Source organism: Hemicordylus capensis, chromosome 1 (assembly GCF_027244095.1).
Source record: "Hemicordylus capensis ecotype Gifberg chromosome 1, rHemCap1.1.pri, whole genome shotgun sequence".
Taxonomy (NCBI): domain Eukaryota; kingdom Metazoa; phylum Chordata; class Lepidosauria; order Squamata; family Cordylidae; genus Hemicordylus; species Hemicordylus capensis.
Window position 1 is genome coordinate 274601944 of NC_069657.1, and position 144179 is coordinate 274746122.

At 43.6% G+C, this 144179-nt stretch overlaps 1 protein-coding gene and 1 non-coding gene across 5 annotated transcripts; one reads left to right on the top strand and one right to left on the bottom strand.

Moving 5' to 3' along the window:
* The first annotated feature begins 44268 nt into the window (after window positions 1–44268).
* Window positions 44269–103720, top strand: WDR35 (WD repeat domain 35). Of its 4 annotated transcripts, XM_053285307.1 has the most exons (29): window positions 44270–44443; window positions 45128–45245; window positions 45569–45640; window positions 47207–47299; window positions 49566–49694; window positions 51226–51359; window positions 53569–53734; window positions 53865–54010; window positions 57362–57487; window positions 67286–67471; window positions 69407–69439; window positions 72083–72143; window positions 76254–76398; window positions 80340–80409; window positions 80875–80928; window positions 82695–82804; window positions 83276–83486; window positions 87809–87889; window positions 88006–88142; window positions 90388–90591; window positions 91200–91346; window positions 91740–91872; window positions 93408–93518; window positions 95150–95314; window positions 95962–96102; window positions 96674–96830; window positions 101064–101304; window positions 102313–102490; window positions 103248–103720. In XM_053285307.1, exons 1-28 carry the CDS (start codon window positions 44420–44422, stop codon window positions 102461–102463), a joined length of 3546 nt encoding a protein of 1181 aa, XP_053141282.1. In that variant the 5' UTR covers window positions 44270–44419; the 3' UTR covers window positions 102464–102490; window positions 103248–103720. The 4 variants fall into 4 exon arrangements, with proteins under 4 accessions (XP_053141284.1, XP_053141282.1, XP_053141281.1 ...); XM_053285306.1 differs by having other exon boundaries at window positions 102313–103720; XM_053285308.1 differs by lacking the exon at window positions 69407–69439 and having other exon boundaries at window positions 102313–103720.
* Window positions 103721–121895: 18175 nt separating this feature from the next.
* TRNAT-UGU (transfer RNA threonine (anticodon UGU)) lies at window positions 121896–121967 on the bottom strand. The gene has a single exon. It is a non-coding gene; the product is annotated as a tRNA-Thr (tRNA).
* Between the last annotated feature and the right edge of the window lie 22212 nt (window positions 121968–144179).

The following is a 144179-nucleotide window of genomic DNA, read 5'->3' on the forward strand; positions in this document are numbered from 1 at the left end:
AACAAACAGTGAAACTAGAATTAAAACCAAATATTAAAAACAGTTAAAAATTTTAAACCACCAATTAAAACAACAGTAGCAACAATTAAAAACCAGCTTACTGCTGATCAAAGGCTTGATTAAACAAATGTGTCTTGAATACTCTTTTAAAACCTGCTAGAGATGGGGAAGCTCTCACAACAGATAGTTCATTCTAGAGCTTTCTGGCTGCAAGGCAGCAGAATGGCACTGGTGCCACCATCTAGATGGCCTCCTCTTTGAGTTGGAGCAGCCACTGTGTGTCCTCCTCAGGTCAAGTGTCCTTTGAGGAGGTGGCTGTGTACTTCACAGAGAAGTGAGCTTTGCTGTATTATGGCCCCAAGAGATCTGTACAGGGAAGTCATGCTGGAGAATTATGGGATTGTGACCTCTCAGGAATTTCCCAAACCAGACCTCATCTGCTAGCTGCAAGAAGAGGAGGATTTGTTCATATGAAGTTCTGAGGAAGAGGAGAGATTAGCCTCAAGTGGCGGGAGGAATACTGTGGAGCCAGGAGAGGTGTCATCCATGAAGTGGAGAAAGAGACCTTCAGGAATCAAGACGGACCAAAGAGGCAAGACAGAAACCAAACCAATATTCAAGAAATTCCAACACAACAGGAATGTCACCAAGGAAGAGGAAGAAAGAAATGTGGAATATCACCAAGGAAGGGGAAGAAAGAAATGTACCGTGTGTGAGAAACCATCTGGCTGTAAACAAAGCCTTGATACACATTGCAGAAGGCACATGGAGGAGAAAGTGAATATGTTCTCAGAACGTAGAAAGAGCTACAGTCAGAGTTTGCAGCTCATCTTGCAAAATAGAATCTAGACAAGGGAGAATGCTGTAAATGGAGATGCATCAAATATGCAGGAGAGAAATCAAATGGAAACTTCGGGGGATGAATCTGATGTTTGCCAGAATGGGGATTTCCTCCTCATCCCAGTCATACAAGAAGAAAGGAACAGAAAAGCAAGGGGGGAAATGCCTTGCATGTGCAAAGATCTTCAATAGCAGTTCGGATCGTAAGACACACCAGAAAATTTACACAGGGTGAATTTTTCCAAATTCATGGAGTGTGGGAAAAGATTGACACACAGCAAGAGTGTTGCTTTGCACTAGAGAATCCAGAGAGGGGAGAAACCGTTAAAGAGCCTGGAATGTGGTAAAAGATTCAGGCAGAGTTCAAATCTGAATTGCCATGAAATGATTCACACAGGAGGGAAGCCATTTAAGTGTCCCGAGTGTGGAAAGAGCTTCCATTCTGCCTGCCTCAGCAACCATGCTGAGCTTGGCCCGTGGCCTGCTCTTGACAGGGCCGGTGCAGAGCTGCTGCAGGTGAGCACTGGGCAGGCCTCCTTGGGGGACTGGGGAGCAGTGCTGGAGCAAGCCAGGCCTCTCTCCGCAGGTGCAGGTAGCGCCTCAAGAGCCAGCTGGGCACCAGGACCATGGCGGGGAGGAAGAGGTAGCGGTGGCAAGCAGCAGGACCCCCAATATCACCGGCTTGTCAATGGTTTCCAGGTCTGCTTTCTGCTCACCTACTATCTGGGAGCTCTCTCTGTTCCTGAGAGCAGACATCATGGAAACAGCGTCATGGAAAATGCTCAGACTGCATCCAAACATGGTTGATCATCTCTTCAATCTGCAGTCAATGCCTCACATCTGGCTGCAGCATGTGATAGATCAGGTCTTTGCATTCCCAAGTAATTTTTTTAGACCTGGGAAAATGCACGTGGTATTGTTTCTGGAGTCACAACATTTTCCAAATGTTAAATTTTAAATTAAACCTTAAATTTTAAGGTTTTATATGTGATGTCTATGGAATTTTATTGTCTTTTAACTTCTGTAAACCGCCTTGGGATGCTCTCTGAAAGGTGGTATAACAATTGAGCAATCAATTAAGAATGTGCACCTGGTTTACCATAAAAGGGTTCACAAAAGAGAAGGGACATATACATGCTTGGAGTGTGGAAGGAATTTCCAACACTGTGCCAATCTTTATGCACATTTTTAAAAACACACATGGAGGTGGGAACCGTATAAATGCTTTTAGTTTAGGAAGCACTTTAGTCAGAGTGTTTGTTCTTTAGCATAGCTGCCTGCCATTATGTTCTATCTTGTTAATGAGGACTCACCCAGCTCCTCAGATTGTGTTAATCTGATGTCTAACAGGGGCAACTAACACTACTATCTTCCCTATTTGGCTTCTTTCTCTCTTCAGAGTAGGATTTCCTCGGCACTTTCCCCCCAATATATACTGCAACACAGACTCAAGTTTATTTATTACAGATTAGAAGAAATACCTGTAGCCACTGTGCAATCTCCAGTTTTCTTTGCTGCCCTGGAGCATGGCTTTACACAGTCAGTTGGAAAGTGGAAACAGTTCAGATTCTGAAGAGAACAAGTTTGGCTATAACTTGAGAGGTAGGAGAATTGTGTATGTTGCTTCTGTTATTTGATATATTTCAAGTGAAGGCAGAGAGGGGAGAGAACTAAACTCACTCTTGTTTCAGATGGTGAACCAAGATACATGTTTAGAAGAGTGGATTCTGACAGAAACCCCACAGTTTGTATGAAAATTCATGCGATAAACTTTGATCATTTCAAGCCATACAATAATACAGAGGAAACGGTGTAAGGTAATTTGGTAGTGTGCATTATTTAGAACTCTGTGAAATGCATTCCTACCACAGCTAATTGGTTTTATAGCTGGGTTGCTACAGGCTCAGGCAAACGTGAAAGCATATTTGACAGAGCCTTAAAACATACAATGCCTACAAGAAAAATGAAAGGTATTTACATATTCCCTCAAGATATTTACATTTTATAATAGCAATTATACAGGTTCCATTTTAATGCCAAAGTACACCTCATCCTAATCATACGATTACTTTTACTCTATAAACTGTTTTGATAACTTCTGTTGAACAGCAGTGTATATGTGTGTGTGTATGACTCCTACCATTATTATTGCCACCTTCTGGTAACTCCTATAAATAAATCATCTTCTTCATCTACATCTGGAGTACACTGCACATTTTAAAATAAAGTGGTCATGATTAAATATTAGTTGTAGGGAGAGGGTTGGTGCCCCAGGCTCTCCCTCTTTCTGCCCAATCTCTGGTCATTATACCCTTGTGCTACATTGCCCAGAGTTGACAGCACTGGGCACTGGTTGAGGGCCTAGACCAGTGGTGGCGAACCTATGGCACACGTGCCACCGGACCTGTAATGATGCGAGGTGAATTTAAGCCTTGCGTGGCTCCGCACTTGGTATACGTGAGCGGCATCTTAACTCCGCCTCTGCCTCTTTGCATCCGCCCCCTCCGTCCGCCCTCCTCCATCGGAGTTCTCGGCTGGATCATGTGCCCGGGCAGTAAGTGGCTCCTCAAGCCAAATGTAAAATAAAAATATAATTTAAAAAAAATCATATCCAGAAAGGCATCTTTACTGATTTACAGGAAAAGCAGACTTATTTACACCTGCTTTCCTTGCAATTCAGTGATGATGCCTTTCTGCCTTCTTCACTGAAATGCAGGAACAGCAGATGTAAATAAGACATTCATATCTGCTTTTCCTGCAATTCAGTGACGATGCCTTTTTGGATGTGATTAAAAAAATTTTGTGCTGGTCAGGGTTGGCACGGTAAAGCGGTATACCATGGTATGATTGTGCATGGTAATCATTCTCCCCACACATGTGCACGGGCGTTAAGACACGCATACGGTATAACACCATTATTATCATAGTTTTTGAGTGTTAATAAATGCTCAAAAAATGCTTAAAAACTCAAAATCTCAGCAAGTACAAAAATGTTTAAAGAATGTCCGTTCAACTGTATTTTTGTTTTTTCTTGACTAGATCGCCACATGTGTTTAGAGATTGTCCCTGCCGGGAGAGTTGGGTTATTTGCAGTTGCCCACAGCTACACTACCACACAGTAAGCAAAATTACTTAACACCAACTTTGGGAGTTATTTCTGAGACCTGGGGGTTACTGCTGGCATTTAGTGGGGGCTGCTGCTGTCACTGACATTTAGTAGGGGTTATTGCAGAGCGAAGCCATGAGCCTCGAATTAGATTAGGTAGGAAATTCACTCAGATGCCTTTTTCAGAGCAGGCCAAAAGCTGGTGGTCAGTAAATTCAAAGGGAACCCCAGTTGAGAATCACTGCTGTAGATTGATTCAGGGAATATCCATTTCCTTAGTGTTAACAAATAGTGTTAGCTATTTTTGGTATAGGGATAAATTTGTACTGGGTGATTAATTTTTTTTTTTAATGTTGTGTTGTTGTAGCCTTTGTGTTTTGAACACCCAAAAATGAGTACAGCAAAAAAAGCAAAGGCAGATAGTGGAAGATCATTTCAAGAGGCCTGGAAAGAGTCATTTGGAGTGATTGAACACAATGGGAAAGCATTATGCATTCTGTGTAATGAAAGTGTTGTGTGTTGCACATCAAGTGTCAGACGGCACTTTGACACCAACCACAAAAATGTTGGTAAACTTAGTGAAACTGAAAGAAAAGAGTTTCTTAAAGGGAAACTGAGGAAATACCATTCCCAGTATCAAGGTTTTTGCAGCTATCTTTCTAAAACAAATCACCTGACAGCTGCCAGTTTTCAAATTTCACTGTGCATAGCAAAACATGGTAAGCCCCTCTCTGATGGGCATATTATTAAAACGGCCATGTTGTCTGGGAGTAATTCCCTTTTTCATGATTTCCCAAACAAGGATAAAATTATTCAACGCATCTCTTAGATGCCACTTAGCAGAAATACTGTTAAAGATCGAGTCCAGCGCAGGGCAAGTGATGTTAGTCAGCAGCTCACCAATGACTTACAAAAGGCAGCCTGTTACTCCATGTGCTTGGATGAAAGCACAGATATAAATAATCATGCAAGGCTAGCAGTAATTTTGCGTTATGCTGCTGGTGACATCATGAGAGAAGAGCTGGTGAAATTGGTATCTTTGCCTGTAAGAACACAAGGAATAGATATCTACAATGCTGTGATGGAGGCTTTATTGTCACAAGACATAAGACCAGAAAAAGTGGTTTCAATTACTAGTGATGGGGCACCTTCTATGGTGGGGACAACATCTGGTTTAATACAGTTATTTGTTAAAGAAACAAAACAAGAAGTCATTCAGTTCCATTGTATTATACATCAAGAAGCTCTTTGTGCCAGGGAAAGCAGCAAAAAATTTGACGATGTCCTCAAAGATGTCACAAAAACTGTGAATTACATCATGGCTCGTGCTCTGAATTATCGACAGTTTCAAGCACTTCTTGAGGAGGTTCAGACACAGTATAATTGTTTACTTATGTACAATAATGTCCGGTGGCTGAGCAGAGGACGAGTCCTGGAGAGATTTGTAGCCTGCTTGGATGAAATTAGGCTGTTTTTAAATGAAAAAGGGCAGGAATATCTACAGCTCACTGCTATGGCTTGGCTTACCAACCTCATGTTTTTTTTAACAGATTTTACACTACACTTCAATGTACTTAACAAACAACTACAAGGTGTAGGGAAAACAGCAGAAAGGATGTTTTGTGATATTAAAACATTTGAGAAAAAACTGCAGGTTTTTGAAAGAGACCTTGAAAGTGGGCAGCTAAAATATTTTCCAAATCTAAAAATGCATTTAGGAAATTCTACAACATTTGCTGACAATCCTGCAAGCCATCAGGAAATTCACAAGGAATGTTCTAGCATTGTAGCAGCTGCAAAGGTAAATTTTAGTAACAGATTTGTACAGTTCCGTAAGATGGAGACAACCCTGTGTTTTCTTACTTCTCCAGATAAAGCCAAATTTGAAGAAAAACAGGTTGCTCACCTGTAACTTTTGATCTGGTAGGGATCCGTTGATATCCATTAGAATGGGTTCTGCGCCTGCGCTGAAGCCTCTCGGTGTCGAGTTCTTAGAGCTCCTTCCAGGCGCCTGCGCCCCGCCCCATGTGACCACGTGGCTATTTAAGGCGGGAGGAGTGCAGGCAGCTCAGTTCCTTTGCGACCGCCGTAGAGATCACTCGGTTTCTGCGGCTCCTTCGTGTTTTCCTTGGCATTAATTTGATCATTCTACTGGACTTTGACTACAGACTGTTTTCTGGCTACGCTTTATTCTTAACCCACTAACGTGACGAAAGATCGGACTGCTTCTAGAATTAACTACGGACTGTTTCCTGACTACGCGTTTATTCTTAATCCTCGGACTGTGAGTAATGGATACCCCTAAAGGCAGTAAAAACTTTAAATGCTGCACTAAGTGCAACGCAAAGCTGCCGTCTCAGGACCGCCATAATCTCTGCTTACTCTGCTTAGGAGAGGCTCATATGACCAGTGCCTGTTCCATTTGCAAGTCATTCTCAAAGCAGACGAGGAGAAATAGGGAGCTCCGCCTCCGGGCTTCGTTATACGAAGACGTACTTTCGGCTCCCTCCTCAGCGTCAAAATCACCTTAGGCGCATGGTTCGAAGGACCTGAGAGCATCTCAGTCTAAAACTTCGACGCCCGACGATAAGGCCCCTAAGCCCTCAAAGAGGCCGGGCGACAAAATGGCGGCCCCCACTCTTCCCGCCAAAAAGAAGAAGAAGCGGGGAAAATCGAAGTCGACTCCTTCACCGAGATTGGCTCAGGAGATCGAAGTACCGTCGACATCGAGAACGCTCGATGCCAGTGTAAGCCCCTCGATGCCGAGCTCACCGCCTCGCCAAGTATCGACAGAGCAATCAGCTTTGGGGGAATCCCGTCCGCTGCCTTCGGACTCGATATCTGCAAAGGTTCATGGCTTCCGGCCCAAGCAGGCCTCATTGAGGGAGGTCCTGCTCTATTTGACGAACCTGAAGACATCTAAGTTGTCCAATGTTTCAATAAGAGTACACCTAGTGGCTCTATCTGCGTGACATCCGGGGTGGGATGGAAAAACACTATTCTCCCACCCCTCGTGCAAGAGTTTTTTGAAGGGCCTTTCGAACCTTTATCCTCCGGTGCGCAAGCCCGTGGAACCTTGGAGCATCTCCCTGGTCCTCTCTGCTTTAATGGGTCCACCGTTCGAACCGATCGCCTCTGCAACCCTTAAACATGTCTCTTTAAAGGCGGCCTTTCTGATAGCTATCACAACAGCTCGTAGGGTAAGTGAGCTCACTGCGCTCCGTATGGATGTGCCCTACGCGCGATTCTACCCGGACAAGGTCCTCCTCTGTCCAGACATCACCTTTGTTCCCAAAGTGGTTTCAGACTTTCATGTCAATCAGGACATAGTGTTACCTACCTTCTTTAAATCACCCTCCACGCCTTTGGAGAAGGCCCTCCATTCCTTGGATGTGCGCAGGGCATTGCTGTATTATCCTTCAAGAACAAAAGACTTTAGAAAGACGAGGACGCTCCTTATTTCATATGAAGGCTCGACCAGAGGCCAGGGTCTGTCAAGGCAACGCCTGTCCTCTTGGCTCGTAGAGACTATTCGCCTTACGTATACGTGACAAGGCAAAGCGCCTCCAAAATCCCTCAAAGGACATTCCACAAGAGCGTTTGGTGCTTCGGCGGCCTTCCTATTGGGCGTCTCCTTCCCAGACATTTGTAAGGCGGCCACCCGGTCTTCAGGGGAACCTTTTGTAAAGCACTACGCTATAGACCTGCGCTCTGCGGCAGAGGCGAACTTTGGGAGAAGTGTTCTTAAAAGGGTGTTGCAATAAACCACTGCTCCCTTCTCCTGTTGGAGCTAACTAAACACCCATTCTAATGGATTCAACGGACCCCGTACCAGATAAACAGGTTGCTCACCTGTAACTTTTGATCTGGTAGGGATCCGTTGATATCCATTAGACCCTCCCTACCTCCCCTCTGCAGTGAATCACGGGTCTATCCAGTAGAATATACCATCTACTCGACTGCTTCGGCAGTCTCCAAGGAACTGAGCTGCCTGCACTCCTCCCGCCTTAAATAGCCACGTGGTCACGTGGGGCGGGGCGCAGGCACCTGGAAGGAGCTCTAAGAACTCGACAACCGAGAGGCTTCAGCGTTCATAACTACACTAGTTAGATTTAGGAAATCTGGAAATGGAGCTATTGGAATTTCAAGAAAGCTCTATCTGGAAAAATAAATTCTATGACCTGCATGAAACACTGGAGAAGATAGAAGTGATGACAAACGACAGCACAGTTAGTCCTGAAAATGAAATTCTTAAAGTGTGGAATTCTCTGCCAAATAATTTTAAGTCAATGAAAGCACTTGGGATTGCTTTCCTTACTTTGTTTGGCTCATCTTATGCTTGTGAGCAGCTGTTTTCAGCTTTGAATTATATCAAATCTGACACCAGAAACAGACTATCAGACGACCTGAGTGCTGCATGTTTTGCTCTCAAACTTACAAAGTATGAGCCAAGGATAGACAAATTATCAACATGCATACAACAGCAAAAATCACATTAATTGTTCAAAGGCATTCTAAATGCAAACTTTTGCCTTTCAATAAAAAGTTGTTTGTTGTCTATGTCATTTTGCTGTTTGATGAGTCTGTGGTAGCTTGGAAAAGTGATATTGTAACCACTGATAATGCAATCATATATTTATTTATTTATTTGATACGCTGTGAATAACTCAATGGTTCTGGAAATGTGCCTTGCGGTCCCAGACGGGTACTTAAAGATTACTGTTCTACAATATTCTACAGTTATTGTTTTTGCTGTAATTTGTTCAAAAATTGAAATTTTCTGTGTTTTATATAAATAAGGAATGTTATAAAAAAAAAGTTGTTTGTATCATTGAAAGCTCCGTTATTGCATTTTTCTTTTAAGACAAAAGATGTTAATGTATAAGTTGTTTTTTCTAAACTAAAACCTCAGTATTGGCTCTTTGCGATAAATAAGTGGATTCTGGGTTGCAGTTTGGGCACTCGGTCTCTAAAAGGTTCGCCATCACTGGCCTAGACTGATCAGAGAGCTCACAGCTGGGTGAGCTCAATCTCTTTCAGTACTGGTGGCACAAGTCAACCACAAGACTTGAGTTCCTGCTACACCCAGCACCCTTGAGTCACTGTGGGGCCTCAAGGGGAAGCTCCCATGGCCCAATGAGGAGGGCAGAAGGGAAGAGCTCTTGGCAAATAAGGTGGGGGAAGGAGGAACTGCTACCACCATAGGACTTGACAATGGTAGCAACTCCTTCTCCTGTCCTGCATCCCCATCAGTGAATAGGGGTGGGACATGAGGGCTTTCCTCCTACTGCTCTTTGAGCATGGGAAAGGGAAGAAATGCCATAACCACCAGATTCTCCCCATTTGCTGATGGGGGTGGGTGGGGGGTGGGAGAGGCCACCGTCAACCACCAAAGGTAAGCTTCGGGGTCCAACATGCCATCAGGGGGCCCAGTGCATGGCTTTTCCACATGGTTCCCAGCAACCCAGGTGCCAGTCCTGGCAGTTTTACTGACCTATATAGATTAAACCAATGATTCTCAATGTTGGGTCCCCAGATGTTATTGGACTTCAACTCCGAGAATCCCCAACCAAAGGCCACTGAGGCTGGGGATTATGAGAGTTGAAGTCCAATAATATCTGGGGACCCAATGTTGAGAACCCCTGGATTGGACTAGATTAGATTACCCTGGATTAGACTACCTAAAGATTAGGGCCTTGCCATTGTTATCCCTATTTTTAGAAAGGAAAATAGGTCTGAACCATCTAATGAGATGCCAATTAGCCTTCTGAGTGTACTAAGCAAGCTATATACTAGGCACTTGTATCTGAAACTTTCGAGTTGGATGGATTTGAAAAATATTATTGTGGATAAACAGGGAGGATTTAGAGCTGGCCAAACTACAAAGGACCAAGGACTAGTCCTTCAACGTTTGGTAAATAAGTATTCTATTAAATCAAAAGGAGTTTTATATACTACATTTATTGGTTTTAGAGCTGCCTTTGATCATATATCAAGAGCACAACTATGGATGAAATTGGCAGCCACTTCTATAGACCACCATTTATTTCTCTTGATTCGGACACTGTATGAGAGTACCTATCTTAGGGTATGCCATGACCAGCAGGGCCGTTTGACTAGATCTGTAATAGTCTCAAAGGGAGTCCAATACGTTGCATATTGGCCCCATTGCTATTTAATGTTTATATTAATAACGTATTAAGTTTCATTCTCCCAAAATATGTAATAGACATCTAGGGGTCCTACTTTATGCAGATGCTGCAGTATTTTTGTCATTAACATTAATTGGTATGAGAAGGATGTTACATACCTTTGCAGAGTACTGCAGAGAGGAACTTCTCTGCATAAATTATCATAAATTATCAGAAGACTAATGTTGCAGTTTTTGTAAGAAGACCCCTTTTACATAACTGGCAGATTAACAGAGTGAATATGGAACAGAAGACTTTTTACAAATATTTGGGTGTTATTTTTCAAGCCAAAGGGAGTTGGAGTGCTCATGCTAAGTATATGTGGGAGAATGCCCAGAAGTCAGCAAATGCTATTTTTAGATTCTGTGTTCCCAAAGGAGGCCATCATGCCCCTTCAGCTATTAAGGTCTGTAGCAAATTATAGCCTTTCTATCATAGCAAGCTCACGTGAGGGGAAAAAATGCTGAATCATCCCTGCTGAGCTTTCTGACAAAGGCTACTCCTAAAACCTTCCTGTATTTCTGGTAGGTTCAGGACGTGCTTGGACCAGAGAAAGACCCCCTTCCAGGCCCTCCCCTTCTCCTGAGTTAAAAATCCACTCAGAGAGGCTTGTAAAAAGAACAAAAAGAAAAAACTGTTTTATTCAAATTCTACAGACTGCTTCTGTCTCAGGCTCTCTCAGCTTTAGTTACAGTTAATAATAGTAAGTTACAATAATACTTCAAAAAGCACCATGAATGATGTTGGGGTGACATGCTTTAAAAATTGTGGTTACCCAGTTGCAAGCAACAAGTATGTAGGAAAATACAAAAGCACCTTTAAAAGCTTACAGAGTCTTTTGCAACACTCTGGCTGGATGAGCAAAGGCTAGTGTTTCTTAGTTTAGTTATGTTACAGGTAAACAATCATAGAACAGTTTCAGGGATATACAGAGTGCACACCCAAAGAAACAGAAATTCTAACACAAAATATGACTAAACAAACTTTCCTTAAACTAAACTTCCCAAAGCTAAAGCCCAGGCTTCTCTTTTCCTTGAACTCACCCAAACTCTGGTTGAGAATTCAAGCCCCTGCAATTCTATCTTCCAAGAGCTGCAGTCATCTTCCTGCAGCCATCCTCCATGGCTGCATGTGTTCCTCTCTGCACCCTCAGCCAGCTTCTTCTAAGAAAGAACCTCTCCTTCCTCCCAATGGCTCTCTAGCTCCCACCCACCTGGTGTGCTGATTGGCTGAACCCTAGAGTGCACCAGCCTGTCAGTCAAGAAATGGTTCACTTCCAGTTAACTCTTTAGGGGAAGAGTGGCTGATCACTACAGGGTGTTTCAGGCTAGAGTGCTCCCTCAGTTATTATATGGCTTACAGATATGTGTTTACCAGGATTTTTGTTCTTTGGATGTAGTACAATCTCAATTCCTTAGATCAATTTTGGCAGTTCAGAGATGCACACCCAATACTGTTGTATGGCTAGAAGTAGAATAACTGAGTGTTAAAACTTTTGCCTGGTTCTATATTTTCAATTTTTGGCTAAAACTAATTTTCATTTCATCTGGCTTGTCCCCATTAGTACTGAACAATTCATAGAATTCAGATTGGTTAAATATTATAATTGGAAAACTAATGACATATGGACTCTGCGGAATTCCTGATTTCAATGGGCCATGACAATGTATGAGCTTTATTGGGGCAGCACATTCTGGATATGGAATGGCAGAGGAATTGTAGGTCTCTTTCTAAATATTCTAATTAGGTGAGGATAGACTTATTTATAAACCAGCTAATTATTTATCTTGTCTTATAACTCTAAACTTGAGGCAAGTTTTTACGAAGGCTCACTGTGATGTCTTACCCTTGGCTGTTTTAGATGGCAGATTTCATAACATCCTGTATAGGAATAGACTATGTGTGTGTGGTAATCTGGCAGTTCAGTCAGTGGGCCATGTTCTTTTGCATTGTCAGTTTTATTGTGATATTCGTCAAGAATTTATTGTTCCTATTCTCCATAAGTATCCAGGTAGATCTAATGATTGTCATGTTGCTCTTTCGGATTAAAAAAAATTAAATTTCTCTTAATGTTGCTAGATTCTGTGTAGTTGTCTGCAGAATTCGGAAGAGCTGGCCAATCAAGCTATTAATATATGTTGAGACGCACGTTTGGGGCAGTATAGAAATATGTTAAATAAATTAATTAAAATGTGTTAAATTATCTGCTTCTGTCAATAATTTGTTAATAATACCAATGAACAGGTTTGTTTGGCAATAAAAGAACTACTACTATGAACAGGTTGCTGATATATTGTCTTTTCTTGGTTAACTATCTAGGAGTAGAATCTTTTTAGGTGATGGTTTTACTAAATGTATAATGGATAGAGAGATATTGAGGTGATATTATCTCATGTTGCTTTATTGTATGTTTATAAGTACTTTTGGTCTGGTCGCTGACTGTAATAAAATTACTAACTGACTGGCAGCAATCTGGTGCAGCCCCTGGTTTCAGGTCTTAACCCAGAAATACAACCTATAGCTCTCAAAGCTTTGGGGCAATGAGGGAGGATGCAGCTGCTGCATTGTCAAGCCATCCTTCTATTGGTCAGTTCACTCCCCTTCCTCCATCAGTTGCCATGTGGCTAGCAAGAGAGGAAAGTGAGCAAAGGGAGCAGTGGACAAAGGCATAGTGGTTGAATCCTCTCTCTCAATTCAGACACTATGGAGTACAGCAACGCTCAAGGTTACAGCCTGGAAAGTGGGGAGGAAGTCCCACTGTGGAGCTGTCACTCAGCCCCTCCAGCCAGCTACTCAGGTTTACAGTTCTGTTTGACTGAAGGGATACATGCCGTTAACTGTGATGGCTGGCACTCCCGTGAGCAGCAACCTCAGGTGACGAAGACCGAGCAACCTTACCTCTCTGTTGTCACTGTTACTTTCTCCACATGGCTGCCATTTTAATAAGCCCTGAACATTATTGTGAAGCATTTTAAAGCTCTCAGAGACAGCATGTTAACAAGCATGGTGGTGCCCTTCAGCAGAAAGGGTCTGATTTCAATGCAATGTAACTACTGCTACAGTACAGCCTCCATTCATTTTGATGGAACTTGATGCAAGAGATCTACTGAGAAGGACAGAGGATTTACAGCAGCAGCAGCAGCAGCAGCACTTGATGGATTGCTATCTTTTGTGTATTCAGTGAAATGGAGTTTAAATCCAGCCTGGAACTAATGAGAATCCTTTATGCTTAGCCGATATATTTAAGATCCAATAACACTTCTGGTAATAGAGGCTTGGCACTCTGGCTCAGGCCAATTTTTCAAGTCAAAATACACTCTCCTGCAGTATAATCTTTTGCAATTTACTGTTCTCCAAGCTATCTAATCTATTAAAAAGACCGCTTCTCATTTCACACAAACGATTTATCTCAACTGAATCGAGCAGGAGCATTATGATCATTATATCACCATGTTTGCTCAAGGACACATGTACCTTACACATGTTGTGAACATAGTTTGCATATCCTGAGTGTGTGTCTTCCTCTCCAAAAATACTGACCGATGCTAGGGGAAACTTTCCCTTTTGCAGCCACAGGGTTTTGGCCAGCTAGAAGAACAGGCTGTGGTCTATCCAGTAAAGCCCAGGTGCCGGTACCTTTAGCCAAATTAACAGACACCAATGTACATACCTTTGGAACCATTGGTCTGTATAGTGAAATGTTGCTGAAACGTGTCCAGGAAGAATGAACATGGTCAAAGCATCAGGACTTCACCAAACAAGGAAGTCTTATAAAAGAAAAGGGGGACACTAACAGGTTGTAAACATTAATCACTAGACAAATTATGGTATAGGAGGTGAATGCTTTTGCAATGAATGAAAAGTAAGGGGAGGACAAGAGAAAGAGAAAAGAGAAAGACTCTGACCTGAGACCCTCTTTGCTCTCATATCTAGCTTTAGAAAAGAGAAAAGATTGACAGAAAGCATAAATTATTTATCCTTAGTCTACAGAGACAGAAATCCTTGAAGAATTTAAGAAGGGGTAATGGTGGGGGGAATGTGAGGGAGATGGCCTTGCCCCATGGATTTCCTGGCAACTGGCCTGAAAGAAAAGAAAAGAAAACAAAACAGATACAGGATTTCTTCCCCCCCCCCCCCCGCTCTATTGACAATCCTGTTCACAATGTGCTTTGGGATTTTTCCAAATAAAACAGGTACTAAGCATAAATTGCAACTACAACATACTCTCAAAATGACTTTTGCATCTGTACTCTCAATCTTTACACAGCCTCGAAGTAACTGTAAATATCAACACCATAAATACAGGAAACTTTTAATATTGCCTCACTATTTTTATATGTCCCATAGAACTATGTCCTATATGTTTTTATAATGGGTTGTAACATCGTGAGTTAAAGTGGATATTGTGTCCATCTTAATGCTCTTGCAGAAAGAATGGATCAGGATGGTGTGCATTTCTTGTATCTGTGAAGGACAAAAGATCATCTATTTTATGAGGAACTAATTCACAGTTGACTTACTAGTCCAATAAAATCTAAGCCATTTTGCTTGATGTTCTTAGGATAGCTTTATATACTCACACTAGCTACAATGAGTCATAAAATGTGAAATTCATCTAAACAGCTTCGTAAAGTTACCTTTATAAAGAGACTAGGCCATGAGAAAGAATGTGGTTAACCAAATGAATCCGTTAACAGGCTCTTTTCATATGTGCTCTCTTTTAGAAGACATATTTCTTCTGTCCAGGGGCGTAACTACCATTAGGCAAGGGGAGGCAGTTGCCTGGGGGCCCCCACGCCTTGAGGGGCCCCCCAGAGGCAAGTCACATGTGAAGTGAGTGTGTGTGTATCAGCGAGGGGCCCATTTTAAAATTTTGTCTCTGGGCCCACTCCAGTCTCGTTACGCCCCTGCTTCTGTCCTTTCCAAAGTGAAACTATTTTAGGGGAAGCTCTCCTCTCTCAGAGAACTCCATGGACAACAGCCGCTGACATTCTGACTAAAGCTGCATGCATACAGACAAATGATACACACCTACAGCAGTAGTGTTACTGTTTCTGAAGGGTGCTTGCTTGCTGAATGGGTGCTTGCTTGCAGGGGGTATTTTTGCCATTATTCTCTTCTCATCGAAACACTCTGAGCAACATGCAGGTATGTCCCCGAGGGCCATGTAGCCCTCAGACACGATACTCTGAGCACTTCCAGGGGAACAGAAGATCAGCAAAGATTCTTCTCTCCACTATGCTCAAGCAGAGCATGAATCCCCATTTCACATCAGAAACGGGGATGTTACTGCTGCAGAAGTGCATTCTTTGGCTGCTCACATGCAGCTTTACTCAGGACGTCAGTCAGTGAGATTCCCTAGTACATTGTTCCTTAAAAAAAGAACATTAGTCATGATTAAGTACTGTGAGATAATACCCAATGAAAAAAGCCAGTCATGACTAACTTGTCCAATTCATTTCAATGGGACTTAGAACTTTTTTTTTTAATGCAACCCAGTATAAAAAAGCTATCTTATTTATTTGCAGAGGAATAACAGAATTCCTGAAACAGCTAGGGTGAACATCTTAAGGATAGATTCCTAAACATAATTGCTCAAGAGTAAGACCCACTGCAAGGAGTGTGACTTATACATGTATGCACAGGTGTTTTGATCATGTGGGTTCATTCATCGTTCCTATGAGTCCCCAGGAGTAAGCAGTCATGTTTGAAATAGAGAGCTGTGGTAACAGGGGCTGCCATCTGTGAATGTGCCACTCTGGACAGCACACTCTATGGTCGTTTGCTTGTAATGCCTTCAGTAGGGCTTGGTCTACCTCTGGCCCCTTTATGACCAATCAGAGGATGTCTGATGAAATTATGAAGTTTTTCAGTCTCCAGGCAGTGGAGTGCATGCTGAGAAACCTCTCTCGATCCTCAGAAGACCTAATATGCTTCCAGCTCATGGTTTGCTGTCTCCAAGCTACAACTTCCAACACTTCGGAGTGGGAACATACAACAGTATTATAGTACATGGATCATCCTTTACTCCAACATCAACAGATTTTGGTAGTATGCAAATTTAAAAAGCTCTTCAAGCTATATCAAGCTCTTCACACACAAAACCCATTAAACACTTAAAAGTGTGTCAGAAAGCTCCAACACATACTTAACAGTGATTTGGCTAAAGTGCCCATGATTTGGCTAAAGGCTGCAAGTCTATGAGCCGGGTCTCACGATCAGTGAGATCCGGTTTGGGAAGCACAGCGGGGAGAGCAGGCTAAGCCCGCTCTCCCTGCAGACGATCTGGGCAGGAGCCCTGGGCAGCCGGATCAGCCGCCCACACGATTGCCGGCTCTAGACGGAGCCGGCGGGAGCTGGGGAGCTCAGGGGCCACATGGCCCCCAGAAGCTCCAGTATGCCCTGCGCGAGCACACAGGGCATACTAGGAAGACCCCAGAGCTGGCTTATCGCCTCCCCTCCGGTGGCCTACTCATGAGTAACTGCGGCACGGAGCCACACTGTGGCTACTCACGATCTTCAAAACTAGGTTTGTGGAGCACTTGCTGGTTTTAGGGCATGGGTAGTTAGGCGGGTTACCCGCTTAGGAACCACCGGGATGGCAGCAGAGCCCGGTGGTTCACACGATGGGGCAAAATCAAGCTAGCCATGTGAACAGCCTCTATGCCTACTTTCCTGGGTGGACATCCCACAGATCACAGTGGGACAAATTTCCAAGTAAACATGTATAGGGTTTGGCTGTGAAAGAACAGCAGAAAATGGCACATATTCACTTTAAAAAAAAAGGCATACACACACAAATACAACATACAAATTCAAAAAGACTATGTCACACTCAAAACACATTGTCATCATCAACAAACTCCACGTCATCCTAACTTTATATGTTGAAAGTGCTTCAAAGGGGACACTAGTTGTAACATAATATATTCTGAACTATGTAGGAAGGGCAGGATCCAAATATAAAATCCATATAAAATATAAAAATTAATGTGCAGCTTAACTGTCTGCCAATTGTAAACTTTCAAGCAAACCCAAGAAACTATCTGTGACTACTATACCCCTGTACTCCTTTGGTTTGTAGCATTTATTATTTTCAAGATTGAACATCAAAAACATTTTTATCCTGCCTTTCTCTGAAAAAGATTTCAAGGGCTCTAACAATAATAAAAAGCAGTACAACACTGCATAAAAACAAATGCAACCCCCCCCCATAATAAAAACAGGGAAAACCAAAGACAAGGCCACAACAGCAAAGACAAGGCCACAACAGGAAAGCAGCAGAGGTGTTAACAAATCAGCCACTCCATTTTTTCCTGCGAAGGTAATCAACTTTTCACTGCCTGCTGGAAGGCAAACAGTGATGGAACCAGGAGGTAATGCTACAGCTGTCTGCCAGCACCAGAAGGTTTTATGCTGCTCCACACTGCACCTCAGATGGTGGAGGGTCACACAGCAGGTTCTCAGATACTGACCTGAATGACCTGGACATCCTCACGGGAGCGGGGGAGGGAGAGAGAGAGATAGTTGTGCTGTTTACTGTGTGTTCTTAGATAATCCACCCCCCACCCACCCCGTTTTAGGCTGCATGATTGCTAGTGCTTTGTTTTTCACATACCCTGATTCCATTTAAACAAGGTGAAATGAAGTCTTTGACTTGTACTTGAGAATCTGATTAATGCATCACTTCACACTCCTCCATCTTTATTATTTCTCACTTTGTTCTATATGAAAGAAGGCAAATGCTCATCAGTTGAATAATTCTCTACACTTTGGTCTAATCATTTTCAGAGTACAGTACAAAACTTCTTTGATTCAAACCTTCCAACACCCACTAAACTGTTAAGGAACCACTTTCTGAAATGAGCTCTCTTCAAGCAAAGTTGAACAAGATAGCATAGAAAACGCTAAACATAAAATAAGAAGGCATTCGATTAAAATAATGACTATTAATTCCATAGCACGGACAGAAAGTTACAGTCTGGAGAATCTTCAGCTATTTTTATAATTGGATTTTGAAAATGATGCACAAACAATTATGGAATCATAGAATCCACGTGGGAAAGAATGAAAATCCCTGTGAAGAAACTATGAAGAACACTGAAGTCCCTGTCCCTAAACATAAGAAAACTTCACTGATATTTCATCAGCCCATGCCCACATATATTCAACTGTATTTCAGCAACCATCTGGGGCAGAACAGCGGTTCCCCACCAGTGGTCTGTGGACCACTGGCGGTTCATGAGGGTACTTCTGGTGGTCTGTGGAGGGGGGATATTATGTCATAATAATATAATCCTGTGTACTTTTTATGTCTCATATTCAATGTTACATTATTATCCACAATGTAATTTGCTTCACAGACATCTGTGCGCAATATAATGTCTGACTTTAAAGGGCATAGTAAATTACTAGAAATAGCTGCATTTTTAATACCCCTTGATATATGTTTGACTCCTCTCAGCAATAGGCTATGTTAAAAATATTTAAAAGGTCTTGCTTATGTAGTGCTTTACAAAAGCTTTCAATGACAACGTAGTAATCTGCATAAAGGAAAATGTTGGGATGGGAACCGCAAGGCTAGAAGTGTGCTTTTTTTAAAAAAAGCTAAGGTAGCTAAATGTTATCTCTGGTGTCACAGTATGTGGGCTTTCTTGACACTTGTGAAGAATCCCAGAAAATGAACACATTCCTCCCTTTTTGCTTTGTCACTAAGAATGGCTAAGCCAATAAACACAAGAATTGTATTCCTGACACACTGTGAGTCCCTCCGGGGAGAATTCAAACACAGAGCCCAGAAAGATCTATATTGACTTGTTTTTCAAACCGAAGGCAGCAAACATTAGCAAGGCCAAACCTCATCATAAATTATAGCCCTTGTTCAAAATGGTTAGCAATGCAGTATGATGATACGAGGGGGAGGGGACCTAATTATGACAAAGTAGTAACAGCTGGAATCATATAAATAATCACATAAACTAGTCACAATTTTAAAGTATGCTGTAATGTTACCCTCTCATCTAGCTTAATTAGAAAACACTGTAGTGCCAATTTACAGTGTGACCTAGGGGAGAACATTTGATCATGGCATAATCTAGGTACATTTTACCCTCGGGTAGCTGCTTAAAAACTAGCTTTGTGGTGGTGTCAACCACATAAAAAATGAGCCACTGTGGTGTAGTGGCTAGAGTACTGGACTAGGACCGGGGAGACCAGAGTTCAAATCCCCATTCAGCCATGATACTAGCTGGTTGACTCCGGGCCAGTCATTTCTCTCTCAGCCTAACCTACTTCACAGGGTTGTTGTGAAAGAGAAACTCAAGTATGTAGTACACCGCTCTGGGCTCCTTGGAGGAAGAGCGGGATATAAATGTAATAATGATGATGATGATGATGATACGGACTTGACAACCTCTCTTCCAAGACACTTGATACAATTCATAAATTTATTGAAGAAAGAAATTTCCAAAAAAGCCACTATAAAGGAAGTTGCTGAACTGCGGATGATTGATAATTGTGGCCTTTGCTGCTGTTACCCTGATGTCTGCACTGCATATATGCTTTTCCTGGCCCTACCTGTAACAGTGGCATCTTCTGAGAGATCATTCTCAAAACTGAAGCTTATCAAAAACTATCTGAGGAGTTCTATGTCTCAGGAAAGACTCAGTGCTCTTGCTTTGCTATCCACTGAAAGCAAATGAGCAAAGAAAGTGGATATACAAAAGATCATAGACAACTGAAAGCACAAAAGAGGCAATTGCATTAAGTTCTGGATGGTGGTGTGAGATATCATAGTATATGGGTGGTGGTGAGATGTCATAGTTGGGATATGTGCAATTATTAAAGTTCTTCATCGATACAGTTGTAATAGTTGGTTGTTATTTACACCTTGTAACTGTTGTTGGGATATATGCAATGATTAATGTTCCTCACTGATACTGTTATTAGTTGAGTCTGCTGTTCTGTTGTTATTTACACCTTGTAACTGTTGTTGGGATATATGCAATGATTAAAGTTCTTCATTGATTCTATTGTATTAGTTAGTTCTGCTGTTATTTACACCTTGTAACTAGTTGGGATAGTTAGCAGAGATATCGGGCCAAGAGAAGGAGAGGAATGCAGTGAGGGGCCCATTTTAAAATCTTGTCTCCCAGCCCACTCCAACCTTGCTACGCCCTTGAATGGAAGCAAGTATAACATGATGCATGTTGGGGCAACCCACCCACCCCAAATTTCACATATACACTGATAGGATCTGTGCTGTCAGTGACTGACCAGGAGAGGGATCTTGGGGTCATAGTGGACAGCTCATTGAAAGTGGTGACAACTGCAGATGAGGTGGTGGCAACTGCAGATGTACCTCTCCAGATGCTCTCAATGGGCAGTGGGGCTCATAGTGAAGTTCATTTAAATATCCAGGGTCTAAACTGTTTAGGACTTTATAGTTATAACCAGCATCATGTATTTCACATGGAAACTTATTGGTAGTCAGTACAGCTCTTTTAGTATAGGAGTAATATGGTCTCTCTAAGACAAACCAGAGACCAACCTGGCTCCCGCATTCTGTACCAACTGCAGTTCCCGAACTACATACAAAGGCAGCCCCACATAGAACACATTGCAGTAGTCAAGTCTGGAGGTTACCAGCATAGGTAATCACTGAGGTCGTTTATCTCATGAAACGGATGCAGCTGGTGTTATCTGTAGAAGCTGATAAAAAGCACCTCTGACCACCACCTCAACCTGGGACACCAGGGAAATGGTTAGGGTCCAGAAGCACCCCCAGACTGCATAGCTGTTTCTTCTGGGGTAAGTGTGACCCCATTCAGAACTGGCAGATCAAAATCATCTCCCAAGTTCCGACCCCGCACAATAAGTACCTCCGTCCAGATAAGAAGGATAAGAATTCTTCTTATCTGGATTCACTCTCAGTTTGTTAACCCTCATCCATCCTTCTTATCTGGATTCACTCTCAATTTGTTATCCTTCATCCAGCCTATCAGTGTCTCTAGGCAAGCAGTTAAGCAGGTTATGCCTTCTCCAGATGATGTTGGCATGGAGGAATAGATTTGGGAGTCAACATACTGATAACACCCTGCACCAAACTTCCTGATTATCTCTCCCAGCAATTTCATATATAGACGTTAAAGAGCATTGGAGACAATATGGAGCCCTGGGGTAGCCATATAAAAGTTCAAATTTTGAAGAGCAACAGTCTCCAAGGGACATCATCTGGAATCTGCCCAAGAGGTAGAACTACTGCAAAGCAGTGCCTCCCACACCAACCCCTTCAGACACTCCTGAAGGTTACGATGGTTGATAGTATTGAAAGCTGCCGATAAATCCAAAACGACCAACAGAGCACACACCCACTGTCATTTCCTAATTGGAGATAATCTATCAGGCAGACCAAGGCAGTGTCCACCCCATAGTCCACCTGAAAACCAGTTTGAAATAGGTCTAGATAGTAGCTTTCCTCCAGGACTGCTTGGAGGTGGGAGGCCACCACCTCGCCCAACCACAGAAGGCTGGAGACAGGCCTATAGTTGCTTAACTCTGAGAGATCCAATGCAGGCTTCTTCAGAAGAAATCTAATATGGCCTCCTTAAGGCAAAGAGGCATCCTGCCTTCCCTCAGAGAAGCGTTTATAATATCTACCACACCTTCGACAACAAAACCCCTGCAAGATAGTATAAACCATGTTGAACAAGGGTCAACAGAACAGGTGGCAGGCCACATCATTTCAAGCAGCTGGTCCACATTCTCAGGAGTCACAAATGGAAACTGATCCAGCCTAACCCCATAAGAAGAGCTGCTGGACAACTCCGCATCACACACTGCAGTAATTGTGAGATCTAAGAACATGAGATATTTTACCCACAAAGAGCTAATTAAAAATGTCACAGTGGGTAATTGATGGTTCCAAATTCTGATTCAAGGGAAGAGGGGCACGTACTAACCCTCTCACAATCCTGAAAAACTGTGCTGGATGTGAGCTTGTGAATGCAATACGGGCAGAAAAGAATCGCTTCTTTGCTATATGTATTGCCTGAGCATAGATCTCCAAATGTGCTCTATGTTGTAATCTGTTGGATTTGAGTCAAGTCTTTCTCCACTTGCAATCCAGTCATCTACCTTGCTGCTTCAGCCCCCATAGTTCTTTTGTGTACCAAGAGGCCAGTTTTGAAGTGGGTTGGAGAGCATGGTTGGGAGCAATCATGTCTACTGCCCTAGTGAGTTTGCTATTCAAATTCTCCACCAGCGCATCAATAGGATCACTGGCAGAACCAACACTAAATCCTTCCAAGGCTTCTTGGGATCCTATTGGATCCAATAACCTTCTAAAGTGGACCATCCTAATTGGCCCCTCCCCCCTACGAAGATGGAATGTGGTTATAAGTCCAATCTTAACGAGATGGTGGTCCATCTATGACAACAGGGAAATCACAGGGGTCCCCACCCATGGAACACTACCCTGGTCAGAGTAAAAGACCAGATCAAGCATGTGACCAGCAACATGCATCGGTCCCAAGACCAATTGGGATAGGCCCATAGTTATCTCCACTATGAACCCCTGAGCTGCCCCGGACAAATTGGTTCAGAAGTGAACATTCAACATAAATAAAGGAGAATGTGGTCTTGAGTTTCGTACAAGAACATTTCTTGGAGTTTGAGAGGAAAAAACAGAAAGGGAAGCAACAGTCCAAAATTATGCTCATAAACTTACTAATGGCAGGCAATGGTTTGTGTGTGGAAGTACTTCACATTTAAAGAGTACATGTCCTAACAGAGAAGAGAGAAACCAATTCTCAAGAGAGGACGATAGATAAGGATAAATCTCAGAAACACAGATTTTCTAATTAACAGACTTCTGCATGTAAAAATGAAAGGAAAGAAAGCTGCAAATAATAGAAAAGTGTGAACTGCAAGAGAAATTATTTACAGAATTAATACAAACCAGTAAAAGCAAGATATTTGTAGACAGTGGAGCAACTTCACATTTCTTCAATGATCTACAGAAGTGATTCTTAACCGGTAGTCCACGGACCTCCGGGGGGGGGGCACCATGCCCTCCCAGGGGGTCCGTGAAGGCTTGAAGAATTGTTACGAGCTTTTATACTTGTCATGAAGAGCTGGTTGTTTTTGGCCATGTCAAGAATGTTCTTGAAGAAATTCATTTATGAAAGGAGGATTATTTTCGCCTCTGAGTCAGCCACTGTGAGTGAGTGTTTGAATACACTTCGGAATGATCATGTTTCTTCTTCAATTTCTGCGGTTGTTTGGTTTGGTTCTTTACCTTTTATTGAAAAGTGGTATATAAATATCTGTTGTTATTGTTTACATATTGTCAAGTAATGTGACTTTGCAATGTTATTGCAGTAAATTTTGTGATAGTACCTTTTGACTGACCTTCAGGATGGATCGCTGGCTGAATTTGAAATGCAAAAGTACTAACAGTGATGATGAGGGTGCATCTGGTTCAAAGGAAAGCAAAGCTTCTTCCAGTCAACTTAAAACGTTTTGCCATTATAGCAAGAAATATTTGTCTATTGGCTTCATGTGTACAGGACCAGAAGACAAGCAACTACTACAGTGTGTGTTATGTTACTACGTATTGTCCAATGAGGCCATGAAACCATCAAAATTGCGAAGACATCTTGATGCTAAACATAAAGAACATGATACAAAGGGCATCAATTTTTTCAAAAGTAAGGAGCGGGAGCTTCGGGAAAGCAAGAAAATGTTTTGGTTTTTTTTAAGACTGCAACTGGTTCTAACAATGAAAATGCTGTGAGGGCCTCATTTGAAGTTTCTCAACTAATAGCGAAAACCGGAAAACCGCACACAATAGCAAAAGAACTTCTATTACCTGCTGCAAAAATCATGGTTTCTGCATTAATCAGTGAGAAAGCTGCCAAGGATCTTTCCTTAATATCATTGTTAAATGATATGTTAAGCAGCAAATCGACGGTTTGTCAGCCAATATTAAGGAACAGTTATTAGAAAGAGTTCGCATGTCCCTCTGTTTTGCTCTACAACTGGACAAAAGCACAGATATAACAAGGGATGTGGAAACTGGTTCGATGGTCTGGTGTTGAGCCGAACCACCCTGTTCAGCCCGACCCTGGACAAAACACTCCCCAAAGGTTTGGGGGTCCGTGAACCTTTAAAGTATTTTTTTTTTTTTAAAAACCAACAAAACATTTTTTAACCTTTTGCAGCCCTCCGTCGGGTTCCTGGAGGGGGGTCCGGGGGGGGTCCTCCCCCGCCTGCCTTCTACATGCCCCCCAAAACAGGTTCCGGGGTTTCCTAAAGTTTAAAGTGCTCTTTTATTTATTTATTTACTGCTGCAGCCCTCCCCGGGGTTCCTGGAGGCGGTGGGGGGGTCTGGGGGTGCCCCGCCCCCCACCAGCCTTCTTCATTACCCCCAAGAGCTGGTGTAGCTGGCTCTGCCCGTTCAGCCACTCTTCACCCAGTGGGCGGCAGCCACGTTAGAAGCCTTGCACCTGCTCAGTTGCCTGAGCCTCTGTGTGGCTGGGCGTGTCTCCCAACCCACACGAGAGAGGCTGATGCACTGCGACACAGGGGAGAGAATGGCCCCTAGTGTGCATGGCCCCTAGTGTGAAAATCCACTCCCTACTCCTGCTGTGGCTGGCTGGCAGGCGAATCAGAACGTTGATTCAGCCACGTGTGCATTGAGCAGGTGTTAATAGTGCAGGCATCCAGCGGGATCCACAAAAGGAGTCCCCGCTGCCCTGGGCGGACTAGTCTTCCTGGATGGGCGCTGGAGTGTCAGAAAAAATGTTCTTTTGTGTGTGTGTGCTGCAGCGAACATTAAGAATAGGAAGAAAATCCTAACAGGCTTTCCCCGATTTCCCTCCCTCTCACTTTGAGATGGTAATAAGGAGAGAAGGTCCACGAGGGGAAGCCTCTGATATATAGATGCATGAATACACACACACCCCAACTGACAGCACAACAGAGATAATTAGAGGGAACCAAATTTTAGCTGCATGTTTAGGTCTACACCTTCATCACCAACAGATGGATTTTAAAAAATAAATAAATTAAAAAGTTGTGTGAACACATAGACAACTCAAAAGGTGACAGTTGAGAATGCTGTGCAGCTCTTATATTTCTATTTATAATTCTATCCATGGAAATAACCACCATCAAGTCCTTGCTTGATGTGTTTACTCGCAAGTAAGTTCCACATGGAGTTCAGTGGGGCTGGTGTGGAGGAGGCTGCCGAGGATTGCAGTCCAAGAAATCCTCCTCCACTCCACCTCTTCTTATTGGGTAAGAAGAAGAGTTAGGAATCCATCCAGGCCAACTGTGAGTCTGCAGGAGAAACTTCCAGTTAAGACTATCTCAGTTCCTGCATTTATTTGGGAAAGGGTAATTGACTGTCCTTCATTTTTGTAATGACAAAATCGAGCACAGATGAGGCAAAAGTGTTGCACACTCTGATTAATGAACGAATGAATGAATAATCATTGACACCCTCTTATCAGTTTCCTCCTTGCATGTGCTTCATTGCACTATTTTAACAAGCTTTTGAAATTTTCTGCTGATTCCTCCCCCTCCCTTTTCTTTTCCTCTGGGGCGCTGATGTATCACTTCAGTGTGTTTCAAGGAACGGACTTGGTAGAGTTTATATTTCTCCCCCCTCCCCAGCTCACTTTTTTAACAGGGAAAAAAACCTGCAGATGCCCTGGGGCTTTCTAATAATTATTTTCAAGGAAGGGAAATTCCTAACAGTCCTTAGAATCTACTTTTTGCTCCTGTTTTCTCTGCTCCCGACTCAGTTTGTCGGGTCTTCCCCAGCATCACAGCTGGATCTTCTGATTTTTCCCAAATCACACCACACCTTGTTCTGTACCGAGACTGATCTTAATTACTTACTTTGTGTTTAAAAAGTCATCATTAATAACAACAGTTTTTGTGAGCCAAATTCTTGCCGCTCCTGATCTTTGAGACATCTCCAAAATAAACTTGGTAAGTTGTCGCTGCATCTCATCCAGAAACTGCAATTCCGCACCATAATCTGTTCCATGTGTGCCCGTCTCAGAAGATAATCTTCAGCACTTGAGCCCCCAAATCTGAGTTTCTTCTTTGGTGAATTTTTTGCTGCTGTTTCTTTTGTTTAAACTTGAGTGTTTTAGAAGAGATACGAAATGACTCCTCGCTAACCATAGACAACAGCTGCGAGTGGGGTGGGCGCTCCCTATCAGAAGAATGCTTTCTAGGTAGTGAACCTCATTGAAGACCATCAAAGTTGTATTATTCTGTCACAAAGTGAGGTTACACAGAGAAGTAAACATATGGATGTGAAATAGCATTTTGTAAGAGAATTACAAGAGAAAAGTATTACTGATATGATTCTCTCTTTTTAGCATGGGGAGAGTAACTGGCCCTATCCACCCCCAGCACAGTACCTCCAGTGACTGCTGCTGGTACATATCTTATTTTTCTTTTTAGATTGTGAGCCCTTTGGGGACAGGGATCCATCTTAATCATTTATTATATCTCTGTGTAAACCACTTTGGAAACTTTTGTTGAAATGCGGTATATATTTATTGTTGTTGCTGATATAAAATATTGTGCTTCAGAAGAAATGGTTGTAGACATACTGACAAAACCACCTACCAGAGAAGTTTCAAAAATTGCAGGTGGCAATTGGGCTTGTAAATTGAGGAACAAGACAATGAGAAGGGGAATGCTGGGATTTATGTGAATATACATTGTCTCTGTTCTTGCCACTCATGTATTGTATGCATATCTGTGTGTAGGCCTGAGGCAGAGTTTAGAATGCTTATGTCAGTCATCAGTTCTGAAGACTGATTGGTCAGTTTGTAAGTCTTTCTAGAAGCTGAAGACTTATTTTTCTGTTAGGATGATCTTTTACTCAGAGTAGGACTATTGTTTATAATTTAGTAATAGTTAAGCAATAAACCTTAGTAACTTTGTTCAATAAACTTAACAAGCCTCAGTTTCTGCTCTGTTACACGCCGCTACAAGAATTGCCCAGGTGGGTTAACACTAGGGATTAATAAAACCTGCTAGAGAAATTCAATGGATTAATCCCCGCTAAATTTGCAGAGTGGATTTCAGTGGCATTAGAAGTCCATTTGTCATTCAGCCTGAAATGAGATGCAAGACAACTAAACTTACCAGCTTCCGTGTGTCTTCCTTAGCCAAAGGCCACTAAGCACTAGGATGCCTCCAATAACATTAACTTACTAACTTGACCCACGCAGAGCATCTGTGCACTAGTACGACTGCTCCCCTCGCTGCCGCCCCTGCAACAGCCCCCTCACACCAAGGACCTTCCCACCCTAATCCGAGCCCTACTCCTTCCGCCCCCGCCCCGCAGGGCCTGAGCAGCTCCCTCTTCCAGCCCGCTCACCCGCCCTGCTCCGTTACTCACCCACAGCAGCCACTCCCCTCTTCCTCAGGGAATTTCCCCTTCTTCCTCCCCTCCACCACAGACACAATCGGGGCTCGACTTCCTTGCATGTGCTCACTCTCAGCTTGCTCTCTCCTCCCCACCCAGCATACTTTCGTCGCCTCAACTTCCTTAACTCGCCCACCCGGGCTCCGTCTTTTTCTCCCTTCCCTTTCTCCTGTAGTTGCCATCCGTGGGGTAAGTCAGGGTTGCCATCGGTGGGGTAAGTCAGGGTTGCCATCCCTTCCCTTCAGAGCCAGAGAGACAGAAGGCGGTTGATGCAGTGGCATTCTTGCTGCTCTCCTCTGTGGGATTGGTTGCAGCTGCTGCAACGGCAGGGCTTGCCACATACTGCTTGCCACAAACTACAAGCCCCCCCAGCCCACACACAAGCTGATCCAGCATAGAGCATCTGTGCCCCTAGTTCATTACCCCCCTTCAGCCCCAGTCCATTCTCCTCCCCCCCTTCAGCCCCAGCACATTCTCCTACCCCCCTTCAGCCCCAGTACGTTCTCCTCCCAGGCCACTTTCCCTCCAGAGGCACCTTCCCTCGCTGGCCGGCCTGGCCAGCACTTTCCCTCCCTCCCCACTGGCAGCACGTTCTCTCGCTGGCCAACCTGGCCAGCTCTTCACTTCCCTTCCCCACCCACCAGCCTGTGCTTTCCCTCCAGCTGGCTGGCTGCCACCACCATTTTCTTCTTGCCCCTGTTGCTATCCCCCAGGCAGCTGCTCGCAAACTCTCGTGAGAGTTGCCACACATGGGATTAGTGAGAGGTACATTTAGGAGAATGATAGATAAATAGTTGGCACCTAGGAAGGAGCCTTCTCAGAATGCCTGCCCCAATGCATGTTTGGGGAAGACAGAAAGCCCCAATCCACAACACACAAGTTTTAGGTCACTGAGCTTCAGATAAAAGCCTCTAGGAAGATCTCCGGTGACACATTCTGGATCAGATAAGTGTTGGTTTTATAAGTTTCACTGAACATCTACTTCACTGAAAACATCTACGGTTTCCACTTATGCAGAACCCTAAAACCTGTTCCTAATTCCATTTTATGCTATTCCCCACAACTATGGGATATGTGAGTTTCTTGCTGTGGCATAGAGAGAAATTCTCATGAGAGTTTACTATGTGTGCAATTAATGTGCAAATAAGAAGTCATCAACTGTGAGTGTCCTGTAAACAGAAACTGCAAAGCACCATGCTATGAAAACACTGCACACAGACTTGAAGATTTAATTACAGTTCTGTACACTGGCTCTCAAAGTCATTTCACAAGCAGATGGAAGGGTGAGGAATCTGTTACATTTCATTTCCAGATCACAACTCAATATGTCTAACAAATCTCTGAGGGCTTTGGAGCATTAAGCTCCACAGTCAGCAGCTGTGTATCTTTATTGATGCATTAACCTGAACACTCCAACTTTCTGTCATAGTCAAATGGAGTGAAACATTTTCCTACTTTAAAGACATTTTCTTCAGTCTTAACAACAGAGAAATACTGCTTCAGTTCACGTGTAACACTAAACCATTGTTTGGTTTTACATGAGCAAGTCTTGAACTTAAATGCTCTCTCCTCCTCTCTAAGTTAACTCCAAACTGTTCTAGTCTGCTCAAGTCGAGGCCTGCAATTTTGGTTCAAGGCAAATGCAAACTATAGTTTACCTATTCAGGTATAGGTAGAATGGAAAAGAAGAACTCAAAGAAGAATTGAGAATGTGCAAGGCAAAGAAGCATGTGAGCCCAAGATTTGACAGACAAAAAGCCTGATCACATGACAATTTGGGGGTGGGTTGGAAGGGTAGAGCTCCTACTGCATTAGCAGCACACAAGCAGAACCTCCATTTGGATCAGCAAACCCAGGAAACAATTCAGCCAGGACTGGTGTCCATTGCTGAAATCAGGAGCCAATAGTCCTCTGAGGCCTTCATGCCTTCCCAGCATGCTTTATACTGCCAGTAGACTGGAAAGCCTCATTACATCAGCAGCTGCCCTCTGGCTGCTCCAAAGGAGCAGATGGCAGCCCCAGCATCTACTGAAGCAGCTCCAGGATCATTGAGTGTACTTTGGAGAGTGGCACATCTGTGAATGGCAGCCCCTGTAGCCATAGCTCTTTATTGTTTCAAGGCCTGCTACGTCCTAGTGGCTGGACAGAAAAGGTAAATGCATCCACATGACCATAAAAACAAGGTAGGTGAGCTCTTATGTCGTCCTACCTTGGTTAAGATCAGGGTTACCCTGTTTTGAGCAAGCTGAATTGGAGCCATTTCTGTGAGTTCACACAATCATGCTAATAGTAGCTTGCCTCCTACTCTGATTTTGATGATTTTGTGAACAGGCCTATATTTTTGTGTTACATGCGAACTCAGCTATCAACATAGCAGTGCCAGTTACCTAGTATGTTGGCTATGTCCTTGTGGGTCAAACTGGGAAATACAGGGTATTAGGTTTGCCATTATGTTATGAAAAGAAGTCTGTGACTTAGGACATTACATTCATAAAAACCAGGCAGTTTTTTTTTAGGTGAAGAAAACTAAAAAGTAACACCACACGACGTTTGAACATAATAGACTTTGCCTCAAAAAATAAAAAGGAAATTATAATATTTTTCAATCAATCTTTATTACGGTCTTTGACCAGCAAAAGGTAAAACAAACAACAATGCTGTTAAGAGTAGTCAGAGCCTACGAAGACAGTAACTGTAAAATTAATGCTAAAATCTTATTGTTGCCAGAATACAAAATGAGCAAAGAGCTAAAATCTATGAAAAGCTATACATTTTTGAAAGTGAGATTTAAATTTTTGATAAAACTAAATGCATAGGTTAGTTAAAGCTATCTTCTACCTATCTATATTTCTCTAAGGCGTACCTGTCGCTAATCCCATGTGTGACAGCACTTGCAAGAGTTCGCAAGCAAGCTGCCAGCAGGGGGTGAGGAAAGCACCGGCGGCAGAAAACAGGCTTGCAGGCAAGGCAGGAAAGATGGTGTGGGGAGGATAGAAAACAGTGGTGGCAGGCAGGCGGGAAAAGGAAAACGGCGGCAGTGGGCAGGGGGAGAAGTAGAGTTGCAGATGCTCTGTGTCTGGCCCAGCTAGTTTCTATAAAAACTACAAGATCTATAAAATATATAAAGCATCTATAAGAGCTATAGAACAGTTAAAAAATAAGAGGTAAAAATTAAAATATGATAAAGTTGATTTAATTAAAATATGGTAAAATGAGAGCTGTGTATCTGAAGAGCAGGAGCACCAGGGCAGGTATGGGCTGTGTCAAGCTTGGTTAGTTCTTGCTAGTGGTCAGGTCTCAGCAAATGTTGTAGGCTGCTGCACAGAACATGGCTATATTATGTGTGAAAAAAGGGTTGCAGTTGGAGGTAGTAGGGAAATGTAGAATTAGCTTATGTGTGGCCTGGCAAACTTGTAAGCAGAGGGAGAATGAGGGTACTGTGGATGTTCCTGTAGAATAGGCAGTTCAGGAGAATGTGCTTGATGGTTTCAACTTGTCCAGTGCCACAGGGGCACAATAGTTCCGGGAAGGGGATATTCTTGCAACTCCCAACACAGCAGATGGAAGGACACTGCAGCAAGCTAAGGTGTAGGCTCTTCTGTGGTTGGGGACCTCTAGCTGCATTAGGTATGTAGTGGGTACCACTATACACCTTAAGCTTTCGGCGATAGGGAAGCTTGGGACGCTGCTTAGATCAGTTTGGTGATCTGTGTCCATTATGTACTGTTTGAGAAGCGTCCTGGCCTGCTCATGGCCCAAGGAGAATAGTTGGGAGGGAGAGAGCCTGAGCAATGATAGTTTTGCCTGCATGGTTTGCTTTCAGGTGGATTGGTATCTGTCCTCCAGCCTTAGAAGGGCTAGGCCCATTGGGAGGAAGGATAGTCTTAGCCAATAGTTGAATATGAATAGCCATACTCTAGCCTCCACTCACCTAAAAAGAGAGGGAAGCAAACAAGGAAATGAATAAATCAATAAGAAAACAATGAGGAAAGGACAAGGTCAGTTTGTTAGGGCTAGTCTTTTCTAGGGTTTGATTTCTGGCTGGCTAGGGAGTTGTTTTTGACAGGGCAGTTTCAGTTGTGCCTAGAGAGACTTCAATTACCTTCATAGATACTGGGCAAATTCACTTGCGGGTATTGACAAATTTCTAGACATGATAAATGACTGTACCTTAGAACAGTTGGTTGTGGAATCAACCAGAGAGAAGGAGAAGTTGGATTTAATCCAGAGTGGTGCCCAAGACCTGGTGCTCGATGTCACAGTTGTAAAACCACTGGGGAACAGTGACCACAGTGTGATCCAATTCAGCTTATATGCTAGTTGAGCACTGCCAACGAAGTCTAACACAAATGTGTTGGGCTTCAGAAGAGGAAACTTCTCAAAAATCAGGGGACTGGTAAAAAGGAAGTTGAAAGGGGAAATCAGGAGGGACAAATCACTCTAGGAAGACTGAAACTTATTTTACACCACGATAATAGGAGCTCAGTTGGAATGCATACCAAAAAAGAGGAAAGGTACACCTAATGGTGCAGCGGAAAATGTCTTTGACTAGCAAGCCAGAAGTTGCCGGTTCAAATCCCCACTGATATGTTCCCCAGACTATGGGGAACACATAAATCAGGCAGCAGCCAAAACAGGAAGATGCTGAGAGGAATCATCTCATAACTGTGCAGGACAAAGCAATGGTAAACCCCTCCTGTATTCTACCAAAGACAACCACAGGGCTCTGTGGTCGCCAGGAATCAATACCGACTCGACAGCACACTGTACCTTTACCTACAATTTCAGGAGCTTGCCAGCATGCTTAACAAGTAGAGTCAAGGAAGATAGCCTAACAGGTAAAGTCAAGGAAGATAGAAAGGAAGAAGGCTTCCATCAGAAAATGGAAGTCTTGCCATATGAAAAGAACAGAAAGGAACATAAACTCTGGCAAAAGAATTGCAAGCTGACAATAAGGGAGAGAAAGAGAGTTCAAGGAGAATATAGCTAGAAGCATCAAGGGGAATAACAAAAACCTTTTAAAAATATATCAGAGGCAGAAAACCCGCCAGGGAGGCAGTTGGACCTTTTAATAATGAGGGTGTGAAACGGTATTTAAGGAGAAGAAGGAGATTGCAGAGAAGCTGGATGAGTTCTTTGCATCTGTCTTCACAACAGAGGATACTGGCCATATAGCCGCTCTGGAACTGAGCTTGACTTGTCTCAGGCTTGGAGATTGAAGAACTGGGCGAATTCGAGGTGGTGAGAGAGGATGTTTTAACAGTCTTGAAAAACTTAAAATTAACAAATCACCAGGGCCAGATGGCATCCACACAAGAGTTCTGAAGGAACTCAAATGTGAAATTGCTGATCTTCTAGAAAAATATGCAACTTGTCCCTATAATCAGGCTCTGTACCCGAGGACTGGAAAGTAGTGGACGTAACTCAGATTTTCAAAAAGGGATCCGGGGGATCCTGGAAACTACAGACCAGTAAGCTTAACTTATGTGATGGGTAAATTTATAGAAAGCACACTTAAGGACAGATCTGGATAGTGGTCCTGGACATTCATAACATTGGGTTCTGCGCCTGCGCGGACCAGCTTCGGTTAGAATTCTAAAGCTCCTCGAGACGCCAGCAACCGCCAACTGCACGTGACGAGCACCATCTAGTGGCGGTTGGGCATCCTCACATTCAGTTTCTTTCTGACCGCCGTTGCGACTGGACTTCGGAAACGCTTGCTCCTCAGTAGTTTACAAAAACATTGATTGACTTTGGTATACGAACAACGGACTAAACTGACTACTCTTTTGGATCTCGATTTTGCCTTGGTGAACTGTGTATTGACTGTAAATATCGGAAAAAGACGCGGACTGACTCGGACTACTCTACTTTCGTTTTCCCCTCACAGCATTTTCCCAATTCGGCCTTTCTCCTCTCTGACCCGGACTGACTGACTACGAGCTACTATGAGTACCCCGCAGGGTAAGGAGAAGATGACGTTTAAACGTTGCACGGAGTGCCGAGGGAAGCTTCCGTCTACAGACGGCCATGGCCGCTGCCTTTTTTGTTTGGGCGAGGCACACGATACCACCAAGTGCCCCGTTTGCCTAACGTTCAACAAACAAACACTGAAAAACCGTGAGGCGCGGCTGAAAGTATTCCTCATGGAGGAGGCGCTGATGGAGAGAAAGTATTCGCCGTCGAAGGCGGGTTCTGCGACTCAGTCGCAATCTATGGCCCAGGCGAAATCTAAACCGGCTGCCGCCAGCCGTTCCTCAAAATCAAGGTCTTCGACGCCAAGCGCCTTGGCATCGTAGCCAGCAGTGGCCACTACCGGTCATTCCTCGACTCAGGGGGCTTCGACTCCGACTACCAAGGCTTTGGTGTTGGCTGTGCTGCCAGGCGCGTTTAAGAAGCTGGCTGACCCTGCCGAGCCCACTAAGAGTGGCGCTTCGACTGCACCGGGCAGCCCAAAGAAAAAGCGGAAGGACCGGCATCGGAAGCGGAGGCACGCCTCGCGCACCCCATCACCATCTGGGCTGCAGACGGTCCCTGCACCACGACATCAGGCACTCTCGTTGTCCCCGGCATCGACACCCCGGCAGTCGCCATCGACGCCGTCATCTCTCAAGCGCATGGCGCCGAGGGGCACGGAGGATGAGGCACTGACGTCTAAGAGAGCCACCCTATCGACATCGAGGGCTACATCAACGTCAACACAAACTGCTACTGCTGCTCATCGACTGCCTTAATTGAAGAACTGGCGCATGAGATTGTGGTCTTGGACACCGCATTTGACTCAGAGGCTGCCGAACCACAGCCACTGGAGAGCTTTGGCGCTTTAAATCTAGAAACACCACCTCTCCAGCGTGGCACATCAGCCCACAGATTGACTCGCCTACTAGAGTCAGAGGAAAGCGCACGCTCGTCTGGGACCTTCAAGGGCTTTGATGTTTTTGAGGGGCCAGTTCCACGGACCCCTTCACTCTCAGGACCTGGGGCACCAGTTGTGGCCCGTACGGGCTGGAGCGATACCTATACCATTCCTAGAGCGCAGTACGCTTTGTTCGCCCGTTGGTTAGAGGAACGTGATCAGAGGGAGACCCCCTTGGTGTGCGCCAGCTCTGCCGTGCAGACGTCACCACTTCCGGTTCAGGTACATTGTTCAGAATCTGCAATGCAGACCACTCCCCACCTTCAAGACCGGCGTTCAATATCGCTCCAGACGGATGTCCAGAGCGCACCACCACGGCCACCTTCCACGATATTGACTAGGCAGTCAGGGCCTGTCCTGAAAACCTCCACGTCTGTAGATGTTTTGCCTTTGCAACAGGTACCGACGCGGCCCAGGAGGCAATCGCCCGTAAGGGTCCAGAGCCCACAACGACACCAGTCACCCATTCCTATATCTGAAGACGGAGATGATGGTGACACAGATTCTTACGTCTCTGACTCCTCAGAACCAGACCCTGATAATCCTGATGAGCCGGAACTGCCTGATCCAGGACTCAATGTTGCGGTGATACCCTCAGTGTCCCCCAATGAGGAGATGAAGGGCTACCACCAACAGGTAGCTGAAATGGCTGGGGTCTTAGGACTGGACTTGAAACAGAACACTCACGAACTGGATGACCCGGTTAACAATATGATGAGGGCAGCCACGGGTTTGCACCCAGTCTATATCCCTATGCTGCCGCATATTTCTCGGGCAGCTAAATCAGAATGGGAAGTTTTACAGACCTCAGCTCCAACCTCCAAACGTTTAGAAGCCCTGTATCACATCCAGGAGAATGGCAATGAATACCTTCTCCGACAACCGGCGCCAAACTCACTGGTTGTTGACTGCGCATCCACTACGAAAGGGGGTAGACGACACACCACCCCAGCTGACAAGGAGGGAAGGAAGCTTGACGGATTGGGTCACCGTACGTATTCCACCGCCTGTCTATCCGTTAAGACAGCCAACTACATCGCCTGCCAAGCGAAGTATACCCATTCATTGTGGGAATCTTTGTTTGAGCAACGGAATACATTGGATCCAGCTGAATTCTTGAAGTTGTTCGAATCTACCTTTGCTAAGACAACTTCCACAACCAGGCAACAGTTGGCTACTGCAAAACACCTTGCAGAGTCAGAGTCACACACGTTGACATCTTCCATCACTCTACAACGACATGCTTGGCTAAGAGCCACGGGGTTACAACAGGATATGAAGGACCGGATAGAGTCTCTCCCGTTTGACGGGAAAGGCTTGTTTTCAGATAAAACAGACGAAACAATGGAGCAATGGAAGAAATCTAAGCTTACTGCTCGTTCATTTTTGGCGCAGAAGACTTCCAATCCAAGGTATCAACCGTATCAACGCAGGCAGCAGAATTACCGACAAACAGACAGGAGAGACTTCAGGCGCCAGTCTCAATGATATAATAAACGCCCTTTTTACAACAAGAATAAGCAGAGCAACCAGGGGTGTAATAAGGCTGCACAACAACCAAAACAGCAACTTTGATGTTGGCGCCCGCCCACTAGCACCTGGCAGCAACAAATCCACCAGTTGCTCCATGGAGAGAGTTTCCAAAGCCGTAGCATACACCTCTATCTCAAGGACCACTATCTCCTTGACGCCACTTCCAACTGTCATCAAACTGGCCAGCTACGCACCAGTGTGGCACAATATAACATCAGACCGCTGGGTACTCCGCATCGTGGAGGAGGGTTATGAGATCGAGTTCAAGGAACTCCCACCCTTCTCGGGGATAAAGTATACCCCCGTGACTACGGTGCTGGAGGAGGAAGTACTTCAGCTGCTGCAGAAGGAAGCGATCTCTCCAGTGCAGTGGGCGATGGGACAATCGGGGTTTTACTCCCGATACTTCCAAATCCCGAAAAGGGATGGGGGCATACATCCCATTATGGATCTAAGGCACCTGAACCTATACATAGAGGTGCGCAAATTTCGAATGACGACGTTGCAGGCCATCCTGCCTCTCCTATATGGGGAGCAGTGGATTGCAACATTGGATCTGAAAGATGCGTATTTCCACGTGGGCATAAGACACACACATCGCAAATACTTGAGGTTCACATTGGGCACATGCCTGTACCAGTACAACGTCCTACCCTTTGGACTAGTGACTGCCCCGAGGGTTTTCACGAAGGTTGTGGCGGTCGTGATTGCCCATCTGAGAACACGGGGCCTGTTGATTTTCCCGTACCTAGACGATTGGCTTCTGACATCGAAAACAAGAGAGGAACTTCTAGGTCATGTGGAGTTGGTGACATCCTTGCTGAATGGCCTGGGTATCCAGATCAACTACAAGAAGTCCTTCTTGGTCCCTTCAACTGGCCTCCAATATATTGGGGCACGGCTAGACATGCAGGCTCAGATGGCTTTCCACCCAGAAGACCGTTTTCGCCGCATACAGGCTCTGGTTTTTGCCTTTCAGGACGCACCCTTACAAACAGCACGTCAGGTACAGGTGCTGCTGGGCCTGATGGCTTCGTTCACTGCGACGGTCCCGTATGCGCGCCTACGGATAAGGGTGCTAGAGCAATGGTTCTTGGGGACTTACCGCCCCAGGACGGAGCCACAGAACACGCTACTGTTACTCCCCTCCCATGTGCTGGAATCCCTGCTCTGGTGGGGCAAAAGGGAAAGTTTGCTGCAGGGAATGCCATTCAAGTTGCACGAACCCTCTGTGACAGTGACAACAGATGCCTCAATGACAGGCTGGGGTGCCCACCTGGATCATTCACGGCGAGGGGTCTATGGACCCGTCCGCAGGCTCGCAGTCACATAAACTATCTAGAACTGCTCGGGGCCTTCATGACGCTACAAGCTTTCGGACCTCACATTGCAGGCCAGGTGGTACTGCTTCAGATGGACAATACCACTGCCATAGCGTACGTAAACAAACAGGGAGGAATGGTGTCAAGGTCACTCTGCAACCTCAGCTTGCGTATCTGGGAGTGGTGCATCCCCCGGTCAATCCACCTCATTGCAATCCACATCAAGGGAACACAGAATTGTTTGGCAGACTCACTCAGCAGGGAGTTGCGACCAAGTGCAGTTCTTCCCCAACACGAATAGGAGCTAAACAGAAAGATTGTCCAACAGCTTTTCCAGTCTTGGGATCCAGCCCAAGTCGATCTGTTTGCGACGGCCGAGAACAAGAAGTGCGACAGCTATTGCTCTCACAAAGGAGCCGGCCGTCTATCCCGAGGCGACGCATTTCAGTTCCGATAGACGGAAGAGCAGTTTTACACGTTCCCACCAATTCCCCTGTTGTGCAAGGTTGTGGCCAAGCTTCTTCAGGAAAACACCTGGGCGATTCTGATCGCGCTGTGGTGGCCCAGGCAACCTTGGTTCGCCCGTCTACTCCGGCTCTGCAAGGGAACCTATCGGAGACTACCTCTGTGGCCGGAATTGTTGACCCAAAACCACGGGGAGACGTGTCACCAAGATCTAACCACCCTAAACCTGACGGCTTGGAGGATAGGTTACTAAGAAAAATACTGTTGAATACTAGGAAGCTGACTACCAGACACAATTACGATGCAAAATGGCGCAGGTTCTGTGCTTATGCGGCTACTAAGGGTTTCAAACCTAGGGAGGCTAGTCTCAAGGAGGTGCTTCTTTATCTTACCTCTTTGAAGGGCACAGGCCTGGCTAATGTCTCGATTAAAGTGCATATGTCTGCGCTCTTGGCGAAGCATACCGGATGGGATGGAACTACGTTATTCTCCCACCCAAAATGCAAAGCATTTCTGAAGGGTATAAATAACCTTTACCCTCCAGTGTGGGCCCCGGCAGAAAAGTGGAGTTTATCTCTCGTGCTTGCAGCTCTTACGGAGGCGCCCTTTGAACTGATGGCGAGGGCCTCTCTTAAACTGATTACACTCAAGACTCTCTTTTTGATGGCCATCACCACGGCGAAGCGCGCGAGTGAGCTACGGGCATTAAGGGTGGATGAGCCTTACACCGTGTTCTATCCTGACCGGGTGGTGATGCGCCTAGATCCTGAGTTCCGGACCAAGATTGTTTCTGATTTCCACCTGAACTCCAACATTGTGCTTCCAACTTTCTTTAGAAATCCAGAAACACCGCTGGAACAATCCACGCACTCTTTAGATGTGCGAAGGGCCCTGTTGTATTACCTGCATGCTACAAGACATCTTAGGCGTACAACCAGCCTCTTTGTGGGTGTACAAGGGAAATGGTGAGGTCTGTCACCAAGCAGACAGAAGATCTCTTTCAGGATTGTGGAATTTATTAAGATGGCCTATGAGGCACAGGGACAGACCCCGCCTTCTATGCTTCGTGCTCATTCGACCCGTGCTTATGCGACTTCGGCTGCACACCTAGCAGGAATACGCCTACAAGATATATGTGCTGCTGTGACCTGGACGTCCCACCAGACCTTTGTGAACCACTATGCGGTAGACTTCCGCATTGCAGCTCAAGCCAACTTTGGGCGGGCAGTCCTAAAAAGGGTGTTACAGTAACTTGTTGCGCCCTCCTCCGGGAGGGTTGCTTGTGATTCACCCAATGTTATGAATGTCCAGGACCACTATCCAGATAAACAGGTTGCTTACCTGTAACAGATGATCTGGTAGTGGTCCTGGACAGTCATAAGACCTGCCCATCCATCCCTGCTGCAACAGTAACATCTTATTGGAGAGCGATCTTTGGGGACGTCGGCCATCAAGAAACTGAATGTGAGGACGCCCAACCACCACTAGATGGTGCTCGTCACGTGCAGTTGGCGATTGCTGGCGTCTCGAGGAGCTTTAGAACTCTAACCGAAGCTGGTCTGCGCAGGCGCAGAACCCAATGTTATGACTGTCCAGGACCACTACCAGATCATCTGTTACAGGTAAGCAACCTGTTTAATTGTTAAACATATAAAAGAACATGCTTTGCTGAACCAGCATGGCTTCTTCAAGGTCAGTTCTTGCCTCACGAACCTTTTGGAGTTCTTTGAGTGTCAACAGTTATGTGGATAAAGGTGACCCAATTTACATAGTATACTTGGACTTCCAAAAAGCTTTTGATAAAAGTTCCCCAAGAAAGGCTCCTGAGTTAACTTAGCAGGCATGGGATACGAGGACAGGTTCGTGGGCCAATTGAAGGGCATGAAACAGAGGGTACAGTGGACCCTCAACTTACGAACTACTCGACATCCGATGTTTTCGACTTACGAATGACAAAAATGGCCGCACGCTTACGAATTTTTCAAGCTACGAACGGAAACCGTTGGCGGTTTAGATGCGGTTTCCTCGACTTACGAATTTTTAGATGCGGCTTACTCGACTTACGAATTTTTTTAGACCTCCGTGGGTGCGCTTTTCGACTTACGAAATTTTCGACCTCCAAACGTGCATTCGGAACGGATTAACTTAGTAAGTCGAGGGACCACTGTAGTTATAAATTGACAGTTTTCACAATGGAGGGAAGTAAGAAGTGGGATCTCAGAGGGATTGGTACCGGGACTAGTGCCAGTGGCCAAATTTGCAAATGACACTAAAGTATTTATGGTAGTATTTAGGGTAGTAAAATCCAAAACAGATTGTGAGGAGCTCCAAAAGCATCTGACCTTTTGGATCCCTTTGAGAGCTTCATCAGTGCTTATAGTTTAATCGTTTATAGTTTAATCTAGTAATTTTAGATACCGTATAAATAATATTGGGTAGTAATCCAAATGCATATGAAAATGTGAGTTAATATTCCTAAAAATCATCTTGCACCATTAGAGGCATCTTTTTTAAATATACAAAGGAGACAGGGTGTCCCTACATTAAGCTTATGCCACGGCCATAATCATAATAATATTTCATTTTTCACTTCCCTCAAACCTACATTATAGGAACACTGAATAGAATACCTGAGCTCATTCATATATTTAAATGAAACTATCTGAAGATATTGCAGGACATTAGCTGTTAATGAGTTTTAAGATTAGTTTTATTATTAGCCATTGTATTTTCAGAAGCATAGGTAGCACTATTAAAGATTTCAATATATCTGAGATAAGCTTACTATGAAGTCAGCAAACTGTGTTTAAAAAGGAGGTATTTTCCTTCTAAAGCAGAGCTAAATTCTGATTAGCAGCTCCTTTTTTCCCCCTACAATAAACTTTTAGCAGAACAAGCCTTTGGCGCTAAGGCAGGGGAGATGTACCCCAAAGCCTACCAACCATAGCCAAGCATAAAGTAGTGGTATGATAATTACCAGCTGTACTCTATGAGCTAAACACTGAGATAAAGAATGGACAATAAAATTGTTTGGGATGCTGGAAAAGCAGTTATGAGAGGTTTTTTTATACAACAAAATGCATACCTTAAAAAACAAAGGGGACTGAAAAAAGAGGGATTATTGATGGAGATTTCTAAAAAAGAAAGAGAACTTCTATCGGCTAAGAAGGACAAGAAGAAGACTATTCGAGTCATTAAAGTGCTTCAACAGCAGCTCTCTATGTTATTATTAAATGAAGTTTTAACGGAACCTAAAATATGCGAAGCAAAAGTCATTTGAATTTGCAAACAAACCAGGCAAGTTGTTGGCTTGGAAAATTAGAAGTGAGAAAAAGAATAAGTATACATCCAAAATATTAACAAAAAATGGGCTTTCCTATGATGAAAAGGAAATAAAAAGGGAATTCTTTAGATACTATTCTGAATTATATAAAGGAAACAAAGCAGAAGATACAAAAACTGACAAATTTCTCAAAACACAAAATATTCCAAAATTTTCTAAGGATCATATAGAAATTATGAATGCACCGATATCAATAATGGAAATAACAGAAGTAATAAAGCAAAGCTAATAAGGCGCCAGGCCCCGATGGGTTACCAGCTTCGTACTACAAATCTTTTAAAGATCAAATATTACAGCCTTTACAATGGACAATGAATGATATTTTGCAAAGAGGAATTATGCCGGAGTCTTGGAAGTATGCCAATATTGCAGTAATTCCAAAACTGGATCAAGATTTAACGCAAGTCAAGAACTACAGGCCAATCTCACTCTTAAATAGTGATTATGAACTTTTTGCTGCCATTTTGGCAAGGAGAATGAAGGTTGCATTAAGACTTTATATTCATGAAGATCAAGCAGGCTTTTTGCCAAAATGGCAATTAAGAGACAATGTGAGAACAGTCTTGAATGTACTGGAGTATTACGAAAAACATAATGATAAACAGATAGCTATGATCTTTCTGGATGCAGAGAAAGGATTTGATAATGTCTCCTGGCAGTTTATGTCGAGGCTACTGGATGTAATGGAAATAATTTTATTAGGGCTATTAAGACAATATATTCGGAGCAATATGCTAAAATTATTATAAATGGGGAACTATTAGATAATTGTAAAATACAAAAAGGAACTAGACAAGGCTGTCCACTCTCTCCATTACTTTTTATATTAGTACTGGAAGTGCTTTGTAGAAGAATTAGAGAAGATGATCAAATACAAGGCCCAAAAGTTGGGAAACAGGAGTATAAACTTAGAGCCTTTGCGGATGATGTAGTGTTCTTTCTAGAAAATCCATTAGAGAAGATCAGAAGACTCTTGGAAAAAATACAACAATTTGGCCAACTGGCCGGGTTTTATATAAATAAGATTAAAACGAAGGTGCTGACAAAAAATATGGATCAGAAATCTAAAGACAGACTTTTTGAAATAAGTGAGCTGAAAGTCAAGAAGAAAATTAAATACAACTCTTTGTTGTTTTCAAATAATTATATGAAAATATGGAATACAGCAAAAACTGACTTGCAAAGATGGACTAAAATGAACTTATCTTTAATGGGAAGAATTTCAGTTGTGAAGATGAATGTTTTACCTAAAATGCTCTTTCTTTTTCAGACTATCCCTACAATCAGCACCTTAACTTGTTTCAAGCAATGGCAAAAGGACATAACCAAATTTGTTTTGCAAGGGAAAAGACCAAGAATTAAATTTAAAAATTTAACAGATGCTAAAGAAAGAGGTTGTCTTACCCTGCCAGATTTAAGGTTGTATTTTGATGCTGTCTGTTTGACATGGTTAAAAGAATGGATAACATTAAGAAATCCCAGAATACTTGATCTGGAAGGATTTGATAGAAGGTTTGGATGGCATTCATATCTGTGGTATGATAAAACTAAATTGCATAAAGATTTTCTTAATCACTATGTGAGAACGAGTCTAATGAGAGTGTGGGTAAAATATTAAAAATGGTTGGAATTTAAAGCTCCATTATGGCTATCTCCAATTTGAAGCTTTAGCACGTAAAGAGATAAATATGCAACCTCATTGGGTACCTATAGGGATTTGTTATGTTTCCAAGAAAAGGGCTGTAAGTTAAAAAACCTAACTGAAGTACAAAATCTGGTTAGTAACTGGTTTCATTACCATCAGTTAAATGAAATTTATAAGAAGGATCTTAAAGTTGGATTTGAGGATCAAATGTCGAGATTTGAGAAGGAGCTGTGTGAAAATGATGAAAAATTAGTTTCTAAGATGTATAAGCTGCTGCTTCTGGAAGAGACAAGAGATGAAGTGGTTAAAACGACTATGATAAAATGGGCTCAAGATCTGGATCACAATACAGATATGGCAGCTTGGGAAAAATTATGGAAAATGGATTTAAAGTTTACCACATGCTATACCTTAAAAGAAAATTATTATAAGATGATATACAGGTGGTATTTGACACCCAAAAAATTAGCATTAATGTATAAAAATGTTCCAAACAAATGCTGGAAATGTGGACACTGTGAGGGAACTTTCTTTTCATATGTGGTGGTCTTGCGGGAAGGCAAAGGCTTTCTGGGATATGATATATAATGAGTTGAAGAAAAAAATTTAAATGACATTTCCTAAGAAACCAGAATCCTTCCTGCTGGGAATAACACAAGGAGAGTTTTCCAGAAGGAATTTAACAATCTTTATGTATGCAACCACGGCGGCTAGAATAAGATATGCGCAGAAATGGAAGAACAATGAAATGCCCTCAGAAGAAGATTGGCTGATAAAAACTTTGGAATATGTTGAGATGGCAAAACTTACAGTACTGATAAGGGATGAAAACCTGGAATGTTTTAAAGAAGATTGGAAACCATTCTTACTATACTTAAAGAACTATTTCTCTAATATTGATTTTTCTGCAGGGTTTGAAACTTAGTAATAATAAGTTGAGTAGAGTAAAATCGAGTTTGTAAGGTATAGAATATATGTTTTGAATTACTATAGCAATGGTTGAATTGTATAATTAGTGATTCGCACAGATTGGCGAGCGGGAAGTCAACATTTGTTTAATTGGATGTAATAAGAGTGTTAAGATATTGTAAAAACCAATAAAATTTTTAAAAGCAAAGAATAAACAAACAAACAGCAACTCAAGCCTGAAGGTGGATTTTGCCATTGGCAAAACAGCAGTGCTCAGAGCAGAACGATAAATCCCTACTCCCACCCACCCACCAAAAAACGAGCACTACTTCCCGAGGTACAAAGCGAAACCTTTAAAGAAAGCCATAAAAAAAACCCTTTCATTTAGAAGAAATAAAAAGCAGCCCAGGAAAAAAAGTTATTTTGCATGCACGGAAAGGTATTACTGAATTCAAAAGGGAAGCTGTAGAAACTGAGCGGGGGAAATGGCAAAGCAGCCCCCGCGTGCGCGTGGTTGAATAAACGCCCAAGGAAGCCGCGACCCGGAAGCAAAGACATTTACCTTCCGGTGCAGCGTTGGTTGTCAAGGAAGCTGGACGTGGGTTGTTGCCATGGAGTTCTAAGTCTGTTTCGCGTCTGCTACTGAGGAGGACCAAGAAATAAAATCGAATAAAAAACCCACCGAGGCAGAATGTTTGTTTACCTGAGCAAAAAGGTGAGCGGTGGGGTCGGATCTGGAATGGGGCTGCCGTCGGGACAACTCGTTCCCGGCAAGGTTGCCAACTCTGACTGAAGCAAGTCGTCGAGATCCCCGCCGCCCTCGCCGAATATTTGGTCACAAGATCAAGGCGCTGAAGTTTCCCGAACTGCTTTCACTCCTTTCCTGGAAACTGATGCCGATTCCTGGAGGATTGGCAACCCTAGTTAGGAGCAGCATGCCTGGGGTGGACCCCATCCTGCTCGCAACCCATCCCTTCTCCACAGCGCTGCAAGGGAGAGGGAGGGAGCGGCGGATCCTGCGCGGCCCTTGGGCGGGGAGGATGGGGAGGGGGGGCAAATTGTTCAGCTTTTGATAGTCATATACTTTACTGTGATGAAACTTTCTCTCTCTCTCTTTCCCCCCCCTCCTCAACCTCCACCCTGCTCCAAAACTCATTTTGTTTTAGTGGTATGATTTGAAGCAGACTATTTAATCGTGTTAACCTTAGAGGACTTATTTCTTCCTTCTATTACTCTGCAAAACACCACATTCATTGAAGAAACTATATAAATAATAATTCCTTGTTTGTTTGTGCTTTCTCTCCTGTTAGTAGAACAATTCTTATTCTGTGGTCTACAGTTTCCAAATTAACTCTATCTTGTTTTTTGTTTTTAGTACAAATGTGTTTATTCCTTTCAGATTGCAGTTCCTGGAAATGTTAGGCTAAGATGTATTTCTTGGAACAAGGACCAGGGCTTTATTGCATGTGGTGGAGAAGATGGTCTGCTGAAAGTTGTAAAATTAGAGACAAAACCAGGTAAATGGCATTCTCAGTGGTGCATCTATCAGATCCTGGAACACAATGCCAGCACTTGTATCAGTGCAAACCCTTTGATATTTGGGGCTGTGTAATGGCCATGTTCATTTTGCTGCATGAGCATGTTGTCCACAGGTCCACAGAAGTGTCATTTCTCTGTTTTATTTCTTTGTGGTCCATGGATATGAAGATATTTGGACATGGACGGATCATTGACAGTATTCTCTTTGGTCAGTGTGTGGCTTAGCATTGATATGTGTGAAACGGAGATTAATCTAAATGGATTCTGTTTTAAATCACATTTGAATTTCTTATTTTTAAAGATGAAACCAAATTAATGGGACTTGCAGCACCTAGCAACCTCTCGATGAATCAAGCACTTGAAGGTCACCATGGTAAGAGCTGTAGTAGAGTGTAACAGAGCAGAAACTGAGGTTTAAGTTATTGAACAAAGTTATTAAGGTTTATTACTTACCTATTACTAAATAATAATAATGTTTCTTGTACATTATAGATTAGCTTAAAACTGCCACTGAATAATCTGTTCCATCTTGTTGGCCTCCCACTTCTGCCTTCTGCTCTCTCAGTGCTGCTCTTGCTATACCAGCAGCAGAGTGTATCCGCCTGTTGCTTTACTTGCTCATGGTCCATCTGTTGCCATTCTCCATTGGTGGCTGCTCCAGAGCAACAACTTGTTCAACTATGCCTCCATTGCACTTTCAAGCACTGCACTTACATAGCTTCATTTCCTGCATTCAAGCATCCCACCATCCTTTCTTTTGTGGCATGCTTGAATGAAGGAAACAAAGTAGTGCAAGAGTGGTCCTGGGGAGACCAGTGGAGGGACAGGTGAGTGGATTGATACTGCAGGAGTGGCAAGGATGCAGATGGACACACTGAGTGATCGAAGCAGCTGGATACATACTGCTACAGCCGGAACAGCAATAATGGGCAGAAGTGTGGTGGGAGGGACACACTGATCAAGGGGAAGAGGGGTAGCATCAAAGGGGTGAGGAGAGAGAGATGGTATCAGTGGCCTCTGGCACAGTGGGTAGGACTGGCATGGCAGGGGGATATGTCTATATAGCACCAGGGTCCTGCACACTCTGATTTGGGCCCCACACTCCCTTAGCAATAGCCTTCATATAGCTTTTGGCAGAATAGCATCAAATTTGGCCAGATTATAGGCATATCTCATTACTTGCAGGGGTTCTGTTTCTCACCAACCATGAGTAACGAGACCGTGAGTAATGAATAATTACTGTTATGGAGATTTGGGGGTGGGGTGGGGATTAGGCTACTGCATGCTGGGGGAAAGGCAAAAAACAGCTAAAATAACATAAAGTTAGTATTGTACCGTGCTCCATGGATCTCCATGTGCCCAGTAATGCCCCCCCAAACTGTCTATTTAGCCAAATTTTTGTGGAAAATGCTGGGGGGGAATCTTTTTTTCAAAGAGGAGCCACAAAATGGATCCTCTTCTTAAAATGGTGGCTGGAAATGTCCTCCGAGGTCATTTCTGACTGATCTCAAACCACGGGTAAGCGAAATTAACCCCTTATTATATTTGCCAGGTTTTTCTCGTGCATGCCAAGGTCAAGTGTCACTCACCCGACCGTGAATATGCACAACCATAGATAGCAAGTTCCACAAGGTCCACCTGTATACTCCTCAGGAAGATTCTTTGTAGCAAATATTGATAAGACAAATAATGTTTGTAATTATTAGACTTTTCTTTTCTATAATAATAGGACATTGTGAAACGTTCACATCTTAACTATAGAGCTCCTGTCACAGCCCTATACTTTTCTTTTTTATGCCTTTCTTGTTTATTTTTATTTATGAGTTCATGAATGTCATTATATATTATTGTGACTGTGCTGTTGCTTATTAATATATTTCAGTTTTTATAATTAAATTTTGAAATATGTGAGTTTATAATTTTACCTATAATGCCTTAGGATCTGTGCAGGTAGTGACTTGGAATGAGCAGTATCAGAAGTTAACTACCAGTGATCAAAATGGGCTCATCATTGTGTGGATGCTGTTTAATGGTAGGCAATTTTTGGAGTTTAGTGATCATATTGTTGTCATATCTGAAATCTTATGTGACTTTGAGACTTCCAAAGTATTTCTACAGATTTTAACTGTAGATTACAAAGCCCTCAGCAGGCATTAGTTATATTTTAATTGTCATTATGAATGTTCATTCTAATGTATGTATGTTCTTTGCACATTCCTTATTGTTTTTATATCCTATATCAGAGGTTCTCAAACTCAGGGTTGGGATCCTCCAGGGGGTCCCAGATAACTCCCAGGTTTTGTCAGGGTGGTAAGGGCCTTACCCGACACTTACAAGGTGTTGAGACATTCAGGGACGATGGGAGGCAGATGGAGACAGAAGCAACAACCATTTGGCTCCTCTGCTACTCACAAAGTAAATGGCAGTCACGGCAGTGGCCCTTCTTTGACTGATGGGCCCGGGGAAAGACCCCTCTCAGGAGACTCTTAGAGCTCATTTAGTGAGTATCCAAAGAAATGTCATTGCTGTGCTGCTCTTGGCTTTGTGGCAGTAAAGGATCCTGGTGGTTTTGAACTCCAGTCCACCTCCCCAGGCTTCAGAGGAGTTGGTGCAGCTCTTCATTTTACATTCTCAACAGTGTCTCCTCTTGAATTTTGGATTAGAGTACAAGCTGAGTATAAATGATTAAGTGAGAATGCCCTGAAAATACTGACTCCCTTTGCTTAATTCCTACTTGTGTGAATCAGAGTTTTCAGCAGTTGCTGCTGTAATGAGCAGATACTGGTGAAAATAACTTGGAGCCCAAAATTAGACTGACAGTCTCAAACATAAAACCCAGGTTTGAAAAACAAAGTAGGAGCAAGCAAGCTCATTCTCATTTAAAATATAAATGTGCTTTATTTATCTCTACCTAATCAAATCCGAATTAACAAAGTGTGGGTGCTCCTATGATCAATCAAGCACTAGTACCTGCAATGATCTGTCACACTTCCAAAGCATGGGCACTCTGCCACTTTTGTGCAAGAGTGCAAATACTTTTTGAAGCTTGCCTGCACTCCAGGAGTGTTTTGCTAGGCAGGAAACACATTGTGTGGCCCTCAGCAACATGTTTCTAGTCTATACATCATTAAGATGTCAGCCAGTAGCTTTAAACATGGAGGGAAGGGGTGTCGGGCAGTTGAATATATCGTTTGGGGGGGTCACAGTATCAAAAGGTTTGCAACCCCTTTCTTATATGATCACAGCTTTCCCCAAGCAGTGTGAATGTGTCTGAGCATTCCATAATATCACAGCAGCTGAGTTGTTGGTTAGGGACTGCGGTGGGGCACCAACACACTCAGTGCCTGGCAGCCAGATTAAATTACTCAATAATAACTTCGAATTAGTGCTGTTGAGTAATTTAGTCTAGATGTCAGTCAATATTTTTAAAGGAAGAATATAAAAGTGTGGAGTTTTTTTTTTTTAAAGGTTTTGTAAATGTATATACTACCTTTCATACATTTATTCCAAGATGAGAATACAACAGCAAAATCATATTAAAATCACCATATATCTGTAGAGTGACTCTGAACCTGTGGCACTGCATCATGTTGTTTTCTTTCTTTTTTTTCTTTTTTTTTTGTTTGAGAAAAACGACTTATTTTAATAAAATCTTTATCTGCTATGCCTTGGACTCTGCATTCTACTATCTTGGCCATAGTAACTTACTCAGAATGGGGTCAGTTTGAGTTTAGGTATTTTTGCTAGTTTTTGACAACCAATATTTACCACACCCTCATAGGTTATACAGCATGTCCAGAATTGTTTTAGGAAAAGATTGTAAAAACAAGAACGAAGCAGTACCCATGTTACCATACTACCTATATCTTCTCCTTTTCAAATGTAGGTTTGCAGTCAGTCTTATATTCTTATTGCTCAATGGAATAGATTTATCCCAGTCCAGTGCAATGTGCTCACAGCCAGCCTATTCTCATATATTTAATACAAAGCCTTTTCACCAAGATCATCCCTGAAAATGATGGTCATAAAGAATGGAATTTGCCCAACTTTTGATCCCTAACAAGCTTGCTTAAAAGAATGTGAGTTGTGACTGTGAGTGATGTTTGGTGTGCTGATCCCACAGACATTATTTTAAAGATGTTTCTTGATCATTTTCAAGTCACACTGTCAGTGGAATTAAACTTGGTTTCAGTTATCCATCATTTGTCGTAAATATTTGTCTTGGTTCTAATGAAGGCTGTTCAGATGAAGAATAGTAATCTTGAAGGTATGGCTGAATATTACTTCTTTGACTTCAGGCCGTTGGTATGAAGAGATGATCAACAATAGAAATAAATCTGTTGTTCGAAGCATGAGATGGAATGCTGATGGGCAGAAAATTTGCATTGTATATGAAGATGGTGCTGTAATCGTTGGTTCCGTGGATGGTAAAGTAACACCTGTATTAGTAAATGCAGTATCTTTGAAGTATTCATAATGCTTGTACTCTGTGCTTTCCCATTGAATAAGTAATTAATAAACATTGAAAGAGAATCTGGTAATGGGCTGTCTTAGTCTATAATGGTTTTAGATCCTGAAAAAAATATTTTGCTTGGATCAGAGCTGATTGGCTTCTGTTTCAGTTTGCAACACTCATTCACATGACCTTAGCTGCTGGGCCGCTCCTCCCCAGCTCTGTGGAAACTCAGGCTGCTGGCAGCCCCAGCTTTCACACAATGGGCAGTGAGGTAGGAGGGTGCACACGCACCCTGGGTACAAAACCCAGGCTAACCGGCAGAAGAGCAGCTGAATCGATCCTGGCAGTTTTCACAACCAGCCCTACCTGGGTAGAACTAGTGAGTACGACCTCTACATTTAGTTGAAGATAATCCAGCCACAAATAGATTGAGTCTTTCACGTGTCTGATGCATTGCTTTGTAAAGCTTTTACATGCTTATATATTCAGAGAAGAAATATGAACATAAGTTTACTTTTAAAAAGTTAATTATGTGGAGAGCAAATTGATAAAGAAAAAATAAACAGTATTTGAAATAAGGATATACCTGATATGTCCCTTTTCCCAATAACTTAAATGTAATACACAAATACCAATTTTTTAAAAAATAAAGCAAGTGGATTTATTGGAATGTATGATGCCTTATAAATGTGTATTTAGTCTCTTCTGCTAATAACTGAGCACATAGTATCAAACGAAAGCCAAATTCATCATAGTTACTAAGACCTGGAGCCAAAGAACTGTGGGTTGGATTCTAACCTTTGGCTTAGTGCTCAATTGATGGAAGCTTCTTCTGTGAAAGGAAGGAGACTTGTGCTCATGCAAAGTGTCCTTGCCCAAGCAGAGCCCTCCTAGTTGTGGAAGACTTTCTGATCACTCTGCCAAAGGTTAACATGAGTGGAAGGAGCAAATGTACAACTGTTGTTCTGCTCAAGTGCTAGCGGGTTATTTCTTGCATTGTGGTGCCACAATGTATTGAGAATTGCATTACTATGCAAGAAGCATGGTGAATAAGCAGGACTTCAGTACATGAACTTTATGGTTCATAAAAAGATTTGAAAAGTGCAAAGTCTTACTGCTCTGGAGTTGGAAGTCTCTTTTCTCAGACAGTGTTCTTTCACTAGGTCAGAAATAGCCCTTCCATGAGTAGAAAAGGTTTTCCACTAGCAAAAGTGTAGCTTTGGATCCAAGCCTGTGTGACTAAGAATTTATAGTAGTTGAAAAATTCAAGATTATCAGTCAGTGTGTGTGTGTGAAATTATAAATCACCAGAAGCTGGGCTAGGATATACTACTTTCTTGCCATAGATATAGATGAGCTAACATTCCTCTAGAAGCCTGCATTTTCAATTTCTTCGGTGTTTATAGTAGCATTCCCACAGTTGTTGTTGTGGGTTTTTTAGTAGCATACAGCTTTATTTTTAGTTACATACAGGCTGTGGTGAATGTATTTTTTGTTAACAGGGAATCGTATTTGGGGAAAAGATTTGAAGGGTACACAGCTTAGCCATGTTGCGTGGTCTCCAGACAGCAGAACCCTACTGTTTGGTATGGCAAATGGAGAAATACACGTTTATGACAATCAAGGAAATTTTATGGTAAGTTCATATAGTTTTGTGGTAAGTTTGGAACTATGCAGTCTTTTTGACTGCTATTTGATTGCTTTACTGCCTGATTGTTGTTAGTTAGGAAGATTATCTTCCACGTTTCTGCCTAATCTGCACTCCTGCAGTATAAAACTCTTGCTGCTAATTCTTCTGTAACAACAGTGCTTCAGAGCTGTTCTGCAGTTGCTGTAGCAATTTAAAACATTGCCGTGATCAATGGAGCACAAATGTAGAAGCAGCCGAGTTGTCGTTGTTCACTACCTTTCTGTCTAGTCTAGAACTGGGTGAGACCTCTCTAGACGTGGAGGAAAATCGCACACTCAGTCCTAGCCCCTAGGGGATCAAGGGGAGTCAGCAAATGCTGACAAAAGACCACCACCTAAGAAGATGACCCATTTGAGGTATCAACAGACTTGAGGGATACAACATACCCTGAATCGTCTCACCTCCCTCAACCTCGAATTCACCCCTGAAATGCAGAAGGAAAGACAAAAGTCCAGATCCAAAACCACAATTCCTGGCAACAGGAGGCATGCCCTGAACCCTACCTGAGAAGAAGCAAGGACTCACACACACTCCAGACGACGGCCCTACTGATGCTCCAGGAAGGAGTGGGGAGGCAGGGACATCTATAACATTTCTTGGTGTCTACACCATTTCCAGGCTACCCAATGGCACAGTGGGGAAGTAACCTGCCTAGAGAGCAGGAGGCTGTTGGTTCAAATCCCTGCTGGTGTGTTTCCAAAAATATGGGAAACTCCAATACTGGGCAGCAGCAATATAGGAAGATGCTGAAAGGCATCATCTCATACCGCACGGGAGATGGCAGTGGTAAACCCACTCCTGTATTCAACCAAGAAAACCACATGACTCTGTGGTTGCCAGGAGTTGACACTGACTCGATGGCACAACCTTCACACATTATCCAGTTCAGCTTCCACTGACTTCATAGCTGGGCATCTCCCCTGCTGTTTTGAAAGCCATCTCTGATCTGGTGGATAGTTCCCGCCTCATCAGTAAGCTGCACAGCAGTGGTGGTGGGAACAGGCAACCATTATATCAACCAGTGCAGGTAATTTAGATTAAGTCAAGTGGCTGACATCTTGTTTTCTGAAATGTAAATAGCACTTTTGAGCACACAGAGAGACTGCATGCACCGCTCCATCCGTTCTCTTCTGCACACGTTTTGCACAATGGAGCCAGTGGTCATATCTCCTGGGAACTCTTTGTGCTCACAAAGCCCTTTGTTGCAGTGGAAACACACAACGGGGCTGTTCTCACGATCAGCAAAAATCGGGCTAGGAGAGCCTAGCTCGATTTTTGCTGATTGTGTAAACCACAGGCTTGCAGGCAGGCCCTATGGCTTACAAGCAGCTAGCCTGCTTGTGTAGCCTTCCCCATAGCCCGGGTTTGCGCTCTGCAAACTTGGGCTTCCCAATCAGCGTGGCTACTCTCAAGGAGACCCCCGGAGGGGAGGCGAAAAGCCGCCTCCCAGCTCTGGGGGTCTTGCCAGCATGCTCTGCGCATTCACGCAGGGCATGCTGGAGCTTCCAGGGGCCAATCGGCCCCTGCTCCCCCCAGCCTACGCTGGCTCCATCATGGAGCTGGCAATAGTGTGGGCGGCCAATTCGGCTGCCCAGCGCTCCCTCCCTGCTCGTGTGCAGGGAGAGCGGGCTTAGCCCGCTTTCCCTGCGCACTCACAAAAACCAGGTCTCACTGATCGTGAGACCCGGCTCAACATATTTCTGCTACAACGGAGGGCTTTGAGAGCACAGGAGAGGTGCCTGCTGGCCCTGTTGCACAAAAACATGCGCATAAGGAAACTGACAGAGCTGTGGGGCTGGTCCCACTGTGTTCTTGGAGATGTTATTTATGCACACTCTTTTGGAAGCCAGGATGTCAGCCCCTAGCTCTAAATTGGATTAAATGGAAGTATTCTGTTTTTACTGATTTGTAGATTATAGCCAGAGTTAGCAGTCATACAGAGATGTTAAAATAATATCTTAATTTAAATATGAAGTTGACTTTACCTTTTCTACACTGCAGTCCTATGAGCGCTTGCTTGGGAATAAGTCCTATTCAACGCAGTGGTACTTTAAAGTTTACAGGCACAGGATCAGGCTGCATATCTGTGTGAACCACTCATGTCCTAGGTTTGTTAAACTTCTTTTTACATATGTATATTAAATGATTATTTTAGATGAAGATGAAAATGAACTGTTTGGTGAACATAACTGGAGCATTCAGCATTGCTGGAATACACTGGTATCCTGGCACAGAGGGCTACATTGAACCGGATTGCCCTTGCCTTGCTATTTGTTTTGACAATGGAAGATGCCAAATCATGAGACATGAGAATGATCAAAGTAAGTTTAACTTGTTCTCATACCTCTTAAAAAGCAGTATGCATTCATTTGCACTGAAATCTTGTTCAGCAGTTATATACTGTCCACTGGGACCATTCTTCAGTCAGTTTTTCTGTGTGCACTCTTACAGATCCTGTCTTGATTGACACTGCTATGCACGTTGTGAGTATTCAGTGGAACCACTGTGGAAACGTGCTGGCTATTGCAGGCTTCCAGAAGGTAGCTACTCAAGAGAAAGATTTAAATATTGTGCAGTTCTACACTCCATTTGGTGAGGTAAAAGTTTGGTTTTCCTATCCTATTTAATTCTGTGTACAAGGGCTGAACAAAGCCAAACATGGTACTCTATATTAGGCGTTCAGACTGTTTGTCCAGGAAACTTGGTTTACAAACAAGTATTTAGTAATGGCAGAAAAGCTTCCGTGAAATACAGCTTGCCCATCATTACCAGCTTGCTCTTGTAACATGAGATGCAGGGTAGTGCTGGGTGGTTCCAGGTTACATTCTCAGATCCCATGGGATATGGGCACAGCTAAGTGTACAATTAGAGCATGTCTTGAAATGTAAAGGGATTCCATGAAAGACAGCAGAAAAGTTGATGTGACAAGTGTTCTCCAGAGGTACAGCATTGGAAAGTTCCTGGTGCAAATGTTGCATGCATGGTGATCATGCTGTGATTATTATGAGGGCAGGCTGTTCTGAATGTGAATCTATTCTGAATATTTGTACTTATTTTTATAGCTTGCTTATTCATATACTTGTTTTACAAGTAAGATGAATTGTACTCTTTTAAAATCCTCTTCACACAACATGATAAATAGCTTTTTTGTTTTGTTTTTTACTTCTGTTATACTTCATGAGCTATATTTAACACATTTGCACAGATGACACGGGACAGCTTCAGAAATAATCAGAAACCTCAAGAAACTTGTCTCTTAGATCTAGTATTCTATTTCTGATGCTGGTTTGCTTGAGGTTCTTTTAAATGAGATGTTTTAAGGACATTTTCAGTCCAGTATATTAGTCTTTTGCCAAAATAATATTTTTGTCTATATACATAAAACCTCTTTATTTATAGGATCTATTTATTTGTCCTTTGAATGGCAGCATTTGCTTTGTATTAGTTAAGGATGCAGGCATGAAATTAAGCTCTCAAAATGGTTGAAGATAAAACCTGGCATTATCAAGGTTTCATCCAATATAGAAGAGTACAGGCAACAAAAAGCTAACTCCTCTTCAGTCAGAGGCAAGGCATCTGGGGAGGAGACCTAACTCAGTTTTTTCTTCTCCCTTCTGACAGAACGCAGAGTTTTCCTTGACTCTTTAACCCTAGACTTACAGCATAGCCTTTTTTCTTCCTTTCTTTTTCTCATTTCTGTGAATCTCTTACTCTTTCTCATACCTAATCCCACCACTTATATACAGGATAGGACTAGGGCTTACATTATGGACTATTTTCCCTGCTTCCCAGTCAAGTACTGGAGGAGCCAGATGCTTCACTGGACCATTCTGGAGGAGTTTGCCTTTCACGGAAACTAAGGAAGCAAAACCATAAGCACTCAGTGCCTGGCCATGTGTACCCCAGGGTCACTATAAGGGAATCAGTGGAAGCAGCCTCAGAGTAAGGGGATGGAGTTGGCAGCACCTGAGTCCTTGTAAGCAGGGTTCTTTTCCCCAAAGGTCCTGGGTCTGGATCCTCACTAGGAGACTACAGCCCTCCTGCTTACTTCTGCCCCTCATCAAAGGCTGGGTCCCTTTTAAAGTGGTTTCACAGGCTGAACACCCCAGCCCCATCCTTCCTACTTCTGTTTCCCCACTTTTTATTTGCACTTTAATTCATTCCCATCCCTTTCCTTTTTTCATCCCGCCCCCAGCCCGGCTCCTTGGGTGGTCTCTGTCCCTCTCTATCAGCTCACCTCACCAATGCCATCAGTGGGGGCTGCTTGCCCGAGTCCAGATGCCTGCACTGCTCCTTCTGGCACCAGCTCTGCCCAGCCTGCTGCTGGGCCCCTCGAAATCCACACCTGCTCCTCCCTGCTCGGGGTAAGCTGGGGTCATAGGTGGGGCAGTCAGACACTATGTCTCTCAGTTGTCATATTTGTTTACCTTCAGTGGCTAGATATTGCAATAGCCCAGATACCTATCACCACCCAGTGCCCTTTTCACCCACTTAGCCCTAGGCCAGGAAACAAGCCGATGGCTTACCATTATGGCAACAGATTCCAGTGTTCCTCACAAGAGAATGGAAAGGCCCAAAGATTTTTAGTTACCAATTCATCTGAGAAGATCTTGAACACAGTTGCAGCTGCTCCCTATGAAGGAAGAAGGTCCTATATGCAGAAACCTCAAAGAGTCTAGAGTCGTTTAATAGGACCCCTGGCAACCCTCCTCATAATGGGTAAACCATGCATACTGAGCTGTTGCCAAAGAAGCAGCTTTGATTCTTTGGTGATGAGGCTGATGCCTCCACAGGCAAACACAAGTGCAAGATCTACAAGTGGAAGCCTACCTACATGTCTTGATGCTTCTGGTACAGCAAAAGCCCTGATAGTGCTAACTGGGTTAATGCTAAAAGCCCAACTCAGAATAATGAGGGAGGGGGGTACATTACTTGGATCACCCTTCTAATTTGCTTCTAAATGGAGATCAAAGGACCCAAGGACATATTCCTCTCAGATTTCTTGTAAAAGAAACCAAGAGTTCCCTTCTACTGGTCCAACAACTCAGGGTAGTTCTGGACTCCACAGAACAAAGAATTTGCCTGTTCCAGGAAGGGCCAGAATATTCTCTCTTCTGCTCACCAGACCTTGCTCCACCAACTGTCAAACTGCAGGCAGCCGTGATAGCTTGCACCAATTCATTGCATTGTTTCATTTTAGGCCTATTCAGTAGCAGCTTCTGCTATGGTAGTACTAGATCTCCCTTGAGCAACCACTACAAATAGAAGCTCCTCAAGAGATTCTGTGCTCTCTCTTTCTCCCTCTCCCCGCTATTGGTTCTAGGTTCACCATCTTGCCAAGGAGATGCTGTTGAAGGAACCTCTGCATACCAGGCAGGGTCATTACAGACACAAGCCTCACTAGATGGGCAGTGCATTGCCACAAGCCAGTATCTCAAAGCCTGTGGTTCAACATTGTTAGGTGTTCCTTCATGTTACGGATGTGCCTTTATTTTTTTACCAGCTGGAGTCAAGCCTTGAAACTGGAGATATCTTCTCTCTGGAAGGGACATTGCATCTTTTCTTTAACCCTGCCTTCTGGCTGAAGAAAAGTTAACCTTTCACCACTTGCTTTCCTACATACTGACCATGTTGTTTCTTTCCTTTATCAGAAGCCTCATAATATTTTTTAAAACACTAAAGACCAGATTTGGTAGTAGCCTACTATGAAGTAAATTATTATGTCCGAGTGCTTACAGTTTGAGTGTGTAATTTTTAGAAATGCATAAATATGGAAAACAGAATAATGAAAAACCTCACCCAAGTTCTGCTATACTGTCAAGAAAGGTATACACTTCCTTGAGCTCATCTAGCACTTCCCTCATTCAACAAAATATTGTATACACAACTGTTTATCACTTGAAGTACTATTGCAGTGAATAATCGATTAATGGATGATGTCATTTCAGCATTTGCGTACACTGAAAGTTCCAGGAAACCAGATGTCAGCTCTGTCTTGGGAAGGAGGAGGTCTGAAAATAGCACTAGCTGTTGATTCATTCATTTATTTTGCAAACATTCGGCCAGACTATAAGGTAGGTAATTACGTAGCTCTGCTTTCATTGGAAGACTTAATTAAAGCATGATTGCTAGATCTTTCTTTCTTTAGTAAAACTATTATTGATCCATTGGACTCCCACCTCTTCTCCTCATTTACTACCACCTAACTCTCCCCTATCCTGTTTCCACAACTTAAAGAACACTAGTTTCTAATGTTTCCACTCCATCTTATTAATCTAATGTTGACTATAATCCTTCAAGGTAGGAATGGTATCATGTTCTGCACTGTGCCTAGGATACCTGGTACTAAATAAATGTGTTGGAGCACTGATACCAGAGCAAATCTGTTTCAAAAATATGGAGACTCTGGAATACATGTTCCACAGCATAATGTGGCTGTTGCAGAGCCTCCTGCACTGTTGTGGAATTCTAATACATATGCTGACAGTACTGCACAACTACTGACCTCTTTTGTGATCATATGTCACATACATATACATACGTCACATACATCACACAGAGGAGAGCTGGTCTTGTGGTAGCAAGCATGACTTGTCCCCTTAGCTAAGCAGGGTCTGCCCTGGTGGTATTTGAATGGGAGACTAGAAGTGTGAGCACTGTAAGATATTCCCCTTAGGGGACGGAGCGGCTCTGGGAAGAGCAGAAGGTTCCAAGTTCCCTCCCTGGTGGCATCTCCAGAATAGGGCTGAGAGAGATTCCTGCCTGCAACCTTGGAGAAGCCACTGCCAGTCTGTGCAGACAATACTGAACTAGATGGACCTCTGGTCTGACTCAGTATATGGCAGCTTCCTATGTCCCTATGATCTGGATAGTGATTCCAGCGACAGTCATAAACTTGGGTTCTGCGCCTGCGCAAACCTGCTTCAGGTAGTAGTCGTTAGCTGCTTGTCACGCCTTCAGGCGCCCCTGCACGAGCCTGCAGTACCTCTTTGGCGGTTAGGTGTCCCACTATTCAGTTTCTATCTGACCTCCTATGCGTTCAGATGCTTCGGAAAGCTCTAAGCTTCTCAGCTACTTTTGTTACTTTACTGGACTGATTTTACGGCAAACTTTGGACTGACTTGCTACTCTGTGGACTCCTACAACCTAAAGCATAAAACTGATTTTTATTCATTCATCCATTTATTTATTTATTTAAAGTGGAAAATGGCTGACGAACGGTACGGTAAATGACTACGCCGGGCATTTTCCCCCTCAAGTCCCGTACCCCTAACTCAATGAGCAAGAATTCAGTGCCTAACACCTCTGCTAAGGGTGAGGGCTCCAAAAGCGGCACTCGTGAAAAGACCACCTTTAAAAGGTGCCAGGGCTACCGCAGTAAACTCCCATCGACGGACAGCCATCTGTTCTGCCTCCTTTGCTTGGGAGAGGGGCATACTGCCACCAACCTGCTCCGGGAGCTGCCCCTCCTTTGCAATCTAAACTCCTGGAGAAGGGGAAATCGCTCTCGGCATCGGCGCCTAGTGCTATCTTTAAAGAGCCGACAAGCCACTCTAGCCTTCACCACCATAAGGACTCGGCATGGAAGGGCTCGGCGTCGGGTGAGGCTCCACCCGCAAAGCATAAAAAGAGTCACCACGTGGAGCCTTCGGCGGCAACCCCATCACCATTGGGGTTACTGGAAACTCATCTTCATTGAGCAGCGTCGCTTTCTGCAGCCCCGACACTGCAGTTATTGCCAGCGCAACTGTTTTCCAAGCCAAGCGACCAAACTGGAATGGGGGGCAACTGGTCCTCTTCTAAGCATGACCAAACCTCCTCTAGGAAGCACCCTTCAAAATCAAAGGACTGCCCTTCCACATCCAAGGAGTGCGCCTCGACATCGATGGGCACCTCAGCATTGAGGGACGCCGCCTCGACATCAAAGGAACATGACAGCTCATCAGTGTCGAGGGCGCACATTGCAGAACAGGATGAAGAAAATGAAGCCCTTGCTCTCGAGATCGAGGTTGCACATTTACAAGACGATGTGGCAGTGAGAGCAGGGGTGGATTTCAAGACCAAGGATGCCCCAATGAACTTGACTGATGATCCAGTGGTGGCTCACCTGCTTCGCTCAGAGGAAATTACTCCCTCCACTTTAACATTCCATGGATTTCTACACCCTGTACTAGATGATGACCGAGACAACCTGGGGGATGGTGAGGACGACTATGTAGCAGATGATGGTTGTCTGCCAGATGTACCAAAGATACTAGATAATGTTGGCATACTGCCCCGAGGGAGCTGGGGTCCAGCCTCTGTCACACTGTCACCAGAAGAGTACTCCTTGTTTAAACAATGGCAAGTTCAGAGTCTCCGAAGAAGCAATGCGGTGACCCAGGTCACTCTGCTGAGGGATCAGCCAGCAACGCATTCCCGTGAAGCCCAGACTCTTCACCGTCCTGCAAGGACAGTGGCTGTGCAAGCAGCCATGCGTCATGCTGCAAGGACAGTGTCTGTGCAGACGAGTTTACCATCCACGCAAACTGCGCAGACTGCCCTGAGAGAGTTGGTGCTGGGGGCACCTGCTGCACCTGGCAATTCAAGCTCTACTTCTCGACCTCCCATTGCCTCTCCAAATGCCACTGACTCCTCAGATGAGGACAGCTATGAGTCAGATTCTACTAAAGGGGATTCGGAGCCATCCTTACCTGATTTTTCTCTAGAGGTTCCTCCTCCTTTATCAGTGTCTCCGAATGAGCAGCTGAAGACATATCACCAGATAAGACTAAACTACACATATAATGAAAAATTCCCACAGGCACCCATATTACAACAGCAAGACAATGCAATGAAAAGGGCTGAACAAGCTCCACAAGATCAAAAAAGTGATGCTGACGACAGTCACTGAAACGCTGGTCGTAGATAGTGATGTAAATGGTGCTGATGTGCCAGAACTCAATCCTCATAAATGCGAGGATCTGCACTCTGCACAAAAACCTTGAACTGAGAGGCTGGGCACAGAAGTCTTGAAAGTGGAAAAAGTGGAAACTGGAACCTTGACAGACTTCCTAGGTTGTAGTCCATTTCACAAGTATCTTCATCAGAAGTATAAAGGTCTGTGCAACAATAATCATAATACTCAAGCCCCAATAATGCAAAATGCATAGTGAAAACATGTAATAAATATGCAAACCAACCAACCTTAAATCTGGACAAGCCCTGTCACTAAAAGCAGCATCTCAACACAGTGCCTGCTTGGACATGCTACACTCCTTAAAGGATAATACTTAACCTTGGAGTTAAATACTCTCCCCAACCATCAATCAATGACCTAATAAGTGGGAATAATAGACCAGCTGTGCTGATCTTAATTTCCCTTATATTTAAAGGAAACAGGAGAAATCGCAATTAACATTTAACCCATTGGGTATACATGTGTAACTTGTGAATAAAAAGAGATTCTTTTTGAAGGAGGGTCCTCTGCTTATCTTGTTTGTCAAAGGACCTAGGTGTAAATTTAAACAGCACAAAAAACTTAAAGTAATTGAGTGAGTGAGATTTCTCAACAAAATATGGTACTAATAGGGCATCTAATATTCTGTTCTTAAGCCTAGATCTGTGTTCAAGAACACAGGTCTTAATCGGTCTCATAGTGCTCCCAATATACCACAAGTTACATGGACACACTATGACATAAACAGTCCCTTTTGTCTTACAGTTCACAAAAAATCTTAGGCTAACATGTTTCTTCAAACCCTGGTCCCAATATTCAGTGGTGGGAAGGCTGAACGAACAAGCTGCACAACTCCTACAGGGGTGGAAACCTTGTGCAGCCATACTCACTGATGGTCTTTCTGTAAAATCCAAGCGGGTCAAAAAATTTCTTAGACTCTTAGTTTTTCTAAAGGCCACCATAGGGTTTTTTTTACAACCAGGTATATCTGAAACCAGATGCCAATGTCTACAGATAATCTTCTTGATCTGGTAGGATAATGGAGTGTAGTCTATAGACCAGATCAAATGGTCCAGCTGTTTATTTGGGGCATCCTGCAATAACTCACTCCTTCTAATGGTATCTGCTCTAATCTTCGCTCTGTGTATGACTTCCTTAGGATATCCCCTATGAATCAATTGGGAGGATAACAAATCAGCTTCCCTGCGATAATGTGTAATTTCTGTAGAATTTCTTTTAACCCATAAGAACTGGCCAAAGGGAAGATTGTCCTTTAAATGTCCAGGGTGCCAAGAGTCATAGTGAAGAAGCGTGTTCCTGTCTATAAATTTCCTATATAAAGAGAAAATCAACTTATGTTCTTTAATCACCCAAATATTGGTATCCAAAAATGAAACCATGTGCTGACTGGAATTGCTGTTAAATTTGGTATTGGCGTGAAGTTCATTGATCCACACCAAAAATGGCTGAAACAGTGTGATATACCGCTTGGAGTATTTTGCAAACCTCCACTCCTACATCCAAGAAGTTGGAGACTTTGTACCGGATACAGGAGGCTGACAATGTCTATTTACATAAGCATCCAGCCCCGAATTCGCTGCTGATAGATTGCGCCTCCACTTCAAAATCAGGACGGCTCCATAGCACACCAGCAGACAAAGAGGGAAGGAAGCTGGACGTCCTTGGAAGGCACACATATTCTACAGCTTGCCTTTCCATTAAAATCACTAATTACATGGCATGCCTGGCAAAGTATATGCACTGCCTTTGGGAGAAACTATATGATGAGCGGGCTACGCTCACACCTGAAGAGTTCAAGCAGAAGTTTGAAACCACCTTCTTGCTGACAACTACGCGCCAGCCATTGGCCAACGCGAAACACCTGGCAGAGTCCAAGTCAAGGACACTGACCTCAGCTATTATGCTGCAGAGGCATGCTTGGCTCCTCTCGGCGTCGTTACAACAAGACATGTGAGACCGAATTGAGTCCTTGGCCTTTGATGGCAAAGGCCTTTTTGCAGAAACCACCGATGACACTATGGAGCAATGGAGAAAATCGAAGACGACAGCAAGGACCTTTATGGCTCAGACTCAAAGGTATAATTCAAATAGGTACCAGCCTTACCAAAGACGTCAAGGCAGTTTCCAGCGTCCTGACCGCAGAGACTACCGCAGACCCTGGAATCGCAACAACAAGTGGTCCTATACAGGAAAGAATAGAACGGATCAACAACATAAGAACAAGGCTGGCCAACAAAATAAGCAACATTTGTGATTCCTGCAATCACCTGAATCTGTAACACACTTGAATGAAGTACAGGCCCGACCATCGGTCACCACATGGCAAAACACCGTCTTGTGCACAGCCAGAAACTCCATCCAACTGGCAGGTCATGCCTTAGCATGGCACAACATAACATCAGATCATTGAGTTTTGCACATAGTCCAAACAGGCTATGCCATAGAATTGAGTACTCAACCAGGGTTCTCTGGAATTAGATATACTCCTGAGACTGAGACTCTCCGTGAGGAGGTCAGATCTTTGTTAGAGAAGCAAGCAATATCGCCTGTACCATGGTTGAGGTGCCTATCAGGGTTCTATTCGAGATATTTCCAAATACCCGAGAGGGATGGAGGCATATGGCCTGTCATGGACCTCAGGGATTTAAACCAGTGTGTTGATGTAAGGAAGTTTCATATGATAACGTTGCAAGCAATTCTCCCTCTTTTACATGGAGAGGGATGGATTGCAACATTGGATTTAAAGGATGCCTGTTTCCACATCGGCATACAAGCAAGGCATGCAGGTGTATGAATATAATGTTCTACCCTTTGGTCTGGTGACAGCCCCAAGGGTGTTTGCTAAATGTATGGCTGTGATTATTGCGTACCTTAGAGTTCAAGGAATATCTGTTTTTCCTTATTTAGACGACTGGCTTGTGACAGTGAAGAAAAAGGAGATGTTGGAGGCGCATGTCGAGACTTTATTGTCGCTATTGGTGCAGCTAGGAGTGAGGATCAACTTGAAAAAGTCTCACCTCGCCCCCACCAGGCGCCTTCCCTACATAGGTGCTTTCTTTGACATGACTGCACAAAAGGCATTTCTGCCCAGGGACAGGTACCAGTGTATAAGCGACATGGTGCATCAATTCCAGATGAACCCTCGGCAGGGAGCCAGGGCCTTTCAGGTTCTGCTAGGCCTGATGGTGTTGTGCACCACAGCAGTTCGATACACGAAACTACGAATGAGAAAGCTTCAGGCTTAGTTCCTACAGTCATTCAGCCCAAATGTGGACCCCCAAGAAAAAATGCTTCTAATCCCGGAGTGGGTCCTAGCTTCCCTGCTTTGGTGGACAAGACCCATGAACTTGTTGGTGGGGATGCCTTTTCGAGTGGCGGTGCCAACCATGACGCTAACCACGAACGCCTCGCAATTCGGTTGGGGTGCCCACTTAGGCGGCCTGCAGAAAAGTGGTCGGTGGAATCAGCGGGAAAGTCACCTGCATATAAATTTCCTGGAATTACTGGCTGCTTTCAAAGCTTTAAAGGCGTTCCAACTGGTGATTCACAACAAGATGGTGCTGTTGCAAATGGACAACACAACAGCAATTACATATGTAAACAACCACGGGGACACTGTATCCACACTTCTGTGTCAACTGAGTCTACAGGTTTGGAACTGGTGTACTGCCAGGAAGATACATCTTCAGGCCATCCATATAAGGGGCTGGGACAATATCCTGGCAGATGCGTTGAGCAGGGCCGGGACGCTGTATCAGCATGAATGGGAACTGCACCTGCAACTTGTACACGATTTGTTCCTTGCATGGACCACCTCAACAGTGGATGTTTTTGCAACTGCAGACCACAGAAAATGTATAGAGTACTGTTCAAGGATGGGACTGGGAGAAGGCTCCAATTGAGATGCCTTCCAGTTCCGATGGACTCAGAGTGTCTTTTATTTGTACCCTCCATATCCTCTGCTAAACAGGGTGGTGGCCAAGTTGCTTCAGGACAACACCAGAGTAATAGTCATCGCCCCATGCTACCTATGTTAAGGCCAAGGGCTTTAGGCCAAGAGATGCCATGTTGTGGGAGGTTCTGTTGTACTTCACTTCCCTGAAGACACAGTGCTTAGCCAATGTTTCAGTCAAAGTGCACATGGCTGCCATTTTGTCCTGCGACCAGGGTTGGGATGGTAAGATGGTTTTTACACATCCACATACAAAGGACTTCATGAAGGGCATAAATAATTTATACTCCACATTAGGACACCTTTGGAAAAGTGGAGTCTGTCCCTGGTGCTATCTGCATTGACACAGCAGCCATTTGAGCCAATGTCAAGCACGTCTCTGAGGCTTCTTACATTGAAGACCCTTTTCCTAGTCGCCATCACCTCTGCGAAGAGGCTTAGTGAACTCCTTGCTCTCTGTATGGATGAGCCATATACGAAAATCCATCCGGAGAAGGTAGTCATGCTCCTAGACCCACAGTTCCAACCTAAAATTGTCACTGATTTTCATGTCAACTGCGACATTGTCTTGCCTACCTTCTTCGGGAATTCGACAATGCCGCTAGAGAAGGCAATGCACTCTTTGGATGTCAGGAGAGCAGTCCTCTTCTATTTGAAGAGAACAAAGCCATTCCAGAAAACTAGACATCTATTCCTAATATTTAAAGGGCGCAACAGGGGCCAGCAGCCATCGCGACAACGCATGTCTGCCTGGTTGATGGAAGCCATTAAATGTGCATATGAAAGTCGAGGAAAGACCGCCCCGCGGTCCATTAAGGCTTACTCTACTTCAGCAGCGCATTTGGCGGGGCTACGAATGGCAGATATTTGCTCTGCGGCTTCATGGGCAACGGACCACACATTTGTGAAACATTATGCCTTGGACCTACAGTCTGCGGTGGAAGCAAAATTTGGGAGAGAAGTTTTGAAGAGGGTGTTACAATAGTATGCAGCACCCGCCACCCATGGGGGCAGCTCATTACACACCCAAGTTTATGACTGTCTCTGGAATCACTATCCAGATAAACAGGTTGCTTACCTGTAACAGATGATCTGGTAGTGATTCCACGACATTCATAAAAACCACCCATCCGGCCCTGCTGCAGACTGCATACTAGACATACTGCTAGACGTACTATGGAACAGACTTAGTGACAGCACATTAAGTCGGTCAGCCAGAAACTGAATAGTGGGACGCTTAACCGCCAAAGAGAGTTACTGCAGGCTTGTGCAGGGGCAATTGAAGGCGTCGCAAGGAGCTAATGACTACTACCCGAAGCTGGTCTGCGCAGGCGCAGAACCCAAGTTTATGAATGTTGTAGAATCACTGCCAGATCATCTGTTACAGGTAAGCAACCTGTTTTTCCACCTGCTGGTTATGCAAAAGGTCAGTGGTTCTGGTACTGCCCTTTTGCACAGCACTGTCACCACATGCGTTACAGCCCAACAGCAAAGGTGTTCTGAAACACCCGGATTATGCTGTGGAACATGTAAACCTTTGTATATTACTTCATTTATTTCAATTTAAAATACCTCAGTTAAAACGGAGGTGTATATCTTCACTTCCTAGAGATACACATATCTGGCGGTATTAAAATATGATAATATTTTAACCACCCTGAGCCATTTTGGAGGGGCGGTGTGTGTGTATGTATATGTGTGTGTGTGCGCGCGTGTGTGTTTATTTATTTATTTATGTCAAAAGCATCAGGGAAATAAGATATACTATTCACACACAATGAAATCCATAGATATATATACTCACAATCACATAGATATACTCACTGCCTTTGTACGTAGTCCGGAAACTTCAGTTGGTTCAGAATGCGGCAGCCAGGTTGGTCTCTGGGTCATCTCGGAGAGACCATGTTACTTCTTTACTGATGGAGTTGCACTGGCTGCCAATAGGTTTCCGGACAAAATACAAAGTGCTAGTTATAGCCCTAACTAGGTGCTAGTTAGCCCTAAACGGCTTAGGCCCTGGGTACCTAAGAGAACGTCTTCTTCGTTATGAGCCCCACCACCCATTGAGGTCATCTGAGGAGGTCCATCTCCAGTTACCACCAACTCATTTGGTGGCTATACAGAGATGGGCCTTCTCGGTCGCTGCCCCGAGATTGTGGAATGCGCTCCCTGATGAGATACAATCCTCCCCATCTCTGGCAATTTTCAAAAAACACCTGAAAACCCTTCTTTTCACCCAAGCTTTCTCAGCTTCCTGAATTGTGTGGGTTTTAATTTCTGGTTTATTTTAAAATTCAAAACCCAATTTCGGGAGTTTTAATTGCTGTAATTGTTTAATTGTTGTTTAAAAATGTTTTTTAATTGTTAATTGTTATATTGTTTTTTAATTTGTTTTAGCTCTTTACTGTTTTAGTGGTGTGTTTTAATTGTAAACTGCCCTGAGCCATTTTGGAAGGGCGGTATACAAATCAAATCAAATAAATAAATAAAATAAAAAGATATCAGTCAGATGTTTTAAAAGTCTATTTTCCCCCTGTATGCATCAATAAACTATAACTATGCCAAATTTAATCTTCAAGCATGTGCAATTAGAATGTCAGTAGATCTTACCCTTCTATAAGTAAAAAACAAAAACTAGGCTATTTATATATGATAGTTTTGATACTAGACATTCAAAGATCTAAAAACAGCAAATGGTATATTAATATTTTCTAGAGACAGGAGACTTCTAAAGTGAGTTGGATATCCAAGCTGAAGTGGTGGCTTGCTTAAAAAAAAAAAAAAAACCATTTAAACTGATTACCTGAAACCTTCAACTTGTTCAGTGGGGTTAGTTATGTGTTTTATATAATATATCTCTTGAAAAGAAGAACATTTACAAGTGCTAGTTCTGTACACTATATTTTTTACGTGCTACTCTATCTTGTTAAAATGTAATAATTTTTTCTTTGTTGGCAGTGGGGTTACTGTTCTAATACAGTGGTTTATGCATATACCCGGCCGAATCGTCCAGAGTACTGTGTGGTCTTCTGGGACACAAAAAACAATGAAAAATATTTGAAATATGTCAAGAGTCTAATCTCCATAACAACATGTGGGGACTTCTGCATTTTGGCAACTAAAGCTGATGAAAACCAGCCTCAGGTATAAAGATCTTTCAATCTTACGTGAAGCATTTTGAATTGAATTCAAAAATTCAAATCCACCTTTTAGTCCATTGAAATAGTCCTGATAAAAAAAAGCCCACATCACAGATTTAGCTTCCTTCAAAGCACTAGGAGTTTGACATCCTCCTTTTGGTAGGGAAAAGCTATACTTGAAAACTCAGTTAAAAAATAAAGATCTTCAAAGCAGAGTTTTTGAGTAATAGTAATTCTTAAATGTCTAAAAACACAAGAAGATACAGTTTATAACAAAATTTCAAGGTCTGTGAGGAAATACTGTATATCACAGGTCTATTTTGTTGTATACCGCCCAGATCCTTTGGATGGGGCGGTTTATAAATGAAATAAACAAATAAAAGGAATGGAGGAAGAGAGCTTACAAAAATTATTAAATGAAGAAAACTGTAAACTCTCTAATAATGAATGGATGGTTGGTTTTTTTGCATGGGGTGGTGTTCCATGATATTTGTGTTTATGTTGCTGGATTTGCTATGTTATTGCAATAATATGTACACAAACCAATACTGTGATTTGTTAAACATCTTGTAGGACATTGTTTTTTGTGTTTTCTTCTGTGTCTGCGTGATTTTGTATCTGCAACTCTATAACATTTCTGAAGTCAAATAATACATCCTCCCCTGGTGTGGAGAACATTGTTTTATATTTTGAAACTGAATACAGATAAGAAGTGTTTTACAGCAGAAACTTACAGTAACATGTTACCGTGTAAAATGGGAGTATAGAGCTAAAGCAAGCTAGTCATGACTAAGCATCATTGAAATGAATGAGATGTTAGTTGTGATTAATGTAAGTCATATTCACCCCTTTCTCACAATCCCATGAACCTGCATCAGCTTACCTTCCCTGCTGATGATCCAGAAGAGTTACCTCCCTGCAGACAATCCCAGATAAGCTGCTGCTGCCCCAGGCAGCACAGAGGTTCAGGGGTGTGGGACTCATTATCCCTGCCCCCAGAAATCCCACAATGCTCCGTGTAAGTGTGCGGGATCCCCCTGGTGACAACCGGGAGCCCAGTCCTGTGTCAGCACTGGCTGGAGCTGACACGCGAGCAGTTAGTCCGGATTAAGGGCATGTAGGGATGTGCCCGGACCGGTCTGGAGGCCATTCTAAAGGCCTCCGGACCGGTCCTGACCTGGGTGGTTCGGTTCGGGTGGGGGGTTGCTTTAAGAGCGGAGGGAGAGTTTACTTACCCCTCCCGCCGCTTTCCTGCTCTGGCGCCTGTAATTTTAGTAGTAGTTGGGGCGGCAGGATACCTCCCTGCCGCCCCTTCCCCACTTTCACTATGAAAAGCTCCCAGGTGTCCTCTGCTCATGTGCGCGCACATCACACAGTTTGCACGCACAGAAGACTCCTGGGAGCTTTTCATAGCAAAAACGGGGAAGGGGCGGCAGGGAGGTATCCTGCCGCCCCAATTACTACTAAAATTACGGCCGCCAGAGCAGGAAAGCGGTGGGAGGGGTAAGTAAACTCTCCCCCCGCTCTTAAAGCAACCCCCCACCCCAGTGCCGGACCACAGTTTGGCGGTTCCATGCACACCCCTAAGGGTGTGCTCATACTCTTACCCTCGGCTAACCAGTGGGCTCCCTAAGCAGGTTTGCTGCCGAGGCACCACCAGGAGCCACACAGCTCCTGGTGGTTCTCACGGGCAGCCAACCCCATTCTTGGCTGTTTGTGAGAACAGCCTCATTAATTTCCCTTGGGCTCATTCATGGTTAACTTTTTTATACAACCCAACATTTCCTACAACACTCTTAGCATCTTGGAAACCCATCTATGAAAGCAGCAATTCTATTAGCAGTCCAAATGTCTCATGAATGGGTGTTAACTAATTTGCAGAGGTTTGTTCCTTCCTACACTAATTATTTCCCATATCTTTTGTACAATGCTTTCAAAGGAGGAGCATGAGACTGAATCTGTTGATGCAATGGTAAAACAGTGCTTTAAATGATGCTTTAACTGGTAGTGTAACCATTGGGTTGGGTAGGAATATGAGTGGCCTCCCATTTCCTATAGTGGCCACAAGAAGTATCTGTGTGTGCCCTGAGAGAAGGAGGGGAAAGAGAGCTCTGTTTTGCTTTATGTTGATCACACTGCGCACAGGTACTATGCCTACAGTAGACTGGATTGAATACTTTGTTTATTGATTTAATTGGCTGACATTCAGACTAACAAAGCACATGTGCAGTGAATGCACAGCACATGCTCCTAGGGAAGGGCAGTTTTTGTTTCTCTCTCTTTCCCTCTAAAGGCTGTGCAACCCTCAGGGACTTGTTTTTGGGAGTCACGGTTGCCTTCAGAGGGAAGAGGGGGATCAGTGGAAATCGCTCCTTCCGTGTTGTGCACATGCAGTGCTGTTGCACCAGCACTTTGTTAGTCCGTATGCCGGCCATTATATTTTGCTGTATTTCAGAACCTCATTCTTTAAATATAGAGCCATTAAGGGGTTTTTAAGGAATAACATGATGATGAGCTCCATAGTTTCATATTATTATGGAGGGAGGTGAGAGCAGCGAAAATCACTCCCACCTCCGCCTTTGTGCACATTTGCCTGCTTAGCAACATTTTGGGCTGAGCTGCATTACAGAATCTTACACAGACACAACTCCTGTTTTGTACTTATAACACTGCTTGGAATATTGACCACTATGTTTATTTATTAAGACACGTTGTCTGGGTTTCATAAAGATTTGAGGATTTTTTTCCTTTCAAAATTCAATTTAAAATAGCCTTTAGGATAGGTCTAGCATTATTTTCCGTTTTGCACTGGATGTGTCCTTTCAGATTTAATCTCTTTGTTTCTAAAGAGTTCTTTTCTGTATTCTTGAAAATGGTCAAGGACACTAAAAATAGACAGGTTTCTTTTTCATATATGAAAGGGAAAATAATTCCAGGTAAATGGTGAAACCTCAAATCAAGAAGTCACTGATGTGAGTACATTATCAATTAAGCTTCTCTGGATAAATAAATGATAGTCAGTGGATTTGCAGTAAAAGTACTGCAGTGCAGGTTGCCTCCTTAGCTTTAAGTCTGTTTGCCTGAGTGACAGGTTATCCAGAATGTGTTGTTTTCCAAAGCAAGAAGCATTTAAAGAGAGTGGCTGCCATGCTGACTAGCAAGGCACCTGTGTCAAGAGGGACTGTGGGGACGTGACTAGGGCCCTCATACAACTCCGACACTTCTGTTATGTGTGCAGTGTTGCATGTGCGAGTGAAATGTCTGCCTGCCCTACAGAAGCGGTCTGTATTTCCTCTCTTCCTGAGCACTTCCAAAGTGCTTGCAGAGTGGGGATGTTTCGTATGCACTGTGGGCTTCCCAGAGGCGTCTGGTGGGCCGCTGTGTGGGACAGGATGCTGGACTAGATAGGCCTTGGGTTTGCTGGTCGAATGACCATAACAATAAAGATTTTCGAGACAGGCTTTGGGCCTGACCTGAGCAGAGCTGTTCTTATGTTCTTATAACTCTGTATATGTAGAAGAACTGGGGAAGTTGTACATTGGCCCCAGTCACGTCCCCACAGTCCCTCTGTATTCATGAGCTTGGTAGTCTGGATGTCAGCCAGTGTACTAGGAATGCTGGGGAGGGTTTCTTGAAGCCTCTTGTCTATGTCTACCAGCAGTGTTGTGCATTTTAATAGGGTATGTGATCATCTCCCTCATTTCATGCTCAGGAAACTAATAATTATGATAATTAGGAAGAAGAACCTGAAATATAATACCCATATTACTCTAGGTATTGCAGACTAATCCCGTAATATGTGATAATTTGAAATACCAGTTAACTTGTATATTTGTGAATGTAAGTAGTCATGCTGTGAATCCTAATCTCAAGACCTGATGGGATAACAAGCACCCTCTAAAATATAGGGCGTGGAAGTGAAATTACCACACACTAAAAAACGTCTCCATTCTGCCTTTGTTAGTAGAGTTGCCAGGTCTTTTATAATACAGATTAGGGGATTGGGTAGTACTTTGGAACATGTTTTGTGCTTTGCTCTCTCATAAGCAGTAATGCTTAGTTGTGTAAAGAGGTAGTAGCTTTCCTTCTATGATTTTCTTTTTAATTGAAAGGTGTCTAACTTGACTAAAATGACACATTTGTATCCTATTCCTTCTCTCAAAGAAGGTAAAAGGATGTTTATATTGATTGACATTCTGCACAGTGTAATGCAGGCAGTTCTAAACCACCTGCACCACTTCAGGTGTCTAAAACAATGACTGTGGTGTTGCAGAACAGGACTGGTGTGCCACTACCTAAACTTGCACAATCACACTTTTGCAGCATTACAGCCATTGGAAATAATACCCATAGCACCAAGGCAGTGTTATCGCAATTTTAAGTAGTGGCAGCACACCAAACCTGTTCTGCAACACCACAGTCATTGTTTTAGATGTCTGTGGCAGCATAGGCAGAACCACTCATGTTGCACTGTGCAAAATGTCAGCCATTATTTTATTATTGGTAATAAATCTCTGCCATATTTTCTTTTCAATCCCTATAAATTGAGCACCTGATTCCAATAGAGAATGTTAGATATTCATTTTGACAGTATTTTGTTTTTGTTTTTCTATAGTATGTACTTGTTCTCTGCAATTCTATTGGTACTCCCCTCGATCCAAAATATATTGACATAGGTAAGCGGATGTTCATGATTTGATAATATTAATTATGCTTTTCAATCCTTTGCCCCAAATTATTCTGCATTATCATGACTGTTTAAACTAATGATTAGTTGTCATTTGCCCATGTAGGCAATCTTTTTGTGGTAAATGTCCTGAAGCATTTGCAAATTGCAAACTCAACTAACTACCTATTGCCATTTTGAATTGACCAGGAAATCAATTTATTTTGAATACAGGGTGGATGAAGGCAATTATTAAAATAAAGACCAGATTTTAAAATAAATTAGATGTATTTAAAGGGAACGTTATTGTACTTTATTTTATTGTGGTAATCTTTTCTGCTATTATTGTGGAATGCACTCCCTGCTGAGATACGATCCTCCCCATCTCTAACTATTTTTAAAAAACATTTGAAGACCCATCTCTTCGCCTTTTATATTTGTTTTAATTGTTTTTATATCACTGTTAACCGCCCAGAGACGAAAGTTTGGGTGGTATATAAGTTAAATAAATACATAAATAAATAAAGGTTATTTAAATGTTATGTCTATCTCTTTTAGAAATAACAGGTTAAGATTAAATCTGAATTTAATTCAAACATTTGAGAGCAGTTCACACAATCATTAGGGTAGGAGATAGGGATGTGTGCGAAATGTGATTCGGATGCCGAATCTGAGCACATCCCTTTAACACAGAGGAGAGCAGGTCCATACCTGCTCCTCCGCTGCTCACCACCACTTTTTAAATCGTGGCCACCCCCCGCCCTCCTATCATAGTGAGCTGGTGGTGCTCTCCCCCAGCTGCCCCTGTGCAATGCTTGCATGCAAGGGCAGCTGGCTGAGAGCTCTACAGGTATGGACCTGCTCTCCCCCATGTTAAAGGGGATGTGTAATTCCTCAGCTTTAAAGAGATGAGCTGCAATCCGTTGTCCGAATCACATTTCGTTCACATCCCTAGTAAGAGAAGCTTCCATTCTTTGGATGGAGAGAGAAAATATGTCCCTGAGTCTTTGTCTATGTCTCTGTGCCTAGCTACTACAAAAGCAGGTATGCAGATATCCATTTACATATCAAACCCCCCATATCCCTTCATCTCTAGAGGTGAGATGAACTCTTTACTTTCTGGCTGGGAATAATCCCACCACCCTTGCAACTTCCAACACAGACTACCTTTGGGCTTTCTGTTTGGGGCTCTGCTCTTCCTTAAGGTGACATCCTCCATCCAGGTGAGGATAGCTCGCTGTTATCCCAAGTGTGAAGCACAGAGACCATGATGAAGAAAGGCAGGTTTCTTACCTGTAATTGTAGTTCTTTGAGTGCATTTGAACAGCCCACTCTACCTCCCTGCTGAAGTCTTCCAGTTTATATCCTTCTATCCTTAGGCATCCATAGGTCACTCAGACTGAGGAAGGGGGTAGAAGCAGCCACTAGGGGGAGTGCAATTTTGCTTTTTATTCCTTATAAAGTCAAGCTCTAGGATCCCAGTTGTGGCTCTGTGCGGCTGCACAACCCAAGTGTGATGCACAGAAAAACTACAGCTACAGTTAAGAACAGTAGCATAGTGCTGCAGGGACTCAGTCTCCATACTTTTTTCTCTCCAGAGTCTCAGCAGGGACACAAAGCCTTTGATTTTCTACATTGAAATAATGTGCTACTCTTGCTAGTCCAACTGTTTATTACAATTCTTCCTGTCGTAGGAACATAGGAAGCTGTCTTATACTCAGTCAGATCCCTGGTCATCTGGCTCAGTATTGTCTACACTGACTGGCAGCGGCTCTCCAAGGTTTTAGACAGGAATCTTTCCGAGTCCTACCTGGAGATGCTGCCAGGGACTGACCATCAGCATGCAAGTACTACTGCTGACATCCTAAAATGAATGACGGAACACCCACTGCAATGCTCTGGTCTTTCCAAAGGGACACAGGATTTCCAAATGGCTGCAGCATTTCAGTGGGCATTCCCTATCATTCATTCTAGTACATTCCCTAGAGTCTACATGATCCTTGACGTCTTGTAACAGAACCGCTCAAATCATTGTGTCTGTCTAATTGAGGGGTGTGGCTATGGCTATGTGGCTGAGATGCATTGGGATGTGCATGCCTGTGGGATGTGGCTGTCAGGGTGGGTGCAGCTATGAGGCTGTCATGAAGAGTGCCTGCACTTCTGAATTTGCGACTACATCACTGTAAGAAACCTGCCTTTCTGGTCTCATATGTGAGAAGAAAGGGGGTTACATCACCCCAACTTCTCTCTTCCCAGGCTCTCAACCCTACTTTATCTGGTCTCCTGGAAGGCTCTAGGGCTGATGTTCCCTGGCCTGTCCCTTGCTGGCTTTTGAAAAGCTGGCAGATGGCTTGACACGAATCCCACCACTGACCACATCTCCTGGTACGTTTAGGTTTTATGACAGGAGAGGAAGAGTCTTTGCCTCACCTCCCTATCATCTTGTCCCCTCTCTTAGCTAGCATTGGCTGCTTGGTTGCTTAGGCAACCTAGATGTTGCCAGGATGTTAGGCCATAGTCACAGCCTGTCACGGCATGCCAGTGACTCCCCCACCCCCATGGACGTACAAGGGGCACCACCGGGTCCATGTCATCCAAGGATACATCTAGGCACCGTTTTACTTATATTCTTTGCGTAGTAATTACCTGATTTCTGAAACTGACTCAGAGCCATTACCCATTTATAATATTTATGATTCTACCTACCACAGCATATGGGACATTTATCTTCCATCCCTTAGAAATGTAATTCCAATGCAGCTTGACTTCATCAGCATTAAACTATCTAAAAACCAGCAATGAGGTCGTACACACGACTAAATTACCCGGGGCCGGAGAGGGCTGGCGGGGAGGCAGGCTCCTCCCTGCCTCCCCATACACAATCACCCTTTCCTTCAGAGCTCTACTGCTCACCATGGCACACAAGTGGCACTGTGGCAATTGGCAGAGCAGGGAGATGGAGGAAGAAGTCCTTTTGGCATCCCTCAGTGCACCACACCAGGAGCACAGTGCATTGAGAAATCCTCCTTCAGTTGGGCACTCTTGCTGCCTGACTTGGAGTACACATGACCCCAGCGCCAGAGTTAAGGGCATGTTTGCTAAGCAAGGCAGCAGCCCTATTTTGGAGATGCCAGGGAGGGAACTTGGAACCTTCTACATGCAAGCATGTAGATGCCCTTTCCAGAGCCGCCCTATCCCCTAAGGGGAATATCTTCCCATGCTCACATGTAGTCTCCCATTCAGATGCAAACCAGGGTGTGCCCTGCTTAGCAAAGGGGACAATTCATGTATGCTACCACAAGACCAGCCCAAAGAGCAGCTTTAAATCTTTGCCCCTGTCATAGTCCTTATTCAAGCTCCCCACCCCTGGCTGTCCCCTCCACCATTGTGGGGAGGGGTGATCATTAGTGCCAAAATCACTTTTTTCCTTTGAAAAGCTGATTCCCATACAAATCTTTTGAAGTTATTCTAAGTTATAAAGCTTGTTTGACATATTTATCTTATTTAGCTTATGGGGACGGCTGCTGTTTGTGAAACTGTTTACAAGCCTGGGATATCTGATGTATGCAATGAGCTCCCTTGCTGGCGAGAGCTTCCCAACCCCTGCTATCTAGGCAAAGAGGCACATTTCAGAGTAGTGGCTGTCATATCTAGCAGGGAAAGAGCAACTGTCCCTTTTCACCTTAGCATAGCACCCTTCTTTGGCTGCTTACTGATACTGAGGTCTTTCTTGTGCATCTTTTTAGATTGTGAGCCCCTTTGGGACAGGGAACTGTCTTCTCATTCATTCTGCTATTTAAACCACTCTGTGAAATTTTTTGTTGAAAAATGTTTATAATTTTTTAAAAAATTCATTTCTGGAGTTACCTAGTCTGCATACAGAAAGAAATGTGCACACAGATTTTCTGTCTATTGAAATGAATGGTAAACACTATAGACACAAATCGGAACATGTATCTGAGCACATGTGTCTTTGGATCTGGCCATGAGACTAACAGCTCTTCCTTATTTATGTCTATGATGTCTTGTATGAGCCACTTCTTAACTTCGACTAAATGAGCTTGTATCAAACATTCAGTGGGCCTGTTCAAAGTGTGTTTTTGTTTGGATTTTGTAACAGCACCACTTCTTGTTACCATGACCAAAACTCAAGTAATAGCAGCTTCAAAAGAAGCATTTTATACCTGGCAATATCGTGTAGCCAAGAAGCTCACAGCAATGGAAATTAACCAGGTGTCACGGACAAGAAAAGAAGGCAGAGAGAGGTTAGTTTTCTGGTTTTGTGGCTCCTGTCCCTGTGTTTTATTGTTTGTTTCTTACTACTATATTTCTGAAATTTGCTTTATAAACCAGGAATATCTGTGAAGTAATTACCGTAATAGAAAGAATTGCCACATTGAAAATTTCCTAATATTTCCATTTCTACGATCTGGCATCAATTTCATGGATGCCTTTAATCATAGATTTCTATTTTTCTCTTGTCAAACTATTCCTAGCATCCTTTTCGAATCTTAATATATATAACATTCCTAGAACCTGAATTTCTAGTTAGTGAGGTATGGTTTTTTTAGTTATTCTTTTACCTAGATTTGTGCCTCGGAACAGATGGTTGCAGAACCAACCAGAGAGAAGGCGACGTTGGACTTAATCCTGAGAGGTGTCCTGGACCTGGCGCAAGATGTCAGAGTTATAGAACCACTGGAGAACAGTGACCATAGTGTGATCCAATTCAGCTTATATGTGAGTGGAGCATTGCCAAAGAAGTCCAATTAAGATGCGTTGGACTTTGAAAGAGGAAACCTCAAAAATGAGGAGACTGGTAAAAAAGAAGCTGAAATGGAAAGTCAGGAGGATCAAATCACTCCAGAAAACATGGAACTTATTTAAAACCACAATAATAGCTGCTCAGTTGGAATACCAATCTTGTATACCAAGAAGGAGGAAAGGTACCACCAAGTTCAGGAGCATGCCAGGTACCACCAAGTTTAAGAGGATGCTAGCATGGCTAACAAGCAGAGTCAAGAAAGCTATAAAAGGGAAGAAAACTTGCTTCAGAAAATGGAATTCCTGCCCAAATGAAGAGAACAGAAAGGAACCTAAACTCTGGCAAAATAAATCTAAGCAGACAAGAGTTGCAAAAAGAGAGTTCAAGGAGCATATAACTAGAAGCGTCAAGGGGAATAACAAGAACATATTTAAATATATCAGAAGCAGAAAACCTGCCAGGGAGGCAGTTGAACCCTTACATGATGAGGGTGTGAAAGGGATTATTAAGAAAGATAAGGAGATTGCAGAGAAGCTGAATGAGTTCTTTGCATCTGTCTTCACGGCAGAGCATACTGGCCATATAACCACTCCAGAACTGAGCTTCTTCGACATGGTCTCTGTCTTCTACACACATGGGCTATTAGCCTGCACAGAGATCTTGTTGGAATCTAACAAGCTCGATTTCTCCTGCTTTGGGAGGGAACCCCGCCCCCAGCTGCTATATGTGGCTGCACCACTCCTCATCCCCTCAGTCTTTCTTCGTCCATGCTTCAGCGAACATTGTGGTGTCTTCAGCTCGGCAATGAGTAGGATTTAAAACATCCCTTGTTGTTTTTTCTCCTTGCTTCCCTTCCTAACTTCTTATTTCTCTTTCTTTGATTTTTGTGCAGTTGCATTTTTTCTTTGGCATTTTTATTGATCGGCTTTCCCTTTTTAAAAGCTCCAGTCCCTGCTGGGTTGGAGCGTGGTGTCTTGCTGGCCTTCAACATGTATGCTGAGCACAAAGAAATGTGTTTGCTGCAGATCAAAGATCCCTTCCCCCCAAACGCACGCTGAGTGCCTCTTATGCTTGGGGGAATCCCACATTGTGGAGACTTGTATGCACTGTCAAAAGTTTACAAAACAGGCTCGCAGAAATAGGGCTTCTCGCTTGCGCACAGTCCTGTGGAATTTGGCTCTTCATTCTTTGGAAACCTTACCTTTAAAACAGTCATTGAAAATGGCTGTATCAATACCGTTGAACAAAGCGGCATTGGCTGCTGTGGAGACCGAAAACCAGACTCCAATACCGCTATCGACACCGTCGAATGCTCAACCTTCAGTGGATTCAGGAGGGAAAACACTCTCGGAGGAGCTCCCTTGGTATCATCTTCCAGCGGCACCAAAGACCTCCCCGAATTTGCCGGGATCAGCTTCAAAAGTTAAGAAGAAGAAGCTGAAATTGCAGAGAAACCTGCCGGCTGGTCAACACCTTCCCTCGATCCCCAAAAAGAAGAAGGCTGAAGACGTTCCAGTATCAGGTGGTCTGGCATCTCAGGACGGCCTCAGATCTTCAAATGCAAAAGTCATCAGTATCGACATGCCCAGATTCCCCTGTTGCATCAGAGGCGTTCAACATGTACAGTGAGAGGACGCGGTTAAGCAGAGATTTGGTGGTGATGGCTTAGCCTGTGTATGCTTCGTCTGGAGAAGAAGCCTACACCCTACCTAAACCTGCGGAAGGTGCTTCGTGGTTGCCTAGGAGGAGATCACCCCCTTGAAAACATCGAGAAAATTGCCCATTGTCTTACCGACAGGATCTTCACTGGAACAATCGAGATTGGGCACTTGAATATCACTCCCCACTGTTGGAAGCTGAGTCTTCTTATGGCGCTTGGAGCCATGATGCTGATTCTTATGATGGGTACCAGCCAGACTATAGGTCAGACTACTTGGACTATGCCCACCCTCGTTATGGGTCCTGCTGCCCAGGAGACCCTGTGTATGGGCAGCCTGCAACAATGAGGTCTTGGTGCGAACCCCCCTCACATTCTGAAGGGCGACTGCGTTCCTGCTCACCACATCATTCTCCGCAGCCACCAAAACCTCTCTCGGACTTCAATGGGAAGTCAGCAGGACCCACCATGCAATCAAGTGGAGGGATTGAACATTCGGATGTAGCACCCGTTCCTGTTCCTGACAAAGGTTCATCAGGATGGGTAGACATTTCCAGTCCAGCGCCAGGGGTGTCAGGGTCATAAAGTGTTGCATATTGGGGCAAAAAACCCTCAACTTCACATATAAACTTACGGGCCAATTTCATGCTAGGGATCATTAGGAAGGGCGTTGAAAATTAAAATGTCAACATTATAATGCCCTTATACAAATGGATGGTGTGGCCACTTTTGGAGTAGTGCATACAGTTCAGGTTACCATATCTTAAGAAGGATATTGCAAAACTGGAAAATGTGCAGAATAGGGCAACCAAGATGATCAGGGCCTGGAGCACCTACCTTTTGAGGCAAGGCTACAGCGTCTGGGGCTTTTAGTTTGGAAAAGAGGCGACTATTGGGAGACATGATAGAGGTGTATTAAATTATGCATGTAGTTCAGAGAGTGGACAGAGATAATTTTTTCTCCTCTCACAACACTAGATCCAGTGGTCATCCCATGAAACTGATGGCCAGGAAATTTAGGACTGACAAAAGGAAGTACTTTTTCACACTGCACATAATTAATATATGGAATTCTCTGCCATGGAATGTGGTGATGGCCACTAGCTTGGATGGCTTTAAAAGGGACAAATCATGGATGGCAGGTCTATCAATGGCTACCAGTTGTGGCTATAGGCCACCACCAGCCTTAGAGGTAAGATGCCTCTGAGTACCAGTTACAGGGGAGCAACAGCAGGAGAGAGGGTGTGCCCTCACCTCTTGCCTGTACGCTTCTCAGAGGCATCTGGTGGGCTACTGTGTGAAACAGGATGCTGGACTAGATAGGCCTAGGCTAGACTAGATATGCTGGACTAGATAGACCTAGATAGATCCAGCAGGGCTGTCAGTATATCAAAAGCTGGTTAAGATTTTCTTCATTACCTTTAGTAAATTTACTATTGCTGCTGCTTGCACATATTTTGCCACACTCTATTCTCTTAATAGGAAACAATCAGGTCTTTCATAACCCAGACTAAGTTAGCCATGACTAAGTCCCTTTGAACTTACTGGGACAACTTAGTCATGATTATCTTTTCTCATTTATTTCAGTGGTATTTAGTCTGGATCCTGCCCTAGGTCTCTTTGTAATACTGTAATTTCATGGAATTGTTATTGGAGCTGCGCATACAATTCTCATGCTTTGATGATTTATCTGAGCCAAATTGCTATACTTCTTTCCAATACGGAAAGAGAGAGACCTGTGCCTCTCCCAGGTCCATAACTTGTGTACAATACTTTTCTTTTAGGATTTACCATGTAGATGATACCCCTACTGGAGCAGCTGATGGAATGCTTGACTATACCAAAACCATTCAAGTAAGCTACATTTTTAACTACATTTTTTGGTCAATATTGTATTAAAGCTTTTGCTGCTTCTAGTCTAAGATTTCTATTTGCATTTTCTAATTTAAACAGTGCATGAGATCTCATTTAATTACTGTCCCTCTTCAGTGCCACATCCAGATTGATGAAGCAGTGGTACACGTTTGCTGGTTCTACGGGGATGGGTGGGTAATCTTCATCAATCTCCCTTTCTTTCTGAAGCTGATTGTGATTCCAAAAAAAAATAGGTGCCTGAAGGTCACTTGGACCTCAGGGACATATTTTTGGGGTGGCAGTCTGCTTCAGAGGGAAGGGGAGAGTGACTAATATCATCCCTCCTCCGTAGCAGCAGCATTTTGTTCATCTGGAGGTCAGCCAATTATCACAGCTTGCTCTGCACTTGTATTTTGAAAATAAATTGTGATTTTTATAATTAAGCTAATGTTCATATGGTTTCAGGGAACAAGGGATCCAATTTGTGCAGTAACAGCATCTGATAAAACACTTATAATTGTAAGTACCAAAGATGCAATTCGTACCTTTCTTATGCTGAAAGAAAGCTAATGCTATAGGTGTTAACTACATACAATAGGATTCTTGCTTTAGAAAAATGTATGTTTGAAAATTCTGATAGCATTTTCTAGAAAACAAATTAGTTTTAGGACTAGTGGATTTTCTTGTATATGTGAAATTTCTACTATGTGCTACTCTTTGCTCAGAGTGTATATATATGTTTTTTTAAAAATCATGGCTGCTAAGCCCATAAAAGTATGACAATGTCAAAGGTCAGTGTATTTCTAACCTACTAGTCATTTTGGCTTTTCAGATATCGTGCCAAACCATGGTGTGAGCTTCTAAATGTACAGCAAACCATAGTTTGGAACCACTTCTCTGCTTTCATCTACTAGCTGCTCGGTATTCCTTTATGTCGGTTCAGTGGTTGACATTGTTACAAATGATGAAGCATGTGCACTTCGAAGAACTGCAGGGCTGCACTGGGAACCCTCGTACAACTCCCACAGTCTCTCTGTGGGCACATTGTTGTACAAGAGCCATTAGAGTTTGAAGTGCTGTCCACTCTCCGGAGATCAGAAACAGATCAGAATTTCCAATCGGAGCCAGAGTGAATAATAAAAATTCATTTCCCCCTGCTGTGCCCCAAGGGTGTGCGCCCCCAGCACAGCTAAGAAAGCTCTTCAGCATGCTAGCACATATTCCTGGTGCGCTACTGGAAGACTGCTCTGAATGTCAGCCAGTGTGGTTTTGGGGGGAAAAACCAATATAGACTGTAACCTGACAATAAATTGCCCAGCATCCTGATAATAAAGAAAAGTTGCTGTTGGTAAGAAACATGCAGGCAATGGAAAGTCTCTTTCACAGATTACAGTGCTAGAATAATGTTGTGTGGTGTATTTTATTTTTATTTTTATTTTATTTTTTACATTTATATCCCGCTCTTCCTACAAGGAGCCCAGAGCAGTGTACTACATACTTGAGTTTCTCCTCACATCAACCCTGTGAAGTAGGTTAGGCTGAGAGAGAAGTGACTGGTCCAAAGTCACCCAGCTAGTATCATGGCTGAATAGGGATTTGAACTCGGGTCTCCCCGGTCCTAGTCCAGCACTCTAACCACTACACCACACTGGTGTAGACAGTTTCATTGGGCTTTGGTGGGGGGGGGGCATTGTTTAGAAGTAGTATGGTTACTGAATAAATAGAAAGTCACAGTGGCCCAAAAGGATAAGATCCAATACTGTATCTGAGGGCAGAGAAGGTAATGGTCCCATTCCTTTACAAGATTACACATAAAGGAGGAAAAGAGTGAGTGATATTCAGCAATGGAAAAGAAAACTAAGATTCAATTCTGATTTAATTTGGTTTGTAACCACAGTTACACAACTGTTATGAGTCTGCACAAGCCACAAAAAGGACCATCACCCACGTAAATGCCCATTACTTCACATGTAACATTGTCCTTTTTCTAGGAGAGAAAGGAAGAGAGAGTATACCTAAATCATCTGCGTAAAGATGAAAGTGATAGGGAACCTAAGAGAGAAAGCAGTGATTCATTTTAAACCAATTAAATACATCACAACATTTTTAAAAAGATTATTCTGAATAGCATAATTCAAAGGTTTGTTTTAATTGTGTGGACAATTCATAAATGTCTCATGAGCTGTCCTACAAACCTCTTATTGCGTAAGGTAGCATATGAAGTGTTAAAACCTTTAAGTAGGGAAGAATGCATATATTGCCTCACTACAAACTTTTTTCTCTAGGGACGAGAATCTGGCACACTTCAGAGATATACTCTTCCCAATGTTGGCTTAATTCAGAAGTATAATCTAAATTGTCGACCTTATCGACTGTCTTTGAATTGTAACTCCAGGTAAGATAGAAACTTGGTTGTAAAATAGCTTTTCATTTTTGATACACAATTCTTCTCCATGGGGATGCTTTTTATTGCTTAAAATATGTTTAAAAGTTATTCTAGGAGATTGAATTATTTGCACCGTATATAATATCTGGAGTCACAGCTTTTAAAATAGCCTGGTGAATAACAGCCTGAGAAGAGGGGTTACAGGGGAAATATGGTGGCAGGAAAAAGATTATGTACCACCCCTCCCACCTAACTGCTCTGCCTTACAAATGCACCCCCTTCCTCACATTCGAATTATGGGATAAACACATTTTATAATGAACAGTTCTCCCGAAACAGTTTTTTTTTGCTGAAATTGTACTCCAAAGAACACCTTCATGATAAAATATTTTGCTTTTAATCTATGGCAGAATGTTGATAAAGAACAAAAGTTTGGATTTGTCTTGTTTCCTTCAACCTTTATCTCATTTCTATTTTTAGTCGCCTTGCTATCATGGACCTTTCAGGAATATTGTCCTTCTTTGACTTGGATACTCGAGTAACAGACAGTACAGGACATCAAGTAATAGGACAGCAACTCAACCCGGAACGCAAAGATGTCTGGGATATGAAATGGGCCAAAGATAACCCAGACTTATTTGCCATGATGGAAAAAACAAGAATGTATGTGTTCAGAAACCTGGATCCTGAGGTAGAGGATAATTTAATTGGGATAAAATTTAATTTAATTTAATTGGCATAGAATTCGTGGTCCCTCCTCCATTGGCTCCTGGATCTTAGGCAGTGTGGCAGGGAGTAAAGCAACTTTTGGTGCCATTAGTGGATCTTCCTTTTGAGAACATATAACCCCACCTTTCAAAGTGGTGATTCTCTTTATGTTAATCAGGGGGAGAGGAGCTGTCCCTATCCAACCCCAGCACAGCATCCCTCCAGTAGCTGTTGCTGGTGTCTGCCTTTTATTCTCTTTTAGATTGTGAGCGCTTTGGAGACAGGGAATGATAATCTTATTCTTTTTCCTAAGTAAACTGCTTTGAGATTTATTTCTTTGAAAAGTGGTATAGTAATATGTCATTTTACACAAGTTTAGCCATGCATGCACTTTAGTTTGTTAGTCTGAGGGGTCTTTGTCTGACTCCGTTCAGGCAAGGGTTGAATAGCAATAAGTTTCAACTCAATGTAACTTACAGGTTGACTGAGACTGAGTGATCAGCCCCTCATCATAAAGCTTTAAGGAGTTCACATTGTTTTGACTGCCCTTGCCCCTCATATGTTTCCTTTTAATCCTAGGAGTCTAAGATGGGATAGCTTGCTTAAGAACATTTTAAAAAGTCTTACTAGATGATATGAAAGGTCCATTTAGCCACACATCATGTTGTCTCTGAGAGTGGCTAACCAGGTCCCTTTGGAAGTAGGACATGAAGCTGATGACAATCCCTGTTGTTTATTCTGGTATTTAGAGCAGAATTGCCTTTGTACATTTATTTTATTTATTTGTCAAATGTGTACACCGCCCCAAACTTTCATCTTTTGTCTATCCTGACAAATAATGGTCTGTATACATATGCTCCCCAAATTCTTCAATCTGTTATTTTAAGCCATTTAACCTAGCAATTATCACCACATTTTGTGAGTTCTGTAGGTTCATTATAGGTTTATATAACTCTCTTGTTACACATCACTTTTTAAATAAAAACTTTCATATGATGTACCTCTTTCTTGTAGAGATGGTGCTTCAGCTCTTGAATGTTTTTTGTTGCAGTTGTAGAAACCACATCTGTGTTAAAGCTCTCTGATAGCAGCAAGAGCTTCACAGCTTTCCCTTTGCATCTCACAAATACAAGGAGCAAACAAGACTGCAGAAAAGTATACAGGCAGGAAAACTGGTGGATAACATAACCTATGGCTGCAATCCTATGTACCTTTATTTGGAAGTAGGCCCTCTTGGAATCAGTGGTCGACATGTTCCACAGCATAACATGGGCGGTTCTGAACTACCCACACTACTGCAGACTGTTACGGAAGCATTGGTGGTCTTGAGGAAGAGCGCAAATATTTAAAGTAGCATGCCCACACTTTGGGAACACTACTTAATAATGGAAATAATGTAAGTAGCTCTTCTGAAGTACAGGCATGCTACTTTAAGTATCTGTGCTCTTGCAGAAGACCACTGGAGCTTCCTTGGGAGCCCATAGCAGCATGGAATGTGTTAGTCACTGAGACTGGCTTCTAGGGATGGGCCCGGACCGGTCCGGAGGCCATTAAAATAGCCTCCAGACCGGTTCGGGTTGGGGGGTCCCATTAAGAGCGGCGGGAGGGTTTACTTACCCCTCCCACCGTTTTCCCGATGTTGCACCGTAAAGTTTAGAGTAATTGGGGCGGCAGGACACCTCCCTGCCGCCCCTTCCCCGACGTTGCTTCAAAAGACTCCCAGGAGTCCTTTGCGCGTGCACGTCTCTGTGATGTGCGCGCGCAAAGGACTCAAGTCAGTTGAACAAGATCATTGATACTGTGGTGAATGTATGGGATTGGGACCAGCAGCTCTGAGAACCCAGAAAGGCAAATTGAGGCCTGTGTCTAAAGTTGCTGGTCTGCAGGAAACTGGAGTGTGAACTTTGGTTCTGCTGAGCCAAAGTAATTGAATGGATTTGATTATGCTATAGTCAAGGCCTGATGAGAAGGGAAATTTACCATGCCCTGCCTTGGAGTTGTTTTGCATTGTGCTATACTGATGCCAGTCATGAGAACTAGTTTGAAACTTGCTATGTTGATCATATTTAGAAGGTCTTAGAAAACCACATTTTAGATATCAGTAAATGTATGTATTGAAGTACATACTTTCGCACAGTAACTGCTGAGTTGCTTTTATATGAAATTTCCTGATAACATTTCATACATGCTTCTGCTAATAACATTCTTCCATGTTCTCTTAATAACATTTCTTAGAATTGAAGGCGCCAATGAAACTTTGGGAACTGACCACAGACTGGTCCAGCTAGGCATAAACAGGATTGTTGCCATCTGGACTTGTAAACAAGTCAGGCCTGGGACCCACTATGCCAATGATGGGAGACCAGGGAATTGTTTACATTAGGATGGAGACTTTAGCAGATTTGATTTGGCTGTTTTTGATTTGAGATCCGACAGGAGGCTTGAGGAGAGGTTATAAAAGGGGACATGCATACTCCTTCCAGGGTAGAAAAGGGAACATGCAGAGGAAAGGAGAAGCTGCCAAGGGAAGCTACTGAGACTCAGGGAGCTGGATGTCGGCCCTGACAAGGGAGAGACGTCCCCTGCCCCTTGGATTAATGGGTGAACAGAGCCTGTGTTCTCTAGCCATGGGCTTTTCACCTAAGCTGCCTGGACAGTTTCCAGCCCTCCCGGCGTTTTTCCTCAAGGCCTCCTGACCAAGCTACAGATGGCGCGGACTGGTAAATTTGTTTATCTACTAGGAATTGCCTTCAGTTCAGATTTCCAGTACTAACGTACCTTTCTGACTCTATCTCCTCTCTTTCCACCTGTGGAATCATTCTTCCCCCTCTGCTTTCTACCTGCATCCTTGCCTCGGCAGGCTGTCATTTCTCTTCCCCCTCTGTTCCCATCCCTCCCTCTCTCTCTCTCTCTCTCTCTGCTCTTGGCACACAATCATCACGTTAGTGCTGAGCTCTTAGCTCCCTCGCTCCCCTCTCGAGCCTAGCTGTTCGGCCCATGGATTGTTCATAGCTTTCTCCGTCTGTCTGCGCTGTGATGAAATGTTTTGCATTTTTGTGGTGAAAGCAGGGAGATAAGAGCTCGTTGCTAAGAGACAGAGCTTGCCAGCAGATTCTGAGAGAGATAGGAAAGTGTTTTCGTTCCTAGTCAGTGAGAGAAAATATGCTTTAGCTGTTAGCTCAGTACTGGTGAGAGAGAGAGCATGCTTCCTAATGCTGTTTGGTCCTAGTGAGAGAAATGACTTAATGTGGTTGAGAACTAAACATTACAATGAATAAATATTTTGCTTACATGCCCGCATGCTTAATTGCCTGAATGTAATCACAGTTTCAATAAAGCTTTTTAAATTCTAGTCTGTGTGGGACGCTTCTTATCTCCCCCCTTCCTCCCGTCTGCACATGATCTCAGGATAACAAATCAAAAGTAGTCAGGTTGGCTACTGTTGTGTTAGTGACAGCCAGGCTTCTCGCAACAATGCAATTATTATTATTATACAACACTTTTCAATGAAAAGTTCTCAAAGCAGCTTACATAGAAAAATAATAATACAAAGAAGATGGCTCCCTGTCCCCAAAGGGCTCACAATCTAAAAAGAAACACAAAGTAGACATCAGCAGCCACCACTGGAGGGATGCTGTGCTGGGGCTGAATAGGGACAGCCGCCATTTTGAAGAGGTGCTTTTTCACCCAGGTAGCAGAGGTAAATAGATTAATGTATTAATTTAACTAGCAGTTTAAATGATCAATATAACATGCCTCATTAACATGAAGCAGTCATTTTTGTACCTTGGTACATTAAATATGAAATTAGAAGAATCTACTTAATTAGCTTTTTCAAAAATTATATTATTTGTGAACATATTGGTTTAAAAATGTGGGGGGTTTTTGCTTTCACACTTCATTGTAATTACCCAATTTATATCAAGAAGTATATTTTAGAAGGCATAGCTAAATCCTTAGGCCAGGATCCAAATGGCCCTGTGTAGTTTTCTGCCCTTCATGCCTGCTGAAAAACCTCTATTGAAAATGGGAGGGAGCCCTTTGGAGCAGCATTCTATGTAAGGCAATCCTCATACACACATACACAGAGAGGTGCTTTGTAAACACACGCAGAGCTCTTTGGATCCCAGCCTTAATGGGTAGAATAAGGGAAATCACCACATGATATATTTTTATTTCCAGTTGCTATAGAAAAAGGTTTCCTATATTTCATGTTCACATTTGCAAGCTAACTGTTTGGAAACAAAAATATGTTTAAATGTCTGAAATTCTGTCAGATTCATTGTATTTTGCATGTATTTGAAGGAACCCATTCAAACATCTGGATACATTTGCAACTTTGAAGATTTAGAAATTAAGTCTGTTTTATTGGATGAAATTTTAAAGGTAAATACATTTTTTCTGGTCAACATTCTGTCTGTACCATTTTTTACAATAGCAGTTTTGCACAGAAATTCATGGTAGCTAAAATAACCTAAACATTTTTTTTTGCATATTTTTAGAATCCTGACCAACCTAATAAGGATTATATAATTAATTTTGAGATTAGATCACTACGGGACACTCGAACATTGATTGAGGAATTGGGGATTGAAGAGTCTTCCCAGTTCATCGAAGATAACCCGCATCCAAGACTCTGGTAAAACTCCATTTCAATACAAATTACAGTTGTATTTATCTGGGTTTAATAACATGTGTTAATTATCTGTTGTTTTGGTTCAGTGGTCATATTCCTCAGAGTAACACAGACAGTCCTGAGCCATCTGCGCTTCTGTGGACGTCTAAGGAACTGCTCGTGGTCTTGCACAGGAGCGCAGATTGTTAAAGCAGCAATCCTGTACTGTGGGAGTGCTACTGACATTGGAAACTAGAGCTCCCAATGTGCAGATGTGCTGCTTTAAGTATTTGCACTGTTGCGCTACATCTGCTGCAACAGTGGAGCCTCCAGCAGCTCAGGCTAGCTCGGAAGGCTAGCTGTGTTGCACTGCTGATCATGTGGGCCTGTGTGTGTGTGTGTGTGTGTGTGTGTGTGTGTGTGTGTGTGTGTGTGTGTGTGTATATATATATATATATATATATATATATATATATATATATATATATATATATAACAAGTTACATATTATAATAAGTCATTGTAACTTGTTATATATTACAAGTTATTAGAAAAGTAACTTGTTTGATATGAAAATATCAAATAATTTCAAGGACCTAAATGTTTGCTGCTTATCATAGTACTTTGAAATCCATTCCACACATTAGGCCCCTTCACAATACTACATGGGGTTGGTTTGGATTGGGGATGATCTCCTACCCCGTTGCAGACAGATGAGCAGAACTTCCATTTGGCTCTGCAAACCTTGCAGGCAAATGACTGGCATTCACATCTCCATTGCAGAAATAGGGAGCTATGTCCTATAGTGCACTGCACTCCCAGTACACTGGGAATTCTGATTACATCATTAGCTGTCGTCTGATTGACTGAGGAGGGGCAAGAGGTGGGCCCAGCCCTATTGAAGGCATTCAAGGGGAAGAATCATAGTGTGTGCTTTGCAGAGTGGCACATTCACAGATGGAAGCCCTTGTAGCCACAGTACTCTATTGTTTTAATGGCTGCTGGGTCCTGGGAACAACCTAAGATGCTGTGTGCATCCAGCCGACCAAGGTAAGAGGGCTCTGTTGTCCTACTATCTTGATTTAGAGCAGGGTAGAGGATCTGGGTTACAAAGATTTGGGAAAGCTGAGTTGGCAGGATTCCCGTGGCTCCACATGATCCTGAATAGCTGGGTTGATGGTTATGAGAACAGCCTCACTATGTACGGTAGCAGTAAATTTGATCCTCAAAATCCTGACTGCAAGCCAGGGCCAGTTCTAGCTACCTGGTGAGTGTATTGTACAAAGTATGGGCTGACAAATATGCTTGCCATATCTTACATATACAGCTAAAAATGATGATGTCTAGTGCTACTCTTAGAATAATTAAAAAGCTGGCTTGTAGATTTCTCTTTCTCATGCGAGAGGAAAGCAAGTTGCTAATGTGGCATCTGAAAGCTATGTATCATTCCTGAGAGTGGATTGTGCAGTTTTTCAGTTAGCTGAAATATGCAAACATAAAGAGCCTTATCCCTGTTTTTTACTTCTTGACTAGCATGACTGTGATTTTTGTAAATCTTACAGATCTGTAAGTTTCTCACAGATATTCTTGTTCACTGCTTGCTTCTCTCTCAACAAGTGTTCCCTTTCCAACTGGAAGCAAGTGAAAAATCAACAGTACAGAATAGCCTGCACATTCCCAAATCTGTGCCATTCCCTTACTATGCCATCCTTCTCTCGGCTTATTACCTCCTAGTTAATTGCATATTCTGTCCAATCCTAGTTCCCTGCTTGTGGGATCTCCAGCCTTGTTTTCCAGCCCCCATCCTGCTGCTGAACTGTTGAACTCGGCAGCCCTGCCTATTCTCCTGTCAGTACTGCACAACTCTTCCATGCTTTAGAGCCTATGTGAAGTTTTTCTCCCACCCAAACTGACATTTCACTTCCTCTCAAAATCTCCGCTGTCACTATTCTGTTGCTGCCACCTTCCCGTGAACAGTTATTTTGTCAGTTAGAATTCTGTGACATCACATCTGTGCCAGTTTATGGGCAGCCATAGTTGTGTAGCCCAGTATGTATAAGATGTTTGCATTTTGGTATCATTATAGAGCTGGCCATTCTTCAGGAGCCAGACAAATGGGTAGCATCCATATTAAGGGAATTCAGCCAAGAAATAATGAACATTGGGAACTCTAATCTTGATATGTTCGGTCACTGAACCAATTACCTTAGGCAGCCCATCCCTTATAAGGTGGCCTTTTCTAGATAAAACACGTGTGTCCTTTATGCAGGCGTTTACTGGCTGAAGCAGCTCTCCAGAGGCTAGATCTCCAGACTGCTGAGCAAGCATTTGTGCGCTACAAAGATTACCAAGGTATTCGGTTTGTAAAGCGCCTTGGCAACCTACAGAGTGAATCAATGAAGCAAGCTGAAGTGGCAGCTTATTTTGGCAGATTTGAAGAAGCTGAAAGGATGTACTTGGACCTGGACAGAAGGTAATTGCGTAGGATAAACTTAAATTGACAGGAAGATTTCTCAACTGCACAGTAGCACAACTGATGGCAGGGAGTAGTTTCCACCCTTTGCGGATGGATTCAGAAGTGTGAGCACCATGCAAGTAAACCAAGTTCCTGTTTCTCTGAGTTGCAGTTCACATGACTCAAAAGATGAAGGAAAAAGAAAGAGGCATGTGTGGAGCTGAGAAGGACATCACTAGATGTGGTAGAACCAGTATGAACTAAAGCTTTGGTTTGAGGCAAAGTAAGCCACCTTTAAAACTTAATATTGGCACTTTTGCATTTATACAGAGCTTGGCAGGTTCAAAACATATCATAAACACCATCTTAGCCATCCTTACAACAGCCCTGTGTCAGGCAGACCTGTATGATGCAAATGGAGGCTGAGGCTGCCCAGGATAACCTAGTGACATCATGGTTAAGATGAAACTCCTCGTTCATAGCTCTGTCTTTTAGCGCAAGTGACATCTACAGTATCTTTTCATGCTTTTTGCTTCCAGACAAGCTTTAGAACATGTTTTGATAAAGAATTTTAGAAGTGACTTACTTTTGTGTTTACTAAAGTCACATATTTGTCATATTTGCAGAGATCTTGCGATTAATTTACGGATAAAACTAGGAGACGGGTTCCGAGTATTGCAACTATTGAAAACAGGCTCAGGACATGCAGATGATAGTCTTCTTGAACAAGCACACAATGCAATTGGAGACTACTTTGCAGATAGACAAAAATGGTATGTTCATAACTTGAGGTCATAAATGATTGCAGCTCCCTCCTATTTCAGACTGGTACTTAGGTCTCCTTTGAGCTTTTCTTTATGCAGGAATTGGAGATGGCGGGTTAATTTGTTCCCTGTAGCTCTCCAGTGGATTTATTTGTAATTTGTGTTATTTGAGAGAAGTACAGAGACTTATTCCATTTTGATAACTGGAATATAAGATTTATCGGTTTTTCCCATTTTGTCATTAGTGCCACATAGCTTTTTCAAAGTAAATTCTAGCTGGCACAACACTTAAAATAATCTTGATAGATTGATAGTCTGTGGGTTAGACTTATTTGACTGCACTGTGCCTATAACAAGCTGGTTCTACTAACCAGTGGTCAGAGCTCTTTTTTATTTTCATAGGATGAATGCTGTTCCGTATTATGTACAAGGCAGAAACCAAGAACGTTTGGCTGAATGCTACTATATGTTAGAAGATTATCAAGGCTTAGAGGATTTGGCGAACTCCCTTCCAGAAAACAACAAGCTGCTTCCTGTAAGAAAAGAAGACTCCTTGTTTGTGATAACTCTGTGCAGTTTTACCTAAATAAAAGTTTTTTCATCTGAAAAAATGTCCACTGCACTACCAGTAATCTCATTCTGCTGAGGATAGAAACAGCAGGGACATTAGTGGAAAGTTATTTATTTATTTTTACATTTATATCCTGTTCTTCCTTCAGGGAGCCCAGAGTGGTATACATGGTTCTGTTTATCCTCACAACAATCCTGTGAGGTATGTTAGGCTGAGAGGGACTGTGAGTCAACCAGTGAGTTTAATAGTTGTTCCTTATGCTGAAAGAAAATGTCTGTTGGAATAACTTAATATCATCTGATAATTAACCACTGGTTATGCAAATCAGATTCCATGTATTACCTGTTCTGAACTTTAGAAGTAAATAAAAATGCAGACATCTTTGCAAAAGCTTACTTTTCATTTTATGTGATCTTTTAGACCATAACAACCTCAGGCATATTCATTCCTAGCTATCTTCATAATGCTGAATTTTCTAAGATAAATACCAAATTCAAGTTGAAAGAATGCCAGCTGTAAGTAAAAAGGGAATTTTGTCTGAAGGAAAGTGTTGTGTTGCAGATCAAAAAGCAAAAACAAAATATATCAGTTTATGACAACGACAAATATTTATATATCACTTTTCAACAAAAAGTTCCCAAAGTGGTTTAGATAGATATAAATGAATATATAAATTGGCTCCCTGTCCCCAAACGTCTCACAGTCTAAAAAAGAAACTTAAGATAGACACCAGCAACAGCCATTGGAGGGGTGCTGTGCTGAGGATGGATAGGGCCAGTTGCTCTCCCCCTGCTAAATAAAGAGAATCACCACTTTTAAAAGGTGCCTCTTTGCTCAGTTAGCAGGGGTTTACTGTTTAAATGTTTTCAGGATTTGTCAAAAGTGCAAAAAAGTAAATTATGAAGATGGAATGGCATTACCACTACTGCTTACTGTGAAAATTCATTTTTGAGCATTTTATGATGATGATATCTGTCAAAGTAGGCTCTTGTCAAGCATATGCCAGAGTATATGGGTTAGCTCCTAATTAGTACCTCCATGAACAGAAGACATTTCCCTTGTGCCCAGGGGGAGGCGAAAATTTTGCCAATCTCCCCCTTCCCTCTGTACTCCTCTAATGTGCTCCTCAGGGTCCAGGGGAAATATGTCTTCAGGGATATTTTCCCAACACCATAGGAGGCTGTTGAGGGATGGGAGACAATTGCCCTGTAATGAATGTCTTCTGTTTACAGAAGAAGAAATTGGAATCCAATTCAATATGCTGCCATTTAGGGCAGGGCTGCACAACTTCAGCCCACATTCAGATGTTCAGCACAACTCCCTTCATCCCTGGCTATTGACCACTGTGGCTGGGGAAGATGAGCATTGTAGTTCTAAAACAGCTGGAGGGCCAAAATTCGGCAGCCCTGGTTTGAGTATCAAAAGACTGTTGTTTTGATTTTACAGACTGGCAAAGCTACTCTTACAGAATGTTAGTAATATTCTGATGTCTCTTGCAGGATATTGCCCATAAGTTTGTTACCGTGGGTATGTGTGAACAAGCCGTAACAGCCTTTCTCAAAAGCAACAGAGCAAAGGATGCTGTAGATACCTGTGTACATCTCAATCAGGTAAAACCATAAGCCATAAGCAGAAGATGCTGCACTGTGAGTTTATTCGGATGTTACTGGAATTGTACATCTCAACATCATTGTTTCCCAGTTACCTCTTGATATCCGTTATCCAATAGGTTAGAATGCTGTCATCTAGATATTTATACTGACAAGTTGTTTGTAACCTCCTATATCGTATTACCGTATTACATGATTGTATTTCCCAGTGTCTTTTGACTTTCCTGAAAGCAGCTGTGGGGGTGTCTTTAAACCTTTCCCCTGTGCCAGTTTGATTCCACGACACAAATCATTCCTAAAGTTGTTGTGGGGGAAGGGTTAAGTTGTGAATCAGTACAGGGCAAGAAGGTTAAGCCCGCATACACCCCTGACAGCCCTGAAGAATATTGCATCATATCCTATGCACGGGGAGCCCCACATAGAAGCCTTTGGAGAAAGTAAAAATAAAAAATTTGGAGTTCCAATCACAGAACTGCTGACAACATCTAGTTTGGTCCTGAATGTAAATGTGCAATTTTTGATCAGTTAAGATATTTGTATTCATTATTGTGTAACATACAGTAAAGGACTGTAAAGTATCCGCAGGTCAGAGGTGACTGGAAATGACCTTGGAGGTCATTTCCGGCCTCCATTTTGACATAGGAAGCCATTTTGTGGCTCTCTATTTAAAAAAAGGGGGGGGGGCAAAGAAATGGCAATTTTGGGCCAATTTTCAACTCAAACAGCATTGTTTGACTGCTGGAGACCCATGGAGCACTGCATTTCTAGGGCTGTTTAGCCCCATTTTTAAAAGGGAAGCTTTTTTTAAAAGGCGATTTCAGGCCAATTTTCCTCTCCTGGAACCTAATCCCCACATTCCCATTGTACCAATAGCCCAGTATTTGCAGTTTCCATATCTGTGGTAGTAGTAGCGGAGAACGGAACTCCTGCAAATACTGAGGTTCTCCTGTAATAGTTAAAATGCTTTCTTGTATAGTCTAAGGATATGAATCCCCACTTGCTGAAGCTAAAGAGCTCTGGGTCTGATAAGTGCCTGTTTGGGAGATCACTTTGGAATCTTATGCATACTGCCTTGAATTCCATTGTGGAAGAAAGGCAGGATATAAATGTAATAAAATAAAATAAACAGTTGCTGTTGCATAGTTCAGGGCCATGTTCTGATTTCTCATTCAAGTAGCCCAATCCCAGTTGCACTGGATTGCATTGCTTAAATAGTCATTGTCTGATATCCCATGTGAGATAAGCAGAGTTTTCTCTTCATCAAACAATAATGAACCGCCCCGAGACTTTGGTTTGGGGCGGTATATAAATGTAATAAATAAAAATAAATAATAAATAATACTTGTTAAAGCCCCTGCAGCTCCATAAACACAAAAGCGGCAATAGGAAGCCATATAAAAGATCTGTCAGTGACCTTAGTCTTTGCAATGCAACACCATTTTGTGGAAGAAAACCCTTTACTGGCTTGGGAGTTGGTCCCAGAGCAGCATCATAAAATGTGGTGTGTTGTAAGTCTTGGAAACCTAATGTCTGAGCATATATGTTTGAAAGCTTAGATTGAGCTGTACCAGAACTTTAGATTGGGCCTTCGAACAGTTGTGCCATTGAATGATTGCTGTTTTTGTTTCTAGTGGAGCAAAGCTGTTGAACTGGCTAAACAACACAATATGAAAGAGATTGGTTCCCTGCTAGCTAGATATGCATCGCATTTATTGGAAAAGAATAAACCCCTTGATGCTGTTGAATTGTATCGTAAAGCTAATTATTTCTTTGATGCCGCTAAGCTCATGTTCAAGGTACTGTTACTGTGGGATAACTGGTGAATAACATACATAAACATTTACACAACTTTTTTTGTAGCATGGCACTCATGAGATAGAAGTTGGCATTATTTTGTGTATTTGTGGTTCGGTTTTCCAGAATGATATGCTTTGCTGCTGTTTCTGGGAACAAATCCCTATATATTTCCCATTACACACTGGATTGTCTCCAGGGGAAGCCCTTTGTGAACATTTTCATTGGGAAAACTGGACAGGGAAAGGGGTTAACTGACATACATACATATACATACATACACACATATATTCTCTCTCTCTCTCTCTCTCTCTCTCTCTCTCTCATCCAGATGCAGATTGAGGCCACATGTCGCTGCTTTTTTAGCAAGTTCAAAACAGCAGAAAAACAGTTATGCTCTATTTTTACATTTATATCCTGCTCTTTTACATTTATATCCTCTCTCCCTCTTTCCCAACTTTCTCTCCCTCCCTAGGGTGGACAGCCACTACCACACTTGGGTCTGTTAATAGAATATATAACAATATATTGGTTGTTGTAATCTGCTTTTTGAGCCTTTAGGCCTTTACACCCTTGAGTTATAAAGAAAAACAACTGAAAAGCTGTACTTTTTAGCAATATGGGGTTTTTTTATGCTTCTCTGTAAAAGGTTGCAGATGAAGAGGCTAAAAAGAAGACCAAACCTTTGCGTGTTAAAAAGCTATATGTCATGTCAGCTTTACTTGTGGAGCAATACCATGAACAAATGAAAAACTCACAGCGTGGAAAAGTAAAAGGAAAGACTTCAGAGGTACAGTGTCTAAATGCTTGATCATTCCCTAGCATGAAAGCAAGCCTTACCTTCTGAAGCTCGTGTTTCTGAAAAGGCCCACATAGAGATGGCATCAAGTCTTGGTTTCTTTCTTATTATTCCCCTCAGCTACATGTTATATATTATTTACAAAATAGTTTTTCTGGAGCATGAGGTCCAGCAAAAGATTTTAAGGGCTGTGGGCAGAAACTTTGCAAGTCCGTCCCCACATCAGTGGTCCCTCTAATTTTTTTTGTCTCTGTGTGGAATGAGTTTTGTTCTGGGCGGCAGTATCAAGGCAATGTGTGTGCACCTGCATTCAGAATGGGGCCTTCCTGATTCAACCTGAGCGGGATCTAAATTGAACTGAGCGGACATCCAAAAACTTGTGAGCACGCACACGTGCTCATGCCTTAGAGGAAACAGTGCCCCGCATGCTTCTTTCCTCTGCTCACAATTCCTGAGCAACTCTCACAGAAAATTCCCAGTGGCACTTCTCACGTTAGTCATTTAGGGCAGACATTTGGACAGAGCTAAATCTTTCTTCCCTCTGTTGTAACTTTGTTTTCAGGTTACTTCAGCATTAGCTGGTTTGCTTGAGGAAGATGTCCTTTCTTCAGATAGCCGACTAATTGATAATGCTTGGCGAGGAGCTGAAGCTTACCATTATTTTATTCTTGCCCAAAGGCAGCTCTACGAAGGTTACGTAGATACAGCAATGAAGACAGGTGGAGTTACTCTTTACTAGTATTATTAACTGTTGTCTATATTGACATTAAATTCACAATCCACTATGTCCCAAACGCTCATAGAAATTAGACATCAGTTATTAAACTGAACATATTTGCTTATCAGAGTTCCATCAGACAGGTATTTGGCCATGATCCAAAACTCTGCTGCAGGGCTCAGCTGTGAAGCTTGCAGGGGTTGCTCTGTTCTCCACATTGTCTAAAAGTCCAAGGAGTATTCTTCGCACATTGGGAAATCCACTGAAGTCCCTGCATACCCACCAAATATTGGGATTGATTGGAATAATTGTGTTTGAATGGATATTGACAATCTAAGAAGATTGCCTAAAAAACCCAATAGCCTTTGCAATTAACACATTTGCCCCAGTCTTGCAATTTGGTGCAAATATGTGAGGTCTGATGTACATAGGAGATCTCTCATGCTAGGATTTTCCCATTCATTTAAGTGGAAGGGCCAGGTCCAAACAAACATTCTTTTGCATGCACCAAACCACTTCCTTTAGAATGAACAGAACTCTTTGTTTCAGGTTTTATCATCTGAACCCATGCAGTGGCAGAAATCACAGTTTGTTTATGGCTGTCTAACCATAGTTTGAAGTTGTATAGTTTGAAGTACAAACTATACTGGTTTGTATAGTTCAAACCATAGTTTGAAGTCTAAGCTAAGTTTGAAGTTGTATTGTGTACCTAGGTTTGGCCTAACCTTAGTTCCACAATACGTCTGAATGCACAAACAGAGCTTGTGTCTTTGACTTTTGCTCACAGACCAGCCATGAAATATGGCCATTCTAGACTATAAGCACCTCTCACAGGTGCTGTCACAAAACCTCCCTTCTGTCCTGTCTCCAATATTTGCCTAGAAACAAAGTTGCTGACAGGACTCACCTTTCATTTATTCATTCATTCAGCACATTTATATACTGCCAGACTCATGGTGGCTCAATCCAGAGCCTTTTTACCAGAGACAATTAAAGATCTCTCTGTCTTCCCATTAATTTAATTCCCCTCCCTACCAGAGCTGAAGTACAGCAGCAGCCCAGTGTCCCTGCAATGGGCTGGATATTTCCAGCTATAGTGAGCTCTGTTTCCCAATATGATCTTTTTCTCCATGTCAGTTATTTATTCCAATTTTTACCCAAAAGAGTGGAGCTGATAAGCTCCATGTTTTTTGCTGGTTAGCTCAGGGGATACTGCTGCCCCACTTCCAGGGTTCCTGAGGGGAACCTATGTGAAGTGTTTGTATGGGGGGAGTGGTGGGGAGATACTTCTGCTCTCTCTGTAGTGCCACTGCTGAAAAAGCCCCCAAGCAACAGCATTCATGAATGAGGGATCTAGATCAAGGTATGTTGAGAGCCATAAGAATGGGTACTGCCCCTGCACAGGACACTCACAATAGACTGCTGCATTTTGTTGAGGTGACTGAGCCCCGCCTCAATGTCTACAGCGTGCTATTTAAAGGTGGGCCAGGCACCATGTTCTTCTGTTCTTTTCTGTCATCAGGAAAGCCCCCTCCATCAACCGTCAAGGAGGGACAGTGTTCTGATGTCTTTGTGCACTCAGCCAGCAATTATAGCATTGGTGCATCAGGTCTACCAGATAGCCATCCACATAATTGCCTGGACATCATCCTGGCAGACAACTTAAGTCAAAATTTGCCACACCAACAACAACATGAATGGGAAATCAAGAGAGATTATATTTCACCTCTCTTCATGAGCTGGATAACACCAACTATAGACTTTGGGGAACACAAAGTGCACTGATTTCTGCTCCAGGGCAGGTACCTGAAATCACTGGGGGATGCCTTCCAGTTGGACTGGAAGCAGGAGATCCTGTATATGTTTCCACCACGACCACTGATCAGCCAAGTGGTTGCCCACCTTCTGACTGCTCCTACATCATGTATCCTGGTGACTCCATGGTGGCCAAGGCAACCATGGTTTCCTCAGATACTCAAACTGTCAACAGACCTGTATCAGAGTCTACCACAAGAGGTGGATCTCCTGACACTAGGCCATGGCAACGTCTTGCATCCAGACATTCTCACTTTCCGTCTAACAGCATGGTGCACTGGCTTTTGAATAAAATCCTACTTAACCAAAGGAAGTCTTCCACCGAACGAAATTACCATAGTAAGTGGCTTCATTTCAGAGCTTATGCAAGGACTAAAGGTTTTCAATCTAGACAAGTCACGATCAAGGACGTGCTCCTCTACTTGACTAATCTAAAATCACATGGGTGGACTAATTTATCTTTAAAGGTGCATCTAGCAAGCAACACTCTCTTCAAAACATTCATGCTGTGATGGGAAGACTCTCTTATTGCACCCAGATAGTAAGGCTTTCCTGAAAGGCCTCATGAACTTGTATCCACCTATTCACATTCATGTTGAACAGTGGAGCATATCCTTGGTCCTTTCGAATTTAACTGAGGCCCCATTTGAACCAATGAGTTCTGGATCTATCAAGCTAGTGACTTTAAATACTGCCTTCTTGCTTTCTATATCTACGACCAAACGTGAGTGCTAATGTGTATGGACCCAGCCTTTTTACCCAAGGTAGTGTCCCACATCATCCAGGACATTGTTCTCCCTACATTCTTCATGAATCTATCTACACCTTTAGAATGTGCAATGCACTCCTTGGATGTGCGGAGGGCACTTTTATATTACCTGGACCACACTACAGGCTTCAGACCCACCAAGAGTTTATTTGTGACATACAAGGACTCTTGCTTCTGCATTTCCAGACAAAGAATGTCGAGATGGCTAGTTGATCTTATTATGCAGAACATGCAACTGCCTGAAGCAATCAAGGCCCCTCTACCTGTGCCTACCTTCTTCAGCTGCACACCTAACTCCAAAAGCAGGTGGAAAGTGTTTGAGAAATTGATTAAAACCTGTGGAATTTGTGTGATCCATTTTTATCACAAAGGCTATGCACGGGTTACATCATTGCGGCTGGTTACTACTTGGCAATCTGTATGTACCCTTTTTGCATAGGCCTTGTGCCCTAGCTTAGAACATAGATGTCATCAGTAAGAAAGGGAAGTAAGTTCTGAGAAAATCTAAGTAAGATGTCTGTTCATGGTCTAGATAAGGTAGCCCATGACATGTCAGTAAGTCTGGCTTTAACAGAAAACCAAACATGCTTAACTGACTTTAAGAAATTAAAAAAATGGTCCTGACTGACAGTTGAAAGGAACCTTTTGGAATATCAGGAATATAATGGGTGCACAGTTTTTATGGGTTAAGGGGCTTCTCCAATGTAATGCCCTATCATAGAACAGACAAATAACATATATGCCTGAAATCCTGAAACAGCTTCTTAGATGTAAATGTAACTAATTACAGAAAAGCATAAGCATTATCATTGTAAATGATTTTATGAAAGCTCCTGAATATTAACAATTGGGGTCACCACTTTCTACATCTACACTTTCTTCATGGTGCCTTGTGGAGGATGGTCACCATTCACTGGCAAACGTCTTGATATGCTACTGTCTTATAAAGATAGTATGCTGTGGATTGTGAATTGGCTGTTAGCCAGTCCACCCCAGGTAATGTCTGTCCTTGCTATTTTGAATCTTTTGTTGTCTGTCTAATTTTAACCAGCGCAACTGCTGTGCTGGAACTGGTAAACTCTAAATAAATGTTTATAATTTATTTCTGGGTTTGTGCTCCACCTCTCATTCAGTGGAAAACCAACTAGGACAGGATCCATCCCAACAGCCAAGCCCTAGCCAGGCAGGCTGAGACAGAAAACTAATTTATGGAATAAGGGAATTAAGATTAAATTCCTACAAAAGGGCTGAGGGAGCTCATTCCAGAAGATGCTGCCCCAATGGTTGGGAAGTGGGTGATGGGTAGAAGGCATGCCAGTCACAGGGTAGAGCAAAGCAGCCTGGAATTGCATATGGGCTCTCTTCATGGGAGGGGGACGATGTGGCAGGCCACTTACAAACCATGGTGAAGGCCAAGTACCTGAGATTGTTGATCCACTACAGCACTGTCTTCCATTTATTTCATAAACCCAATTAAATTGTACCGAGGTTGTTCATGACGTCTTTACCATACCAAAAAGTGTAGATCAGAGTGCTTGGATGCAAGCCATTGGTTTTAATGGATAAAAAGAATAGTTTTTCTGCCATTCAATTGCCTTTGTTAACTGAACAAGTAAATACATTGAAATCTTCTTGTCCTCTATTTTACAGCCCTTCATCTGAGGGATTATGAAGATATTATTCCTGCAGTAGAGATATATTCCTTATTGGCTCTCTGTGCATGTGCCAACAGAGCATTTGGTACCTGTTCAAAAGCATTTGTTAAACTTGAAGTTTTAGAAACCCTTAGCGCAGAACAGAGGCAGCAGTATGAAGATCTTGCCCTGCAGATTTTCACTAAACACTATTCTAAAGACAACAAAAAGTCAGAGTTGGATGGCCTTCTTGAAGAGTAAGTTGACTGCTTTTATTCTTAGGGGGTGCTACGGGATGGGGCCATAGTTCAGCAGCAGAGCATCTGTGTAGCATTCACAAGGCCCCAGATCCCTGATATTTACAGGTACGGCTGAGAAAAATCCCTATCTGAACTTCTGCCAAGCCGCAGTCATTCAGTGTAGACAATACTGAGCTAGCTGGACCAATGGTCTGACTCAGTAAATGGAAGCTTCTTGTTTCTTTCTTTTATTGTCTTGCTAAATAATGTGGCAGTGAAATGGCTGGGATGACAGCTACAGGGATGATGGAGAAAAACCCTGATAAGTGTGAGCAAATGCATGGCAGAGGCATTTTAGGGCCTACTCTGTGGTGATGAAGATGGCTGCCCATTCCTTTTGCTATGTAAACCTTGTTCTTTAAAAAAATAGTGTGTCAATATTCTTAATAATCATCATCCCAAATGGCTTTATCCATTCATCATTTGAGTCCATGTCTCATATTCCCCTGCGTTCAGAATTTCAAGAGAGAACCTTTTCAGCCATGGTGCCATGTGTATGTGATTCCCGCCAGAGGATGGCCCACCTGGCCCTGTCACTGCTTGCCTTTTGGAAAACCTGACACTTTAGGACAGCTTTTGAGCAGATGGTGCTCTGTTTTTATGTGCTATTTTTACAGTGCTGTTTTGGTGTGTTTTGTGCATTGTTGCAGTTTTTCTTGTATTCCTTGTTTATAGTCTTATATATACGTTTCCTTGGGACTGTTCAAGACCAAAGGTGTGGAGTATTAAATACAGTAAAAAATAAATTAATAATAATAATTAACAATTATAGGAAATTCTTCATTTATATGCTGCAACTCTTTGGTGGCTACTTCTAAAAGTAATTGTGTTGTGCATATTACAACTTCATTTTTAATAATCTCATCTTTGAATAGAAAGACTCATGTTTTAATTAAAAACAAGACTGTCTTACCAAGTTATGTTTCAAAAATGTCCCCCCCACCCCGCCTTCCTTGTATTTAACAGAGGAGAAGGGAAGCTTCCAACATGTGTTGCTACAGGAAGACCCATCACAGAGTATCAGTTCTGGATGTGCAGTGTGTGCAAACACTGTGTGCAGGCTCAAGAAATCAGCAATTACAACTTCTGCCCCCTCTGCCACAGCTCAGTAGCCTAATAATAGGGGAAAGAATGGCCCATTTTGGTATGTACAGCAAGTGCAACTGTATATGGTTTGAAATGTTTAGAAAGATGGTTCTAAGGAGAATTAAATGCTGAAACAAGACAGTGATGTCTCTCATCTGTGCCTATTAAGACAGAATTAATCCAGATCCTTTCTTTAAAACTGCCTCAACCTGGAAAGGCTTTTTTCTTCTTCTTCTTCTTCTTGTATAAAGGCAGTATATAGACCTCTCCAAACAAAATGAATGCCTACCCTACGCCTCTGTGTTTACTTAGAAACACTTTCTACTTTATGATCCCTTCATTTTTTATTTTTATGTACTCTATATATTAGAATAATTTTCCAAAATCATAAGGAAGAATTCTTGAAAGAAATAATTTTGCACCCAATGTTGTTAACAAAACCATTCCCCCACCCCACCCTGCTCTTTGGCTCTTTTACAGTTAGATGGAAATGCCATAATCAGTTACATTTCCTAAAATAATTATGCCGATTATGTCATTTTCTAAGCACCAAATGGGGAAAGTGTCATAGCTTAAATTAAAAGTCCAGAAACTGAGATCTCTACATAGTTGTCCTAACCCGGTGGTCAGTTTGGGGGGCGGGGGGAGAAAAAGATCAATCCAACACTTATTTCCCTCCCCCCAACATCTGATTTCCAGAATATTTGCTGTTTTGAACTGCTCCTTGCACACAATCCAGCTGTTGGATTGGACAGCACAACCTGAAACCAGCTGAGCACAAATGCTTCCTTCTCCCTTTCCACTTTCCCTTTCAGCCTTCCAATCACGGAAAGAATCTATTATCTTCTGGAAATGCTGAAGCTTGGATAGCAGGTGGGCGGAGTGTCTGAGCACATTGGCACTAGGACAGGGCTTGCAGGCATGCTCTCAGGATGCTGCATGTGAGTGAAGTGTCCCTGCAAAGTGAGAAGGCAAAGGACTAAGGGAGTATGCAGGCTCAGCAGGTTTCAGGTCTTATTTCATAACCCAACAAACCAAGGTGTGTGTGGCGGGGGCGGTGGGGGATGTTGCATAGTCTGAACCAGCCCTGCATGTTACATCTGACAAAATTGTCTATTACTTGAGACTTTTTAAACAAGATTATATTAACTTGTATATGGACAGTGAAATGTATGTATCCAGTAGTTGACTCTGAGGTCAACTTTCTTTGTTTTTGTTTGTTTTTTGTACAGGGGAAAAAACTTAAGAAAAGTAGTATACTATATAAATAAAATATTTTCTAGTTCAATATTTTGCGAACTTGACTTTCTTTGACTGAAATATGATTATTGAAATACACTTAAGGAAATAAATGAATAATGGGCAGCATTAAGACTGAGTTAGCTGTCTTATTGGTTTTATATATGGAGTTACTATTACTATAGACAATTAAATGGACCTGTGTACTGGGTACAAATGCCAAAGACATGAAACAGTGTTATTTATGAATGAATGAAGGGAAGGGGAAGGGGAGGAAGATTGACTATTTGACCTAGTTTTAGTTACTTTGAGGCATAAGAGTTACTTTGAAGCTGTGGTTCATAAGAATACCATCTCCCTTACCAGGGCCCCTGTGAGATAGTTGACTTATATTGAGTGTGTATTTCTGAGGCTGGGAACTAGGGGTAGATTTGGGATTCTGCTGGTGTACTGTCCACCCCGCTGACTCCCTAACTGAGCTGACGGAGCTGGTCGCAGAGTTGGTGTTGGTCTCCAAGACTTTTGGTGTTGGGAGATTTCAATATCCACTTTGGGACTGGCTTGTCTGGTGCAGCTCAGGAGTTCATAGCAGACATGACAATTATGGGCCTATCCCAATTAGTTTTTGAACACACACTCAGTTTGGTCTTTTGTTCGGATCAGAGGGGTGTTCCATGGGTGGGAGATCCTGTGGTTTCCCTGTTGTCATGGATTGACCACTACCTGGTTAAGGTTGTTTTCACAGCCACAATCCATCCCTGCAGGGGTGGCGGACCTATTAGGATGGTCTGCCCAGAAAGGCTGTTGGATCCTGTAGGATTCCAAAAAGTCTTGGAGATTTTTAATGTTGGTGCTGCCAGTGATTCTATCAATGCCCTGGTAAGCACCTGGAATAGGGAACTCACCAGGTAGTCATGATTGCTCCTAAGTGTCCCTTCTGACCTGCTTCAAAAATGGCCTTTGGTATATAGAGGAGTTGCGGGGCTGAAGTGGCTGGGTAGGCAATTGGAACGCAAGTGGAGGAGAACTTGGTTTGAATTTGAGAAGACATAGCTTAGGACCCATTTGAAGGCTTATGTGACAGCAATGAGCGCAACAACAAAAAGATTTCGGTCTCCATGTATTGCGTCTGCAGGTTTGCATTCATCAGAGCTATCTCGGGTTGTGAGGAGTTTAATTTCCGCTCCCTCTATCTTAAATCAGTACCCAGAAATGTTCTGCTTTGACGTTTTTAATGGGTTCTTTGAGGACATTTCCAACTTGGACTCTGCATTTCTTCAAAGTCTATGAAGGGGGTGTCCAGCAATCCTTCTTGCAGTGTTATATTGGATCTGTTTCAATCTGTGATTCCTGAGGATGTAGACAAGCTGCTTGGGACGATGCGGCCTACCACTTGTTCTCTGGATCCCTGCCAAGCTTAGCTGCTTCTAGCTAACAGGGAGATTGTAGTAGGTGGCCTAGTTAATATCGTAAATGCATCACTGAGGGAGGGGAGGGTTCCTCCCTTGTTTGGAGTAGGCAATGGTTAGACCGCTTCTTAAAAAGCCTTCCCTGGATCCCTTAGCGATGGATAGTTATAGGCCCATCTCCAATCTCCCTTGGTTGGACAAGGTAATTGAGAAGGTGGTGGCCGACCAGTTCCAGGCAGTTTTGGAGGAAACTGGTTATCTAGACCAATTTCAGACTGGCTTTATTGTTGGCTATGGGGTTGAGACTGCCTTGGTTGGCCTGGTGGATGACCTCTACCAGAGAATCGACATAGGGAGTGTGACTCTGTTGGTTCTTTTGGATCTCTCAGCGGTGTTTGATACCATCGACGATGGCATCCTTCTGGATTGCCTGGGGAAGCTGGGGAGAGGGGGCATTGCTTTGCAGTGGTTCTGCTCCTATCTCTCAGGTAGATTCCAGATGGTGGAGCTTGGTGATAGTTGCTCCTCAAAACAGGAGCTGTTATATGGAGTCCCTCCGGGCTCCATTCTTTCACCAATGCTTTTTAATATCTACATGAAATCACTGGGTGAGGTCATCAGGGGTTTTGGTGCTGGGTGTTATCAGTATGCTGATGACACCCAAATCTACTTCTCCTTCTCATCTGCATCATCAGGAAATAGCGTTCATTGCCTAAAAGCCTGCCTACAGACAGTAATGGGCTGGATGAGGGATAGCAAATTGAAACTGAATACAAGCAAGACGGAGGTGCTCATTGTAGGCACTCCGAATTGGAAGGGTGAGTTAAGTCTTCCTGTGCTGGATGGGGTTACACTGCCCTGGAAGGAAGAGGTATGCCGCTTGGGAGTACTTCTGGACCTAGGCCTCACCCTGGTATCTCAAGTGGAGGCTATGGGCAGGAGTGCTTTCTACCAGTTTCGACTGATTCGACAGCTGTGTCCATTCCTTGAAAATGATGGCCTCAAAACAGTGGTGCATCAGCTGGTAACATCCAGGCTTGACTATTGCAATGCACTTTACGTGGGGCTGCCTTTGTATGTAGTTTAAAATTTCAGTTAGTCCAAATGCAAAAGCCAGATTGGTCTCTGGGGTAATCCGGAAAAAGACCATATTATGCCTGTTTTAAAACAGTTGCACTGGCTGATGATATGTTTCCAGGCAAAATACAAAGTACTGGTTATCACCTTTAGAGCCCTGAACAGCTTAGGTCCAAATTACTTTAGAGAGCACCTTCTTCTGCATGGTCCCCACCGCACATTAAGGTATGTCTCCAGTTCCCAGTGGTACATCTGGTGGTGACTCAAAGATGGGTGTTCTCTGTCACTGCTCCTGGCCTGTGAAATGTACTCTCTGCAGAAATCCATAGTTCATTGTTGGCTTTCAGGAGAGCCCTTAAAACCTATCTGTTTGGCCTGGCCTTCTCGGGTTTTTAAGCTGTTTAAAATGTTCTAGTTGTTAATGGTTTTATGCTGTGTTTAAATTGTTCTGTAATGATTGTTTTTAAAGGGATTGATTTATGTGTTGTTGTTGTTGTTGTTGTTGTGCACCACCCAGAGCTGTTTGGACGGGGTGGTATATAAATGTAATAAATAAATAAATAAGTGAAAGTGTCCACAACATATATTATTAAAATATATGTACACTAATTGAGTAAAAGAGAACCACAGGTAACCAACTTTGTCTGCAGCTGTCATCTCCATCCAAGCACTATTTAACTGTTCAGATGTATATTTTGATGCATATGGGGATTGTAATGAAGTCATTGCACTCACTGAGTATAAAGCCCTAACTCAGAGCCCCTGGTGGCGCAGTGGTAAAACTGCCGCCCTGTAACCAGAAGGTTACAAGTTCGATCCTGACCAGGGGCTCAAGGTTGACTCAGCCTTCCATCCTTCCGAGGTCGGTAAAATGAGTACCCAGAATGTTGGGGGGCAATATGCTAAATCATTGTAAACTGCTTAGAGAGCTTCCGGCTATAGAGCGGTATATAAATGTAAGTGCTATTGCTATTGCTATTGCTATTCGATTTGCAACTCCCCACAGTTCGTGTTTAGCAAAAAGTTGCAATCAAAACCTTGGATGCCCTGCAGAGCAGAGACAGCGTTGCAGTGGTTAGCTTAGCCCAGCCTCCAGGAGTGACTTCTGAGTCCCAGGCGGGGAAGTCTAACTGAAGAGAAGGAAGCATCAGTCTGCCTGGTGGAACGTGGAGACTCAACATGCAATCTTTCTTCACTTCTGAATTAGGCCACTAGGATATGCTAATAAGAAAGCCATTTAGATTTCTTATTATATTTTGGTTTAATGTATGGTGATGTAATTTCTCCCTTCCCCCTTTGGTAAAATAAACCACCTTTTCATTTTGTAACTGCTGGTCTGTGTCTAGTGTGTCTGATCCTAAAATTCTGCATGCCCTAGCACATTGGTGTAAAAAGGGGCTAGCTCTGGGGCTAGCCATCCTATCCTGTCAGGAGGGCCATTACAGGGATGCATAAGTGTTATGTATGCCTAATTGCCTGCAACTACTCCTGAACTGGGGTCACGGCTTTTGGGGGGGGGGGGGCTTTTTTTTTCCTTTTAATTGTGACTTTATCCCAGATAAGACCTTAAAAGAGAAGCACACACACACCCCAAAAATATTATTTGCTCTCCTTTCTGAGATCCTAGTTTCAGATCCTAGTTTCAAATATTCAGTGTGACAAATATTGTTATAAGTGATGGCTTAGTGTTAAATGCTCAATGAGATATTTATTTACTTATTTATCAATCATATTTTTATACTGCCTGATATGTAAATCTCTAGGCGTTGTACAAATTTTAATATTAAAAATCATAAGTTAACACACAAAAACAATATAAAACAAATTATTACAATTATTAAAATTCTAATTAAAAACTTGCAAAAACAGGAAAGTCTTGAGGGTCTTCCTGAAAACAAACAGAAGGAGATGCTCTTATGTCAGCAGGGAGTATATTCCAAAGCCCTGGGGCAGCCACAAAGAAAGCCCAGTCCTGAGTCACCACCAGACGAGCTGGTGGAAACCGTAACCAGACTTCTCCCGAAGATCATAAAAGGTGGGAGCATTCATAACAAAGGAGACAAAGCCTGTACTCAAGCTGTTAAGGCCTTTATAGGTAATAACCAGCACTTTGTATTTCACCCAGAAACATATCGGCAACCAGTGTAGTGCTTTCAAAACTGGTGCTATATGGTCCCTTCATGTTATCTCAGAGACCAATCTTGCTGGCATATTCTGTACCAATTGTAGTTTCCGGACTACATACAAAGGCAGCCCCATAAAGAGCGCATCACGGTAGTCAAGTCTGGAGCTTACCAGCTTATGTACCACTGTTTTAAGGTCATTCGCCTCTAGAAATGGACGTAGCTGACGTATCAGCCAAAGCTGATAAAATGCTCCTGGCCACCACCTCAACCGAAGAAACCAGGGAGAGCTTTGGGTCCAGGAGCACTACCAAGCTACATACCTGATCTTTCAGGGGGAGTGTAACCGCATCCAGAACAGGCAAATCTAAACCATCCCTTGGGTCCCAACCCCCCACAGTCAGTACTTCCATCTTATTTGGATTCAACCTCCATTTGTTACCCCACATCCAGCCCATTACTTCCTGAAAGCAGGCATTTAGGGAAGATATGCCATTTCCTGAAGGGGTCGACATGAAGAAGTAAATCTCCATCAAACCAGCTATCCAGTTATCAAACCAGCATATTGATAACACCCAGGACCAAACCTCCCGATGATCTCTCTCAGCTGTTTCATGTAGATGTTTAAAAGCATTGGAGACAGTATGGAGCGTTGTGGAACTCCATACTTCAGTTCTCACTTTACAGAGCTGCAGTCTCCAAGGGACATCATGTGGAATCTACCAGAGAGGTAGGAGCTGAACCACTGTAAAACAGTGCCACCCAATACCACCTCCCTCAGGCGATCCAGAAGGATACCATGGTCAATGGTATCGAAAGCCGTAGAGAGATCCAAAAGATCTGGATTGTGATCCATTGTATCCATAAGAACTGGGTTTCTGCGCCTGCGCAGGGACCTCCCGGGCTGACTAGCTAGCTCCTCTTCGCGCCCCGCCCATCTGCACGTGCCTTGCAGCTTCCGTTGGAATCGACGGTTGGGGCGCCTCTCCTTCAGTTTTCTCTTGACTGCCAAAGCGCTTACACCTCTTGGCTGTTGCTCCTCAATTGTTATCAAAAATTTGACTTCGGACTGTTTGACTATTCTCTACTGAGCGGATTAATTGGTTTGACTTCAGAACGAACAACGGACTTGATTTTGGGACTCTGATTCTAACTACGAAGTTTGTACAGGACGGTTTTGACTCGGAACGGCGAACGGACTTGATTACGGACTCTGCTTTGTTTGTTCCTAAGATTGTTTACTGAATTTGACTCGGAACGGCATTTGGACAATGGAAGCTAAGAAGACATTCAAACGGTGTGAAAAGTGTCGAGCAAAGTTGCCTTCGACTGATTATCACGACGCCTGTTTGATGTGCCTAGGAGAGAATCATAACACGGCGGCGTGTAAGATATGCTGCTCGTTTTCAAAACAAACTAGACAAAATAGAGCTCTCAGGCTTCGAGCTGCGTTATACGAGGAGGCACTTCGACCGCCAACTCCTCATCCGTCGGCGTCGATGAGTTCCGGATCGACATCGGGAGCTTCGATGTCGAAGGAGTGCGGTGCATCAAGCTCCCTGGGATTGGGTTCCAGTGGGTCTGCTGATACGCAGTCTAAAACCGCTGTTGACACTCTGTTTAAGAAACCAAAGGAGGTTTCAAAAAAACGGAAGCATAAGGATAGAGATCGTCATGCTTCTGAGAGGGAAGGTCGCCATCGTGAGGAGTCTCGACATCGAACTCCCTCACCGACGGCAGCACAGATTTACGACGTGGACTCGGCTGAGTCCCCTACAGCCTCGACGTCGACACCTTCGGTATCGACAGTCAGGATGATTTCGGCTTCGACATCGACTTTAGTCTCGACATCGACACCAGCGTCGACATCGAGATTGGACCAAGGCAGTCTGGGACAGGCATCGACATTGGAATCGACATCGACATCGATATCGGCGTCGAGGCATTTGCAAGTCTCGGCATCGGAGCCTCCCATAACTGCCCAGGCGGTGTATGCCATTCCTCCGTCGGCGTCCACGGTGCTGGAGCAGATATTGAACGTGAGCACTGCTCCTTCGTCGGTGTTGACGGCTTCGACGTTGAGGAGGATTCCTCATCTTTTGTCACCGGCATTGACGCCGGCACAGTCCCCCTCGACGCCAAGGACTCCGAGTCTGGCTACACACGGGGACAGACTTAGAGAACTGCTGGAGTCGAGTTCGAGTACCCCCTCGGGTGCGACGTTTCGCGGCTTCCTGTCGACAGGCTTAGACGAGGGTCCTGGAGGTGGAGAGCTGGCTGATCTGCCTCATGTTGCCTCACTGACACCAGCAGTGGTCCAGGATCCGAGAACCGATGTCGGATGCTCTACGATGCTGCAGCCAACTCATTCCTGCGGTTTCCGCCATGGTGTGCCGGATGATTATGCAGAGTTCTTGCGTTGGAAAGCAGCACAGGTAGAAATGCAACCAGTGCAAGGGCTGCGGAATTTTGTGCAGGCTGGACAACTTGCTCAGCCGCTGCTGCAGTCAGAGCATGCAGACCATCAGGGGCCGTCTGTGAACTTGCCTATACAAACACCATTGGTGCAAGTTCAAACTTACCTTCCAGAGAATTCACAGTTACCTGTGGTCCAGACGAGGATGCCAGAAAAACCTGCTGGGAAAAGAAAGAGGAAAGCAACACCTCCTCCTTCTGAACCATCATCTTCACCCTCTGATGACAGTGAGGACGATGAGTCGGGACCGGCCTCTGACAGAGATGATATCAGTCGTAGGTCGGACCCCCCTTCGGATGTGCCACCAAAACTATCCACCTCGCCAACTGAGGAATTGAAAGCTTACCATATCCTCATAAGGGACATCGCTGAAGCCCTGGGCATGGATGTAAGCTCTCCGGATGCGGACGTTGCTGACCCGGTCTATAATATGATGAAGCGGTCTAAGACTTCACATCCTGTTGCCCTCACCATGATTCCTGGGATAGACAAGGCTGCGAAGGTGGCATGGGACTCAGTGGGGGTCGAGGCTCCGACTTCCAAGCGCATTGAGAATTTGTATAGGGTGACTGAAGGAGAGAACTCTTACCTGTTACGTCATCCTATACCGAACTCCTTGGTTGTCAGTTGCACTTCATCCACCAAGAGTGGACACCGTCATTCCACGCCTGCTGACAAAGAGGGGGGGGGGATGGACGTTATGGGTCGAAAGATCTATAGCACCTCCAGTTTAGCAATTCGTATTGCTAATTATGCGGCGTGTATGGCACGCTATAACCATTTACTTTGGGATGCGCTCTTACAGGATTCATCCTCTTTATCTCCGGAGGACTTCCAGTGGAGATTTAATGATGTGTACGAAAGAACAACGGCAATAACGCGCCAACAACTGAGCGCATTCAAACACTTGTCGGAGACGGAATCGAGAGCAATGGTGACGGCAGTGAGCTTGCGCAGGCATGAGTGGCTTCGCTCAGCAACCCTGCAGACAGACATGAAGGAGAAAGTCGAGTCCTTGCCATTTGACGGCAAAGGCTTATTCCATGAGGACACGGACACGTCAATGGAGACGTTGAAAAAATCTAAATTCACTGCCCGCACCTTTATGGTGCCTTCGAGCGGTTCCAGCTCAACTGCAAGGAGCCGCACTTATTATCAGAGAAAGAGTGATCGGTATCGGGACCGCAAAGAATACCGAAAGCAATTCAGACCTTACCAACGCGGTAAGCGCTTTAACCAAAAACAAAAAGGAAAAACAGCTCGTCAAGGCGACAAGGACGCTTCCAGCAAGAGCTTTTGACGGGACTGTTCGTCCACTGCATCAGTTTTGCAGCAGCCAATTAAGTCCAACGCTACAATCCAGGACCCACTACATCGGCCCTGTAGTTGCCAGGATCAACATCAAACTGGCAAGCCGTGCGCCAGCATGGCACAACATAACATCCGACCGGTGGGTACTAAGAATAGTGCAGACTGGATATGCGTTGGAGTTCGAGACAATGCCTCCCTTCTCTGGACTGGTCTATACGCCGGCCACAGAGGTGTTGCGGGAGGAGGTCAAGGTGCTGCTGGAGAAACAGGCGATCACGCGGGTGCAATGGGCGAACAGACTGACCGGCTACTATTCCCGGTATTTTCAGATACCAAAGAGAGACGGTGGAATAAGAGCCATAATGGACCTGAGGGGGCTCAACCTCTTCATTCGGACCAGGATTTTCAGAATGGTGACGCTGCAGGGAATTCTGCCTCTGCTGGTGAACGAACAGTGGGCAGTTACTCTGGATCTCAAGGACGCTTATTTTCATATCGGGATACAGGAGAGTCACCGCAAGTTCCTCCGGTTTACAGTAGGGGCACAGATCTATCAATATGTGGTGCTTCCATTTGGACTTTCTACTGCGCCCAGAGTGTTCACAAAGGTGATGGCGGTGGTTGTAGCCCACCTACGAACTCAGGGCTTGAGGCTGTATCCGTATTTAGACGATTGGCTCGTGGTGAGCCACGACAGGAGTTTACTTACCCGCCAAGTGCAGATGCTGCTAGCCTTATTGGAGTGCCTCGGCATCAATGTGAATTGGAAGAAGTCGAGACTCGAACCCATGACTCGAGTGAACTTCATCGGAGCGGTGCTGGACTTGGAATTGGCCAGGGCGTTCTTACCTGCGGAAAGAATTACCCAAATGCACGAACTCATACGTCACTTTCAGAGGACTCCACGGCAGCCAGCGGTTCAAATCCAGCGGATGTTGGGTTTGATGGCATCATGCACCGCAACGGTGTCACACACGCGCCTCTGCATGCGCACATTGCAGCATTGGTTTCTCCACAACTTCCGACCCAGTGTGGATGGCCAGAATATGCACTTGACATTACCACAACATGTCCTCGCCAGCCTGGGGTGGTGGCTAGACATGGGCAATTTGGGCAAAGGAGTCGAGTTTGTGTCCAAGGAGCCCACCTCCCAGATAACGACAGATGCCTCGATGGCGGGCTGGGGTGCGCATTGTGCCAGCGTATGCGTGCAGGGGACATGGACCCAGTTGCAGAGACTTCAGCATATAAATTACTTGGAGCTATTGGCTGTGTTCCAGGGCCTAAGGGCATTCGAACCTATGATAAGGGGACGAGCAGTACAGCTGGAGTTAGACAACACGACGGCGATTGCCTACCTCAACCATCAAGGGGGGACAGTGTCACTGTCTCTTTGCCTACTTGCGAGAAAAATATGGGACTGGTGTATTCAACATTCAATTCACCCGGTGGCAATACACATAAAGGGTGTAGACAACTGCTTGGCCGACAGGCTCAGCAGGGACATCAGTTTCAACCAAAGACACGAGTGGGAAATCAACCAGATGTATCTCGACAGAGTGTTCGAGATCTGGGGGGTCCCATCGATAGACTTATTTGCCACGGTTGCCAACAAAAAGTGTGTCAATTATTGTTCGCGTGCGGGCATAGGCCAAGGATCCCTGGGGGATGCTTTTCAACGGGCCTGGAAGACGGGACTGTTATATCTTTTTTCCCCGCTGCCGTTAATGGGCCGTGTGGTTGCGCAGATATTGCGGGACCAAACGAAATGCATACTTCTGGCTCCATGGTGGCCGCGCCAGCCGTGGTTTGCCACACTTCTGGGAATGTCTCATTCAGTGTTCCACAAGTTCCCCAAGGCTCCAAACCTGTTACAAAGAGAACACGGAAAGGTGTTACACCCTGATGTGCACTCTCTCAAGCTGACCGCTTGGAGAATCAACTATTAAACAACATCTTACTAAACAGTAGGCGTGCGTCGACAAGACGCAGTTATGCCTGCAAGTGGAACCGCTTCAAGAGTTATATGAGGGGGAAGAGTGTCACGCCATTGCGTGCGACCCCTCGGGATGTGCTACGTTACCTGACATCGCTCAAACTGAGTGGATTGGCGAATGTCTCCATTAAGCTGCATTTGGCTGCAATCTCGTCAAAGCACAGGGGATGGGATGGGTCCACGGTTTTCTCCCACCCGGAATGTAAACGTTTCCTGAAGGGTGTTAATAACCTTTACCCGCCTGTGCGCAGCCCAATGGAGCAATGGAGTCTGTCTTTAGTACTCTCTGCCCTAACGGAGGCACCTTTTGAGCCACTGGCGACTGTTCCACTGAAGTTTCTGACCTTGAAGGTGGCATTCTTGGTAGCCATTACATCGGCTAAGAGAGTGAGCGAGATGACGGCCCTGCGGATGGATAGACCCTACACTCAATTCTATCCACACAAGGTTGTGATGCGTCTCGATCCGAGATTCCTGCCGAAGGTGGTAACAGATTTCCACTTAAATCAAGACATAGTGCTACCAACTTTTTTCAGTAGTCCGGAGACGGACTTAGAGAAGGCCCTCCACACGTTGGACGTGCGTAAATCACTCCTATACTATTTGGAGAGAACTCATGACTTTAGGAAGGGTAAAAAGCTTTTTCTCTCCTTCCGGGGGCGTAGCAAGGGCCGTCCAATCTCTCGCCAGAGACTTGCTCACTGGCTAGTGGAACTGATTTTCCTCGCCTATAAAAGCCAGAAGATAACACCGCCAAAGACGGTTCGGGCTCACTCTACTAGGGCCTACGCAACGTCTGCGGCACATCTGTCAGGCATTAAAATGGCAGATGTCTGCCTGGCGGCGACATGGTCATCGCATCTACCATTCGTAAAGCATTATGCTCTGGATCTGCGGATGGCTAGGGAGGCGAATTTTGGAAGATCAGTGTTGAAACGTGTGTTGGCATAGCTGGGGGTCATCTGCACCCGCCTCCTTATGGGGTAGCTTGCTAAACACCCAGTTCTTATGGATACAATGGATCACAATCCAGATAAACAGGTTGCTTACCTGTAACTTATGATCTGGATGTGATCCGTTGTATTCATAAGTCCCTCCCAGCCGGCCCCGCTGCAGAATGCCTGGACTAGTGGATGCTGGTGTACGGATCGTCACTTATATGGCGGTCTGCAAGAAATCTGAAGGAGAGGCGCCCCAACCGTCGATTCCAACGGAAGCTGCAAGGCACGTGCAGACGGGCGGGGCGCGAAGAGGAGCTAGCTAGTCAGCCCGGGAGGTCCCTGCGCAGGCGCAGAAACCCAGTTCTTATGAATACAACGGATCACATCCAGATCATAAGTTACAGGTAAGCAACCTGTTTGATCAGCAGAGTCACACTCCATCTGTCGACAGCCAACTGGTGATCATCCATCAGGCTGACCAAGGCAGTCTCAACCGCATAGCCCACATGAAAGCCAGTGTGAAATGGGTCTAGATAATCGGCATCTTCCAAAACTGCCTGGAGCTGAGAGGCCACCACCATGCCCAACCATGGTGATGGTTTTTTATAGATATATAATCTGTTTCTCATTTTTTTAGTCTCTGGTAATTTATTTATTTTTTAACATATTTATATACCACCCAAAACCTGCATCTCTGGGGTGGTGTACAACAAAAACAATAAAAAAATAATCAAAATTAAAAATGATTAAAACATTAAAATAATTTCAAACCCAACATTAAAATCTATTAAAACTATAAATCTAATGTATGTTTTATGCTATATTTTGTCTACATATTTGTGTATTAAATATTTATAAGATCATTTTAAAAAGAAAATATTTGGAGAGCATTCACTGGAAAAAGGTGAAAAGAGCACTAGGCAAACTTCAAGAGTATGTCATTACTTCTCCCCAGATAATTCACTAGCCACACAAGGATGGCAGTTTGTTTGCTTTTGCTCTTGCAAGGTAATAGTGGAAGAGTATTTATGTGCCCATAATTACAGTCCCCACCACCTAGCAGAACATTTTTGGTTTATGGTCTGTCAGCATTTCCATTATACACTCCCATTTTTCAAAGGTCAATAACTTAGCCATTAAAAAGGCTGCATCAGCAGGAAATGTGATATACTGACTACCCGAGTTTCTTAATTTGTTTTTTTCCTCGTTCATGAAGGAGGAGAAACATTTTGCTCTCAGTAATTTATGACAAAGTTTTGTCATCTGCTATCTTCAAATTGGCCTGCTTCCTGAAATAAGATGTTGGAGGCTGGCTGTCATGTCAGCAGAGAGGCTTCTAAACAAGCAAGCAAGCAAACAGCCAAAATATAATAGTCAGCTTGTTGAATGAGCAGCCATTAATTACATAGGTTATGCATCCTTTGGTTGAAAGAGTTGAATTAAGCTTTAGTTTAAAAGCTCCAATTAAATTCAGAGCTAATAGTTAAGGAGTCATTACTTTTCTTTCAGAAGAGTGAATAGATTTTCTGCTTGTTAAAACTGTCTCCCCTGAAAATCGCAAAAGCTCGGAGCCGTTAAATACAAAACCCTCAAGTTAGTTGGGCCACATTTCAGCCACCTGTGGCATAAGTGAGATAACCCTGGCAGAAGCTTTAACAATGAAGCAAAACTAGCTGACATTCAGAGGAGCCTAACACAAGTAGTACCAATCCCCTTGTGCTGTCGGGGACTCACAGGAAACTCTATGCAGTCTTGCACTTTTGCACAAGAACACAATTACTTTGAGGAGCTTGCCTGAACTCTAGAAGCAGGCCTTTGACAAGAAACATGTTGCTTGACCATCAGCAAAATGTTTCCCGTGTAAGGCGTGCTTCCAGAGCGCAGATGAGCTCAAAGAATTTGTGCTCTTGACCTTCATCACCGTGAGCTCACAGCAGCGCCGGGGGATTAACACTGCCTGTGTGGGGCCACCCTGATCATCGGCCACTGAGATCAATTGCCCAGAATCATCAATACTGTTAATATACAAAAAATGGTTCAAATGAAATAGGTTTGTAGGCATAAATCGAAGGCTACAATTTTAAGCTCACTCACTTGGAAGTAAAATCCATTGAATGGCTGACATGCTGAATAATGAAGCGCGCACATTTGTAGGGTCAGTGAGGACACAGCTGGCGCCCTTGCACATCTCTATTGTTAACCGCCCAGAGACGAAAGTTGGGGGCAGTGTACAAATTTGATAGATAAATAAATACATACATAAAAATCTCCCCTGGTGCTCTAGCGCAAATGGGTGGCCAGCGTGGTGTAGTGGTTAGAGTGTTGGACTAGGACCAAGGAGACCCGAGTTCAAATCCCCATTCAGCCTTGATACTTCTGGGTGACTCTGGGCCAGTCACTTCTCTCGCAGCCCAACCTACTTCACAGGGTTGTTGTGAAGAGAAACCTAAGTATGTAGTACACTGCTTTGGGATCCTTGGAGGAAGAGTGGGATATCAAATGTAAAAAATAATTAATAAATAAAAATGCTGTTCCACAAGGGTAGTAATACTATTGTGCAGCATGCTTTCAAGTGCTGCCCATACTTTCTGTAAGAGCAGAGTCAGTGATGTGTTTCCACAGCATGGGTAATGGGGAATTCGGTCACTTATGGCTTCTGTGTCACTGCCGCAGTGTGACCTGGGAGTCCTAAAGATGCAAGCCCTGCTGAACAACGGGATTTTAAAGTAATCCAGTTCAGGATCCATGTGTAAGGGGACAAGCATGCAAATAGCAACCAGTGGGGTGGTTCACTAAGCAAAACCACCACCAGCCACTTCATGATGATCAAGGGAGAGGGGGAATTTTCCATCTTTACTTTCAGGCACAGGAAGGTGGAAGGAGAGAGAATCACTGTGCATGATTTCTGACTGGAGAGCTGTCCCTGCTTATGTCACCAACATCAACCTCTGCCAGAGTGACTCTTTTGTCAAAAACCATAATAGCTGCCAATTCAGGTTGCTAAACACTTTTCACTTATTGAACGAGGTAGTCTTAATTTCTTGCCTTCGTGCATGCTGTTGCTGGAATAAGGGTAGGGTGGGAAAGGAGTCGTTATTTCTTTGCAGTGTGCAATATTTGTGACACAAAGGTGTCAAAGAACAATGTACGGAAACATTTGACAGCTTTTGATATCTGTCCTTTAACAGATATCAAATTATTAACATTTGATATCTGTCCTTGTCTAAGGGAGGATATGGCAAGGAAAAAGAATTGGTACAGTAGAGAAGAAATTTCTGGAAATCTAATATAACCTGAGTTACTTGAATGAGGTACTTGTATGCATGTAGCTCTGGAGGAAAATCACTTTTATGACATAGTTTTTGAATTATCCGGTGTTAATTTGGTAACGAGTTTCATCTTATGTGGATTTGTGTGGGGAAATGCCAGCAACACATTTAAAAAGGGAGGGGGAGGGCACATTATACCAGGAAAAAGATTTTTTCCATTGGCTCTATCTCCCAGGCCCAGTGAAGGGAAAAATAGAATAAGTGTGGTCATAAAGCCAGATTATTGTTATAGCAGAAATAAAAGATCTTGATGAAAGGATCCACTAGAAGTCATAATTTCAATATCAATTAGGTTGACATACAATAAGTACCCGACTGTGCTAGCATTTTAATTAGTGAATTCCCTTTTAAAGTGATCAAAGGACCTGTAGAAGTAGTAATTTCAGATCTGGTCTAATCTTGACATGTTGTTTTGCCATATCTAATTATAATCAGCAATTATTTTTTCTAGTTGACAACCTCATTCTCATGTTCACCTAGTATCAGAGCAATACGCACTTCAGCCAGTACAATTCCCAGCAAGGCTCACTACATGTTGGCAAATTTCTAAAGCATATACACACTTTTGTTGGTTTTATATCACTTTACAGTTGCAGTCCTAAATGCATAAATCCTAAGTGCTTCAGGAAGTTCCTCTGAACTCAGAGGAACTTGCCTCTGAATAAACATGCTTGGGGATTTCCCTGCAGTTGACATAGGTTCCATCAGTCTTGGAAATGGTAGTTTGATGAGAGTTGAGATTTATTTGTTATAGATGCCGAGTTCCTACTTCCCAGGATTATCTGAGGATAAAAAAACACCTGATGGGTAATGTTCCAACATATCTCAAGCAGTGTTCCCTCTAACAGGGATTCCCAGATGTTGTCCACTACAACTCCCAGCATCCCCAGCTGCAATGGCCTTTGGCTGGATTATGGGAGTTGTAGTCTGCAACATCAGGGAATCCCTGTTAGAGGGAACACTGATCTCAAGGTCTGGCACCCTGCCACCCCTGCTCCTTTTTTGTCTCCTTGGAGCAGCAACACTCAAGGCATCCTCAAGGTGTGAGAGCTGAAATAGCCATGATTAGCAGCTACTCTGGCTAATGGACCACATGGAAGCAAGGCAGCTGGAGGAAACTCCCCGCTCCACAGGATGAGGCACAGCCAGGGGTGCTCTTACCCCTGGACTTCGGGGCCCAAGTCCAGGACCTCCACAGCCCCTGGGGGCCCCCAAATCCTCTTTAGTCTGTCCTGGGTGGTCAGGGCTGTCCTTAGGGCATGACAAGCAGGGCGACTGCCCTGGACCCCCCTCTTTTAACCCCCATTACAATTAACTAGAAGGGTGGCTTGTACTGTCTGATTGGCTCCGGGCCCTGCACCCCCACCAGGGGTCTCTAAGGACAGCCCTGCGGGTGGTGTGGTCGCCCGGCCAAACATGATGCTTAATTTGCAGGGAAGGTGGGGATCTCCAAAGGCCTTTAGGTCCAGGCTCCAAAGTTACCTAGGTGCACCTCTGGGCACAGCTGCTTGCTCTCTGAGTTCTTGCATTGTCTTTGTGCTGGCTCTGGCAGGTAGCAGTGAGTTTTGTCTTGGGCAGAAGTGCTTTTTTCCTTCTTTTTTGGTGGTGGTGGGTTCTAACTAGTACAAATTTTGTCCAGCTGGTGAACTTAGCCAGCATTTCTTCAGCCCTGTACATACACAATTCTAGTAGATTTGATGCAGTTTGCTGAAAGGGGCACAGGCTTATGATGGGATTGTGTGTTAGCCAGGTTTTCTTGTTTCTAATGATACTAATAAAATAATAATAATTAATGGCTGACATACTGCCCATCCACCTACCGATAGAAATGGATGGTGTGCACACTGCCTCTAGCTCTGAAAATGCATAGGCATGCCTGGCAACAGCGTAGAAGTCTCCATCCAGATGGTGTGCTTGTCACAGGCTCTAGGGCTTACAGCTGTGAGCTGCCACAGGCACACACATCTTTCACAGACTCGAGGACTGCCCTCTCCAGTGTGGACATATTTGTTATATATTTAGAAGAGTTGGTTAGTTGGTGCAAAATAGCCATACTTCCCCATGACTTCCAGATACCAAATTTTGCATATACAATCCTGCCACTGAAATTAGCTGGATGCATTACCTTTTACACCAGAATATGCTCGGTAAACGTTTGGGGGTTTGTTTGTTCTTGTTTTGTCTTCTTAAGAAGAAATTCTGAATATCATACTTCTCAATTACCTATAGATGCCAAAATTTGTATGAACAACCCTGCCCCTTAAATTAGCTGAAAGCACTACTTTTTACACTGGAATATCCTGGGGGAAAGGTTTATTTTTATTTTTTAGAAGAAATTTTGAAAATAATCATTTTCACTGTTAATGTTCTGAACAGATTTTTAATACTCAGTCATCAGGTCAATAATTCCAAAATGACATTGTGCCCAAGAGTTCAGAAACAACAGAACCCAGTACCCCATGGGTTAGCAACACATGGGGGTAGTTGGCACCCTCTGTTCACTAGATCACCACTCACTCTGGGCCACCCCAGCACCCCACAAGTGGCTCTAAGGTTTTTCTCCATAGGGAAGAATGGAGGTTTCAGCAGCCCCATAACTGCACTTGGGGGGTGCTGGGGTGGCCCAGAGCGAGGGTGCCAACCACCCCCATGGGTTGCGAACCCATGGGGTACTTGGTTTTGTTGTTTCTGAAGTGTTCTGAGTGTAGATTCTTTGGTAGCATATAAGATTTTCAATGACAAACCATGAATCCACTCTCATTGCTAACTTAGACAAACTTCAAAAATCATTTAAAAATCAGCCCTTTGCCAAATTCCTTTCAAATAATTCTATAGCTTCCTTGCCCACCTTGGGAACTACCACCCACCACACTCTGCTCTAGGACACCCCTTTCCCCCCGACGTGAAGCTATACATTTTCTGCAATCCTCATTATTCCCTATGAGGAATTCAAAAATAATTTTAAAATTCACTAATAATCGCAGAAGTGTCCGATTGCCTTGGGGTCTTGTGAGTGGTAGGCACCCCTGAGTGCCTACCATCCACCCCACCTTTGTGCCCCTAGGTGCTCCACAATAGGGGATAATGGGCTGGTTTGGGTCCCATTATACCCTATGAGAAAAATAATTAAAAATATTTCAAATATTCATAAAAAATCATAAGGGTGTTGGATTGCTTCGGGGTTTGGGTGGTTGTTGGCACCCATGGGTGCTCCACAATAGGGAATAATGGGCTGGTTCGAGTCCCATTATACCCTATGAGAGAAAAATAAAAATAAATTTCAAAAATTCATTAAAAAATCGTACGAATGTCCTATTGCTTTGGGGTTTGGGTGGGTGGTAGGTACCCATGGGTGCCAGCTACCACCCCAACCACTTTTGGAGGTTTTAACCAGTTCTAACTGGTTCAAATCAAACCACCCCCAGTTTGGTTTGAATTCAAACCTGCAGCTCGAACCTGATGGCTGGTTTGGTTCGAATTCGAACCATTGAACCACCCTGTTTCAAATTCGAACCGGTTTGAGTTCAAACTGGTTCGCACATCCTTATTTCCCACCCCTATCTGGAGATGCCAGGGATCGAACCTGGGACTTTCTGAATACAAAGCAGATGCTCTACCACTGAGCTACAGCCCCATCCATGGACTATAGTTCGCTTGCCTTTTTCTCTGAGGGAAATGTGTAGCACAGAATTCTCAGTTTTGTTTTGTTTTTACACCGTCCGAAAGTGGCATCACTGATTTATAGACAATATATGATATGCATTATGTGAGTTAGTAGTACTTTCCTTTTGTAACATTAGGCTATCGTCTGTAGTGGAAGAGTATCGCACATTTTCACGCCTTCTTTTCAGTCTTACACAAAGGCCTTATCAGACAGAATCATTTATACGGCAAATGGCTGAAAGACTTTAATTGGCAAATTTGTTTCTGGGAAAGGGGGGGGAAGCATTAACAAATGAAGGGGCATTTTCTAGGGTTGCTGAGTTTCCTCCTGCCACTTGGAGAGACCGATTGCAGTTTTCCTTCCTGCGTTCATGAGATGATTGTGGAATAAATCTGCTCTTTTTTTGTAGAAAGCAATCTCCCTTGAATGGGTGGAAGTTGTGCTCAAATCACCAGGAGCGCCCGCAAACTGAGCAACTGTATAATTGTGTATGTGTGTGTGTATAACTCCGATTCCCAGTATTGGACCGCAGAATTTGCTATAAGTACATCTCTTTTTTTCCCCTTGCACATTGTGTTCTTTCACATATATTGGACAAAAAATTCATTCCACTGTCATAACAGGAAATTAGCCAGCTTAAGATGGAGAAAAGTTAATGCAGCATCGATTGATATAATGGGGCCATTCACACGACCAGGGTGCGGGGGGGTTCAACCACCTTCTCCCCCAGTGAGCGTTGAAATGGTGTTGGGAGTGCAAATTGTGTCCTGGCCTCCAGATATCCCACAATGCACTGCACCAAATGTGTGGTGCATTGGGCGATTCCCCCAGAAGACAGGCACTCTAGAGACCCATCTCTGTGTCTGCTGGGGCTGGATGCAGCCCCAGCAAACACACGATCCCAGAGCCCAGGTTAAGGGTTCCCTCAAGCCTTCAAGGCTGGCTATTAGCCAGGTTACAAAGGAGGGCTAGATGGTGCTGCCCTGCTGATCCTGGGCTTCCCTAGCCTGGGGTGCACATGAGAACAGCCTCAATGACTGATCATTTTAAATGTTTGCCCAGATGCCTTCAAGGACATATAAATAGCATCCTATGATCTATTCTGCTCTGGAAATAACTACTTCTTCTAATATCCATTTATAATATATGCATCTCCCTTGTCTCCCAAGGAGCTCAGGGAGGCATATACTGTTGTGCCTCTGCCTGTTCCATACCATTTTACAACTCCGTGAGGTAGGGCTGAGAGTTAGCCATCAGGTCATCCAGTGAACATCATGACTGAATGGGAATTTGAACTCAGGTCTCACCTTTAGAAGCCTCCCAAGAAATGAACATCAATATTTCCCCATATAAGTAGGTCACCTGCTTGTCCCCCTTCTTGCCAGATTCCTCTGTGGTTACTTGAAGAAAGGTACATTTCACATTATTTTCTTTATTATCACCAATCATATAAGAGGCAGTTCTCCATGGGCTCGCTTCTGTTTGCCAGTGGCAGAAGAGGGAGGGAAAAGAGAAGTTCTAGCTCAATCAATGCAAACAGGACTTCAGAGAAAATGAGAACCCTTGGGGACATATTTTCATGAAGCACAGTGGGCTTCAGAAGGAAGGGGAGAGCTGATGTCTGAAACTCGGCATACTACATCTGTGTAGATGTGTAGTACATTTCTTAATTGCTAGTCCGGATGTCAGTCACTGTTCATGCTGGGATGAATAGTTATTTATTCAAAGTATTTCTATCCTGATTTTTCAAAAAATGCACAAGGCAGCTAGGAACAGTTGCTCTTCCCTCTGCTACGTATAAGAGACACCAGTATAAAAAAGGGCCTCTTTGCCTAATCAGCAGGAACAACTGCTCCTTTGTGCCACCACTTTTTCTGGTGCCGCTATGAATTATTTCCCCGGAAATGCATGACCACAATGGAGTGGTGCCTGAGTTCTAAGGTACAGGGCCCTCTCCATCCATACGGGGCTACAGTGAGGCTCAGTTCAGAATCCTACGTGAACTACGTGCATCCTAGGACACTGAAGGGCACACTGTTCAGGAGAAGACGCAGATAGGTTTGCAGGGAAACAAATCAATATGGAAATGGTTCCCTAAAGACCGCAAGGAGGCAGCATGAATTAAAGTCTGAGCAAGACGGTTATGTTTGGTATAAGCAGTGGCACTCTTACCCCTGGACTTTGGGCCTGAAGTCCAGGGCCTCCACACCCCCTGGGGGCTACAAATCCTCTTTAGACGGTCCCAAGTGGTGTGGTCACTCACTGCTGGCCTGCACTGCACCAGGTGGCTGAGTGTGTTTATCACCTGTGCTGGATGCTTTAGAGACAGAGGGAAGAAAAATATGGGATGGGAATATGTTAAGTTGCTTATTGAAATGTTTCCACTATTGCATACTTGAATAAATATACCCCATGTGTTAAAAAATACTGTGTTTGTCACGGTGTGTGTGTGTGTGTGTGTGTGTGTGTGTGTGTGTGAGAGAGAGAGAGAGAGAGAGAGAGAGAGAGAGAGAAGGAGGATGATGCTTAACTTGAAGCGGGGGGGGGGGCCTCCAAAGGCCTTTAGGTGCAGGCTCCAGAATTACTTAAGTGCACCTCTGGGTATAAGATATCTTCCCAACTGATTCGGCCAATTTAACTGAAAGGGGTTTTCTAATCCTATGCTTTAAACAGAAAACAGTTAATTTCTAATTTCTGTTTGCTTTGGTATTATATTTTACTTTTGTTCTCTTTAGATGCATTTATGTCTTAATTTCATTTGTAATGTTTTCATGTTGGCATACTGGAATTCTTTTAAATTGTGTGGCAATTTTTCTTTTCAGAAAGGTGTTTTGAAATCTATTCTGACTTGGATTATTCTACCACGCACACAAGATGTTTCCTTATCCCAGTGGGAAGCCCATGCAACGATACAAATGTGGATGGCATAGTTCTACACTAACTCAAATTAGCTAAAGCTTTTAACTATTATTTGGAACTGTGTTTAGGTCAGATTGGATGTGTGACCTGGCTATTAAACATACCCTGAAGGCTTTAATCCCAAACACACACTTACTTAGGTAAATCTCATTGAATTCAGCAGGATTTATTTCTGAAGAAACATGTAATCCCTGCTAAACTGAGCAAAGACAGGGAACTAACAAATGTACTATTTTATTTTCCGTGTAAACTGCTTTGAGATTTATTTATTTTTTGTTGAAAAGCAGTATGTAAATATTCATAGTAGTATGTGTAGTCGTAGAAACCTGTTGTTAGAGCAGTTCTATTGGCATCTGAATTCCAGGGATTAGAACTTCTTCTTCTTCTCTAAACCAGTAGTTGTGTTTCCCAGGAATTATAAATCAGAAGTTTGCTGAAGGCAATCAGCCACAAATGGTGCAAGCTGAAACGGACTACCAGTCCAGGCATAATAAATAACCAAAAATAATACTATAAGGACAATCAAGTAGTGATGGGGGTGCGGGGGATGTGAGAACAGCAATGGCAACTCAGGTGTTCAGGTGAACAATTAAACAGCTGAATTTTGAAGTTGCCAAGATTCGTTTAGTTTGGGAAGATCTGGTATGCCACAGCTGCACCCTATTTGCATCTCACACATTCCATGCCCTCCCTTACACTGGTATTTACTAAGGGAAACTGCTGCTGAATACCTTGTCAGAATGTTAATCTGACAATAAACCATATTGATTTCTGACTTCTGTTTGGAACTGTAGGAATCTATTGACTATAACATTTCACTTCAGGTGAATGAGCCTACATCAGTTAAGGAAAGGGGGAAGGGAGTTTCAATTAAATTCACTTGTATGTGTGATTGATGCTGGAGGGTAGACATAAAGACATTCTGAAACTTGTTTTCTGGTGGAAAAGGAAGATGTGACACCTGGCTATTTTAGAAAAATGGTCTGGTTTATATTGGATTATCTCAACTCAAAGCAAGTTTCTCATAAATCTGAACAACAAATATCAGGAAATGTGAGTTATCAGCCACATAATTCACCATACATAAATCAGTTAATGGGAGTTTACTTGGATTTGAGCAGCTTTAAATTGGTCCCCATTCAGACAGCAATTCAGCTCCATTAAAATCAATGGGGATTTTGCTATAGACTTTGGTTACATGTGCATTTCATTTGAAGCTGAAACAAATGTGGAAGAAAATTCTCAAGGAAGTTTACTAACTCACATTCACTTACTTATATGCAATTTTTTAATTTTTCAGATTTGGCTCTTAATTTTGGTTCTTGGTATTAATGGAGAGAAACCCCTGTAGAAAATAAATAAAGGCCACACAATCTGAACAAACATCTGGACAGCAGAATGCAGAGGTTCCAACTGTCTCTATTTACCAGGGAAACTCATTGCTTTCTAGAATCTGTCCCTGGAGCATTCCCAGATGGCAATTTTACTTTGATTAACCACAGAAGGGCAAGTGTGCATTCACATATTGTCCAGCTTTAAGGCAAGTCCCTGCGAGCTATTGGGGAGCACTCCATTCACCCAGAGGTGCACCTAGGTAATTTAGGAGCCTGGATATAAAAGCCTTTGGAGCCCCCCGCCCACCCGCTCCGCTGCAAATTAAGCATCATCATGCTTGGCTGGGCAACACACCACCCAGGACAGACTAAAGAGGATTTGTGGGGCCCCAGGAGCTGTGGAGGACCTGGACCCCGGCCTTGAAGTCCAGGGGTAAGAGTGCCTCTGCATACATGATTCGGGTTTAATTCATATTAAAGTCAGGTTGACCAGGAGCATTTCCAGACAGCGGGCTTTACTGTGGGTTTACAGTGAGGGTTTACTGTGAGTTGAAATTTGCCCAAGAAACCTGACACAAAAATGGATTTTTTTGTTTAACCCCAGACATAAATTGGGTTACACTCTAATGGGCAATGAAAAACCTGAATTGTGTGTGAAGTGCTCCGATAGCTCACAGGGTAATTCTGGCCGATATGTGAACACAAACCCTCTATTCTGGAAGAGAAGCAAGCTAAAAGCCCCATCTGGAAATGCTCCAGCCTTTAGTTTACTGGAGGTATCATCTGCTGTATCTTTATACCTAAAGTTTGGATTTTAGCACATGTGTTTCCAAAACCTGCAGGTAGTAGGAAAGGCTGTTTGAAATTCAGCTATACAAATAACGCCATAAGAAAAGAACAGTACTACATTATTCATTTGTTTGTTTCTACCCTGCTTCTCCCATAGGCTCAGGATGACTTGCAAATTATGTAACAGATTCTTTTCTTCCAATAAATGCAAAAAGTTCAACAACATTCAGGTCAAGAATAAGGAACTGGAGAAAGACAAGTAGGTGACAGTCATTCCGTGTCATACTATGGAGTTGCACAAATATGGTGGTGGTGTCAGAACTTCCTGAGAGAGCAAAATGCTATCAGTTCAAAGGCTTTCTGAATGAAGACAGAGAGGCTCTACACACAATCCGTGTGTAGAGCCTGGGAGGGTTCTGCAAGGAGAGGGGGAAGCTGCTCGCTGCTGGGTGGATGGATCGGCCACCCACACAACTACTGGCTCCATGACGGAGCCAGTAGGAGCTGCAGGGATCAGGGCCCCCCCCCGGCCCCCGGAAGTCCCAGGATGTCCCTCTCAAGTGCACGGGGCATCCTGGGGAGACCCCTGACACCGGGAGGCTAATTTTAGCCTCACAGCAGGGGTCTCCTTGCAAGTCACCACGGTGCGGAGCTGCATCACAGCAACTCACAATCAGGACAACAGGGTTAGCAAAGTGCCTGTTCCGCTAACACCATTTAAGGGGAGGGCTTCTTTGGCGGGCTAGCCAGAGAGCCTGGTGGTTCTCACGATGGGAGAAAACCCGGCTGGGCTCCTTTATCCTGGTTTTCTCCCTTCGTGAGAATAGCCTCAATATGTTATTTAAGTTTTAGCATGCAAGGGCTGACAGCAGCATATTTTTTGTTCTGCTTCATTTCTCACAGACTCCTCTAAGAAATTCCTTCTCTTGAAATTATCAGTGAGAGGATGGGGGAAGGAATCAATGGTTTACAGTCCAAGTAATGGGAGCCATTGATTTAGTTACATAATTTATATCCTGAATCAGCAGCAACTTAACAAAACTCCGTGGGTGTAAAATCTCATGTGTAAATATAACCTTGTGAGAGAGGAAGTACTAGGAGAGGAGAGAGGAGCACTAGGAATTCATCAACCAATTCATCAGTCAACCAGTCACAAATCGGTTAAGATCCCTGTATCCACATACAGCACAATGGTAGCTACCAGAGCCCCCTGATGCCCACAAGGGAGCAAGAGCTGACCGAGGTTAGATGAATATGGATAGAAATGGCATGAGTGGGTGTGTGGGTGGGATCATGTCATGAGCTCATTGAAGGATGTGCAGGATTAGCAACATTTATTTTTATTATGTATTTATTATTACATTTCTACACACCACCCCATCTAATTGCTCTGGGGGTTTACAGAATCAAAACAAAATATAAGCATTCAAAAATCAAACTTAGAACCATAAAATCTAAACAATTCAAACAGTTTAAAATAGTTAAAACAATCTGAAAACTCTGGAAGTTCATACCAAACAAATGAGTCTTAAGGGCTCTCTTAAAGGCCAGTAATGTATTTAAACCACCTATTTCTGCCGGGAGTGCATTCCACAGTCCAGGAGAAGCTCTAGAGAAGGCCTGGTTGCGAGTCACCACCAGATGTAACCTCCCAAGTTGACCTTGACGTGCAGTGGGGATCATACAGAAGAAGGCGCTCTCTAAGGTAACCTGGCCCTATGCCATTCAGGGCTTTAAAAGTAATAACCAGTATTTTGTGAAGCTATTCACACGCACAGGCAAAACTGAGCTAAGAAAGCCCAGCCCAGTTTTGCCTGGGCATGTGTACCACTGGGATTGGGCCCAATCCCAGCAGTGCCTCGGCAGAAAACCTGCCTCTGTAGCTACATTCTAAACTGAGGTTAGGAGAGCGAGTGCTCTCCTAACCCCGTTTTTGTGATTGTCTGCCGGCCGTGACTGCTTGCAGCCAGGGCTGGCAGATTGCAGGGCTCCTGGCCAGCTTAGTCGAGGGGGGATCCTCATAATGCAGCATGCACTCACTTGGTGAATTATCAGAGCTCCACAGAGTCGGGCGGTGCGAGGCAATGCATCTTGGCACCCTGACACTTGGAGCTACCAGCAGCAGCTAGGAATCATCTGAGTGGACAATCCACTCACCAAAGAGGGAGCCCTCGGTCGTCTGGGGAGAGGTAAGCTTTTTAAGGCTTCCTCCCCACTAGTCCTCTTGCCCTTTCTCACTGCTTGTGAGAAAGGGCGCTCTTTATTTTGCCCAGAAATGTATCGGCAGCCCGTGCAGCTGTTTAAGTACAGGGATAACATGGTCTCTCTGGGTTACCTCAGAGACCAACCTGGCTGCTGCATTTTGAACTAACTGAAGTTTCCGAACTACATACAAAGGCAACCCTGTCTAGAGCACATTGCTGGAGACTACCAGCTGGTGCACCACTGTTTTGAGATCGTTCTGTTTAAGGAATGGGTGCAGCTTTCTAACCAGCCGAAGCTGATAAAAGGTGCTCCAAGCCATAGCATCCACCTGAGATATTAGGGTGAGGCCTGGTTCTAAGAGCACCCCCAAACTGCATACCTGTTCCTTCTGGGAGAGTGTAACTCTGTCCATAATAGGAAGCTATCCCATCCCTCAAATTCCAATCCACCACAATGAGCACCTCCATCTTGCTTGGATTCAGCTTCAGTTTGTTATCCCTCATCCTGCCCATTACTGCCTGTAGACAGGTGTTTAGGGAATAAATACCATTACCTGATGGTGATGATGATGGTGATAAGGAGAAACAGATTTGAGTGTCATCAGCATATTGATAACACCCTGCACCAAATCCCCTGATGACGTCACCTAGCAGTTTTATGTAGATATTAAAAAGCATTGGTGACAGAATGGAGCCCTGTGGGACCCCATATAATAGCACCAGTTTAGAAGAGCAACTGTCACCAAGCACCACCACCTGGAATCTACCAAGACATAGGAGCCACTGCAAAGCTGTGCCTATTCCTAATTCCCCTAAGTGATCCAGAAGGATACCATGGTTGATGGTATTGAAAGCTGCTGAGATCCAAAAGAACCAGCAGAGTCACACTCAGGCCTTTCCCCCAGTGCGACGGCCATTTTGGAGGCCGCTGCACCTGCACAATGGGCCTCTGCCCAGGCCACACCTAGGCCATGGATAATGCCCAGGCTACACAGAGGCCCATTGCACAGGTGTGGCGGCCTCCAAAATGGCCACCTCACCAGGGGGAAGTTTGGCCATTTGGCCGTACTTTCTCAATCACCTGGAACTTTCTCAATCACGTTTCTCAACCACCAGACCATTCGGCTGTTCTTCGGCCTGTTTGGGGCTTTCCCCCTGTGCAGTGGCCATTTTGGAGGCTGCTGCGCCTGTGCAGTGGACCTCTGCGTGGCCTGGGCTTAATCCAAAGAAGGCAGAGAGGCCGGCAGGGGGGAGGAGGAACCTCTGCGGACACACACACACATCGCCACCTTGGAGAAAATTTTTTTTAAATGTTTTACATTAAAATGTTCACGGACTCCTGAACAGGTTCAGTCCATGGTTGAGCTGAACCAGGGGTGGTTCAGCTCGACCCCGAGCCTTCAAACAGAACCAGTTCGACTTTGAACTGGTTTGGTTCTGAACCTGTTTGCTCATCCCTAATAGCTATCCATCACCAAGGTATCCAAGGAAGGCTTTTTAAGAATTGGCCTCCCTCAGTGATGCATTAATGATGCATTCTGCCCTCCCTCAGTGATGCATTAATGATGTCAGTTAGGCTGCCTCCAACAATTTCCCTACAAGATGAAAGCTGCCAAGTTGGGCAAGGATCCAAAGAACAAGTGGTAGGCCACACTGCCCCATGCAGCTTGTCCACATCCTCAAGAGATTGAAATTGATCTATTCTAATACTGCAAGAGGGATTGCTGGAAACCCCCTTAGTAGACTCTTCAGAAACAGTGGAGTCCAAGTCATCCCAGACAGAGGAGATTTTATCTGCAAAGAACCCACTAAAAGTGTTACAGCAGAGTATAGTCCCCAGGACAGATTTAAAGAAGAAGGAACATGAATTAAGCTCTTCACAACCCAGGTTAATTCTGCTGAACACAAACCCACAGACGCAATGCACACAGACCAGAATTGCTTCTTTGCTGCATGCACTGCCACTGCTTAGGCCTTCAAATGGGCCCTATGCTGTGTCTTATGAAATTCGAGCCAGGTTTTCCTTCACTTGCGTTCCAGTCACCTACCTTGCTGCTTTAGCCCCCTTAACTCTTCTGTATACCATGGGGCCATTTGTGAAGCAGTTCAGAGGGGACACTTAGGAGTGATTGTGTCTACTGCCCTGGTGAGCTCCCTATTCCAGGTACCCACAAACCTCCAAGGCTTTTTGGAATCCTACTTGGAATCCAGCAGCCTTTTTGGACTAACCATCCTAACAGGTCTACCACCCCTGCAGGGCTGAGCTGTGACTGTGAAACCAACCTTAACCAGGTTGTGGTCCATCCATGACAATGGGATCCCTCACCCACTGACCACCTCCTTGATCTGAACAAAAGACCAAATCGAGTGTGTGGCTGGCAACATGCTTTGGTCCTGAAACTAACTGAGATAGGCCCATATTTGTCATGGCTGCTATGAACTGAGTTGCACCAGACAAAGCAGCCCCAAAGTGAACATTGAAGTCACCCAGCACGAAAAGTCTAGGTGATTCCAACGCCAGCTCTGAGACCAGCTCCATCAGCTCAGTTAGGGAGTCGGTTGGGCAGTGGGGTGGACGTTACACCAACATAATCCACAATCTATCCCTAGTTTACAGCCTCAGAAATACGCACTCAGTATAAGTCAACTGTCTCATGCTGGATGTTGAAAAGCATTGGAGATAGGATGGAGCTCAGAGGGACACCATATAAGAGCTCTCATTTCAGAGAGCAACTGTCTTTGAGTGACACCATCTGGAATCTACAGGATGAGAATGGAACCACTACAAAGCAGTGCTGCCTATTCCCAAATACCCCAAACGATCTAGAAGGATACCATGGTCGATAGTATTGAAAACCACAGAAAGGTCCAAGAGAACCAACAGAATCACACTCCTCCTGTCCATTCCTTGGTAGAGATCATCCATCAGGCTGACCAAGGCCGTCTCCACCCTTAGAGAGCACCTTCTTCAGCATGATCCCCACCGCACATTAAGGTCATCTGAGGAGGTCTGTCTCCAGTTACCACTCGTACTTCTGGTGGCGACTCAGAGGCGGACCTTCTCTGTAGCTGCTCCTGGGCTGTGGAATGCACTCACTGCAGAAATATGTGATCTGAATTCATTACTGGCCTTCAGGAGAGCCCTCAAAACTTATTTGTTTGGCCTGGCCTTTCAGGGTTTTTAAATTGTTGTAAATGTTTTTAATCTGCTGTAACCTGGTTTTCCAGAGTTTTTAAACTGAGTTGAATGTTTTAATTGTTAATTATTTTATAATGTTTTATAGTCTCTGTTTTTAACTGTTAATTGATTTTAATTGTTTTGTTTTAATATAAACTACCCTGAGCCATTTTTGAAAGGCGGTATAGAAATAAAATAAATAAAATAAAATAAAATCTACATGGAACCGCTGGGTGAGATCATCAGGAGGTTTGGAGCTGGATGTTATCAATATGATGATGACACCCAAATCTATTTCTCCATGACATCATCATCATCAGGAAATGGCATAGCCTCCCTAAATGCCTGCCTACAGGCAGTAATGGATTGGGTGAAGGATAATAAATTTAAACTGAATCCAAGCAAGATGAAGGTAAGGGGTCATACTGTGAGGGATGTAATGGATTTTCCTGTTCTGGATAAGGTTGCACGCCACCTGAAGGAACAGGTACTTAGCTTAGGAGTGCTTTTGGACCCAGGCCTTACTGTTTTCTCAGGTTGAGGCTATGGCCTGGAGTGCTTTCTAGTAGGCTTGTGCCCGAAACGTTTCGGTGGCCATTGAAAAGGCCGCCGAAACGTTTCAGGTGTGGGGGCGGATTCGGCGATTCGGCGCCGGCGGGGGTAGGGCTTTAAGGCCGGGGGAGAGTGTACTCACCCCCCCACCGCGTTTCCCCCGCCGGCACTCTCCGAATTTTAAGCCCCTCGGGGCGGCAGCATTCCTCCCTGCCGCCCCATTCACCCCATCGGCCGGAAGTGGCCGGAAGTCCCGAGCGCGCGTGCACTCTCCCCCGCCCTTAAAGCCCTACCCCCGCCGGCACCGATAATTTTTCGTGCACATCCCTACTTTCTATCAACTTCGGTTTATACGACATCTGCGTCCATTCTTTGAAGATAATGATCTCAGATCTGTGGTGCACTCTCTGGTAACCTCTAGGCTTGACTACTGCAATGCATGCTACATGGGGCTGCCTTTGTATGTAATTCGGAAACTTCAGTTGGTTCAAAATGCAGTGGCTGAATTGGTCTCTGGGATGTCTTGAAGAGACTATATTTTGCCAGTTTTAAAGCAATTGCATTGGCAACCAATAGGTTTCCAGGCAAAATACAAAGTGCTGGTCATTACCTTTAAAACCCTAAATGGCTTAGGACCAGGTTACCTGGGAGAGCGCCTCCTTCTGCATGATCCCCACTGCACATTGAGATCATCGAGAGAGGTCCATCTCTGTATGCTGCAGGCTCATCTGGTGGTAACTCAGGTGCAGAACTTCTCCATAGTCGCTCCTGGGCTATGGAATGCGCTCCTTATAGATATTCGTGGTTTAACATCTTTGCCAACCTTCAAAAGAGCCCTTAAGACACATTTTTTCAGTCAGGCTTTTAGTAATCTCTGAATATTTTGAATTTTTAAATTGCTGTTTTTAATCGTTTGTTTTATTTTGTTTTTCTTTTGTTTTGTGAACTGCCTAGAGCCTTTGGAGTCAGGCAGTATATAAATGAAAAAAATAAAAGGTCTGCCTTTAAAAAAAAATTAAAATGGCACCCCTGAACAAGGCTAGGCCCCTCGTTCGGGGTGCCAAAACCAAACACACCCAGTTAGGTTCTAGTCCAGTTCAGACTTGAACCGAACCAGGCAGACCAGTTTTGTGCACATCCCTACAATAAAGGCTTCTGAAGTACTGCAATATTTACAATAATGCAAATATCTAAACAAGAACACATTCCACAAACATTTGCCTTCTCACTCAGCCATGAGAAAATATCTGTGCCCCTGGTCAGCAATGGGTTTTCCTGGAGGGTTATTTTGACAGTGGAGTCAGTTGGCCTTCTGGCTAACAGACACGAATCCCTCAACCCTTCTCTTTTGCCTCTTGCATTGGCATCTCCGAGGCTAGATGGTAACCTTTGGAGCTGAATTTGGTGCAGCAGTGCCCAGTTGCTCGTTCTTAATCTATACTTTTCAAGGTTTGTCAGATTAAATTTGGCACAGCTGTTTTGAGAGCTGATGTAGTGTGGTGGCTAAGCAACTGAGCGGCAAATCAGGAAGTCGCTGGTTCAATGGCCTCTTGAAAAAAGAATGTTCGGGTTTGTAATCAATTCAAGATTATACGGCTCAAGAGCAGTGTGATTGCAATAAAACCAGCCAATGATGAATAATTTGTGTGTTTTTAAAGCTTCATAAATCTGAACATTTTTTTTTAATAAGGTCACCTGGGTGCGAGTGGTGTTTCTGTTTCTTATGTGCAGAAAGGAAGGCTGCCTTAGAGTTTATCTCAGGAATGGATAAAATTATGCTGTGGAACTCCTCAATATAACATACAAATTTTAAAATGTTAAGAAAACATAATTAGGACATTACCATATCATAAAGGAACTGTAAAGTGTGAACAACAAACATTTCTATATTCGATCTCCAGTCTGGCCTTTCCTCACATGACATGACATTTCATCCACTCATTCATTTATGTCCATTTATGGCATTCAGTTGTATGACTGGAGTTCATTTTAGTCCCTTGTCCAGTTTGCACAATGAGAGGAGGGAATATACAGTAAAAAATAATGTGGGTTGATTTCTACTATAATTTTTCCCTCCTCAAGATGGCAGCTACGATCTATGGATATGTGGTTCGGCTGCCATTGCTGTAGTTAAGAACATAAGAACTACCTTGCTGGATTAGACCCAAGACCTATGTAGCCCACCATTATGTTTCCCACAGTGACCCACCAGATGCTTCTGGGAAATCCACAGGCAAGAGGTGGGAGCATGCCCTCTCTCTTGCTCTTGCTCCCCTGCAACTGGTATTTAGAGGCATCTTGTCTCAAAGGCTGGAGGTGGCCTATAGCCACCAGACTAGTAGCCATTGATAGACCTGTCCGCCATGAATTTAAAGCCATCTAACCTGGTGGTCATCACCAAATCATATGGCAGAGAATTCCATAGATTAATTACATGCTGTGTGAAAAAGTGTGTCATTTGTAGATTTCCTGGCAATCAGTTTCATGGGATGGTCCTTGATTTTAGTGTTATGAGAAAGGGAGAAAAACAAATCTCTGTATCCACTCCCTCCACACCATGCATAATTGTATAGGCCTCTATCATAACTCCCTTTAGATGATTTTTTTCTAACTAAAAAGTTGCAATTTTGCCTCATAAGGAGGGTGCTCGAGGCCCCTGATCACCTTGGTTGCCCTCTCTGCACCTTTTCCAGTTCTACAATGCCCTTTTTTTTTGAGATACAGTGACCAGAACTGTACACAGTACTCCAAATGTGGCCACACCAAAAATTCGTATAAGGGCATTATAATAGTAGCAGTTTTATTTTCATTCAGCTGAAGTCTAGGCCACACCAAAGTCCTGGCAATGCTGCTGAAGCTGCCAGAGTCCCAGCAAAGCCAAAGAAGCTGTCAAAGACCTACCGAAGCTGCCGATGTCCTGCCAAAGATGCCAAAGACCTGCCGAAAACCTTCCAAAGCTACGAAACCCCAAAGTTCCACCGAATACAATTCCTGTAATTCCCAACATTCCTGGAATTCCCAACATTCCTGAAATTCCTGTAATCCCTTAGATTCTCGGAACTCCTGAAATTCTGCAGATACTTGGGATTCGTGCAATTCTTTGAATCCCTGAAAATCCGGGAAGTCCTCAGATTCCTAAAATTCCTGGAATTACCTTAATCGGAAGTTCTGGCAAAGGCCAAGGCTGATCAAGTCCTGCAGAGGCCGCCAAACCCACTGAAGCCGCCCAAGTCCTGGTGAAGCCGTTAAACTCATGACAAAGCCGCCAACATTTGATCAAAGCCAGCGAAACCACCAAAGCCGCCAAGGCCCTGGTGGTGCAGATTCCTGAAATTCCTCAGGTTTCTGAAATTCCTGCAATTCTTGTAAGCTCTGACATCCTTGGAATTGCTTGGATTTGGAATTTCTGGAATTCTTTGAATTCCTGAAATTCTATTCCTGGAATCCCTGGAAATCAATTCCTGGAATCCCCAAAATTCCTAAAAATCCCAAAATCCACCAAAGGTGCCGCCACCTTGGCAAAGCTGCAGAAGCTGCCAAAGTCCTGGGGAGGCCACCAAATTACCACTGAAGCCCCTGAAGCCCTGCTGGAGCCGCCAAAGCACTGGCAGAATCCCTGGTATCCCCAAAAGACACCCAAGTCCTGACAAAGTCTCTCGCCGTACCTCACCTCAGTCTTCTGCCTCACCTTTCCTCAAAACCCCATGGGGGTTAGACATGGGTTTGACATGGGCCAGAATCTGAGGAATTAGAATAATTTCAGGAGTTCCAATCCCAGAAATTTCAGGAATCTGCAGCTCTGCCAGGACTTTGCCAGGACTTCAGCAGCTCTGCCAGGACTTCACCAGGATTATGGCGGCCTCACCAGGACTACGCAGCCTCACCGAGGTTCTGGCGAAGGCCCTGAAGTCCTGGGATCATTGAAATTCCTGAAATTATTTGAATTTCTCAGCTCCCTTAAATTTCTGGCATCCCTCAAACTCCTCAGACTCCCAGAACCCCTGAAATGCCTGAGGTTCTTGGAATTCCTGAAAATCCTGGATTTCTTGTAATTTCTTAAATTCCTGGAACCCCTCAGGAGTCTGAGAAGTTCCAGGAGCCTAAGGAATTCCAAGAATCTTAGGTGTTTTAGGAATAATAAATTCAGGAATTTCAGGACTTCCAAGAATCTCAGGAATTGGCTTCCCCAGGGCTTTGGTGGCTTTGCCAGGCCCCTGGCGGCTTTCCGAAGGCCCATGTCATCTAAAAGGGGGATGCACTGAAAGCCATGCCAAACAGCATATTCCTTTTTTTACCTTTTAGATGAAGCCCCACCAGCAGTGGGGGTGGCCGCTGCAATGCTGGATAATTGGGAGGCAGTGGCAGGAGATCCTCCAACCACCCCGCCAGGGGGGGAAATGGTTACATTTCATCTTTAAAATGAAGCCCCACTCTCAGTGGGGCCAGTGGCAGTGGTGATGGATACTCGGGTGGAAAAGGCAGCAAGTACACGCTTCCTACTTGGGAGGAGGAGGAAGCCTTTGCACAGGTGTGTGTGCTGAGGACTGAACAGGGCCAAAGCTGGCCTGGACTATCTGCTGGGAGGGCGGCGGGGCAGTTGGAGGCACTGCTGGTGAGGCGTTATCTTAAAGATGAAATTTAACCAGCCACCTCCCAATATCCACCACCACAGTGGCTGCCCCCACCATCATTAGGGCTTTTTAAGTTTTTAAAAAGCATTTTGCCTGCCCCTCCCTCCCACAGCTTTAGCGTTTTGAAAGGAAAGTAGTAGTAGTAGTAGTAGTAGTAGTAGTAGTAGTAGTTGTTGTTGTTGTTGTTCTTTACAGTCATAGACCAAACAACAAGACATACAAAATACAAGGTACAAGTACAAAATACAGAATAGTAAACTTATACATAGAGTAGTTCCCCTTTATACAATCTAGAGGCAATATAACAAAACTTTGCTACAGAACTGGAAACATAAGAATCCCTTTCTGAAAGCAAGAATTTAACTAAATAGTCATCTGATTGATCTAACAATCTAGACCAGGGTTTCTTAACCTTGGGCCCCCAGATGTTGTTGGACTACAACTCCCAGAATCCCCAGACATGGCCTTGGGGCTGGGGATTCTGGGAGTTATAATCCAACAACATCTGGGGGCCCAAGGTTAAGAAACCCTGATCTAGACACTCTGGGAAAGATTAAACATTGCCTGATCTCCTGATATAACTTACAATGTAATAGGATATGTGTGTTTGTTTCTATTTCACCTGAATCACAACTACAACTACATTCCTCCAAAGGTAGGCCATGAAATCTCCCAAATAGTAATGCAGAGGGGAGAGCATTAAACCTAGCTCTCATAAACGCCCAGCAAAACTTGCTAAAGGAGATGGTGGACAGATAAGCAGCAGGAACAAGACTCATCCTAAACTTTATTACTTTGTAGTACTCATGCAAGGAGGCCCAGTTGTTTTGAATCTCAGTATCTTCTCATCGTTGTCGTGCTACTCTTTTTGCATTGACCAGGCCCAATTCCAGTAGCTGACCGGGGGCTAAACCAATTGACAGAAGTTTATCACTCAATGTTAAGCACCAGGCCGGCTGAGGGTCAACAAAAGAAACATGGGAATAAGCCCAACCAGGTGTAGATGTATTTTTATCCAGTAGTGAATGATTGACAACCAAGCTTGTGCCTCAGACTGTAGGAGACCAGCCTCATTCGTAAAACCACATTAGAAGTACATCTCGGTGTACCAAACAAAGTTCTCAAGAAACCAGACTGATTTTTTTCTAACATAGCAAAACTGTGGTATAGACCTAGTTGGATACCATTCAAGAGCTGGGGAACTATTTTAACAGAATGCAATTTTAAAGCAGCAGGGATGAAGCCACCACCTTGGATTCTATAGAATCAGCAAATTGCGGCTGCACTACACCTTGCCGTCTCGCTATCATTTTTATGTGCACGAGTTTCCTGCCATTTTACTGAAAAACTCCTCCCAAATACTTCATTTGGTTTACTTGCTCTAACTGGTGACCATTCAGATTTAAAACTGGGCAAAGAGGCACCCTGCTAACTGGGCAAAGAGGCACCTTTTACCGTGGTGATTCTCTTTATTTAGCAGGGGGAGAGTAACTGGCCCTATCCACCCCCAGCACAGTACTTCCAGTGACTGTTGCTGGTGTGTATCTTAAGTTTCTTTTTAGAATGTGAGCCTTTTGGGGACAGGGAGCCATCTTATTTGTTTGTTATTTCTCTTTGTAAACCGCCCTGAGCCATTTTTGGAAGGGCGGAATAGAAATCGAATTATTATTATTATTATTATTATTATTATTATTATTATGATGATGATGATGATGATGAAAGCTTTTTTAGGCTAGGAGATCCCTTGTACTTATTACTTATTTATTTATTTATTGGACTTATATACCGCCCTTCCAAAATGGCTCAGGACAGTTGATCTTGATCCCTAGCCGGATTCCCCTTTACAAGTATAACCGCCCCCACCTCCCCACCCACCACAACTGGCTCACGAGCTGGTTCTGCAAACTGGGGGTGGGCTGTCCAGTTCAGACTGGCACCCCTCCTTTGGGGGCTGGTCCAGTTTGACTGCAGACCACCCAAACCCAACCAGCTCGATGGTGAGTGTGGCTCAATGCAAGCTAGCTCACACATCTCTCGATGTTTCCCCTTGCATCCTGGTCTGCCCATTTTTGAACCAAGACATGGCAACTGCTTGCTTGCTGGTCAAACTGTTAGAAGTGGGGGTGAAGGTGGGAAAGGCATTGGACTGGTTCAGATATATTTTTTCAGGCCCATGTCATTAAAAAGGGGATGCACTGAAAGCAATGCCCTAACATGTGACCCAAATATTAGTTTAAACTAATATTATAATCTTGCATGGAGTGGCTGTTCAAACAGATCACACACACACTCACCAGAAGTTGTTGGGATGTCCATGAAATCTGACACAACTGGTACGTTCTTCATAAGGATGTGCATGAAACAATTTCGTGTATCCAGTAGGGATGTGCCGAATCACTTTGGCACAACCCGCCCCCTTTCATCACGAGTAAAACAGATCCTTACCTGCTCCTTTGCCACCCCACTGCATTTCCTGCTGCACCGCTGGACCACACAGAACTCTGCGCACTCAGCAGCCTGCTCATGGCAACAAGATGCATGTGGCCACCACATATACACGGTGGCCATGTGTATGGTCAGCAATGCACATGGCTGCCAGAAAGGAAAAGGAAGGGAAAGGAGAAGGAGAAAATGGAGTTGTTGCTGAATAAACCTTTAATTTAATCTACATAAGATTCCTTTGTGTATGAGAGAAGCAGCTATAAAACACCACTGTTTTTCATCAGAAAAGGGTAACCTTTCAAGGGGGACACCATGGATAATGGGAGGGCAACTTGCTTCTTGTTCTTCCCCTTGCCCTGGTATCATCACCGTCATCACCACCATCATCCTTATTACTGCCACTTTTTTTAAACAAGAAAAGTTCACAAAGTGACTCTTTTATATACTAAAAAAAATGATGACTTTAGTAGAAAATGCTTTCTTAGCCAAAAGGCCAAGAAGCCTAGGATTTGCAGTTTGGCAGTTTTTCTCTTATGCCTATCTCTTTTGCTTTTGTCTATTATGGCATGAAAAACTCTCTTACTTTTTGAAATCAACCTTGCCTTGTACTTATGCTGGTCTATGACAATAATAAAGATTGACTGATTGATTGATGCTAGAAAAAATGAGAAAAGGGGATTCCTTGTCCCCAAAGTGTTCATAATCTTAAAAAGAAAGAAAGAAAGAAAGAAAGAAAGAAAGAAAGAAAGAAAGAAAGAAAGAAAGAAAGAAAGAAAGAAAGAAAAGCAAAAATCCACTGGAGAAATGCCATGTTGGACTGAAGAGGGACAATTGCTCTTCTTGTTAAATATAAGATCACCACATCTCCCAGTTTAGCAGATTAAAGAATCTTTGAGGAGATTCCCTGTAACAGAAGACAGGGATGTGCATGGAACCAGTTAGCCCAGTTCGGCTAAAATCTGGACCGGATTTGAGCTGCCCTGGGCGGCTCGGGCTTGATCAAGCCTGGACGGTTCTGGCTAGCCTGCAAAAGTGATGCATAGGTCACTTGCATCATTATGATGCAAAAGGCCTTTGCGCATGCACAGAGGCCTGGAGCAGTCTGTCATTTGGGAGGCTGGTGGGGAGACTGGAGGAACCCCTGCCACTGCCTCCCAAGTCTCCACCTCCAGCGGGGCTTTGTTTAAAGGTAAATGAAAGCCTTTAAGGTAAGGTAAATGAAAGCCCATCCACCCCCATTTTAGGTTAGGGAATCCCCTGTACTTGTAAAGGAGAATCCAAGCTGGATTTCCCTTTACAAGTATACCCCCACCACAAGCTGGCGCTGTGAACTGGGGAGGTGGTCCAGTTAAAACTCAGACCAGCACTGTGGATATTTTATTGGATGCCAGAATATTCAATTGAGCATTTGGTCCACAGAATTTTAATCCAGGTAAATCTCTGTTTATAGTTGAAAACAGAGGTTCAAAGGGGATGAAATGAAAATACTAGACAGGAATTTATTAAAGATTTTGATGCGAGAAGAGAGAGAAAAGTTGAGAAAAATACCATCTTAAAGACAAGGCGGTAGGTTTTATAGAATACACTCTGTCTTCTTGCAATTTTACTTCTACTGAAGGCACCAATAAAACTTTTCAACCTGTTAGAAGTATAGATCAAAGTTTATATACTTTGGGGGGAAATAGTTCCATGATTTTAAAAGATGTACTAAAAGTGCCAAAATAGTGGTGTGGATCCACAGTCCCGTATGTGTACATATCACAGCACACACTTGGCTCCTAATTTTGTACGCGTGGGCTGCTCTACACATGGATAAGGTCAAGTACGGATTATTTCAGTGGTTAGCGCTCCTACAACTATAGCAGTCAGTGGGACAATTTTAGTAAGTGGGAGAGCTATATTTGTCTATTGAAATTGTCACCCCTTCTTACTGGGCAAAGAAGCACCTTTTTAACGTGGTGATTCTCTTTACTGAGCAAGAGGAGAGTAACTGGCCCTATCCACCCCCAGCACAGTATCTCCAGTGACTGTTAATGGAGACTATATTATGTTTCGTTCTAGATTGTAAGCCCTTTGTGGACAGAGATCCATCTTATTTATTTATTAATTCTCTATGTAAACTGCTCTGGAGACTTCTGTTGAAAAGGGGTATATACATATTTGTTGTTGTTACCAATGGCAGTGTTTTGGGGTCATGCAAGATGCACCCCTCTCCATGACCTCACAAAAGCACCTTCTGCTTCCATCCCACACAGCCCCAGCTTCTTGGCACCACTGGGTCATTAGCAAAGGCAGCATTTGGAAACACACCTCAGGGTCTAAACGCTGACAGACTGCAAAGGGTGTACAGCTCTGTTCTTCGGAGTGGCCAGCTGATAGACCTCAAAATGATTTCGGGCATGAAGACTCCTATTCAGCAATAAGAATCTCGAGTGCTTCAACTAAAGTGGGCAAACAGGCAGCCATTCCCCCCGCGTGGGGTAAAATAAATGGCTGGCTAGATAAGGAGGAGAGCTCAGTTATAAACAAAAGGCTTTGCATTTGCACCTGGTACCAGTGTTCCCTCTAACAGGGATTCCCAGATGTTATTGACTACAACTCCCAAAATCCCCAAGCAAAGGCTGTTACCACTGGGGATGCTAGGAGTTGTAGTCAACAACATCTGGAAATCCCTATTAGAGAGAACACTGCCTGGCACGCCCAGTTTCAATAAAGTAATCAAACGTAGAAACATTCGATCCCACATGGAACTGCACATGAACAACTTAGAATTGTTTTGTCCCCTTTGCCATTCTATGAAGCAACAGAATGCACACCTGCACTAATTAGTTTAACATCGCAATGGACACCATTGTCTTGTCTCGATTTCATTCATTCATTCATTCATTCAATTTCTATGCCGCCCTTCCAAAAATGGCTCAGGGCGGTTTATACAGAGAAATAATAAACAAATAAATAAGAAATAAAACCTGCCCTCCAGGGAAAGATAACCTTTTGGATTGCCTCAATACCGCCCAAGTGCATGATTTTGAGTATATCTGCCTTTAGCGTGCTGCATGTAAACTAGTTATTGTACTGATCGCTCGCTAGCTAACTATGGCGGCTCCTTTTTTTCCTTTCCTCGCCTTGCCTTGCACCCCCTCCACAAAGGATCACCAGCTCGAACTTTGTGCACCAAACAAAGAGATGGAGGACTAGGAAGGATAGGTAAACTTCCAACTCGGATCTCTCTCCAGGCTCCTTTCCACCTCTTCCTTCTGTCCCTCCCTGCTCATACACGCTAGGCACCTTCATTAAGATTCCAAACTAAGCTTTCTTTTACTTTCTGTGAAATGCCAGGCAATTGATTAAGATTCTTAACCAAGCTTCCTTTTTGCTTTCTGTAACTCCCCAAGTCTGTTTATTAAAGCTTTGAAACTCATAATACAGTCTCCCTCCTTCTTTGAATCCTTCCAATACACCTGGCTTGTTTAAATTAATGCTATTCACAGGACGGCACTCCAATCTGAGTTAGTTCCCCCACTTTTGCCTACAAAGCATAGCTGAAGCACCTAGCCAATCATTTCTGTGCAGTTCTGGTAACAGACTTTGCCATGCTGCGATATGTCACTGGACTGACTTGCAGCTCAGTGGGATCTGCTCTAGCAACATCACTCCCAGGGACTGGAATACTTCTGAGTCTCAACTAGGATCAAGAGAGAGCCTGGGTGGAACATCAAAGGCCAGAGGAAGGGCTCTTTACTGCAATCATCCTTTCGTCTTATTTGACTGATCTGACAGCTGAACCAACTAATGGGTGGTTTTTCCATTGGCTTAATTTATTGCTAACTGCCTTGTGTCTGTTTTAAAGGCAGGATAAACATCAGTAAAATAAATAGTTATGTATGTTTCCTTGGGAGTAAATCCCACTGAAGTCAACAGCACTTATCCTCAAGTGTGCATAGGATGCAGTCTTACTTTCTAAGGTGAGTGGTCCTGCTGGGGCTCAGGAGTGTTGGAGGCTACACCTTCTGATCTGGGAGAGAATACTAGCCACCACGTTCTGTGGATGATTGATGATGGAGGCAAGAACTCGGCACCTGCTTAAAGACATTGGCTGACATATTATGCAATGTTCCATCAGCCTTGCAATG

Excerpts from the sequence above, each read along its gene's own strand:
- WDR35 (XM_053285306.1), top strand. The coding sequence starts at position 44,420 with ATGTTTGTTTACCTGAGCAAAAAG. Across the intron at positions 72,144-76,253 it reads TCCAAAATATATTGACATAG|CACCACTTCTTGTTACCATG; the intron begins GTAAGCGGATGT and ends ATTTTGTAACAG. Across the intron at positions 93,519-95,149 it reads CCTGTGTACATCTCAATCAG|TGGAGCAAAGCTGTTGAACT; the intron begins GTAAAACCATAA and ends TTTTGTTTCTAG.